The following is a 142,342-nucleotide window of genomic DNA, read 5'->3' as shown; positions in this document are numbered from 1 at the left end:
AGCATTTTGTGTCTGGAGGATCACGTTGTAAGGAGGCCTACCCTTCCTTTGGCACTTTTCCCACATTCTCTTTGTTAAAAGGCTATTTTTTAGATCCAGCCTGAACACACATGGGCCTGAATACTAGGAGATGGGATGGGGACTATTGAGAGCTACTTAAAAGGTCTCCTGTCACATTAGCCATTTAGAGCTTGTTACATCTAATCTACACAATATCCTTATGTTGACCTTTCTCAGTTTATATTAGACATGAAATGATAATGCAAGATGAAGCTCTGTCCCAGCACCTCTAGACTAAGAATCAGTTGAGAGAGAAAACACGATTGGTACTCTAGTCTACGTTCATGAAAATATTCTGGGGGCCAGTGCTCAGTAGGTAAGAGCACTTGTTATTTAAGCATAAGGATCTGGGTTCAATCCCTGGCACCCACATACAAATTATTCATTATATTGTAGTGTTTTCTTTTTACCATTACCAGTTATACCTGATTTTATGAGTTAAACACCAATTATTTAAATATAATTTTATGTATTAGATAGATTCAAAGGTCATACACCTTCTGTACTTTCTAACTTTTAGAATTTTGAAATTTTTATGGTTACTCCCCCCACTTTTTTTTGGAGGTAAATCTAGCCCAGGCTGACCTGGAATTCACTACGTAGTCTCAGGGTGGCCTTGAACTTATGGCGATCTTCCTACCTCTGCCCCCTGAGTGCTGGGATTAAAGGCATGTGCCACCACGCCTAGCTTTTTCATTATCTTGATAGCCCCTGCAGTAAGTAGTTTTCTCAGAGGTGCATAAGTGCTATGTTCTTGAGTTCTTACATATGCATGAATTTCTTCTGTTATTATACAAGCTAGATAGTTAGATCAGGATTGACATGTTTTTTTTCTCTCAATGTTCATTAACTATTGTCCATTTTCTTTTAATTCCTACTATTGATTAAAATATGTTTGATTTCTTTGTTTGTGAAGATGACCTTTCCCTCTCTGCCCAGGTGACCAACAGTTCCTGTAGAATTTTTTTTAAAGTCCTTGTAATCTTACATAAAAGCTCTTAATAGATTTTCCTGAGCTATAATCAGCTCTTTGAAAATACAAGTTGAGGACCACCTGTATTTCATAAAATTCTTCTATTATATAATTTCTTTTTATTCCATTCACATCTTCAAAGACAGTAGTCATTCACATATAAGTTCTAATTGTCTATGGTCCACATCTTTCATTTTCCAATCACTTCCATTCCATGTTCATTTTCCAGCAAATGCTGTTTGATGTCCTGTATTTTAATAGCTTCCCTTCCTCCCATCTTCCCGCAGTTTTAAGTTCTACTCCTTGGTTCTTTTAATGTGCTTTTCAGTGATTTAATTTCCTCTGCTTTTCTTGGCTTTCTTTATTTTCACTGTCATATGGGTTACATGCTGTGTTGTTGGTGCTACTGTTTTGAGGCACAGTCTTCTTGCAACCCAGGCTTGCCTTGAGCTCAAGGTGATTGCAGGTAGCAGCCATTGCACCTGGCTTTCATATATTTTCCACATTAAAAAAAAAAAAATCTTTGAAGGAAGATCATGATCCACCAATAATAAAGTCTCTTCCTTCCCTGTCCTCCTTGATACTATTAGAGCTGTCCCTATCAACTGCAGTCTGGAGGACTGTGCTAGTGGCTCATGATCTTTGGTCTGTTACCATCAATGGCTATGCTGGGGCAGGAAGAAAACTGACCATAAATGAGGAAGAGTCAGAAATTTCTTTTCTACTTATAGCCTCCTTTTTTTCCATGAAATATTAGGAGTGATTTGTAATAAAATAAGAACCAATTTTCAGTGCTGTCTGGCATCATAATGAACATAAAAAAAAAATCTACACTGGGGAAGTGAAGTGTACTGACACGTAGATGCAGCACTCTACAAAGCGATTAAAATTAATTAAATGGCTAAATTTTTAATCTTCCCGATGAAGCAAGAGGATTAGACTTATTTTCATTGACTCTAAAATAAAACCCACCAGTTATTCAAGGAAAAGTTTTAATAACAATTCTGGGGAAAAATTATCAAATGATGCAGGGTTTTTAAAGATATGATTAGTATGTGCAGTAAAGGTATTTGTTAAGCTATTTATTATAGTAATGGTTAATGAAACCCAAAAATATGACATTGAAACATTCTCCAGAGCCGGTTGACCCTCATTTCTAAGGCAGTATGGCTGAAACCTATGTGGGAGGTGAAATTTCTCTGGAGGAGTAAGATGGTTCCATTATACACCCTCAATATGCTGAGGTCCTAACTTCTACTACCTTGAATGTGACCTCATTCACAAGCAGTTGTAGATGTGCCCAGTAAAGAGGAGGACGTGCTGGCATATTGGGGCTAACTCACTGGAGACGGACTAAAAAGAGGAGAGAAACAGACACAGAAGACATATGAGGACACAGAAATACACCAAAGAAGGAGAGGTGGAGACTGAAGTCTCGCTGTCACCAGTGAAGGCTAACCGGCAGCAACCAGCCGCTGGGAGTGACAAGGACAGATCCACTCCTAGAGGAGCTCGAGGGAGCATGGCTGTCCCAACAGCCAGTTGCAGGTGGTGAGGAACTGTCTGTTGTTTAAAGATACCCAGGTCGTGGTATTTGCATCATAGCAGCCTTAGGAAATGAATACATACAGACACATTTTGTTGAACCATGTTTCACAAATGTTGGTTCTCCTAACCACAATTTGGGTTTGTCAACAGTTTTCTGAGGCTAAGTCAGGTTTTAGGTGCTAAGCTAAAAATGGATCTATATGCTTTGAATGAAAACCCTACCGATACCCCTGTGTACATTGAGATCCCTGCGATTCACTCAGAATGCTAGCTCTGACATTGCATGCCGGTAAGGGTCAGCTATATATTGGAAGTCAAATCCAGGGGTATTTTAACAGTGTGTGGTCGGTTTTATCACATGAAATCAATAAGCACTGCTGAGATAATTTAATTTATTAAAATTCACCAACTAGGAGGTGCTTACATTTGACTGTAAGGTATGGAATGGTATACTGTCTATGATCATCCATAAATCAATGAGCATTGTGGGATCATGTTGGGATAGTTGATGAGACAGGTTAATGACAAGGAGGAATAGTGTGCTGAATTTTCTGTGGAAACTAGCCTGTCTAAAAACTCACCACTGAAATAGAGGACACCTCCCCTTTTCTCTACAGTAGGGGTATGTGCATTCAGATTTTCCAGAAGTTGTCTTCCTCCATTTCTTCCTGTCCAGATTCCCAGGAAGATGGCATTAAGAAACAAAAGTTTATACAGTCTCATCTCCCTTTCCAAAGATCAAACTTCTGGCCATTGTCCAAAACATATCAACAGTCCGGAGATGTGGAAAGGAGTAGGGAGGACTCTGAGAGTTAGGAATAATTATAAACTCTCTGAACTAGAATCATGAAGCCTGTAGCAGAAGGACAAACTTGTAAATTGAAGCTTGGTGACAGAAAGACACCCTAGCCAGCAGGTACAGATACTGGCTTAGTTACAGTGATGACATTGCAGGTTTACTTCCAGTCAGTCAGGATTTCAGTGGTGAGTTAGAATCAGACATCTCCATGCAGGAAAGTAATCAGGAGCAAGTTCTTTTTAATCTTTTGTTGTTGTTGTTGCTTTGTTTTTTGAGGTAAGGTCTCACTCTAGCCCAGGCTGACCTTGAATTCACCGTAGTCTCAGGGCGGCCTCGAACTCACAATCCTCCTACCTCTGCCTCCCTAGTGCTGGGATTAAAGGCACGCAACACTATACCCAGCTGGGAGCAAGTTCTTTATAAGGTGTGAGCAAGTTGAAGTATTAGAAATATAAAAAAATACAGAGAAAGACTTCTATTCTGAAGCATTTAAGATCAGTCATACAGTATCTCTTAAATGCAAACTAAAGTAAAGATGTATATTATTACTATATTATAATGAACTACATAGGAAATAAAAATGTAGGGAAAGACAAAAGATATAAAATATCTGGGTCAAGGAGATGGCAAGTGCTTTACTGTCAGTTGAGCTAACTTCTCAGCCTCGAGAACAATGTTTATTTATTTATTTATTTTTGGTTTTTCGAGGTAGAGTCTCACTCTAGCGCAGGCTGACCTGGAATTCACTCTGTGGTCTCAGGGTGCCCTCAAACCCACAACCCTCCTACCTCTGCCTCCCGAGTGCTGGGATTAAAGGCGTGTGCCATCACGCCCGGCAAGAATAATGTTTAATACATGGTATATAACAAGCATAATTTTTGCCAAGAAATATTAAAGTAGGGCTGGAGAAATGGATCAGTAGTTAAACATACTTGCTTGTAAAGCCTGCTGGCCCAAGGTTCAATACCCCAGTACCTACGTAAAGCCAGTTGCACAAAGTGGCACGTGTGTCTGGAGTTTGCTTGCAGCAGCAAGAGACAGTGGTGTCACATGCACGCTCTCTGTCATAAACACATAAATGAAAATATTTTAACAATACGTACTAAAATATCTGCTTTATTATATAAAATAAGCATTGCTTAAATGCACCGAGTTAAACAAACGAAGCACAGAAAATATATGTACCAGTTGATGTCACTCATGTGAAACCTAAATGCGCTGATAGACGTCTAGAGAGTAGAATGTTGCTCACCTGATTGTGGAGCGGCAGGTTAACCGCTGACAAGTGGGTATTACATTACAGTAAGGAAAGAGCAAGAAACTGGGGTGTGCTGCTGTACAGTAGAGTGACTTCAGATAACAACACTGTACTGTGTGCTTCAAAAGGTTAGAAGAAAGAATTGTGAAAAATTTCACCATAAAGACAATAAATATTTGAGGACACAGAGATGCTTTTAGACAATATGCACATGTTTTCAACAATCATATGGTACTCTGTTAAAATGTATAATTTTGTTTTCACTCATTAGTTAAAAAGAAGTAAATGAGAAACAGAAAATACGCCATTGTAGTTGAAAAAGAACAAAATAGAATTTCTAGAAGTGAAAAAGTCAAAAAAAGATGCATCCTGACACATAGAAGTGACATTTGAGGAGAGACAAATGCTAATTACTCTGATTAAATTATGACCATGTTTACATATTTGAATTACAGCATTGTTCCTCACAAATAAGACAAATGCTATATTTAAGTTAAAAATGAGAATCTCAAAGTGATAAAGCACTGTTAAAAACTTGGAAGGAGGGCTGGAGAGATGGCTTAGCGGTTAAGCGCTTGCCTGTGAAGCCTAAGGACCCCGGTTCGAGGCTCGGTTCCCCAGGTCCCACGTTAGCCAGATGCACAAGGGGGCGCACGCGTCTAGAGTTCGTTTGCAGAGGCTGGAAGCCCTGGCGTGCCCATTCTCTCTCTCTTCCTCTGTCTTTCTCTCTGTGTCTGTCGCTCTCAAATAAATAAATAAAAATTAAAAAAAAAAAAACTTGGAAGGATTACCAGCAGAAAAGACCACCCCTCAAGAGACAATGGGGAGGGATAAGATGGAGACAGGAATTTTATGTAGAATGAAGTGCTACAAAATGCAACACTGAGGCTAGAAGCCATGGAGGATGGAAAAAGATGCTTCACTGTGCTGCTTCTAGAATTTCCCATGGAAATAACAGAGGAGAATGAGGCAATATTTGAGGTAGTAAACAAGATCCCTGTTGAAACTGATGAAAGGCAGAAACCTTAGATCTACACATCCCAGATCATCCCCAGGGACAGGCATGGAAAGACACACGCACTGGAGCACATTATAAAGCTTCAAAATACCTAACACAAAGGTAACATGTGAAAATTGGCTGAAGAGAGAAATTGTAGATTAGAATGAGGGACTGGTAATTAGATGGTGGGCTTCTCAACAACAAAAATGGAAGGGAAAAAAAAAAGCATGGGAAAGTACCTTTAGTGTACTAAAAGATAGTGACTCTTAAGTAAAATGTATTTACTCTTAAAAACTACTGGCCAAAGAAAGGGTGAAGGCTGAGGAGATGGTTCATTCAGTCAAGCACTTCCTGAGCCGGCTGAGGCCCTGAGCCTGGAGCACCAGCACTCACGTAAAAGCTGGGAGCGACGTCCACGCCTGGCATCCCAGTGCCGAGGAGCTAGAGACTGGCCGATCCCCAGGGCCTGCTGGTTGGTTAGTCTTGCAGAACGTATGAACTCTGGGTCACTGAAAGACTGAACTCTCTCAGAAAATAAAGTAGAAAGCAACTGAGGAAGACAACTGGGGCTGACCTCTGATCACATGCATGCACACATATCTACACATGCAATGGCCCACACATACAAATGTATACACACGCGTGCATATCATGTACACATACCCATCCAAAAAGTTGGGGGCTGGGGAGATGGTTCAGCCATTCCACACAAGCACGCCTCCCTGCCCAAGTTCAATTCCTTTGCACCCGCCTAGAGCTGGATTCAGAGTGGTTCATGTGTCTGTTATCCCAATATGCTAGAGCAGTGGGCAGCAGAACCCGCACAATCCAGCAGCTCACAGGCCAGCAAAAGCAACATGGGGGACCCTGTCTCAAGCAAGGTGGGAGGAGAGGACAAACACCCCGAGGTTTCTCCAGACCTACACAGGGACGTCCTGCCATGGTGAATGCTCATGTTCTCTCTCTCTCTCTTTCTCTCTCTCTCTCTGTCTCATACACACACACACACACACACACACACACACACACACACACACACGAGTTTAGATCATGCTGCAGTAACAACTCAACTGTGAAGTGTCTGTGACTTAACATACTGCAAATCCCTGTCTCATGTCACAAGCCATAATAGGCTTTGCAAAGGGCTACCTCACACTGTCATTCCTCAGGGACTCAGGCCAGCAGGAGCTCTGCTGTCTGCAGTGAGACACCTAAGGACACATGTCCCGAAAAATCACTGCAAAAAGGAAGGGGGGACAACCAGGGTCTAACTGTCCTCCATGTTGATAACAAGACATAAACATGTAATTTATTTTATTTTATTTTTTATTTATTTTTATTTATTTGAGAGTGACAGAGAAAGAGGCAGACACACACACACACACACACACACACACACACACACACACAGAGAGAGAGAGAGAGAGAGAGAGAGGGAGGGAGGGAGGGAGGGAGGGAGGGAGAAGGACAGGGAGAGAATGGGCACGCCAGGGCCTCCAGCCACTGCAAATAAACTCCAGATGTGTGGGCCCCCTTGTGCATCTGGCTAATGTGGGTCCTGGGGAATTCAGCCCTGAACTAGGGTACTTAGGATTCACAGGCAAGTGCCTTACTGCTAAGCCACCGCTCCAGCCCACAAGCATGTAATTTATAAATAAAATATTGAGGAATTAAAAAAACCTTGGCTCACCAGATCTTATATTAAACACCTACTAGGCAATATCTGTAAAAAAAATCCATATAAATGACAAGAAAACAGCAAGAAACTAAATAGTAAAAGCAAACATTGCAAAGAAAAGGAACCCCCATATTCATTAAGCATATAAAAATTCACTTCCAATATGTGAAAATGAAAATTCATACTCAAGGACAATGTTTGACACCCACTAGATTGACAACATTGTAGTCCAAGCAGGCTGTGTGGGTGGAGTTTGGAGCAATGACAAATCTTATTTTACTGGAGCAAGTATAACTGGTGTGATTACTTCGAAGAAATAATTTGTTATTTTCAGGTAAAATTGAAAAAAAACACATATACTCTACTTAGGACTCTGTGGTGGTTTTATTCAGAAGTTTCCCATACACTTCGGTGTTCTGAATTCTTGGTTCCCAGCTGGTGGAGATTTGGGAATTAACACCTCCAGGAGGCGGTGTATTGCTGGGGGCGGGCTTATGGGTGTTGTAACCAGCTCCCCCTTGCTAGTGTTTAGCATACTCTCCTGTAGCTATTGTCCACCATGTGTTGGCCAGGGGGTGATGTTCACCCTCTGCTCATGCCATCATTTGCCCCTGCCATCGTGGAGCTTCCCCTTGAGTCTGTAAACCAAAAATAAATTCCCTTTTTCCCCAAAGCTGCTCTTGGTCAGGTGATTTTTGCCAGCAGTGTAAACCTGACTATAACAGATTCTAAACCTAGGTTCCTACCTATAGCAAACAAATACTGCCCTCTCCCCACCAAAAATAAGCACATCTGGGCTGGAGAGATGGCTTAGCAGTTAAGCACTTGCCTGTGAAGCCTAAGGACCCGGGTTCGAGGCTCTATTCCCCAGGACCCACGTTAGCCAGATGCACAAGGGGGCACATGTGTCTAGAGTTCGTTTGCAGTGGCTGGAAGCCCTGGCATGCCCATTATTTCTCTCTCTCTCTCTCTCTCTCTCTCTCTCTCTGCCTCTTTCTCTCTCTCTATGTCACTCTCAAATAAATAAATAAAAATGAACAAAAAAATTAAAAAAAAAGCATATGTTAGCCATGAGAATACGTCATGTGGCAAGAGAAAATGACTTGATGTTGCAGATGGGATTAAGGTTGCTAATCAATTTTTTTTATTTTTTTTTATTTTATTGATTTGAGAGAGAGATAGTAAGGGGGCACACCAGGGGCTTCAGCCACTGTAGACGTGGCACCTTGGGCATCTGGCTTATGTGGGTCCTGGGGAATTGAACCTGGGTCCTTCGATTTTGCAAGCAAATGCTTTAACAACTAAGCCACCTCTCCTGCCCCGCTAATCAATTTTAAACTAAGGAGATTATTCTGGACTAATCCAGAGGTTTGTATCAGTTACTTTCTTGTTACTGAACAAAATACCTAACCAAGAATGGGGAGGGTTAATTTCAATTTCAAGTTCCAGAGGCCAGTGACCACCGTGTGGGGAAAGCATGGTAGGAATAGCTAGGCGGGAGGACGCAGCAAGATGGAGAACATGTAGGGGGGCTGGGCTGGAACACTTCCAGACTCCCTCCAAAGGCATACTTTCTCCAGAAGTTCCACAACCTTCCCAAATGGTGCCACAAACTGCTTGAGTCTTTGGGGGGCCGTTTTACATTCCAACCACCACATGGTCCTAATAATCCCAAGGGTTTCATAGTAGGAGAGAGGACGGCTGACTCAGAACCAGGGAGATGGTTCCCCGAAGAAGACTGCAGCACCTGTGCAAATGGCAGGGGCCCAACAGCAGAGGGATGAGGCACCATCGAGAAGGTAGAAAAGGCAAGGAACAGTCTCCCTCCTTGAGCTTCCAGAAAGCCTTTGAGGTTAGCCCAGTATGACCCATTTCAAATGTCTGCCATCTAGAACTGTACTGTATGATATAATCAATGTGGTTCTTTTAAAGCCACTGAGCAATCGAATTTGTAGCAGCTTGTTTTGACATCTGCAAGAAAGTAATGAAGCATCCTAGAGAAATTTATGGGTATTGACAACAGTAGCTAGCCACAAGACTACCCCAAAAGCCACCAAAACAACAACAACAAAAACATAAAACCCTGAAGCTGGCCCCTATTTTCATAGAAGAAGATCACCATAAGTAGGATAGAACTGTTTGTTTGAGACAGAGTCTCCATGCAGTTCTGACTGACCTCACACTTGCTATGTGAGCGAGGCTTGCCTTGCACCGAAGGGGCTCCTCCTGCCTCAGCCTCCAGAGCGCAGGATTCTGTGTACAGCGCTACGTCTAGCTCAATGTGGTGGAAGAGTAATGCGGTGGGACGCCAAACACCAGAGCAATGCATCAAACACAGGCGCAGGTGTGTATGCAGTACTGACTGAAAAAGCAAGTGGCAAGCAAATGTTGGAATGCTGTTTCAATTAAATGAACTAAAAATCAAGCATGTTGCTTCAGCATATTGGATAGTATACCATACAGCTGGCGAGCTATGACTCTGCTGGAGAAGACAGGACGTGCAGATTGGTGAGTGGTGCACAGAGACCTTCCATGACACTGGCAATGTCCTGGAATCCTGATTTCACTGGCTTTGTTTTGTTGATATATTTTGTAACATATATATGTATATACATATAGCATATGTCATGTCTTAAGTGCCAATTATTTTATTTTTTATCTCTTTATTGCCAACTAATGCACATGTAGACAATACATATACCATGATCATAATCCCCTCCCACCACTGTCCCGTTTCCCTCTCCCTAATCCCTCTTCCCCTGAATGCTGTTTTCTTTGTTACTAGTCTCTCTCTATTTTGAGGTCATCATATTTCCCCCTCCTATCATTTAGGTCTTGTGTAGGGACCATCAGCCACTGAATGCCATGGCCACTGTGTGTCTGGCAGACAGTATTGTAAGCGCTCCTCCCTTTCCTTTGACTTACATTCTTTCTGCCACATTTTCCACAATGATCCCTGAGAAATGCCAACTATTTTGAGAAATATATATGAATAAAAAGAAAACTAAATGAGATTGGAACATGACTTAGTCTTATGTTGTTAAAACAATTAACTGAGCTCTCTGAGGCATTATAATCAATATTCATGCTCAAGGAAGTATTAAAAATGCAAATTTTGCACAATCTCAGTAACAAAGTTCCTAGGAACCCAGGAGGCTTTACAGTCAACTAATTCTTGCTCATAGAAGGAATGCCAGGAACTTAGTAAAGATAATCTGTCTGGAGGCCAGGCCGCCTTCTTTGAGCCAACTCTAGTATTGGCCATCAAGAGTGGCCAGTTTCTCTGTCCAGATGCTGTTGTAACCACAGTCTCACAGTAACCTTATGAGACAAGTACAGTTATTATCTCCTAAGCGGTTAGGTGCTCTGTCCAAGATCACACGGCTAGGAAGGAGTAGTGCCTTGACCTGAGAACAGACCATCCTAGCCCAGTGCCCACGTTCGTACCCTCGCTCCATATGCATCTCCATTGTTCTCCTTCTGTGTTATACATAGATCTTCACCGGGTTTAAAACTCAGGCTGTTCTGACATTGAGGCTTGGAAGCTGGTCCGGGGATGAGCCCTGGACTTCACAGACACCTTAAGCATTTGCCACTAGTTTAGGCTTCTATTCAGTTTATCCCTCTTACCAAGCCCATCAGTTTTCTGCTTAAAAGTTTTTCCCACGCTTTTCCTGTAGTTAGACTCATGCTCAGGCTGGAGAGATGGCTCAGAGGTTAAAGTTGCTTGCTTGCAAAGCAGGACAGCCTGGGCTTGAATCCCCAGTATCCATGCATAGCCAGATGTATGAAGTACATCTGGAGTTCTTTTGCAGTGGCAAGAGGTCCTAACACACCCATTCCCTCTCTCATCCTCTCTCCCCACTCTCTGCTTGCAAGTAAATAACTTTTATTTATTTATTTACTTGAGAGACAGATACAGAAATAGGCAGGTGGTGTGTGTGTGTGTGGGGTACATGCCAGGGCCTCCAGCCACTGCAAACGAGCTTCAGATGCATGCACCCCCTTGTGCATCTGGCTTATGTGGGTCCTAGGGAATCAAACCTGGGTCCTTTGGCTTTGCAGGCAAGCACCTTAACCACTAAGCAATCCCTCCAGCCCAAATAAATAATTTTTTTGAAGACTCTTGCTCATCTGCTTGACTAAGCACACACAATGCTTCCTCACGCCCATTCCTTGAGTGTCATACCCACCCAGATCCCTAAACCCATTCTGACTTCCATGCACATGAACTTTCTTCCAAACCCAGGCAGTTTGGTCTTTCACACTTCTCATGGTCTTTAATCGCAGCACTACATGTCACTTACTGAGTAGATCCAGGCAATTATATACATTACTTCTCGAGACTCCGAAAGTGTGATGCATCAATAGTCAAACCACTGTGAGGGCAGTATCACACTGCATCTGACTCTACAGTGTCTTACTTGACTATTTCCCCAGGCCCTGGGACACTGCCTGTTACATACTGTTTGACATGGGTAGATGGATAACCTGGGTTAAGTGAGAGGAAAAGCCACGTCGTGAAGTCGCATCCCATACTCATGTTTGAGTTGTGTCTCTTCTTCTACGGGCTGCTGGGGCAGGAGAGGGTCTGCACAGCGCAGCACATCCAGAGATGCGATTAGCACGGCGCAGTGGGCTTCTGGCATAGGGCAACTTTGGCACTAGACGCTGAAGATCACTAAGTAGGAAGGGTGGAAAGAGTCTCAGCTCAGAGGCAGGGTGCGAGCTTTCTTTGGAGAAGGACTGCAGAGAAGCACAGCATTCATGTCGGGATGGTGATGTGTTTTCTGTATGTGCGGCTGTGACCTGAGAGGTTTATTATGTGGGAGTGTGGTCTGGGGACCAGTGCCTGCACACCGCCTGCCCTCGGGGTCGTGTCTGAGGCTGCTCGTTTCTGAAAATAGAACCTCATCCTGTCTCTGACTCAGTCCATTTTCACCTCATGCTCTCTCTGCTACATTAGTTCCAAAAGAATCAGTCTGTCACTGATTGTTGGCCACATGCTTTTTTAATTTATTTTTTTTGTGAAAATTTTTGGAATTTGCACATTTTTTCCCCAAGACATTTAATTTATCTTTCATTAACTCCCAGAAATTGGTATCATGTGAACATATATTTTTAGGTTGTCCCTCTGATTTACAAAGTCACGAGACCTCCTTTACTCAGAGTACTGTAATGTCACAGAATTCTTCTAGGCTACTCATTAGAATTTATTCCACCTCCGTTGGGTGTGAGATACTGCTTCTGGGTCAGCCTTTTTTACTTGCTGATACCCTCTGCCCCCTCTCTAAGAGCACTGAGTAGCTCTCTCTCTGTCTGGTGTGTGTGTATATATATATGTGTGTGTATGTGGGGGGGCATGTGCATGCAGAAGTAAGAGGACAGCCTCAGGATGGCAGTCCTCCCCTTCTATCTTATGGAAACAAGCTCTCTCTTGTTTGCTTTGAAAGTCAGACTAGCTGCCCTGATAACCTTGGGTTTCTCTCAACTTTGTTTCCTGTTGTCACAGGCACTTGCAGACTTTTGTGCTACATTGTCATATGTGGATTCGGGGGACCCAAATTCCAATTGTCAAGCTTACACAAGAAGTGCTTTAAACAGCTAAGCCATCTCCCCAGTCCAAATAGCTCCTTTGAAGTGACTGTGTTGCTTTTAAGTTTTAACACATCCAGCCCCGAGCACCTGCAAGGCCTGCCTGTGCACTCAACACCCCTAGAGAAGATTCTGCACCTGCCATGCACCATGCTCAAACCATGAAGTTTAAACACTAATGATCTCCCTTCTGGCTCTTATCTGTATTTTCATTGACTGGTTAATTCTCAGCATGTACTCCACCATTCTAGTTTGGGTATGAAATGTACCACCAAAAGGCTCATGTATTATAGGCCTCATCCCCAGCTGGTGGTGTTATTTTGGGAGGTGTTGGAAACTTTAGGAGGTGAGATTTAGCTGGTGGAAGTAGGTCACTGGTGGGGGTTCCTTGAGGTTATCCTGTTCTTGTCCCTTTTTTGTTGCTATCTCTAGTTCTAGCCATCATTATATCCTGTCTCACTATAGGCTACGAACCACCAGAGCTGAGGATCTCTGAGAGTTATGTCAGGTATTTTGTCAGGACAATGAAAAGTCTGACTAATTCAACTCACTGTAATGCACTGTCTTACTTGTGCATAACTAAGTCTATTTCTCACTGATTTACTACTGAGTCAATAGAGTGTTGGTTAGCTCAACAATGGAGAGTATACTTTTTGCTGCCTTTTTCTCTTCACTCTCGACAAGAAAATGAGGGAGTGCAGGCATTCCAGCACATTCTGTGACTAGCCATATATATATCATATATATGATATATATATATATTAGAAGTAATACATGTTCATCACTAGTAACTAGCTCAGAATTTACCTCCCAATCCTATGTTCTGTTAACAGTGTGGTTCTCAGCATTTAATAAAAACAAAATATGATGAAATGAAATAAAATACACTAAAAACCATACAAAACACATTTTTATATATCCAATAGAATATTACCAAAGTATTGTTCTCCAGTTGACTTGTTTTTACTTAATAATGTAGGTCAATGCAGTTGCAATGCAACTGTAGCCAAATTGATTTTTCACAAAACTGGCAAAAATACACACTGTAGGAATGTTCAGCACTAACTGAGACATCTATCACACCCTCCAAAGCTCAGAGACCACTGCAGAAAAGAGGTGGCAGAAAGAATGTAAGAGTCAAAGGAAGGGAAAACTACTGCTTACAATGCTGCCTTCTACACACAAGAAGGCCTAGATATGCATGACCTCACAATGTCTAATGCTATCTACACAAGACCTGGATAATGGGAGGAAAAAAACAGATGCCATCAAAACAGAACAGAGCCAGGTGTGGTGGCACACACCTTTAATCCTAGCACTTAGGGAGGCAGAGGTAGGAGGGTGGCCAGGAATTCAAGGCCAGGCTGAAACTACATAGTTCAAGTCAGCCTTGGCTAGAACAAGACCCTACCTTGAAAAACAAAACAAAACAAACAAAATAGCAGAGAGACTAATTGGAAAGAAGAAGGGATTCAGAGGAGGAGGCAATTTGGGAGAGGAAAAGGAGGGTTAGTAGGAGGAGATTATGATGTGTGTGTGTGTGTGTGTGTGTGTGTGTGTGTGTGTGTGTGTGTATGAAATTTGTCAATACGTACATTTCTATATGTATGAAAGTTGTAAATAAAAAGTTAAAAAATATACTCTGGGAAAAAAGATAGCATCTTCAATGAATAGTGCTGAGAAAACTGAATATCTACATGTAGAGAAATGAAGCTAGATCCTTATCTCTCACCCTGCACAAAAATCAACTCTAAATGGATCAAAGATTTCAATTTAAGGCCTGAAGCTCTGAAACTGCTAGAGGAAAGTAGGGAGAACACCACAAGATATAGGCAGAGGTAAAGACTTTCTGAATAACACCCTAATTATTTTTGTGGACGTTTTTATTTCTGTGGCTCTTGGAGGAATAAAAATGTATAAAAAGAATTACAAGGCTGAAGAGATGGCTCAGTGGCTAAGGTGTTTGCCTGAAAAGCCTAACGATCTATTCTCCAGCACCCATGTAGAGCCTAACTCACAAAGTGGTGCATGCCTCTGGAGTCTGCAGTGGCTAGAGGCCTTGGCACACCCATTCTCCCTCTCTGTCTCTCAAATGAATAAATAAATAAAAATATTGAGAATTGTCATATTGGGCTGGAGAGATGGCTTAGTGGTTAAGCACTTGCCTGTGAAGCCTAAGGACTCTGGTTCAAGGCTTGATTCCCCAGGACCCACATTAGCCAGATGCACAAGGGGGCGCACACGTCTGGAGTTTGTTTGCAGTGGATGGAGGCCCTGGTGCGCCCATTCTCTCTCTCTTTCTCTCTCTCTCCTTCTTTCTCTCTCTGCCTGTCACCCTCAAATAAATAAATAAAAATAAACAAAACTTAAAAAAATAATTACATATCATGACTAAGTGACATTTATCCCAGGTATGTCAGGCTAATTAAAAATTAATTTATCACATCCTCAGGCTGAAGGAAAAATTGTATAATCTTATCAATACCTGCAGAAAAAGCATTTCACAAGATCCAACACCCATTCATGGTAAGAATTTTTACTAAGTTAGAGTTTCTAGAGCAGTGAAAACTATTGTGTATGATAATAATGGGATATTCATGCCACTATAAATTATCCAGACTCAGAGAATGAACATCATTAAGAGTGAACCCTCAGGACTGGAGAGATGGCTTAGCAGTTAAGGCGCTTGCCTGCAAAGCCAAAGGACTTCAGTTCGATTCCCCAGGACCCACATAAGCCAGATACACAGTTGGCGCATGCATCCGGAGTTCATTTGTAGTGGCTGGAGACCCTGGCGTGCCCATTTTCTCTCTCTCTCACTCTCTCTGCCTCTTTTTCTCTCTCAAATAAATGAATAAATAATTTTAAAAAAAAGCGAGAACCCTCATATGAGTGAAGTACTTTGGGTAATGATGCTGCATTGGTGTGGGTTTCTCAGTGCAGGAAGGGGTGCCACTCTGGCTGGGCGTGTTGAAGCATGAGAGATGTTGAAAATGCATATATAGGAGCAGGCAGGCTACAGAAAATCTCTAGTTCTTCTGCTCGACTTTATCATAAACCCAAACTGCTCTAAAATAAGAAGGGTTGTTTTGAAAAGGCAGCACAGCTGATTAAATGAACATCCAGGTTGGGAAAGACAAACACGCAAACCTACTGGCACAAGAACGGCAGCTGGGGAAGGTGTTGGCTACTTTTCTTGTGTGAATGACTGGCTCTGGCCAGGTATGCTTAGCAGACAGGTGTGTCCAGGCCGCTCCCACACGTTCACCCACGTCAGTTATTTTTATTCCTAGGATGGGTCTGGAGTGGAATGTTCTTCCTAAGTAGGGGAACTTTCAGACTTTATTGGTCTTAAAAGTTTTACAATGGGGAATTCCTCCTTCAGGAAAAGAAAATTGAACTATGACTACAAAATTAGCCCAAAGGCCTTAGGATGAGACCCTCATAAATGAGAGAGCGTAAACCTTAATCTTTACTGCCTTCTCTGCAGATTTGCCTGTCTAAAACAATCTTATTTTTTGAGCAATTCAAAGGATTTTGTTACTAAATCATCTACACCTTCAGCACCTATCAGGCAAACTGAATTTGTGGAAATAACAACACGCCACACAGAAGTAAGTAATGGTGACTGAGAGCTGGGGGAATGCGCACAATGAACCCATCTTTGAAGCCCTTGCACTGTGAGAACTGAGTGGACTTTGGTGTGGCTTCCAGTGACTCAAGCCTTGTACCTGGTGAGACCCACAAACTTTTAATGTTCCTAGTAGGAAAAGCTCAGCTCTTAACCTTTTCTTAAAAACATAATTATTTATTTGCAAGTAGACAGACAGAGAGTGGGTGTACCAGGGCCTCTAGCCACTGCAAAGGAACTCCAGATGCATTAACCACTTTGTACATGTTGGCTTTATGTGGGTACTAGAGAATGGAACCCAGATCATTACGGCTCCACAGGCAAGTCCCTTAAATACTGAGCCATCTCTCCAGCCCAATCTCCCTTTCTTAAAAGGGCTTGCAATTGTGAATTTTTCCTCTATCTCCTTGAAGAATATATACATGGAGCTCCTACAACTCAGGAATATTTCTCCTTTCCTTCATCCTCATCTTCCTCCTCTTCTGTTTCCCCTCCTTCTGTCTCTCTGTGTAATCCAGGCTGGCCTCAAACTTGTGATTGATTTTTCCACATCAGCCTCCTGGGTGAGGGGATTCTAAGCCAGTGCTACCAGTCCATGTAATGTAGCATTAGGGGGAGCATTGTTTGTCTTCAGTCTCTAGGGGATGGTACACATCAAACTTTCACGATTTCAGCTGGTAGACGTAGTTGGCTTACTTGTATTTATACTGACCAACACTGTAATTTTTTATGGGCCTGACTTCATTGAGGTCTCTCCCTGTTCCCTGCAGACACCTATCACCTCAGTGCAGTCTGCACTTTCTTCAGCCCTTTCTCTGCTGTGTCAGTCCTTACATCTGGCTATGGGTATCTTTGACATCAGCCTAGAAGAGCCTGAAGATGAATTGTTTTCAACTTGTACACACACACACACACACACACACACACACACACACACACACACACGGACAGATGGACGGACATGCCAGGGCTTCTTGCTGCTGCAAAACAATGCCAGATGCTTGTGCTACTTTTGTATCTGGTTTACATGGTTGGCTTGGGAATTGAACCCCAGGCTGGCAGGCTGTGCAAGCAGGCACTTTAACTGCTGATCCAATGTCCCAGCCTCCTGAAGCTGAAAATTTAAGTACACAGGCTTTGTTGGTTGATGAGTGTACTCTGTAGGCTCTGAAATTGTAGAAGAAGCAACATAATCCTGTTATGCCCAGATTTCCATCACCTTTCCAACAGCACATGATATGGATTTCTTCCCTACTTGCTCCTCTGGCCTCATTCTTTCCCAAACAGAACTTACATTCCCATCTGAAGGCCTCATACTTGAGGTTCCTACTCATTAAATGCTGGCTCCATTTTATAGATGGTGATGGGTGAATTCAGGGGAGTTAAGTGCTGTGGCCAAGAAGTAAAAGCTTTACAAACCATCCCCAATTTTCTCTACTGGCTGCATTCTTGATTCTGTCTTCCTCTCATGGCCTGTCCAAGCAGTGAGGAAAATACACTGGCTCCTCCACACCATGCTGAGTTCAACTATTTCTGTTGTCTCCACTGTTCTGTGAGGACAGGGGCACCAACCATCCTCGCTCACATTCCCACCACAACCTTCCAAGCTTTCTCTCTCTCTCCATCCTCCCACCCTGTGAAAGACAGAGAGCGAGCGCGAGAGAGGGTTCCTCTTTCTTGTCAACTCGACTGCAGTTAGAATCACATGGATGTGTGTCTATGAGGGTGTTTTTGGAAATGTTTAACTGAGAAGCAAAGACCCACCCTGCATGTGGGTAGCCACATCCCATGGCTGGGGTCCCAGACTGAATAAAAAGCTGAGGACCAGCATTCATCTTTCTCTGCTTCTTCACTGGATCCTCACGCCCTTCCTGCCATGCCTTCCCACCATGCTGGACGAACCCTTAGACTGTGAGCCAAATTAGTTGTGTCTTCCCTCAAGTTGCTTCTTTCCGGTAATTGAACATAGCACAGAGGAAGGTAACTAATACACCTTGCTTCTCCTCTCAGCCCTGTGCTCATTCTCATTGCAGCAGCCAAAATTATCTTTTTAATATGAATTAGATCATATCGTTCTCTGTTCGAAACTTTCTAATGTCTCTGTCCAGTTAGGTTTTCCCAGGTGGTAACCACTGGGCGTTGTGACAGTGGAGCTCTTGTGATGTGGCCATTTGAATTGCCTGTAAAATACACACTAACTTTTAAAGACTTAGTTTGAAAATAAGAATGTTAAGTATCTCAATAATGTCCATGTTGATTCAATTTTTAAGTGGTTTTGTTTGTAGCGAGTAAATAAAATATATTATTAAAATTAACTACCCTGGGCTGGAGAGATGGCTCAGTGGTTAAAGCATTTGCCTGCAAAGCCAAAGGACCCAGGTTCAATTCCCCAGGACCCATCTAAGCCAGATGCACAAGGGGGAGCACACATCTGGAGTTTGTTTGCAGTGGCTGGAGGCCCTGGTGCACCCATTCTCTCTCTCTCTCTCTGTCTGCCTCTTTCCCTCTCTTACTTTCTCAAATAAATAAATAAAATTTTGAAAAAAAAATTAACTACCCTTGTTTTTTTTGTGTACTGTGACATGTTACATGTGAGGCTCACACTTGTGTCGTGAGCTATGTTTCTAGGGGACAGAGCTGTCCCACAGTATCTGGTCCCTCCCTGGAACTGCGTGTCTCCTGCCTATGCTTCATCTTGCTCACTCTGACATTCCTCACACGTGTGAGCCTGTCAAGCTCTTGCCTCATGGACATCCTTCCTTCCAATGACCTGGGCTTTCCCTGACCTTCCCTGGGCTCCGTTCACACTTTCCATTCTCGAAGCAGACTTCCCTGAGCATCTTACAGAAAACAGCTGAGCTCATCCTCCTGCACTGCAGTCGCCTTCATGGACACACTTTCCTCCACAACACTCAGCAGCCCAGTGCTGCGTACCCTTCCCTTTTACTCTGTTTACTGACTGGCTTCCATTCTGGAATCCACAGAACAGGAAGTTGTACTTGCAGCAGGAATCTCAGTGTCTACATTGCTACCTGCAATGCAGATGCTCAGTAAGTATTTGTTGTGTCACTTGATTCTATAGGGGAAGAGACTCGGGAAGTGGGGTTTTTCTCGGGACATCTCACAATGAGTTAAAGACACAGCAGACTTACCCTCAGTATGAGCAGATGTTCAGAACCACATATTCAGATGGCACCAACTAGATCGCAGAAGTATGCTTGCGTTTGCAATTCTTCATGGATCCCTGTTTACAGGTGAACACTTAACTGTTTTTTAAAATATTTTATTTTTGTTTATTTATTTATTTGACAGAAAATGGGGGGGGGGGAGAGAGAGAGAGAGAATGGCATGCCAGAGCCTTCAGCCATTGCAAACAAACTCCAGACACATGCATCCCCTTGTGCATCTGTCTAACATGAGTCCTAGGGAATCAAACCGAGGCCCTTTGGCTTTGCAGGCAAATGCCTTAATCTCTAAGCCATCCCTCAGCCCTGGTTTTTGTTTTTGTTTTTTTAGTTACCAAATTTATGTATGTGTTCATGTGCGCATGCCCATATGTGAGAGCATGCCAGGGATCTCTCACTGGTGAAAATGAATGCCTGTCTGGATTTACATAGGTGGCTGGGAATTGAATCTTGGGCCAGCAGGCTTTGCAAAGGGGTACCTGTAACTACTGAGCAATCGCCCCACTTCCCTCCATACCTGTTTTTAATCTTTGCACTTAAGAAAAGGAAGATCTACTATAAAAGTTCTACTCACTCATACCCAGGGAATGCTCTCCAGCACGTTTTTTTTTTATATATTTTTTTAACTTTTTATTTATTTATTTGAGAGCGACAGACACACAGAGAAAGACAGGTAGAGGGAGAGAGAGAGAATGGGCGCGCCAGGGCTTCCAGCCTCTGCAAAAGAACTCCAGACGCATGCGCCCCCTTGTGCATCTGGCTAACGTGGGACCTGGGGAACCGAGCCTCGAACCGGGGTCCTTAGGCTTCACAGGCAAGCGCTTAACCGCTAAGCCATCTCTCCAGCCCTCCAGCACGTTTTAATTCTCCAAAGGTGACTTTGGAAATTCTTACTCCTACATAGGTATTCTGTATTTAAGGACAATGCTGACATTGAATGTCTTGAAGGAAGCCATTATATCTGATTAAACAATGAAATACAGTCACATGCCACATGACATTTCTTGTATGATATAGTCTCATGAGATTGTATTGGTCTAGGGAGGCTGTATCTACCTAGCTCTGTTTAGTACTTCTATGATGGTCCCACAACAATAAAATCACCTAACAGCATGTCAAAACATTGGTGTCATCAGAGATGCAGGACTACAGTTTAGAATGAGTTATTTAAATGATTACATTTGTTCAATTGACATGTTTTTATTGAGCACTGGATTTGCCAGATATCAGTGTGAGAATACAGAAATATGATATGGTTCTCAAGGAGCCAACAGTCTCATGTGCACATGTGGGAGAGGGAATAGAGACAGAGTGTTTTTGTTTACAGATATAGCAAATTCCCACAAATAATCAACACATAGTTACACATTACAGTTCTAAGTCATGAGTCTAAGACATCCTTAAATGGATTATATTTGACTAAATTAAGGTGTCAGAAGACTGTGTCCCTTCTCCTGGCTCTAGGGGGCCATTCACTGTCTTGTTCATTTATTAAAGTTCTAGTGGTCACCTACATCCTTGATTTATAGTCCCCTCCTCCACCTCCAAAGCACAACACAGGAACTCCTGCTTCTCCAGCCTTCTCCTCTCACTCTGATTCCTCTGACAGTTTCGCTGAAATAGTGGACCCACCCAGACAATCTAGAACAATCTCCCCATCTCAAGATCCTTAATCATGCTGCAAAGTCCCTTTGGCCATATAAGGTGACATTTACGGGTTTGGAGATTAGGATGTGGATGTCTTGCAGGACCTTTATTGAGCCTACAACCCAGGGCAGTGTGGTAAGCACTGAAGTGGAGGTAAGTACCAGGTGGTATGCAAACACAGGGTGTGGTAGAGGAGTGGGACAGCTTTATGGTATAAGTGACTTTGTGAATGCTTGCATAGTGCCAGTGGCTGGTAGGTAAGTGCCATGGATAAAGGATTATGCCAGGGAAAGGAGACACAAATGAAGGTGACATCTTCTTTAATTATTTATCAGTGTCACAGATCACTCAACACTTTAGCAGTTTAAAGTAATGAGTGCCTAGAATATCATACAATTTCTGTCTAAAATCTCTTACAGTTTCTGAGGGGCATGAATCCAAGACATCCTAAAGCAGATAAGGAGTTGTGCAGTTCTTGGCTGGGGAGAAGGAGAAATAGTGTTTAAGTTCACTCGTGTTACTGTTGGCAGAGATTTCAGTCCCTCATCATGTGGACTTCTCCATGGATTAATTTACATGGCATGACAATTGGAGGGAGAGTCAGACACAGAGAGATAGGAAGAAGAAGGAGGAGGAAGAACAGGAGTAGAGGAGAGAAGAAAAAGAGAGGAGAGGGGAGAGACAGGAAAGATCCCATAGAAACTAATCACTTATAACCTAATCTCAGAAGTGACATACTCTCATTCTGCCATTGTTTTGATCACACAAAACAAACCTAGTATAATGTGGGTGGAGCCATATAAAGGGGTTAGCACCAGGAAGGAGTGATTGCTGGGATGTTCCTAGAGTCCAACTACCACAGTATTCTTGAGATTATGAGCACCATCCTACTGCTGACATGCAGGACTACCATGAGGGGCAGGCCAAGATGAAGCTGGCATGGGAAGGGAGGACTAGAGCATGTGACATGGGTACACTTGACCGAGGAGCCTGGAGATAATCCCTTTATAGACTGGGAGGTACTGTGAAGGCTTAGTTATGGGAGTTGGATGACCAAATTGTTCTTTAGAGTTATCATGGTGGCAAGGGCATTTGGAGGTAGAACAGAGGGCCAAGAGATCAGTGAAAATGACTAGGGGTAATGGAGTGGGGTGGGGGAGGAGGCGAGTCTTGGAAAGTGTGAGTCAGTGGTGTGAAGACCTGGTAAAAATAGCAGGTGTGGGACAAACTCAGGGAGGCAGAGATGAGAGCGGTTTGCATGAGGGATACATGATGTTACATATAGAAAGAAGGGCGGGGTTCATCTGAGGGTGAAAGACAGCTGGGATGCTTGATTTTAGTATTTTCATATATTGTGCCTATAGGCCTTTTAGATACAGTGATAATGCATGAACTCGCATAAACTCATTTTAGCTTAACTGTAATAAGGGCTTTGATGCATTTGTCCAAATAACGTATGTCTTTTCATAGAGATGAGCTTACCTCACTTGTGTTGGGTTTATATCCCAGCCTAAGCATAATGTATCTTCTAGACAGCAGTTTCATATTATCACCATCTTTGTAACTACAGTTGATTCAGTTACGTCTACTATAGAACACAGGTTCTGAAGCTGACCCCAGATGAGATCACCTAGCTGTATATGAGGGTTGCAGAAAACTTTGGAAAAAGCAAAAGGTTTGGGGGTGTGGAATGATCAAAAGTTAATTCACAGCCAGGCGTGTTGGCACGTGCCTTTAATCCCAGAACTCTGGAGGCAGAGGTAGGAGTATCACTGTGAGTTCGAGGCCAGCCTGAGACTACAGAGTGAATTCTAGGTCAGCCTGGACTAGAGTGAGACCCTACCTCAGAAAAAAACAAAAAACAAAAAACAAAAAAAAAAAAAAGAAGAAGAAGAGAAAAGTTAATTCAAAATGAGACACATAATGAATCTGAGGAGGTTTCTGGTAGCACTGGCCCATGCTGCATGACAGCTTCACTACAGCCTTGGTCCTGAGTTCTCCACTGCTCACTGTGCTGCGTGTACGCCCTCGGGCCACACACCACATGAACACCGCCTGAGACGCCTGGGCTCAGATTCAAAACTATTGTCTGTTATGAATTGCAATGCTTTTAATGTATATACAAAGTTTTCTGCTCTTATACCACCATGATGGTTAATTACAAAAAGAACCCTTTTAATGTTTTCCTGTGATCATTTCCTTAGCATTTCAGTGTCAAATTAGCATACCTGTGGATGATATGGTGTTAAAATGTTTGTTTTAAAAACTTCTGCTTGAGTTTCATAAAAAAAAAATCGTTAACTAAATTTTGGCTTGGCACAACTTCTGAGCTGGCCCTAAGCTTATTTCTGACACTTTGTACTATGTATTTATGTGATGTGACTTTCTCCATATTTACAATTATAAAATCAAAATATCAATCAACTCTGAAAAATGTTGAAGATGCTCTGTGCTTTGTATTATCAAATATTAAACCAAGATTTAATTCATTATGTAAAAATAATCACAACCATCTCATTTGTATGAAAATTTGCTTTTGTCTTTAATAAATAATAAAAATCACATGAATACCAAAGAATTATTTTCAAATAACTTTCTTTATGTTTTGTTTTGTTTTTAGAGGTAGGGTTTCACTCTAGTCCAGGTTGACCTGGATTCACTATGTAGTCTTAGGGTGGCCTCAATCTCACGGTGATCTTCCAAACTCCGCCTCCCGAGTGCTAGGATTAAAGGTGTGAGCCATCATGCCTGGCTCTCTTTATGATTTATTATCAGTAAAAATTTGATGAATACCTGTTCTATATCCTCACACAATGTGCTGGCTTGAATCAGTTGTCTCCCATAAACTCATGTGTTCTGAATGCTTGGTCCTCATCTGATGGCAATGTTGGAGGTGGAAGAGCCTTACTGGAGGAGGTGTGTTATTGGGGGAAGGGTTCCCCTTGCCAGAGCTTGGCTCCCTCTCTTGCTGCGGTTTCCACCTGCTGTGGCAGAGGTGATGTCCAAGCTCTTCTCATGCCATGATTTTCCTGCCATCATGAAGCTTCCCTCAAGGCTATAAGCCAAAACAGAAAAAAAAAAAAGAACTTTTCTCCCACCAGCTACTATTGGTCAAGTGCTTTGCCCCAGCAACGTGCAACTAACGGCAATACCTGTTAAGTGGAAGTTTCTTGAACAAAGAGGGATTCACAAGAGGAGAGCTCAAGAAGCCCTGCCATAGACACTCTAGGCTTCAGACCTTGCAGTGTTTTTCCTTTTCAATTCATTATCACAATAACCCACTTAGGAATGTAGTATTCTCGTAGTCTGTATGTGGATCAAGAAATGGACAAGGGTACACTTTTATCCCCATCTTACAGATAAACAAATGGGTAGCTAGTTTCAAATATTGCTCAAGGTTGTGCACGAGCAAGTAATGAACACAGCTAGCAGCTCCACCTCTTCCTTCTCTGAGCCCCTGCTGTTCTTTGCACATTTTCCATCAGGGCAGTGATGGAATTATGGTCTACAATCTGTTATACGAGAGAGAGTAAGAGGGAAAGGGAGAGAGAGAGAGAGAGAGAGAGAGAGAGGAGGAGAGGGAGAGACAGAGAGAGAACAAATAAATGAAACAAGAACATGGCCACGATCCCTCACCTGCAGTATTGTGAAGAATCAGATGTCCTCTTCTTGTTGAAGATGCAGACATATAAATGTTGGCAATGTTTGCATTATTTTTCTCCAGAATTCTCTTCCTGTTTTTCCTGTTTCTGGGGGGGGGGCATTGGGAGGAATTGCTTTCATTTACTTAAAAACTATCAAGTTGTTCATTTTCCTGTCAAAGAAAGCATCACAGAGTAGCCAGATGGCCATTTGAGCTCAGGGTTGTTGCTAAGGGAGTTTTCCCATGGTGGCATTTTTTACCAGTAAGGAGAAAGGCAAGTGGGTAGATGGAAAATGTCAGATTTCTGTCATTTTTTCTTTCTTTTATCTTATTTACTTATTTATTTTTATTTTAAGGCATGGTTGTCACTCTAGCCCAGAGTGACCTGAAACTCACTCTGTAGCCCCATCAAACTCATGGGGCTCCTCCTACCTGAGCCTCCCAAGTGCTGGGATTAAAGGTGTGCAGCACCATACTCTGCTTTGCTATACCTTTTTCTTAGGGGAGCTTCTCACAATGGCAATAGGTTAGTCTGGAAAGGGTCACTAGTTGTTTCTTTATATGAAAAATCAAAATTTAAAAAGCTTTCATATTTATAGTTACACTGTGGCATGGACAAGATCCAGGTAATAGCAATTATGCATAGACTGTGCATTGTCACAGAAAACTCCCAACCTCCAGACTCCAGTTTCCTGCAGGTGATAGTGTGTGAGAGCAAAGTCCTCCAGACGTTGACAAACTTCTCAGCCTCACTGCAGTTGTTTGGAATTTTTTCTGAGGAAGCAGAAGAGAAGGATAAATACAGACTTTCACCTCAGAATGCCATAAAGGTAATAAAAGCAGAGCATGGTGGGTTCAGAGAAGTTGGTTTACAGTGCCTGCCTACACATTTTATGAGAGTTTCCAAGCAACATAGCTACTTGAATCTAGAGAAATAGGGAAGTGAGTGATGTCCCCAGTGGGGTCAGCCTGTGGATATCCCAGGTAGCCCTGGCTCCCTCCATGCCTGTTGTACATTTCCTTGTTCTCATAACCCAGTTCGCCAGCAGTCCCCTGTGCATCCTTCTCACTGTCCTCAGAACCTGTGGCATCTCCAGTGTCAAACAATGCTCATTCCCTCACATTCTTTGGTACAGAAATATACATCACACCTGCTTCGGCCTATTTTCTGTTGCTACAGTTGAGTACCACACACTGGCTATGTTCTAATGAACAAATATAGATTCTGTTCATACTTCTGGAGTCTGGGGCACCCAAGGTTGAGGGTCTGTATCTGGTGTAGGACTTCTTGTTGGTGGGGACCCTTTGCAGAGCCCTGACATGGTATATATGGCAGAAGGAGCTTGATTTTTATAACAAGGCTATTCTTCAATTATCCATGAATTTAGTAACCTATTAATTTATAAGAGCTGAAGTCCCCATGGCCTCGTCAACCCCCAAAGGTCCCGCCTTAGAACAGCATTACAATATGGCTTTGAGGATGAAGTGTTCAGCATTTGAATTTTAGAGAATAAACACTCAAGCCATAGAAATATCTTTCTTTACCTGCTTTGGTTATACTGGAGAAATCTAACTTGGTAGGAAAATAGTTCCCATTCTACTTTCCTTTGCCATTTGTTGTCTAGGTTACTGAAGTGAGTTGAAGGAATTCTAAGTATAGGTTATCATTTGATTTGAGGAAGAAAATCTTCCATTGTTTAAAGACCATAGGCCTTCAGAGTATCAACTGGTTCTTGTTTGGGGTTTAAAACATGAGGACTTAGTTGAAATGCAGTTAATTAAAACTCATCCACTAAGTTTTCATTCTCACCTTTTTTTTTTTTCAAGGTAGGGTCTTGCTCTAGCCCAGGCTGACCTGGAATTCACTATATAGTCTCAGGGTGACCTCCAACTCTTGGCAATCCTCCTTCCTCTGCCTCCTGAATGCTAGGATTAAAGGAATGCACCACCATGCTCAGCTCTCACCAAATTTTAATTCATAATGCTTTCTGCTTCTCTTATTTCTTCATTTCACAAAATGTAGGTTAAACACAAAAAAATAATGAAACTTCACATCTTGGTTTACAATGAACACGATGTTGAGGTTTCTATCAATATAATTATATATACTAATGTAAAAACCACAAAACTTCACAAAAATGGAATAGAGATAGGAAAAGCTGCCTAACTGGAAATGAATGTTCATCCCAGAAGGCCCACAATAATGAAGTCACATGCTAAATACATGAAGATTTATACGAAATATTAACACATTATTATGACAGATTCTATGACAAAGTCAGCCATGGGAAATCAGCCTGAGGCCAGAAGTAAGTCAGGCTGTGAACAAACTCAATCTTCAGTGTGAAACTCATGTACCTGCCACAATTGAGGGAACTTTCTAGGCTCTGGATGGTCTGCACTTACTGGTCACTAGTAAACCTTAGTTATAAGTATAACTTGTCCAAGTTTTATACCATTATATTTGTATCATTAACTCTGCTAAAAAATTATTTTATGATGTTTGTGAAAGACACATGGTCTGTAAGGTCTTCAGATGCATTTCAGGGTGGAAGCTGTGGAGTGTTTGGGATTCGCTTTGTTCTCAGGGTAACACTAAGCCAGATGAGGAAGCTTCCCACACCTACGTATGCAGGAATATCAGGCTGGCACTCCCACTGTGTACTTCTATCAGTGATAGACAGGGCTCTAATTTCCTCATATATTTACCTTATTTGTTTTTGTTGTAGTTGTTTGCATCCATGTGAATAGGTGGGAAGTGTATCTTATATGGCTTTGAATTTGACTTCTTCGATGACTAGTGACACTGAGCGTCTTTATAGGTGCCTACCGGCCACTCACTCACCTACCATCTCTGGAGATGTCTACACAAATCTCTTGCCTGTTTGCTTAATTATTTTAGTTGGGTTGTTCTTTGCTGTTGCCTCCTTCAGAACTCTGATACTGTATGTAAAAATATAAAATTAGGTATAAAATAATATTCTGGGGCTGGAGAGATGGCTTAGTGGTTAAGGCACTAACCTGTGAAGTCTAAGGACTCATGTTTGATTTTCCAGGTCCCAACAGTGACACAAGCGCACAAGGCTGCACATGTGCACAAGAGGGGACACACATCTGGAGTTTGATTGCAGTGGCTGGAGGTCCTGGTGCACCCATTCTCTCTCCCTTGCATAGAAAATTAAATTAAATTAAAATTAATCATAATAATATTTTGTCCTAAATGTTAAATACTAGTTACTAATCAAACATTTAAAAACACTACGGGGAGAAATACCTAGGGAAGTTAATTTCGTCGTAACACTCCAAGTGCTAACAGGCCCCACCACTCCCTTAGACACTAAGCTGTGTGTTGCAAAGCCAAAAGAGCGATGGAAAAGACCCAACGGCATGCATGCGCTCGATGGCCTCCACTGTTTAACACTTGTTTTCCAAGTCTCATTTCTTTGGCTTAATTACTAAAGCCTAGTCTGTACTTACTCCAAGCAGTGAAAGCAAAATGACCATTCGCTTTTATTTAGAGGAGGGCTGCACCTGGTGGCAGGGGTTGAGACAAAAAAATTCCCATCAGTTGAGTGAGAGATGTGGAGGCCTTTGCCCCATTACACAGCATTCCTTAAAGAATACTTCTTTGTGGGCTGGAGAGATGGCTTAGCGGTTAAGCGCTTGCCTGTGAAGCCTAAGGACCCCGGTTCGAGGCTCGGTTCCCCAGGTCCCACGTTAGCCAGATGCGCAAGGGGGCGCACGCATCTGGAGTTTGTTTGCAGAGGCTGGAAGCCCTGGCGTGCCCATTCTCTCTCTCTCCCTCTATCTGTCTTTCTCTCTGTGTCTGTCGCTCTCAAAAAAAAAAAAAAAAAAAAATAAGAATACTTCTTTGTAAGACATCTGTTGACTCACTCTTTATGGAGGAAAAATTAACATAATTATATGAACCATATTAGGAAGATAACTCAAGGAGACAGACCTCTGCACTGACTCTTCCAGTTCTCTCAGGAAATGGGCTTCAAGTGGCTTCACGGAAGCATCTGTCTGGAAGGTCTTGAGCTTGATTCACCCCATCACCACTGTATTGCTGGGACAACTGATTAATTTGAGCTCAGATTCTTTTCCTATAAAATAGTTTTCATAATATCTTCCTGTTGGGGGGGGGGTTACCCAACAGTAAGTACCTTTAGAAAAAAAAAGTAATGCTGTTTTTTTTGAATGTTCCATACCGCACTGGCTAGCCCTCATTTTTCCAGGTCCCTCTAGTTCTAGGGCCAAGCCAGAGGGTGGGTGACATTTGTGATGGGATTGGACCTGAGTCTCTCCAGTGTTATACTGAAACACTAAGCCTCTGGTCCGATCCCTTTGGAGATCAATGTTGCTTCTCTCTTCTAAAATCAGTTTTCTTGACCTCAACACATTGAATGCTTCCTCCTGAATCTTCAAACTGCCCCTTAAAGTCGCCCTGGTACAATTGGGTGTCCCTGCCCTGTGTGAGCCATCACAACGCCACAGCAATGCCAAAGCTTCTTTCTGTACCTGGTTAGGGCTAAATGCGGGCAACTCTCCAGGAATGAGTACTGTTCTCCAGGCATGAGAATTTGAAATGCAAGTTTAGGCTTTTTAATGCAGAGAAATTCTCCTGGTCCTTGATGGTGTGTCTGAGGGCCTTTAAAAATCTTTAGACTGAGCTGGATGTGGTGGCAAACTCCTTTAATCCCAGCACTCAGGAGGCAGAGGTAGGAGGACTTCTGTGAGTTCGAGGCCACCCTGAGACTACATAGTGAATTCCAGATCAGCCTGGGATAGCATGAGCCCCTACCTCAAAAAAAAAAAAAAAAATCTTTAGATCTTAGTTTTGGGCATGGTATTCATCCTAGAACTGCTCTAGCGTGTTCCATAATGGGAACAGAAGATCATGTGGCAGACAAAGTCATGACCTTTGTAGCAGCTGCCTTCTCAGTGCTGGGACAAGACACTCAACCAGAAGCAGCTTATGGAAGGGAAGGGTTTACTACAGCTGACAGTTTCAAGGGGACAGGTCCGTCACAGCAGGGAGAGCATTGCAGTAGGACATCATCACGTCTTTTCACATCAGCTTGGAGGAAACAGTGCGCATGAGCTAGCCCCCATGCCCAGTGGGCTGGACTGGTAACCCTTAAAACCCAACCACTCTGACATACCTCCTCCAGCAAACCTCTGCCTCCCAAAGGCTTTCCTCCATAACATTCTCAAATTGCTACCAGCTGGGGACCAGATATTCAAAACACATGAGGCTATAGGGGATGCTATACATTCTAACACCACAACCTTTTTCTTTTGGTTTGAGGTAGGGTCTCACTCTGGTCCAGGCTGACCTGGAATTAACTCTGTAGTTTCAGGGTGGCCTTGAACTCATGGCGATCCTCCAACCTCTCCCGAGTGCTGGGATTAAAGGTGTGTGCCACCACGCCCGGCTTAACACCACAACCTTTATACACCACTCTCCTTGCTGCCATGTTGAGCAAGTGAATCAGCATCTTAAGCTTTTGTGACCTGCTTGTCAAGGTCAGGCTCATAATACCCGTGTCTCAGTGTGATGGAAAGGTTAAATGAGATATAAAGCTTAACATGTCAGCTATGCAGTAAAAGGCCAACAAGGCAGTTCTTTGACAGAGAACCGATGGTGAAAAATACAAGAGGCATGGCTGTGAAGTGTTTGCCAGGTGGCAGCCACAGGCACAGCCCATGTATTTCCTATCTCTACGGTCCCGGGGACCTGGAGGGCTACACACACTAGGAATTTCCATGCCACCAGTCGGTTTCCTGCCCATGGCGGTGGCTTTGGAAATGTGTGGGGGTTGTGTCACCTGCACCCTGTGTCCCAGAAGCCCTCCTTCTACTACTCTTCAGTGCTTCTCTTAGGAGGCTTGGGAGTCCTTGCACACATCTGACTACTGAGGTCTGGTGGTGGCCTGGTGGGCTCCAAATGGGTAGGATTAGGCTTCTTTCTGTGGCCTTTTGACACAAATGGCCACGGCTATCATTATTTAGTGCTGAGCATGTGGAGAAAATTATATCACTGTGTATGTGGATCAATGCGAAGACAAATTCATAACTTTCAAAGTTGAGTTTCCTTGACAGTCACCTTATCATGGGCAGCTCTTTCTCCTATTCCCCTCAGTAGCTTTCACGAACATTTATTGAAGCTTCCCCCAAGACTCACTTTCCCCTGCTCCCACCATCTGTGCATGTGTCTGGCCTCTGGCACTCTGAGAAACTCTCATCTGTTAGGACGAGACTGAACATTCACATCTAACAAGCGGTCCACTTCAGACTGTACTTCCCCGCCCCCTCCAGCCGGAAGTGATGAAACATTCCTTCTATTCAAGGACAACCTTTCTGTCATGGACTCAGCTTCTTCCAGCTTCCTGGTGTCCATTCTATCTATGAAGCCCAAATTGTCCTCCTCAAAGTATTTTCTTCCATTGCCATGTAGTTGAGTTGGCATCAATCATCCCTACTCCTGTTCTAGGTGGACATGTGGCCTGTTTCACCCCATCAGAACACACTCTTAGGCACAGAACTGAAACCTGGACCAAGCAGAGTTAGTCAAGAGACTCTTGTCTGAGCTACTGGAAGGTTATTGACTCCATGCAGATGGCAGCACTCTGGAGCCATTATGTGGTGGAAGCAGCGAGTGCTGTCTGCTACAGTGTATGTGCATACTACCTGAGAATGAGGCCAAAAGAGAGGAAAGTCAAACTGAAAAAGTAAGGAAGCAGAGGAAGAGGGAGAAGAAAAGGAAAAGAAGAGAGGGAGACAGAAGGAGAGGGAGGGAGAGAAAGAGAGAGATGAGCGTGAGACTCTTGCCAACTTTTGTTGAAGACATGGAGGTTTTCAGCTAATATGGGTTGACCAGTTCTTTTTTCTTTTAAGCTGGCTACATGTCTGTTACTCATAATCAAAGAGGAACAAAAACACAGTGACTTTTGGACTTCAAATGTCACTTGGGAAGGATTATGTGTCTCTGTGTGGTCAGCACTAAGACCAGTGCCTGGCCTTTAGTGTTTTATTTATTTATTTATTTATTTGAGAGCGACAGACACAGAGAGAAAGACAGATAGAGGCAGATAGAGAGAATGGGCGCGCCAGGGCTTCCAGCCTCTGCAAACGAACTCCAGACGCATGCATCCCCTTGTGCATCAGGCCAACGTGGGACCTGGGGAACCGAGCCTCGAACCGGGGTCCTTAGGCTTCACAGGCAAGCGCTTAACTGCTAAGCCATCTCTCCAGCCCTGGTCTTTAGACCAAGTGTGGTGAATATTGACTAATCCCCCATGGGTTCATGTTGGTTGTGTATCATCTCATCTCTGTCCTTGATCTTCTATCATTGTATTTCTTGTGTTCTGGGTACCTCGCTTTCTCAGATAATATTATTGCTCAAGTCCCTTTAGTCCTAAAAATAGAAACAAGCAAACAACAACAACACGAAAATCTTCCTCCATTGGGACATATTTTTGTAGTGTCTTGGCCTACTTTTCTGTCATGTCAGAGATTTTTCTAAAGCGTATTCTTAACCCACTGCAACTGGGTGGGTTTCTGTCCTAGCTCTTTCAATGTTGCCACAGTACTTCCTGACATCTGCAGCATAAGAACATGGCACTTTCTGCACCTACCCTTCCTATTCTCCCTACAGTCGACAGACCCTTCCTAACAGGTGAGGTGCCCCTGGAGTTTCCAAGACTTGGTTCTCTGGACCTCAACTCAAGTTTCTTCCTTCTGTCTGGACTTCAGCTTAGCATGTTAGCCTTGTAGTGACACAGTATTTACAGTTCTTTGCACCAAATTCTATTTCCTTGGCCTCAGTGATCTGTGCCAGGGGACAAAATAGATCAGGCTTCCTTTACCCACCATGTTTGGGGCCCACGAGTTTGTTACATTCTTAATTGCAGTAAGTGGATGACAGTTGGCATGGCCCAGCCCTTCCCCATGACTGGTGCTCAGCTAGTACCAGCGGCCAGGCAGGCCCTGAGGTTAGCTAGACTTGGAATACTCTCCAACAGATACTTCGTCACACAGGTATAAGAATCCCTCTGTAAGATTCATCCTGTGTGTTTGGGATAAACTGATGAGCAGAAGAGAATTCTAGGAACCTAGGTAGAAAATTAAGGTCCCACCCCTATAACAAATGGATATGCAGTAATAAATGGAGTTATTTAATTTACAGAGGCTTAAAAGAGAAGGATCTTGACTCATTCTGCTAGCATGAGGAAGCAATAGATTTCTCCAGTGGTTACATTCATTTTGTTTATTAAGTCAGCAAATATTTAGCAAATACCTCCAGGCTACAAGGAGTTCATTACCAACATAGAGGTTAAAAATATGTCAGTAAATAATAGAATGTATCATCAAATTCCAAGTGGGTTTCCTCTGTCAAATAGCTGCATGGGGCCCTAAAACTAAGGATTACCTCAGTCAGTTTGAAGTGTCTTTAACTCACAAAATGCCAGGCCATTTCATTCACTGATGGCAGAACTTGTCTAATACAATTGTTTGGTGTGGACCCTGTGAACTCATCTTTCTGATGTCCTGGGGTGACTCCTATGTGCTAGGACCGCAGGTGCACACACCATGACCCGCCTTTTATACGGATGGGAACTGGGGATCTGCGCTTAGATCCGCGTGCTTGTGTGACTGAGCCATCTCCCCAGACCACGTCTTGACACATTACCCACACTTCCTGTGGACTTCTCTCATCTCTCTTGTTTTTTTCTCAACTCTTCCTCTGGCTGTTCCCTTACTTCCAGTTATGTAAGTTTTCTATGAGTGCTGGAACAAATGACTTCTTCTTCCAAGGCCTGAAATAACACCTATGTATTGCCTTAGTTTTGTCCCTTAGAAGGATTCATTGGTAAAATCAAAGTGGTGGCCAAGTCTTTCATGTTTCTTCTTTTTTTCGTTTTTCCCAATGTACCCTGCACATAATCCCCTCCTACCCCCTTCCTTTGTTGTCCCTTCCCTTGTCCTCTGAACCTTGTCTTTTTTCCAACTAGTCCTTTGTCTATTTTGATGTCTTTTTTTTTTTTTTTAACAACTTCTGTCTTTCCTGATAACATGGTAAAGGTCTTGCATAGGTAACAACAGCCTCTGTGAGGTCATAAATGTGTTGACCACTTCGTCTGGAAGGCTATTTCAAAGTACTCTTCTCTATCCTTTGGCTCTTACATTCTTTCCGTAACATCTCCACAATGGCCCCTGAGCCTTGGGGAGTGAGACAGAGATCGTCTCACTTAGCACTCCACTGGGTCTTCTTCTCAACTCTTTGATGAGTTTGAGTCTCTCCAGTGGTTACTGTCATTTGCTAAGTCGAGTGTAGAATTTTGTTTTGAGAGGAATATACAAACACCTAAGGGTCAGAAAAACATTCATCCTGTGTGATAAGGTTCCTCACATGGTTCAGCAGGTGCCTTCAGCATCTTGGGGACTGGGTCAGCCAGCCAGGACACACGCCATTCTTCTATCCTTGCTCCTCCTCATGCCAACTCCAGGGTGGTGGCTTCCACAGGCCACTGCTGAGTCTGTTTCCATTTTTTTTTTAATTGAGAAAATTTTTCACATGAACATACTGTAATTTGATCATGAACTATTCCCATTAACTTCTTTTGTCTTCTCTCTCCAATCCCATACCACTGAACCCCTTTTTCTTTTCAATTAATCTCTCTTTTATATTGATGTCTTTTGTTTCCGCTTCCTCCATCATGCTTGTCGAAATGTTGATGGACTCGATGTTGTGCAAGTCTGGTGCAGGTAGCAATAGCTGCTGAGGGGTCAGGAATGAAACAGCTCCTTCATGTACAGATGACAGCATCCCAAAGCACTCACTGCACTCTCTGGCTCTCATATTTCTTTCTGCTGCCTTTTCTGCAGTGCTCTCTGAGTGCTGCAGGGTGTGGCAGAGCTGGCTCATTTAGCACTGACCACTCAGCAACTTATTCTAGAACTTTGACTAGTTTCGAGTCTCTCCAGTATCCACTGCCATTTGCATAAAGAAGCTTGTCTACCCAAAGGTGAGAATAAACATAATTATTTATAGGACAATATGATGGACACAATATGTCCATTTAGCCAAACATTAGAAATAGCTTCCCCTGTGACTTTCCCAACCACAGGCTCTTGACTGGTTTTCCAGGACCAGGCATGAGGTTTCTCCCATGGATCGGGCCCCAAATCCAATCAGAGAGTAGCTGTTTAACACCCTAACGGTCACACCACTGTTGCACCAGTGAGCACATCCTGCCTGCGTGGTTAGTTGTACATGGTGCGTGGTCAACGTACCACTGGGCAAGATGACTGACGGCTTTTCTCCTACAGAAACCTGTCTAGTACTTTCCAGCACTCTGGTAGCTATCCAGCATGGAGAAGGCTTCCAGTTGAGTTCCAGCTCAATTTCTCAGTGCCCTATGACTGAAGTCTGTACTGTCCTCAGCAACTTGGACTTACCATCTAGTTCTGGAGTGACAACAAGAGCATTGGCAATAGCCTGCATTGTTCTGATGGCCTCAGGGGCCTCCCTGACTAACTGCTCACTAAGCGGTATCCCATTCCTTGGCCATAAGCTTCGTCTATTCCTTCCTGCAGCTTCCACAGGGAATGGTTTCCAACCTCTGGAGGCTGCCCACATTCTGTGGTGCCTTTCTCTCTTCCACCATCAAACAATGGCCAGTCAGGTCTTTCACACATTGTGTTGCTTGGACCTTGCTTCTGTGGCCTGTGGGGACTTCCTCTTCTGCTTTGAAATACCCATTCTTCCGCCTTCAAGGGCAGAAGCATTGGGCAAGGTCCTCTCATGAGGCTTCCCTCTCTCCTCTTCGGTCTCTCCCAGCCATGGTTGAAGACTTCTGTGGGCTGGAGAGATGGCTTAGTGGTTAAGGTGCTTTCCTGCAAAGCCTAAGGACTCAGGCTTTATTCCCCAGTACACATGTAAGCCAGATGCACATGGTGGTACGTATGTCTGGAGTTTGTTTGCAATGCACTGTGGGAGCCCTGGATACCTTCTTTATTTTAAGGACGGTCAATCTTAATTCCATCTGCTCCCTTAGTTTTCCCTATTATTCATCTGCCACTATTGCTAAGTCATGGAGATTTGGACATGGACACCTTTGGGGGCCATTCTGTTACTGCAGGCCCCTTTATTATTGCTTCTTTCTAGCTCACTCTTTGCAAACTCAGGTTGTCAAAGCACAAATAGACCATGGAAAAGAGTCAAGCACGGCAGGGAGACAGAAGTGTGGAGGTAGAGAGTCAGGCGTGGCAGGGGGGGCAAATGCATGAAGATAGAGGGTCAGGCATGGCAGAGGGCAGCAGCGTGGAGGTGGAGAGTCAGGCGTGGCAGGGGGCAGCAGCGTGGGCATAGGGATCAGGCGTGGCAGGGACACGTGGGACACAGGGACAGTGGCTGATGGCCTGATGCTTCTGTGCTAGGATGCAGGTTCAGCTTTGACAAGACTTTAGATTTTCATTTTTTGCTACATCTTTCAACTTAAACATGTCAGCAACGGATTGCAATATTTCAAAACATTACACAAGCTAATCCAAATACATCTGCTGCTATATTTGGCCTTGGAGCGTCCATCTGTAACCTTCCTTCTGTTGTTTTCCCTGGGAACGATCTCACTATGCCCAAGGCGTCAACCATGACCGGTAAGATGCATGATGACTTGAAATGCTGTCTATGTAGGCAGACCCTTGTCAGCATCTCCGACTATGTGGTGGGCATCGACATCCATTTATAATTTCTTCACACAGATCTGCTTCTCAAGCTGAAAGTTAAGAGTATGAGAACTGGGCTGGAGTGATGGCTTAGTGGTTAAGTACTTGCTTGAGAAGCCACAGGACCCAGGTTCAATTCCCCAGGACCCATGCACAAAGTGCTGCATGCGTCAGGAGTTTGCTTGCAGCAGGTGGGGGCCCTTCTGTACCCTCTCTCTCTCTAAATAAAAGTAAAATAAATTTTAAAAAAATCTGAGAGCAACACCTCCAACTACATGGTGGGCATCGACAGCCATTTAAAATCTCCTCACACAGCTCTGCCTCTAAAGCTGAAAGTTAAGAGTCATTCACTTTCTAAACTAGCAGTTATCCAGCTCAGTAATCTATACTTCCAATCATAAATGCCTCACTGTTGGAATATTATAACTCTCAATCCATCTCTTAGGATCCGTTCTTCTTCCCTCTTGTAGCCTGTCTTGGTCAGTTCATGCTATTGTTACAAGATGCTATGAACTGAGTACCTTTGAACAAGTGAAATTTATTTCTTATAGCTCTGGAGGCCAAAGAGCAGGGTGCCTTTGTGGTGAGGTTTCAGGAGGATGATTCCCTGCCTGGCATACGTTATAAGACCCTGGCATCACGTGGCAGGAGAGAAGGCCAGCTAGCTCAGTGCCCCTTTTTGTCAGGGTACTAACTTTGTCCATGCTAGCTGCACCCTTGTGATGTGAATCCTCCTCAGAGACACCCCTTCTGTCTAGGTATCATCACACTGGGGTTTAGATTTCAAAAAATGAGTTTGGAGAGAACACCTACACATCCAGTTGACAATGCAGTCCAATATTTAAAATGCAACTAGATCATTTCATGTCTCTTCTATTGAACATCCTCCAGCGGTTTCCAAGTTCCTCCTTATGGCACTCACAGTAGGACTTTGGATTTCCCTGAAGTTTCATTGCTTACCACTTTCTCCCTTCGATCTGGTGCTGCACAGCATGGATTGCGGTTCTTTGTACACCTAATGGTGTTGAACAGTCACTCTATGACCAGAATGCTCTGAGCCATAGATTACCTAGAGACCCACTCACCACACTCATGTCTCACTTAGGCTGTAAAATATTCTGACTGATCCTATTGGTCCTTCTACAGAAATCACTGTGCTTTGTGTATGCATTTATCCTTTTTTTTTTTTTTGATGCGCCATCTCATGTTACTTTATTTGCTCATGAGCATGCCCTTGTCTTTGTCTCATTATCATCTTTGTATCACAGCTACTCAGCACAGAGCAATATTTCTGAATGAACAAATGAATGAATGACGGAGTCAAGCTAGACAGATGGCATCTGTCCTATTGACGAGCAAAATTACCCCCAAGGAGGTGCAAGTCTTTGATGAGTTTCTCAGCTTCTTTTCAAGTCGGTTGCTGTGTTTTGCCAGCTGCAGAAGCCTTTTGAATGATTTAAAATGTAGAATTCAAAATCAGCTGCCAAGAAATGTGCTTCATTTCTTTTGCAGAATAACGTGATTGTCCCCACAACCTGGGCAGAGCAGCCCTCCCTCGGTACACACTTGAGAGGCGTTGGCAGGAGGGGATTTGAACTCTCCTTGTTTCCTTGGTGCTTGGCAAGGTGCTCTTCCAGAGTATTACTCTTCCAGAGTGAAACCCCTGTCCAGAGTGCGCCGGGGAAGGCCACCCTAGGTCAGGCTTTGAAGTCCATACTCACATCACCTCAGGAAATGTCAGCACCCTGTGAACCTTTTGGACTTCTGTTATAGAATCATAAATCTAGACGAGGACTACAAATGACAAAGTGACACTCTCTGAGATCAAGAATGGGTTGATCATGTAAGGAACAAGCCCTACATGGAAGGAACAAGCCCCAAGGGATGCGTGTCTAATCAGGGAGGCAAGTATGAAAAAGTCTGTGGGCCAACCAGAACTGTCACAGGCCCCCTCACCACTGGCCTAACCATGGGGCAGAAACACCAGGCACAAAGAAAAACGTGGCATCTGAGCCCAGGTATTGTATGCCGCCCTTCAGATGTCTGAGGTTTGCTCTGTTTCCTTTGCCTGGGCCTATAATCTACCCATCCTCCTGGGGGAAAAGAGAGAAGGAGAAACTGTGAGCATCTTACTTGAACCAGGACATGCATTTGATGCTTTTATAAAGTAACTTGCTTTGACTTTATTTGTATTTTTCTGTATTTTATTTTTATTTTAGAGAGAGTGTGTGAGAGACAGAGAGGGAGAGGGAGAGAATTGGTGTACCAAAGCCTCAGCCAGTGAAAGTGAACTCCAGACGTGTCCGCCACCTAGTGGGCATGTGTGCTATGCTTGTCTCACTTGTGCATCTGGCTTACGTGGGATCTGGAGAGTCGAACACGGGTCCTTAGGCTTCACAGGCATGCACTTTAACTGCTAAGCCATCTCTCCAGCTCTTAATTTGCATTTTTTTTTGTTTGTTTTTTCAAGGTAGGGTCTCACTCTGGCCCAGGCTGACCTGGAATTCACTATGGAGTCTCAGGGTGGCCTTGAACTCACGGCAGTCCTCCTACCACTGCCTCCCAAGTGCTGGGATTAAAGGCATGCGCCACCACGCCCAGCTACCTTAATTTGCATTTCCATTCCTTATTTCACAGGCAAGGGCAGTGGGGAATCAGCAAGGCTCAGTTTTACAGAACCTACTAATGACTGTATTGAGATATTATTCTGGGTTGATAATGTTTTAAAGTTCAAGCTCATCATATTTATGCTGCTTTTGATATGCAAAGCACCACAGAATTATAATATGTGTGTTTACATATCATAATCAATAGTCCATTTTACCCTATCAGTTTATGTAAATGTCCAGAGCATTCTATTAACTAATACACATTAGGGGAAGGGATTGCTGGGTTGATCTCAAGAAGCCAAATGGTCTGGGGAGATGGCTCAGTTGGTAAAGCACTTGTACAGCATGAGGATTGGAGTTTGGATTCTCAGGATCCATATAAATGCTGGGTGGGCATGTTGTCTGCTTATAATCCCAGCAGAGACAGGGAATCTCTAAGGAAAGATAGCTAGCAAGATTTGCTAAATCAACAAGTTCTGGACTCAAGTGAGACAGTAAAATAAACACAAAAGCCATATAAGAAAATGCTTGATGCCAACCTCTGGCCTCCACATGTACACACACACATGCACGCGCACACACACACACACACACACACACACACACACACGGATCAGCCAGGATACCATTCTGTCTAGTGAAATGAGTCACAGAAAAGAAAGGCAGGAGTCATGTGATAATGCAGGTTAGCAATTCTGCAAACCTAACATGCTACACATGATGAAGCTGGTCTTGTGTGTGATACATTCCCCCGGGTATCTGTGGAGATCTAGGCACCATTGTTCTTTTGCCTAGTTATGAGAATGTATTAGGATGGAAGTAATTGAGAGTCTATTGCTAAAGACATCACTCAAATCTGCTCCAATGTTAAATCAAAATAAATCCATGAGGCTCTTTGCTATTTTAATTATTTATAACTAAATACCAGCTGCTCTCTTATAACAAATGATGGTACATCCAAGTATTCAGAGATAATGTGCCTGAGAATTGCTGCCTCTTGTGAACTGAGAACAGGGGATACTTGGGTTGAGGCCGAAGCATCCTGGGGCATCTTATGCAAAAATAAATGATGGTCTTAAACAGTGACACGTGGAGGGGTTTAACAAAGAAATTGAAAGGCGTTAAGACACGTGTGGGCCGTAAGTCACAGTGACAGATGCTGGCCAGTCATGCCTAAAGCCCAGTCCCTCTTTCCCTACTGCAGTAGTACACAGGTGACCCCTTCCCTTTATCTACACATTGTCTCAGGAAATGAGCCATGTGGAAGGTGGGGAATCTCTCAGAGAGATTGTTTCTTAAAGCACTCAATGTATTAAACTGGATTATGCTTGAAAATGAGTAAACTAAGCACAGTGTTTCTTCACTTGCCCAAATGTTTGGGAGTCTTCAGGGGTGTACTCAGCTTCATGCTGCTAAGATAAAATATCTGACCAAGAACAGGTGACGGGAGGAAGGGTTTGTTTTGGCTGATCGTCGAGGGGAAGTTTTCTCATGGCAGGGAAAGGCTGGTAGGTGGACAGCCCATCTTGCCACAGCAGCCGGCAGAATGCAGCGAGCATGTCGTTTTCCTATTTCCCTAGCACATCTTTTCCTGGAGCCACACCCCTCTCTTCAAATGACACAGCTGTAAAAGGACATCAATCATGTCATTTCCCTTGTCCAGCCACAGAAGGCTGTGACTCTAGCTGGATAATTTGTGTTCTGGCTGGGGCTTGATCTGGTGCAAGGTCACCTCTTTTCCCTTCTGTTGGAACCATAAACACTGGAAAATGGGAGCCTCATATGTGGCTGGCACTGTAATTTTCTTCCCCATAGACAATGTGTGTTGATGGGAGTTAATTCTCAGTAAAGAGTTCAGGGGTGGACAGAGAGAGGTAGAGTTTTCATGATAGACTTGGATCTTGTAGAGTTTATTTAGATAAAAGTACCCCTGTAGACTTCTTGGTGATGGGAATCAAACGATTCTCTTTTCTTACTGGAGGTTTTGGTCTGTTGCTGGCCAGTGACATGGCTCTGTGATCAATGTCGCTGGCCAATGACAGTCTATCAAGTCCCCAAGTACCAAAACAAGATTCAAAGCCTCCCTCCTCTTAGCAAAAACTACAAAGAATTCAAACCAGGGCTAGAGAGATGGCTCAGCAGTTAAGGTGATTGTCTGTAAAGCCTAATGACCTGGGTTTGATTCCACAGTACCTCCATAAAGCCAGATGCACTAAGTGGTGCATGTATCTGGCATTCGTTTGCAGGGGCTGGAGACCCTTGTGTGCCCATTTTCTTCATATGTCTCTCTTCTCTCTATGTCTGCTTGCAAATAAATAAAAATAATTTTTTAAAAAATGCAAACAATTCAGCACAGCATGAAGAAATTATGAAATTATCTCAAATTCCATACCCTTTGTATCATTATTTCAGCCTTCTTGTGAGCTTGTGGAGAGAGGTGAGGCAAGACAGCACAATGTGTATAACCAGAAAGTGTTAATTTCACACAATATATGATATATCTATTCAGTAGAAAGTACTCAATTTAATTTCTTTTATGCTATACAATCTAGTTTTCCAGAGGAGACTGAAATGCAGACAAATGTAACTGAATTTAACAGAAGAAAAAAAGAAGCTGAAGTAAAATGGAAACGGATTATTTCCTTCCCCACTAGAGTTACAAAATCCTCACCCAAAACTGTGCGGTTGGTGGCATTTGCTCAACCACATGCACTAATTTTAGACTCTATTAGTTGACTTCCTGCCAAGCTGAGTAAGGAGATGAGAAGTCCCCTGTCGCTTCTCCTTTCTTTCCTGACCATCCAATTTACTTAGTTACATTCTTCTAAGTTTGCCAAGGTTTAAAACACTTGCATCTGGTTCTGTAATTATAATTACCATAGCTGCTTTAATCAGAACTTCATTTAGACAGACTCAGTTAAGCCTGGACTTGCCATCACTGCCTCTCCAATATTAAGTTCTCGCTTTTCATTCATTCTGATATCCATTTGGAAGTAAAGGAAAGGCCTAGAGGTTTCCTAGTTTTTTTTTGCTACTTTATTTCTTCCTTAAATAATCCTGTCTTGTGCCTTTAAATTCCATGCAGCGTGTCTGTTTTTTTTTTTTTTTTTTTTGGTTTTTCGAGGTAGGGTCTCACTCTGGCCCAGACTGACCTGGAATTCACTATGGAGTCTCAGGGTGGCCTTGAACTCACGGCGATCCTCCTACCTCTGCCTCCCGAGTGCTGGGATTAAAGGCGTGCGCCACCACGCCCGGCTTGTCTGGGTTTAATATTCTTGGCTCCCAAGCTTTTGTTTGTCTTTATGCCTTCATTGTTACTATCTAATTATCTTTAGATATTGAATATGACTGTGGAGGCAGTTAAAGCCATTCTACTTCCCTCCTCCTGTTGATGTGGTTTGATTTTTTGTTTTGGAGACAGGGTCTCTTGTAGCCCAGGCTGGCCTTGAACTTACTATGTAGCTGAGGATGACTGTGAACTTATGATCCTACCTCCACCTCTTGAGTATTGGGGTAGAGATGTGAGCCACCACACCTGGTTTTCTGTGGGATGGAACCCAGAGCTTGCTGCGCAGTAGGCAAGCTCTAGACCACTGAGCCACGCCCTTATGTCATCTGGCTTGATTTTTAGTTTTCAAAGTAGGGTCTCATTTGAGCCCAAGCTGACCCGGAACTCACTTTCTTTCCAAACTATCCTTGAACTAATGGCAATCCCCCTGCCTCTGCCTCTGAGTATTGGGATTAAAGATGTGTGCCACCACACCTGACTAGCTTGACTTTTATGTAAAAAAATTTTAATTGTTGAAATTCAGAATCCTTATCAGGATATGGCCTGGAATTGAAAGCTCAGTCAGTTCTTCCTGGAGAAGTGTATTCTTTCCATATGTACATTCAGACCTTCCCTCACTTAGGGAAATATTTTTACGGTACATGAGAACCTTTTCTGTTCCATTCATTAGTTTTTCAATTGAGGACTGTCAACAGATTATGTTTATTCTCAATATCTATTGACATTTCTGAATTTTCATTAATCCCTGTCTTTCCTTCCATATTTGCAGCAGTGATCACATGGTCACGGGGATGCTTGTATGTATTAGGAATCTGTGGTTCAACTTTCACTTATTACTGTGTATTTCCATTCTGTGTCTGGTCTGGGAGATGCTTATCTTGTTGTCAGGACAGTGTATGTCCTTAACGATATTAAAAACCTGCTTGGTCATTGCTGTGTGTTTTGGGAGAGGGAGTGGAAGGAAGAATCAGGCAGGGCTCAGACGCCTGTCCAGATTTCCTTCGTAGCTTTTCAAAGTTGTTCGAAATCACATTTCTTATCCCCAGCAAACATGTGAACGTATCTGGGAGTTTGACTACTTTCTCTTTCTCATTCCTGGAGATGCGCCCTCAGCCCTGGAGCTTTTTCCTTTTTCCTGACACACAAGCTTTGAAGGGCCTTGCTCAGCATCTGTTCATAGAGACTTTTCTATTTTATCTGGCATCGCCTTTATTTTACTGTTGTGGTTTCTTCTTTTGCACTGGTGTTTGATTCATCTAGAACATGATGCACTGGGGGTGGTGACAGAAACCACCACAGATATTTCAACAGAAATTTGTTAATAGAAGAAATTGGTTATGTGGGCTATGGATACAGAGCCAAACAACTGCATGTCAGATAATAAAAAGAAGTACCAATTATATTATTCATAAGAAACTTATGAAAGTTACTGAAAATAAAGGCAGGCAGGATGGCCAAGTGACCCAATAATGAGGAGCGGCAAGGGATTCTCTAGCTCTAGGGAAAAGGAGGGGACAAGGGGGTGCAGCGCATAGTGCTGGGCTTAACAGCGGAGCATGGAGCTGTGATGGTGGCCATAGGCTGGACAATGAAGACCCAGGAGATGATGCCCAACAGGAGGGAGTGACAGAGTAAGGCACCTGAAGTTTGTCCCTTTCTCCTGCCCTCCAGCCCTTTTCCCTCACCGTTCCCCCACCCCTACAGCCAGGCCTGTCTGGATGCCAGAGGGCTTAGAGGGCCTGGGAACTAGAGTCCCTCCCTTTCCACCCTCACCAAGAACAAGACGAAGTTGCATAGGTAAAGAATGCTGAGGAAAAAAAAAGAGTACCACCTAGAACTTGGAACACGTTGACTCTTTATTGTCTGGTGTCTTGTGTTAGTAAGATACTGATCCTTTGCCAGTAAACTGTTCCACCCCAGAGCTAACTAGGACTGGATTTTACTGCAAAAATCTCAAGAGGAACCACCTACGTCTGTGTCAATGGGTGGATGTGGATGCTTGGTTTTCTATTTCACTTGGCAATCCATGGATCATTTGATTAAAGAAATCTGATTAAAATTTGAATCTTTTTTTTTAATCCTAGGGATATTTCTTCTGTAAATTATTTCCTATTTTCTCTGTTGCCTCCTTTTAGAATAATTAGGTAATTACCATGTAACGGGCAGTAATTTTCTTTTAAGTATTCATTCTGGTTTTCTAGATCATACCCTCCAGATTAAGGGAATTAAGGTAGCAGATGGAATCAAAGATGCTCACCTGTTAATTTCAAAACAGGGAGATTAGACTGGATTATCCAGGTGGGCCAGACATAAACACAAAAGTGTTTAGTTTCTTTTCCCTTTCTCGTGATGAGAATGAAACCCAGGGCCTTGTGCCTGATGGGCAAGAATTCCATCACCGAGCTGAATGGCTAACCTACCACAAGGGTTTTTCAAAGTGAATCAGGGAGGCAGGGGAGGTATAATTAACTGGTGCTCCATGAGGACTTGGCCCAATGTGGCTGCCTTTGAACACGGACCATACAGAATGTGCAGAAGTGGAGAAAGGCCAGGGGTCAGACTCCTATCCAGAAAGGGATGCAGACATCGGCTTTAACCTGCTAAGTCTCTTGTGAATGCTAGACCCCAACTGTGAGATAATGCACTTGTGTTGCAATCACTTGGTTTGTGGAGATTTGAGCAACAAGAGAAAGCTAACACCTTAGGGCGATCATTCACTGAGCATTACCCCTCCCCACTCAAATTAGGGAGAGGCCGATTCCATGAGGGCTTCCTTGTCAACTCTTCACTCTTGTCCCTACACGATCTTTCTTTCTGGCCATTCCACTGCCTCTATCACCATGAACAGATGGGCAGACACGGATCTCAATGAAGAGAACCTGCTGTTCTTGCCACTAAGTCAGTGCTGCTTTGGGAGGAGAGCCTCGCCTCGAGGAGTCAGGAGTGGTTTAAGTCACTTGTGCTTCCCCCAACTCCTGGTACTCTTTCAGAGAAAGAGCAGACCTAAGATAGCTGGCATACTGAGCTGACTCCTTCTTCCACATGGAAACATGTGGTTTTGTGGGGGCGTGCCTCTGATAGTCTGTCGTAAAAAGCAGAGCACACAGAGTGGTTATACAACAGAAACTTCTTTCCTTTTAGTTCTGGAGGCTGGATGTCCATGTCAAGATGCAATGGCATCTTCTGAGTTGTGTCTCTTCTGCTTGTGGAGGGCCTCCTTCCTCTCACACTGCCACCCTATCTTCCTTTTGTGTATTAGGTCTTACTCTCTTCTTCTCAGGATACCAGTCATATTGGATTGGGAACCACCCATATTACTTATTGTTTTCTCCTTAAAATCTTTCTTCCAACTCTAACCATAACCTGATGCACTGGGGCTCATGTTGTCCAAGCTGGCTTCAGAATCACAATCCTTGTGCCCGACTCAGCCTTTTGAGTATTGGAATTACAGGTATTCATCACCCTGACTGCCTAACAAATGAGCTGTGCTCATAACAAAACTATAACTTAGTGGCACAAAGGCTGCTAAGAAGCATGCAGAGGGCTGTAGAAATAGCTTAGCAGTTAAGGTGCTTGCCTGCTAAAGCCTGAGGACCCAGGTTCTATTCCCCAGTACCCACATAAAGCCAGATGTACAAAGTGGCACATGCATCTGGAGTGTGTTTGCAGAGCTAGGGGCCCTGAAGCACCTATTCTTTCTCTGCTTGCAAGCAAGTAACATTAATACACACACACACACACACACACACACACACACACACACACACACACACAGAGAAAGTCTTCAGAAAAACTAAAATGAAAATAAGCAGTTAACTTCACATGCAGTATTTGTGCATAAGAGAAAATCTATCATTAGATGGATCTCAAATAATGATAGTTCTGGAGTAAAGCTTTGCCCAGATTTTTGTAATTAGCTTTATAAGGAAATGTGAAAACTGGAATTTATATTAAGCCCTGATATCGACAATGTGTACAACCACCACCAGACAAAATGGCAAGCTATTGAAATAATTTCCTGAAAATGGTTATTTCTCAAGGTAAGGGACAACTGCATTCACATATAATAGTCCACCTGATTGTAACGGGAGGAGGTGGTGTGAGGCTCCGCAGCACTCCTGAAAGTCCAAGTTCATAGCTCACTATCACAATATAAGCACGAAAGCTCAGTTTCATAAACAGGAGTATTTCCAACATTGTGTTAGGAGTCATCTGGAGCAAAACGAAAAATGGGGTAGTAGAAAAACTTCTTAGGATCCCTGGGGTGCACCTGAAAGTTTCTCAGTAAATATCTACTTTGAGAAAAACAGCCCTTTACTCCCTGCAACCCAAGCTGGTATTGGATAAAAATCAGGAATCCAGAGCCATCTGTAATATCAACAGAAAATAAGCCAGGGGATAAAGACATCAGGTCGAATTTGAGACTCTATAGTTTTATCTTTGAAGATACTTTAATTTTGCAGTTATTGATTAATTAAAAAACACAGTTGTTTTCAGCATTTCCTAGCTATAGTAGTGCATAGGAAATTCCACTCTAAACAAAGAAGTAGTTAAAGAAGTAACAACACACCTTTACACTGTACACCGATAGCTTACGGTTTACAAGGTGCTTTCACATACATAATTCCATTTGATTCTTACAACAAGCAGGAAAAAAAAAAAACAGTCAGTGGGAAAGAAAAAAGAATCTGTTTTCAAGCTTACTATGAGTAATTTCTTTTTCAGGCCAATGGGCAGTCAGTATCAGTACAAGAACATACCAAGAACAAGACAGCAATACCCATAAGCCACTTTTTTTTTGGTAGGCTGACAGTTTGATATCAACTGTGGATTTAGCATCAGTGAATGAGGAAGGTATACGATATGAGGCTCCATGATATTCTCTGAATAAGAACACTGTCAGAGATAAGAAGAATGCACCAAAATGTATCACTTTACAGAAACTCGCTGCAGAACATGATATCCCTTCAAAGTAGCAGAGAGAAAGGGAATCTGGACTCAACGTGGAAAAGAAAAGAAGGGAGCCCAGAGAGGTGCTCATTCCAACTCTTCTGTTCTACAGAATGGAGCCAAGGTCGCACCGATCGTTTTCTTGCCTGAAACTCAGACATCTTGACTGTCAGTCTAAGGCTTCTTCCTACATAATACCATCTCTTAACTATTTACTGGGCAAAACCACAATTTCTTCTATTTCACATCATGTAACTTGAGGTTAAACACTGTATTCTTTTTGCCACTAACTTACGCAAATTTTAAAAATCTTGTTCTTGGCTACGTTGTGGCTGAAAATTTTAGATAGGTTAAAAATATTCTAATTCACTGTACTTGATTAGTCAGAAATAGATTCCTTTGACATACGTGACAGCTTGTTCATGTTCTTAAAATAGACAGTATAATGGAATGGCTTAAGTAGCCCTCAAATACTAATGCTTGCCTCTAGCTCATTTACCTGGGAGATTCTATAGCTGGGCACCAGTAATTTCATAGAAAAAAATATTTTTGGATTCCATACAAATCTGTTCAATTACTGAAACTAAATTATGATAATCAAATTGTCATCCCTATGATTAAGTGAAATAATTTTACAATAATATACAACAAAGCTACCACAGATTTGTAGTATATGTGTAGAATACAATAATTAGCATATTCTTAGGTTTAAATGAAATACAAAACAGTAATTAAAGTATTTTATACAAATGATGTTTATAATTTATTAATATGATGATACAACTTTGTTACATAAAACTTGCTATAGCAGAGTACTCCAGATTTTTTTTCTTGCATAATTTAGATACGGGTGGACGGCCTGAAAGCACTGTCTGCCTCTGTGGGACATTTTCATGCAGACACTCACGAGGTACATAGACGGGAGGAGAGGCTATGTCAGGAAGGGAATTGTAATGTCTTCAGAGGTCTTATAAGGGAGTGGGGAAAGATGAACAGAATAGTGTCAGTGGCCTACCTGCACCAGTAAGGAAGTAACTATATTGGTTATCTATACCTTGGGGTCAGTTTGGTTGAACACAATTCATTCATGCCTGGAGAGTGATCGTGAAAACGAATGCAGTTTATTTTCAACTCTGGGTGTGTTGTTCTTAGGCAGGTCACTGAGACAGTGATAGAATCAGATGGGAAAATTAAAAGCAAAGAAAAAAGTAAACAAAAAAATTTGATTTAAGCCACGGATTCACAACAAACACTAAACTACGTGTGCAAGAGCTCTTGAAATGCCTGCATGGCAGCAACATTAAGTCAGTTGGCAAAAAAGTATAAAAAAAACCCCAAACTCAAATATTAAAACCATATCTGCATGATCACGCCTTCTGTTTAGTGAGAAGAAAGAGGCCAGCATCTCTGAGCTGGCTAAAGACATCACAGCTCGAAGCCAAGCACAAGCGTGGCCTTGAACTGACTTCGCTCTTTGCCGTGAGGGCCGGGGTACAAGCAGGGGTGTTGCCACGGCGCCTCCATCTCAGGCTTACAAACACAATATGCCAGAGCAGTAAGCCCAGGACAACTATGTTTGTCCTTGTTGCAAAACAAACAGAAAAACCATTTAAATAACAGCACCTCCATACTGTTCCCAAGAATCCAGCCATGTTGTTTGACTTAGCAAAGAATTGATCCTCAATGTTCCTTTGAGCTTTCTTGTTTCCTTTCAAAACTGATGAGGGTAATGGGGGAAATCTTAAAAAAATCAATCACAGTCCACTAAAATGCTGGCTAAAACCCACATGGAAGAGTTAAGATTTAGAAATAACTCTCTTCTCTCTGGCTGGTACCAAGGGAGAGAGAGCCTGGGTAAGGACCCAGGTCATGATGGCTTGTTTTGATGGACACAGACGTCACTCAGTCAGGGGAAAGATAAAAAGAGGCCAAAGGAAATGGGACTTCTGGTCCGCAGAATCCAAATCACTCTAAGTTTATCATCAGATCAGCGACCTGCAAGAAATTTATTGTCTTGTGCAAATTTCCTCTGTAATAAGACATTCTGTCTTCAAGAATGATTAAGAATTTTGGCAAAACCGGGTCCCAGTTACTCAAAGTGAAAGGAATCATTAGAAAGCTTATCTTCAAGCCACTGGCCAGCAAAAACATCACCCTGAACTACTCAAAGCAACACTCAGCCTTCCTTTTCCAAGTTCACAGAGCTGTAACACTGCCCATCTAGAACCCTAACATAAAACAGAGCACTGTGCAGAGAAAACTTCATGACAAGGGAGGAGGAGGCGGGAGGAACACAACTGGGAGGGTAGGAGAGTGGTCTACGCGTGTCCCGGCACACGCTGCGCGCGGCGGCCCGGCGCACACGGGTGACGGCAGCGACGGCCTCACGCGGTTGCTGGAATGAAGGAACTGGGTAACGGCTTCAACAGGGACGGTCTCAGCCCCCGTCACATCTCAACAGAGTGCGAAGACCGAGTGTGAGCTCCGAGGGGATCTTTTTCCTCTCTAAAATTCACAGAATTCTTTCCCACATTTTTCAGTTATAGACACCCGGATCTCTTCTTCCTCATAGTCATCAAAGTTGCTGGTGTCGCCGGAGCCTCTGAACTTTGGTATGAATGGAGCCTCCACCTGGAAAGGACAGGAAATTGACAGCAGGGCTTCTCATTACCAAGGAACCTACTGGGATCTCTCTCTACCATCTCCAAGTCTTAGAACGTAATACCGTAATTTTGAGAATTTTCAAGGCAGAAAAGGAACAGGAAAGAAAATTGTAAAAATTCTAGGATCACAAATGCTGGTTCTTGAGCTTACAGGTGTAGGGTTTTGTTTTTTTAAAACATTTATTTATTTCTAAAATCTTTATTATTTTTTTTTTGTGTTCTCTTTTAAAAATTCCTTTCTCTAGAGGATACCCAACAAATTTTAGTCTTTCTTTAACTCCCAAGTTTCCTTTCTTTCCTTATGTGTGTGTAATGTGGGGTGCACATGTGTGTGCTCCTGTGGCACCCTGTATGCTTGAGCCTGGAGTGGCTGGAGTGGAACGACAGGTGCCCCACCTCCTCACTCTTCCACTTAGCGTATGAGCCAGAGCCTCTCTTTGCTTTCTAGTTGAACAGCCTGCATCAGTTGCACAGATTCTTGGTATTTGCCCCCCTGTGGGACTGGGTTACAGATGTGTGTGACCACGCCCAGTGGCTTATGTCGGATCTGGAGATTTGAACTCGGTTGTCTCAGGATCCCTTAGGCCCTCATGCTTGTAAAGGAAGCACACCTGACCTCTGAACCATCTCTCCAGCACCCCCACCACCAAATTTATTTTATCTGAACATTTGATCACTAAAGATTTCTGGGAAGTTGGAAACATATCTCATATAATTATAGAATTGTCAAATCCTAAATATTTTTTCCCGTCGGATTCAAAAAGCAAGATGTCTTTCCACTATTTCATAATGATTATATGGTGTGCTGAATGTGAGGAACAGATTTTCAAAGGTGAAAAAACATTGTAATTGACATAGCACTTGTGGAATTTCCAAACAGTTCCACAGAGCTGCTCCAGGTATCCCTAGTCCCATTTTACTGATTATAAAACACCACTAGCGAGTGGCTGAATGATCTCATCCTTTGCAGAGCACACTCCAGTGTCACCAGCACTGGTCTCACAAAATGTTTGTTAGTATACATCACCAGTGTGTGTTTCTCTGTGTATTAATACACTATTCCCATGCACGACTATACAAACATATCACGAGATGTATACACACACAGACACACACAGAAGCTATTTAAGAGGAATAAGGTGAGAAGAAAGGAGGGATGGGAATTCTAATATTTATTATCTTTTCAATTGCCAGCTGGTTGCCTTGCTGCCTGGAACACTGCTATTTTATCTTATTCTGAAGACCGCACTATAACCAGGCAGCAACTTAGAATCACACCTCAGAAGCAACCTTTTCCAGACAATGTGTATTTTGAGCTGACCATGTCATTCCTTCATTTTGGGCTTTTCTATTTGTTTTAAAAATATTTTAAAAATTTATTTGAGAGAGGAGATAGAGATAAAGAAAGAGAGAGCGGGCTGGAGAGATGGCTTAGCGGTTAAGCGCTTGCCTGTGAAGCCTAAGGACCCCGGTTCGAGGCTCGGTTCCCCAGGTCCCACATTAGCCAGATGCACAAGGGGGTGCACGAGTCTGGAGTTCGTTTGCAGAGGCTGGAAGCCCTGGCGTGCCCATTCTCTCTCTCTCCCTCTATCTGTCTTTCTCTCTGTGTCTGTCCCTCTCAAATAAATAAATTAAAGAAAACAAATAAATAAAAAAAAGAAAGAGAGAGCATGGATATATCCTGGCCTCTCGCTGCCACAAATTGCAGATACATGTGCCACTTTGTGCATCTGGCTTTAAGTGGGTGTTGGGAATTGAACCTAAGCAAGCAGGTGTTGCAAGCAAGCACTTTTGACTGCTGAGCCATTTCCCCAGCCTGGCCTTTCTCTTTCTGCTAGATACAGTTGGCTATTTCAGTATTTACAAACACCAGTAAGGGAATAAATAAGAATAGGAAATGTTCAAATGCACTTTCTTATGTCTGCAATTGCTATGTGGAATTAGGACTGAGAATTTATTAGAACCAAGATTTAACTGTCAATCAATTTGTCTAATATTATGATTTGGTTTCTAACACTGTGTTCCTTCTTGGCAGGTTAGGAAATTACTATTTAGGATGTCAAGTCTTTATTCTTAATGAGTAGTAGCAGTTGAGTTCTACCATGTTTTTAAGAGTAAGTATCAATAACTAGGTAAGAGATATGGATAAGTTAATATGTAGTTATTGAATAACAGTTGACAAGTTTATTTATAAATTAGAACCAAAATCTTTAATACTAACAAAATTGACAAGGCACCAATAAACCCAAGAAATATACCTAAGTATAGAATTAACTAATAATAAATATAAGTATATAAACAGTAATATTCAGAAACACTTATGAATGATTTTATAGGAAAATATAAATGTCTACAACTAGATCAAGAAGAGTCAAGAGATTTTTTTTCTATAAGATTTATAAGGAATAAACTCAGGATAATTCTATGTGAGATAAGTTGGAACTATATGGTAAAATTTATTAGGAATAAACAGAATAATTCTATGTGAAACTGTCTGGGGAAATCTCTAAAACTGTGCTGAAAACAGGAAAATATTTGAATAAATATAGAAACATGCTCAGAAGTAGATTCAAATAAGAGGCTAAATAAACGATGAGGGAACAACTGACTAATCATTACACAACAACAAACAGGAAATTAATTTCAAAAAGCACTAGAAGAAAACAACAGCCAAGGGGAAACACGTAAGAGTGGAGGAGACTCTTACAATGACCGTGACACGAACAGTACAGCGACTGTACAGAGCCTGTGATGTGGGACTGACACTGCGGGCAAGCACAGGCCTGGAGGCAGAGGACTGGAATCAGGGCACAGAGCCAGTGATGGAGGACGAGAGAAGGGGAAAAGATGCACACCCAGTGTCAACAGACGGTGGTGGGAGCATGACTCCAGACCTGCTTACTTAAGAGAATCACCTGATTAAGAGCATTGGAAACACACTTCAGCCAGAAAGGAAGATGGAACCTGGACCTGTCGGTCTTTCTCAACAAACTACTCTTCCTTTTATGTCTTCTATAGTGATGCAGATCTTACGATAAAACTGATGCTTACATAGGTTGGATAATTTAAGATCTATGTTGGGATTTAAACCAATGTCTACTTGGCTGTAGAGCTCGCGTTCTCTCTTAGCAGTCTGCACAAATGTTCACAGCATAAAAGGTGAACAGGTGATATGTGAAATCTATGAACCTCCCAAAGAACCACGTGCTGGTCAATGGTGTGTGGCTTCCTTTAGATAATGTTAAAAGAACCTTAAATTTGGGCCTGGTGGTGTTCCCTTGAGGCCCTAGCACGTGCAAAGCTGAGGCAAAAGGATTATCCTGAATTCTAGGCGAGCTGCAGTGACAAAGTGAGTTCGAAGCCAGGCAGGGCTACAGTGTGAGACCCTGTCTCTAAAAACTAACCAACAAACCAACTACCACACTGCCAGCAACAGTGACACAGAGAAAAAAGCCATGAGGTAATCTTGCATCAAATATAGGTACAATTCAGCGTGATTCTCTTATGAGTAAAGCGGAGAAAATGCTATCATCTATCTCACAGGATGATTTCAAAGATGAACGTGAGAAAGCAGTGAGTTTCTTTCAATAATTATAATGTACCGTACTAGTGACAGCAAATCTAGAAAATTATGTAAATATGAAGGGCTTTTTTTTCTGAGAACTGAAGTCTGTTTCAGTCGCCAGGGGCCTTGCCTGTGACTACGTAACACATGTGCTTGGGGCAACGGGGCTAACAGCTGCTTTATGAGCGCCGTGCTCGGCTTCGGGGTCCTCCATGACACAGAAGCCGCATGGCCCTCACGCTGTCCCAGCCTTGTGACACTTTCTGTCTGCTGAGTTTTAAAACTCTCTTATGACTTTGTTCTTATCATCTTTTCAAAATTTATGAATTAGAAAAACTGCTTTCAATATTAAATAGATCATTAAATTCTTGTCCCTGAGCAAAGTCCCTTGTGTGGTTGAACAGCATTATAAAATGTGGCAAGTTTCCAAAACATTGCAAGCTGTGGTTTTGTGGGAAAAACGAGAAAAGTCTAAATATATTCAAGATGAAACTCTTCATGCAGGTTATTTTTAACTGGGCATTTAAGAAGCAAGAGGAGAGAGGAAGGTCATTTCTCGGTTTGCTACAAAGGTAAAGTGGTAGGTGCTGTTGAGCCTCAAGTTGTTATTACCATGGTGGACTTGGGAAACGAGAAAGTGCATCTCTTAAACATGCCATTGTCCAGCGAGGGTGGCCCTCTGTGTCACTATGGTGGCACACTAGTGCCAAGTAGTAATTAATTGATATTTATGCTTAAGAAGCTTTTCAGCAAGTAGGCAGACATACAGAAATATGTAAACACCTGAGGTGCAGAATTATTCATTTTTGATCCTTTTATACTGATTTCCACGACAACCATTACTCTTCCCGCCCTCGAACCATGAGCCTCACAATGACAGGAGCAAAGGCTGATGGTACTTTCAACACAGCACCTATATCACCATCTAGAACTATCCAGACAAATTATCTGGAGCTTCTATACACTGTCCGTTAGCAAGTACTTACTGATGTGGTATCCATCTAGATAGTTCTAATGTTGGCATTAAGTGAAAATCCTCTTTTTCAATTATTTATACTCAAACAGGTTTCCAAATGGATAAAGGAAAATTGTGTCTGCAGGAAAGTCAACTTAGGTAAGTGAGCATGTAGGGATATATCTGAGGGTCTTCCACAGACACAAAAAAATGAGGAAGACAGGGCCCTTGTTTGCAACGAAATGTTTTAATGTCTGCATAACAAACAGCAAGGCAGAATATGCTTCAGAGAGAAGATCACGCTGAGGTGACAATTTGCAAACTCTGAAGGATTTAGTAAGAATATGGCAGATGGACCAATGTGAAAAATCATTCACAGCAATGAGGAAAGCTTACACAGGGGCATAGTGTGTGAAAACACCTGGTCCTTTAGAGAAAACACTGTAAAAATGTGCAACCTCAATAAATCCTTATAGCACAGGGCGAATAAAGACTGAAAAATCTCTCCAGAACTTGTTACATCGATTCAGTGGTGTATCTGGCTATGGGCTGCTTTGATAGAAGAGTGTCCTTGTTGATTTGTTATTTTTCTCACGTGGCTTCATATTGGGTTTGAAATGTGAGCCTGTATACAACATTGTATCTATTTCCATAGCATTGTGAAGTTAGGTGCACAGGCAGAAACAATCCGACAGGGGAACCATACAGACTTTCTCTGTTGTTTAAGAGAAAACTCGTTTTTCAGTCGTGGGCTTTAAGGGACTTCTGGCCCTATACAGGATTAGTTTCAAAGGTAAAATCACTAAGACCATGTGTTTTGTTGAACATACATCTCTGCTATACATAATTTAAACCCCCTACTTCTAAAAAAACCTTTAAACCAAAAAGGAGCCGCACCTTGCGCTGGTAAATAGCAATCCAGTCGGTTGTGGCAAACCACTTGTGGGTTTTTATATCACTCACACCATTCTTCAGATTTCCAAACCGCTTTGTCAAATCCACCTGGAGCAGGTTCCGCAGAAGGTCCTTGAGATCAGAGCTGAAGTGGGACGGGAAGCGGACCTGTGCACATACATGATATGGTGAAACACATGCCAAGACTCAGGAATGTCTGTTTTGGTATCAACAAGGTTTCTATATAGGTGACAGGTCATGATATAAACAAAGATACCTGGTGACCATCCTCAATACTTTTAACCTTATGTATTACAGTCCCATAGTAGTCTTAAACAATGAGTGAGATTTAGGTAAATGAACTAAAACTATCCTGTTAGTATCTTGTTTCATCATTAATCCTACATACAGAGCTTTCCCAGCACTATCAGAGCTCACCCAGCTTTAAGAGAGATGCTCTTGGATCCTTCTCTTTCTTAGAGAAGTACAAATTAAACTAAACTTGCAATATAAACAGAACAACTAAGCATATGAAACAAAAATCAGTAGATACATATTTGGAAAGAGTTCTATTAAAAAGGAATTGTAAAAATGATTATAAAAACTACACTGCCTTTTGTATCATAGGAAACCATTTTTCACTTATTAGTTTTAACTATAATTTTGCTATATTGTAAAGCAGCATAAAAATTGGTATCACCTGGGAAACAAGATGATGAAAATGAAGATTTCAGGTGCCTAGTCATGATACTTGATAGGTTAGGTGAAGCAACCGAGATGTACAATGATTAAATGATTTGCTCAAGATCACAGGCTAATAGGTGGTGAACCAGCCTTTACGCACCTGTTCGCAGACTCTAGAGTAATGCTTCTCACTCCTCTACAACCCACTCCCAGGACTCAAAAACCCCATAATCGTTACTATCAGGAATTTTATTGAGGACTCAAAACTTGAACTTAGAAATATTTTTCAGAAATTTTCATTTTTTTCTTGTTGGAACAATGACTATAAAATAAGGATTATTCACTACGTTAAGAGCCATAAAACAATGAATGAGGTGACGAAGAGTTCTGGAAAGAAGTAAAATGGCCAATGAGTATATAAAACTGCTCAACAGCCTTACCATCCAGGAAATGCACAGTAAAACTATACTAAGATTTCACCTCATCTTAGTGAAAATGTCTACCATAAAGAATGCAAACAGCATTGGTGAGCATATGGGGAAAAGGGAACCCTTATGTCCTTGGGGGGAACATGAACAGGTCTAGCTACTGTGAAAATCAGTATGGAGGTCCTGAAGAAACTAAACTAGAACTACCTTCTGAGTGTTATCGCCTCTGGGTATATACCCAAAGGACTCTAAGCTAACATACCACAGAGATACTTGTATATCCATTTTACTGAAGTACTATTCACAACAGCTAGGTTATGGAATCAGCCAAGGTTTCCCCCAGCAGATGAAGGGATACAGAAAATATGGTGGTATATACATAATGGAGTTTCAGCCACAAACAAGAATGAGATTATGTCCTTTGCTAGAAAATGGATACAATTGGAGATCATTGTGTTAAATGAAATGATATAAATGCAGCATGAATATGTACACATATGTGGAGAAAAAGAAGGTATGGAAGCTGAATATGGTCAAAGTATATTATATACTATAAAACTATCTTTATGAACCCGACTATACACAATGAGCATATGCCAATAAAAACAATAACCACATGTTTTCTAGTGGTTATATTGGCTCAGACTTTTCCCCGTGATGCATCTGAGCCTTGTTTAGATTCCAAAGAAACAGGTCTGCCTTTGCTTAGAACAGAATTTGTATGAACTGGTCAATGGCAATGTCCCAATGATCTTATGATTCTGAATTGCAGACCGTCAGGTCCTCACACACGAATTATCTTCTGGAAACTCGGGGAACATGCAATGCACGATGTCTATAAGTCCCCAAATCAGGCAGGTTTTCACTGTGGAACGTGCAGCGATGGTTGGAAGTGGTCAGTAGGGGGAAGTGTGAGTCTGGTTAACTTTTGGAACAGTGACTCTCACGTGTGAAGTGGGGGGAGATGTGAAGATGACAGTATTCCTCTGGGAACCTTGAAAAATGTCTTTATTTTTTATTAGAGAGAGAGAGAGATTGTGATTGAACATGAAATGGGTACACAAGGGCCTCCTGTAGCTACAACCACTTTGTGCATCTGGCTTTACGACGGTACTGGGGAATCATAGCTGGGCCATCAGGCTTTGCAAGCAAGTGCCTTTAACTGCTGAGCTATCTCTCCAGCCCCATTTGGGCACTTTTCCCAAGTATAGACCCAGCCCCACTGCCACCTCACACCCTTTTCTCCAGAGACTTTGGCAGGCAGTGTGCAATTTCTCATAATGTGCTGTCAGTACAATAAGCTGGAGGCACCAATCCATGACAGCAAGAGTGATTAATCCTTCCTTCAAATTACTAGTAAGAAGAAAATTGCTTTTATCATTATTATCAAGTATAACTGTTTCAGAAAGAGGTGGGGAGCACTGGAAGTGGAGGAAGCTTTGCTTATTTAGTCTAAACTTTCATTTTAAAGAGAAGGAAGCTGAGTCCAGGGGACGACAACCAGGTCAGAGTGCCAGGAAAGTAATTTAATCCTGCCACATCTACAAGCTTTCTTTTCTTTCTTTTTTTTTAAATTTTTTTAAAATTATTTATTTATTTATTTATTTGAGAGCGACAGACTCAGAGAGAAAGACAGATAGAGGGAGAGAGAGAGAATGGGTGCGCCAGGACTTCCAGCCTCTGCAAACGAACTCCAGACGCGTGCGCCCACTTGTGCATCTGGCTAACGTGGGACCTGGGGAACCGAGCCTCGAACCGGGGTCCTTAGGCTTCACAGGCCACCACTTAACTGCTAAGCCATCTCTCCAGCCCTCTACAAGCTTTCTGCAGTGTCTGATGGGGCAAATCACGTTCATGTGGCTGACCATGGAAAGGAGAACGTCTGAGGGCCACAGTCCACCAGCCTGAGGCGAGGTCACTGGAAAACAGCCTTTACCATGGAAGAGGTGCTTATGCAACACAGTGGGCCCTTCTTGGAGCTTTTTTTTTCTTTCTGTTTTCCTTAATTTTATTTCCATTCTTTCCCAACCCTCAGGTGTCATGTCACCTCTGAGTTTCCTGTGCTGAATTCTTGAGACTCAATGTGTTTCTCCAGGGAGATACAGGTATGGAGAACAAGCTCTCAGAAGATGATAGGCATCAGAGTGGCCAGTGATGCTTACACCTACTGAACCTGTGTCTATCGGTAGCGCACAGAAGACTGAGTCCCTGTATGTGGGCAGAGACCACAACCATGTCTGGCATGCAGACATGGCCTGCTTTGTATGTGAAGCATATAAATAATTAATGAATACATTAACTTAAATTCAGTATTGATTAAATACCTACTGTGTGCTAGGTACGTAAGTGTTTGGAGTATGTTAGTAAGCAAACTAAGACCAAGACATCTGCTTGCATGGTATTTTCCTTCTACTAAGAAAAACATGGAGGAAAGTAACAGCAACTGGAGTGAGCTGCTAAGGATGTCATTGCATCACTGCTCATGAAATGGGGTGCGGGGTATCACAGCTTTGGTTTGAGCCCAGAGCCTCCAGCGTGCTAAGCACACGCTCAGCCTCCCAGCTGCAGCCCCGCTCTGCCACTGCAGTTTCCAAAGGACCTTATCCATCACATTTGAAGAAGGACTCTAGTAACGCACATGACTGGAGGGTGGTGGCAGTGGAGATGGGAAAAGTAGTTGAATTTTTATGTATTGAAAGATAGAACCACAATGTTTCCCCCTGTGAGCCGGATGTGGGGTGAAGAGTCCAAAATGCTTGGGCCTAATGAAAATGATGAGTTGCCATTGAAGGATCAGGGGAATAAATGACAGTTTTAGGAAGGTATTCATATTTATTAAGATTTTTGAGGGTGAGATCTCAATTACGGAACTGAATAAAATGGGTATGAATTGAAAAAACATAAGAATGTGGAAATTGTTCATTAAAAGACTGGAGGCAGAATGAGATCACTAATGGAGAGAAAGAAGAGAATCGAGCCAATAGGATTGTGAAGGAAAATCAGCAATGCAGGAAGAAATCTTCTTGTGATGGTCACTGGAACTGAGAGAGGGCAGAATGAAGGTACCTTGAATGACATTTTATTTTTTGCTTTGCCACAAACAACTGCTTTTGGACATTTTTGAGTCTTGGCTCATCCACACATAGGGATGAGGGAGTTTAAGAAAAACTAAATATCCCTTTACTTCCAAAATGGTATCAAGCTATTTATTTGGTGCTTTCTTTCCTTCTCTCTCCTTAAGAATCATGGTCTTATTATGCTGCCCACACCAGCCTCACACTCCAGGGCTCAAGTGACCCTCCTGCCTCAGTCCCCATGAACAGTCAGGTTTACAGGCATGAACTAGAGACCTGGCCAAGCTACTTTTTCAACAAGCCCTGTGATCTACAGAAAACCCTTTTCCTTTCTGAGCTTCTTCAGTTGTAAAATGGCAACAGTATGTCTTGTCTGACTGACCTTTTTATTAATGAAAATGCCTTGAATTTACTTCCATGCCTGAAATCCTATAGGCACAAAGTTAATAATATTTTTTCAACTTTTCCATTAGAATATTACTTAAGTGCTCTGAAGATGAAGTCTTGAATCCAGGAGTATGGAGGGCAGCAAGTCCATAATCTGTCTTTCCAAAATACCCAAGGAGGGTGATTAGAAAAGCCATCTGGAGCACACAGGAAGGCTGTCCCTTCTTCTCAGCTTATGTTAGCTCACTGGGTGAACACTTCCATCTTTTCTTAAGATCTTAACTCTGGTAGGGTAAGGGACAGATTGGACAACTACTGGCTTGTTTTATAAGGGTAGCATGGGAAATCTAGACTACCCTGTCAAATTACATGAATACGTTAAATAATGAAAGTCTGCCCTCTGAACTAAGCAATTTAACAGAGCATTTGCTCTGCTTCTCAGCACCAATTATAGGCTCATGCATTTCAGTGTTGAAATGACTATGACTTTCTACAAATTTAAATCTATGAATTTACTTCTGCAAATTGAAGTTACAGCCCAAAAAACTCATCAGTTCATGTTGTCATGGTATCCATGATTTAAACTCGCTCACTGCTTTTACTGAGTGTTTTTTTCTCTTTTCGAAATAAAAGAAGACCAAATCAAATTGGTTCCCATTGAGCTTAATCACAGACATTATAAAAGTGATCTCTGGCTGATAGAAGGGAAAAGTCTTGCCATTATTCTCCAATAATTAGCATGGAAAAAGATTACATAACAGGCAACATTTTTCATGTGTTGGAATGAAATTTCCTGGGCTTATATGACTCGTAAGAGTTTGCAGAAAGCCAATAAGCTGTAATCTATTCACTTCTGGTCACAGCTTATTTGAATAAATTTTAAGACAGTGTTTTCCTTAATTAAGGTATAGTAAGTTCTAAAAAATCTGCGATCCTAGCAAAACTAATCCCACAGGTCAGCCAATTTATCAAAAGGCATAACAGCTTTCATACAGACACCCGTCCCATGTCTATGGGGTCTCTGGTCTACAGTACGTGACATGTCTAGATGGTTGCAGAGCGCTGTAATCGTCCTCTTCTCAGTCTCCGTCCTCCCCAAGTAAGCTGCCAGTGTGCCTGTCACCTGATCACCAGACCACTGGAATAAAGGACTCTCTCAAAGTAGACATCGGTAAGAATATTACATGAGCACATCAAAATGATTAAAATGGGGCTAGAGAAATGGCTTAGTGGTTAACACACTTGCCTACAAAGTCTAAGGACCCAGGTTTGATTCCCCAGTACCCACATAAGCCAGATGCACAAGGTGGCACATGTGTCTGGAGTTCATCTGCAGTGACTAGAGGCCCTGGTGGACCCATTCTCTCTCTTTCTACCTCAAATAAATAAATAAATAAAAATAAGACATTAAAAGACAATATAGTTAAAATGGCCCTGGGTTTTATGAAAATAGTAGACTATGTATATTTACTGAAACTGAGATCCAAAGGGCTGGGACCTAGCTCAGTTGGGCTAGTAGTTGTACAGCATACATGAAACTCTGTGCTTGATCTCTAACACTGCACAGACCCAGGCTTGGGGGATTGCACCTGCAATCCCAATACTTGTCAGGTAGAGGCAGTGTGATAAGGGCATCTTTGGCTATATAGTACTTTAAGTCTTTTAACTATGGCCATAGCCAAATAGAAAATGACATTTAAGTTTCCTAAATGAGCATTAACAATGACATCATAGACAAATTGTAGTGGCATATCTGCATTTATGTCTGTTACTTAGGATACAGAATGTGTACAGAAAAGTCAACACAGCAGGTCTGAGTCTGCAGGCCTTACGTTTGATGGCTGGCAAGTACCTGGGGACTTGAGTGATACCAGTTCTTTACACTGTATGCAGCTTTCTCCTAAAGACAAGCTTGGCTCACTGGATAGATTTAGTAGAAACAGGCTAGCTTCTGTTGAGCCTGGACTTTGGTATGTGTCAGGCAGAGGGAGCAAGGACAATGAGCTCCCAGTGAACATAGGGGTGCTTCTTTCTAATGACTCTGACCATGTGCAACATTTCACTGTTTGCTGATTGAGAAGCAAAATGCATCCTGGTGGCTCTGCAGGGGACAGCGCCTGAAAACTTGCACCTGGTTTCCTCTGGACTTGTCTGAGCTGCCATTTTCCTGTTTGATCTGCTCTGTATGCTTTGGCTGTAATATACCTTACCAACGTATGCAGAGTCCTGTGAGACCTCCCCAGGGATAATCAAGCCTGGGCATGGCCTTTGGGACCCTGTCACAGAAGGGAATAGCCACTGGACTGCTAATCAATGACCTTTCATGTGACTGGCATTAACCACATCTTTGGTCAGTTTATAATGAGGTGGTATTCTGGATACATGTAGTATATTCTCCTGCATATACTCAGTGCTTACTATATTCACATTATGATATTCACATTATGTAGTAACCCTATGGAGGCTCTAAATTATTAAAATTGAAGACTAAAGTGATGGCTTCTAGAACAGCTGTGACTTGACTCCTATATTGCAAGCATCATTTTGAAAATAATGTTCACTTTTATATTCTCCTGGGAAATGCAGCCAGAGAGAGTTGCTGTGGAAACCATAGGGATGCTTGTCCAAGCGAATGCTGCACCTGGGCTAAAGTGTAACATGCATCTCCAGCTCAGGACATGCACTGCTGGGATAAAGCAGGCGCCACAGGCTATCAATCTTCTGTCAGCTAAACCCAAGCCTTCAAACTGCTCCGATAATCTGACATTTAGCTACCACCTCCTGTTTGGCTAAAGGCAAACTATGTGCAGAAGAGACTCAAACAAGCTGATTGATCATCATCTTTCTGTGTTTTGAAATAAACCAGTTTTAGGGGCTGAAGAGATTGCTCAGTGGTTAAGGCTCTTGCATGCGAAGCCTAATGACCTGTGTTCAATTCCCCGGCACCCACAAAAGCCAGGTGCAGAAAGTGGGGCAAGCATCTGAAGTTTGTTTGCAGTGGCTAGAGACACTGGAATGACCATATTCTCTCCTTCTCCCTCTTTCTCTCTCTCTCTCTGTTTGCAAATAAATAAATAAAATGTAAAAATTACTAGTTTTAATTAAAATATTTTAATAGAGAAAGTACTTTATCAAACATTCAAATGAACCTATTTTAGTACATAAATCATTTTGTTTTAACTTTGGTAAGTCACTGACATAGTTGCATATAATTCTTATAGCATTATTCTAGAATAAAATCAATATAAAATATTGTTACATTAAAAAAAAAGCCACTTTTGTGACAAGCAGAAAAATCAACCAGGGTCTCATTGTAGCAAGGGGAGACTTGAAAACCTGCTCTTTTGGCCTTTACCTGCCAAGTGCTGGGATTCAAAGCATGTGCAATCATGTCTAACAGAAAAAGCACTTTTGGAGGAAAAGTATACTCTTAAATAATAATCATTAAAACTACAAATACAGGATCTACAACATAAGACCAAAAGTGCATTTTAATGACTTAAGCAATCAAAATTAAACACTAGTTAATTTCCAATTTGGCTTTTACCCAGAGAGGAAATAAGTCTTAGAGTGTGGACAGACACACATTTCAGCTTGGAGGTGAGTGCTGACATGGTTTTATGAGGAATCGGTGAACAGTGTGGACACTAGAGATGATGGGACAGCAGTGGTTCACACCCATGAGCTCCGCTTGAGATGGTCCAAGGGAGCCAGGGAAGGAAACAACTGTGTCCTACACTGACAGAGAAGACTGCACCTCAGGTAAAAACAAACCCCTTCCTGCACAGCCTGTGACTACCGCATGGAGCGCACACCCCACAATGCACAGCCTGTGACTACGGCATAGAATGCCTCCTTCTGGGCTTGTTGACATGGCAGCAGGATGAAACTCTCCACTGCTACTCCTTTTAGGACAGATCTCAAGGGTAAGCAGAGGTGAAAATGACTGACACTAAATGATACTAGAGATTAAAATGCAAACTAAAGAAGGCTCATGGAGTAATTCATGAAATATAAGCCATGATGACATAGTCACTCCACTCAGATTCAGGAGTAGTTATTATTACCTATTTGCTGAAATCAATGGCAATTATAATCATATTAAACACAATTCTGTTAAAATTAATTCATTCTCAACAAGGCTTAAACATTTTATATTTCCTTCTATTTTGTGGTGAATGATGTAATTAAAACAAGTAGCCTTGCTTGAGAAAGGGTGTATGGATGAGAATAGTTCTTAAAATTTCTTTCTGAGTAGATATTCACATGAAATAGTTAAGATTTTCATTTACTTTAAGGAAAATTGAGAATAATGGAAATGACTCTGTGCTTTAAAAACAAAATAAAATACTAACAGTGGAAGGGACCTTACTATTTTTGAAACCGCGTTTGTACAAATGTCCTTTATTCTTATAAGAGGGGCACTACTGGACATATCTGCATTTTAAACAACTTAGGATGTTATTCGGATTAACATGATATGGTTCCAGCCTCTGAAATTTAAAATCCATGTGTTGAAATAACAAATAAGACAGGATAATAAAATGTATGACATACCTTCCCAGAAACAATCTTTTCGTAAATCTGGATTGGTTGGTCTGCAAAGAACGGGGGGTAGCCAGCCGCCATTTCGTAGATGAGTACTCCCAGAGCCCACCAATCCACAGCCTTATTGTAGCCCTGACACAAACCAACAGCAAGTATTACGTAAGTCACAGGTAATACCAAAACAATCTGGAAGCATATGGAAAAAAATTCAAGCAGTTGGCAAGTAGATATGCAGGATAAAATGAAAACTTTAATAAATGTATCAGGTCAGGTTTAATTAAATGAAGGGCAGAGTTGAATATTGGGAAGGATTATTAAATCTTATTCTTCAATGAATAACACTGACCATGAAACTCCTTCTTGTTTTTATTGGGATGCTATAGTTGGTGTTACAGAAAGTAAATTAGACTAAATTGCCTCTAGAGGCCCATCCCAGATCCATAATCTTATCACTCAGCATATCTACAAAGGTCAAACATCTCAAAACAACTACTGGAATAGTAAATGATAGAGTGGATTTGAAAATATCTTTACTCTTTGAGTTAGGAAGGTGAATATCCATGGAGCAAGCACATCTATTTCATGTTATCTTTGTGAAAACTAAAAATGTAATGTAGAATCAATTAGTATAAATATTTAAGCGACTCTGAAGATGAGAGGAGGGGAGGGCGGTGAGAGTGCAGGCTGGTGGGGAGAGGGAGCTGCAGCCCTGGCTGTCTTAGAGTGAAGGCTTTCTGAGGGGTCATAGGATCACACCACAGGATGGGCATGGTGGGGTCTGAACACAAAAAAATGCCTTCTCAGGGAGGGGAAGGCTCCACACCATGGGACTCAGTGTGTGTGCTGGGAGTTGTGGAGGCAATGGAGACTGGCAGATAGCTGGTCTCTGTTCTCCGTAGGACCCAGATGGGTTTGGTTTTCCCTGGCAATGGGGGCCTGGTCTTGCTTGGTGCTAGTGATGGTGGTGGTGGGCCTGAGGCAGGGGCAGGAGAGAGGCTTTTCCAAAGAGACTCACTGTAGGGGACTCTTAGGAGAGGCCACACCTGCTGCTCCTGTGCCTCTGCCCTCTGCTGGTCTACATCACATGTCTGGCAGGTGTGCTGGAAAGAAGACCTAACTCCCAGGGTTCTGTGAGAAGTATACCAAATGGAAAAGAATAAAACACACAAAAGCACTGTGCAAGCCAAACACATGATTCAAAAAGCAGGGCTAATTCCACTTGGCTTTTTTATGTTAACTTTACTAAAACTCACATCTACATTACATGATGACAACATTTACATTAACAGGTTTATATGGAGATGTTACCAACCAGTGTCTGTGTCAATTGTTACCAAAGATTTCATGGAAACAATAATTATCTTCATCACATTCTGCCCTTTTACCAAAATATTAGCTCTACCAATTACTTAGTTTTCAAATTACCAGTTAAAATATAATACAATGTAGAGTTGTTTTTTTAAATCTAAAGCTATATGTTTTTCTAAAGGAGAGGCTGACCTAATAAGAAGACCATCTTGTATTACTAATAGAAATGGGCATCAAGGGCTGGAGAGATGGCTTAGCGGTTAAAGTGCTTGCCTACGAAGCCTAAGGATCAAGGTTCAATTCCCCAGTACCCATGTAAGTTAGATGCACAAGGTGGCACATGCATCTGGAGTTTATTTGCAATGGCTAGAGGCCCTGGCATGTCCATTCTCTCATTCACTCACTCACTCTCTCTCTCAAATCAATAAACAACATATTAAAAAAAGAAATGTGCATCAATTGTGTAACTCATTTCTATGCTTAAAATTCTGTGATGATGTTTATGACACATATGTCAGCCAGATACAAATAAATACCTCATGTATAAGGATTTAAAAGTTAAAAAGAAAAATAGTAAAAACACATAATATACAAAGAACATGGATTAATGATTTATACACATGCAAAGAAATACTAAATGGAGATTACATGTTACTTGAAAAAACATGAAGACATAGGAACTGAACTGCAGTATATTTATAGTCTATTAAATTAGGAAATGAGAAAATCCAATGCTGGAAAAACTGTGGCAAAGCAGGTTCGATCACAGACTCCTGGAGGAGTTGTGAAACAGATCATAATCAAAATATGTGCATGGCATAAAATTGTTAAAAAAATTTTTTGTTTTGTTTTTCAAGGCAGGGTAACACTCCAGCCCAGGCTGACTTGGAACTCACTCTGTAGCTCCAGGTTGGCCTTATACTCATGGTGATCCTATTACCTCAGTCTCCCATGGGTTAAAATGAAAGGCATGTATCACCACATCCAACCTTAAGAAAGTTTTTAAATAAAAGAGAAAAAAAAGAAGAAAAAAACAATCAAAAGATATGATTTTTTTTTTTTTTTTAACAGGAGTATAGACCAATGGAATAGAATTGAGGACCCAGACTTTGGGTCAAGCAACTACAGCTACTTGATATTTGACAAAGGCCCAAACAATATAGGCTGGAAAAGAGACAGCATCTTCAACAAATGGTGCTGGACAAACTGGATAACCATATGAAGGAAATTGAAACTTGATCTGCACATCTCGCCATGCACAACACTCAGGTCCAAATAGATCAAAGACCTCAATATAAGACCAGAAACTCAGCTACTACTGGAAGAAAATATAGGAGGAACTTTCCATGATATAGGAATAGAAAAAGACTTTCTGAACAAAACCCCAGTAGCACACGTTCTTAAACAGTCACTCAACCAATGGGATAACATGAAGCTGAAGAGTTTCTTTACAGATAAGCATACAATAGCAAAGCCTATAGATTACCCACAGAATCGGAGAAAATATTTGCTGATTATTCAACTGACAGAGGCCTAATCTCTAGAATCTACAAAGAACTCAAACACCTAAACAATAAAAAATCAAACAACTCACTTACAAAATGGGGCAAAGAGCTGCATAGGCAGTTCACAGAGGAAGAAATACAAATGGCAAACACACACTTAAGAAAATGCTCATCATTGCTAATCATTAGGGAAATGCAAATTAAAACCACTATGAGATTCCACCTTACCCCAGCAAGGATAGCAAACATCGAAAAATCAAATGAAAATAAATGCTGGTGAGGATGTAGAGGAATAGGAACCCTCATCCCCTGTTGATGGGAATGTAAGATGGTACAACCACTTTGGAAAGCAATATGGAAACTCCTAAACAAGCTGACTATAGAGTTACCAACAGACCCAGTTATTCCCTTAGTGGGCATGTACCCTGAAACGTTTAGACCTTAGTCCAGAGAGGTTTGGTCAACCATGTTTATAGCGGCTGAATTTGTAGTAGCTAAGAGCTGGAATCCAGAAGGAGCTATATGGGCGACTGGGGGAAAATCACCAATATCTGACCAAGCAACTCATGGTCTAACCTACTTAACAGCAAAATAACCTGTGGAGATGCTCACACAAGTGCAATAGTGGCGCACAGCCATGGTGGGAAACTAGCTGCTCTTGATTTGGCTAACTGATCCACTCAGTGGAACGGAGCTGGAGCTGAGAAACAAGCCAGAACCATATCCAAACATGACCTTTTTGACAATATGTATCAAGCAGTATGAGTCCCTGCCTCAAAACAGACACAGACAGACAGACAAATAGTCTCAAACAAAGCAACAGCCCACAGCTGGGCCTCAGCACTGACACGGTCACGCACCTTGCTGAGGATGATCTCTGGAGCAAGATATTCTGGAGTACCACATAGTGTCCAAGTTCTGCCTTTGACTCTTTTGGCAAACCCAAAGTCTGTGACCTAAAAAGGACAAAAAGAAAATAAAAATAAAAACAAGAAACCAAACCTGTGAAAATGTAACACTTTGCAATAATTGTATTTGAGGTATACTTAGGCTGGAAATTAAAAGTTCAGGATTAAAATTAAAATCCTGAAAAAAAAATGAGTTAAGGTAATTGTTAACAATTTATGAAGGCAATTATTTAGTGAATGAAGCTTAAGAAACCCCTTCTCTTTCTCAAAACAAAGCAACAACTCAAGGAGAAAGATGATACGTTTTAGTCGTTATCATAAGACCCATGGATAAAAGGAATAGTTTTAAGGAAAAGGAAGCTCTGCTATAAATACTCCTTAGGTCCAGTGTTCTCTTCACCATTCACTACACTATCAAGTGAAGGCCTACAGAGAAGAACGTTCCAGTAAACCTGCAGAGGGAGGAGCGCCAGCAGCCCAGACTGGTAGCGCGGCTCTCCCACACTCCAGTGAAGAGGGCGGTGGACGCTACGATCAGACAGGCAGGGCTCAGGTTCCAACTCTGCCACTCACTGTGCGACCTGACTACGCCTCAGCTTTACTAGCTTCGAATTGAGGATAACGAGTGTTTGCACTTCGCAGAGCATCGGTGTTGAAGGAGACAATGCAGGTCGAGCATCCCATATCCAAAGTGCTTAGGACCAAAAAAAAAAAAGTGTTTCAGAGGTTGAATTTTTCCAGATTTTTGGAGAATTTGCACACCCACCCTGGTGGCCTTGGTGATGGGCTCCAAGCCTAACTATGAGATTTATGTCTTCCATATACCTTATAGTTATAGCCTATAGTATTTTGTACATTTTTAGTACATTTGCCTTTTGACTGTGCCATCTCATGGAGTCATGTGTGGAATTTTCCGCTTTGGTGTGTCAGGCCAGTGCTCGACAAGCTTTCTACTGGAGCAATTTCTACTTCAGACTCCGTCTCGGGGATACTCAACCTGTACATTCAGGACACTGGGAACACACCCAGCACCAATGGCTACTGAAATTCAGCTACAGTTACTTTGTTGTAGGAACATATATTCAGTTCACAACTGCACATTACAGGAGTTGTAAACAGGTCTCTCCTCTGATGGGACTTTCACTTCTCTGTAACAGCAAAAGGATGAGTTAACTCTATTTGAGCTACTACTAGAAAGAACCAGTTGTCTCCCTCAAACAAACAAACAAACAAATCCAATACTGATAGCTGAGGCTCGATGTGCAAATCTGTTCTTCAGCGTTTCTCTAATACGTTATGTACACTATGTGACAGCCATACCTGGATGTAACCTTGGTGGTCAATTAAGAGATTTTCAGGTTTGAGATCTCTGTAGATGAGGTCTAAAGAATGCAGGTACTCGAACGTTAGCACTATCTGTGCTGCATAGAACCGTGCATGAGGCTCACTAGAAGGAAACAAACATCGATTCTCTGTAAAATGGGCCCAAAATGCTAACTTGTGCACTGTTCATTAGAAATAACATGTTATAGAGGTATTTTAGGACAGAAGGAGCATTTTTTTTTCTTTAAATATTTGTAAAAAAAATGCTAGTTCCCAAATATTTAGTGAATTTCTAAACTGTTTTCAAAGACTTTCATTTTTCCTGTATGTACCTATAAATCTAAGATACACCCAAGATCTTACATATTGAAGCAATGCATACCTTAAAATAGTCATCTTATTGTAAACTACTGCTTATGCTGGAAGATAGAGACAGCTGTGTAATTACAACAGACCCCGAGAATGACTGGAAACCAAATGTGCCAACTCTGTTGTCCATGAGAGCCACTGCTTCAGTTACTAGTTAATGGACTCCATCTACTTTTCTCACAAATTTCAAAGGTGTCAAGAATTTTACTATGTAGAAGTGCTTTAACTGTATTAACTTTAGATTAATACCTTTTTGCCTATTTTTGCCTTAGTGCCTGTTAAAAAGATGATGCATGGCCATCACAGAAAAAACTCATTAAGTGCTACGAAGACTAAAGCACAGCCCTAATCCCAGTAAGAAACTGTCTATGCAACCTTGATGTGTACGTTTTCAAATCTGCTAGAATGCACGTTCACAGATAAACACATACAATCTGTATGCTTGGGTAAACATGCACAGTTTTCATATACATAGGTTACACCTATGTATCACTGTAATTTTGCCAGATACAGCGTAATTTTCATGACAATGAGTATATTTCAAAGGAATGTATCAATTTCTAATTGAATTCCTAACTCGTTTTGTAGCACATCTGTTGAATTCCACAAATCTGCCTGATGAACTGCAATGACTTTCAGATTTGTGTTGTTAATGAGCAACTGTGAGGATTTCCTTGACAATGGATAGCACCAGGAATAGAAATTTCCAGAAAGCATTGTATATGTGTGTACTACTGTGCTGTTACCATACCCTCATGCCCCAGTATGATTCTCATCCAGGGCTCAAGTTTGTTGATGGCAGAAATGTGGAAAGTATTTCTGAGGGGTGGGTAACAGGTTTCAACCCTGGCCTAACGGTGGCAAAGAACAAGGGCAGCAGTGTGAGGAGGACAGTGTAAGTAGAGGCTGGAGACCGTCTTAGTTATGGCAACATGTAACCTCAAATACTTGAAAACATACAAAAATACTTGAAAACATACAAAAATACTTCATCTGAAAGGTCCCATGAGATTTTCCTCTACATTTGTAAACAGAAGCTACACTGTGCAACTTATATTTATTACAACACACTGATGTTTGATTGAAGAAATTCGAATACAACAAACATCTATAACCAGATTACTGAAAGGTGAGGGGACAGTAATCTTAAATGCCACTGGCACGGGGAGCTTCTACTTAACATTGGCGAATGCAGGGGGAGAGCAGGACGGGGAAAGCTGGGCAGCGTCCACCTCAGACACTCAGTAGTTCTGCTGCCAGTAAAAGCCATGCTGACTGGTCAGTTAAAGTCCCCACAGTGATAAAATGCTCTGGCAGGGACGGGCTCAGGTGTGGCACTTCAGTGTAAACATGAATGATTACAGGGGAACCTGAGGATCCTTGTCTTGCTTAGACATAAATGGTTGAAAGAGGTCAAACAGGAAGTGAAAAAATTATCAAAGATAAGTAGAAGTTGCTCTGCATGGCATGGTTTCCCATACATTACAGGTCAGCAAATGGCTTTTGGCTTGGGTCCCAGGTGGCTCAGATAACTCTAGAGGTTGCCTATCTGAGATCATGTGGTGCGAACCAAGCCTCCCACCATGCCGCCTATGAATCCTCACATGCTGGCGCTCACGCTTTTCCACACTGAGGGAAGCTGGGCATGTTCCTAACGGTAGATTCATTCTACTAGGATTTGTTAACCAACAGTAGTAGCTTATGAGACTATCAGAATCAGCAACCTGTTCTAATAACTGATCTTTTGGCCATAATAGTCTAAAGAGTTACTCTTGAAATTATATTTGTATTTTAAAAACTCTATGTAACAAAAGCTTTCCTTAAATTTGCAAAAAGCACAATTTTATAATTTTATGACTATGATACTATTATTTCTATATATTTCCTTTTTCATAGCCACTGGTATGCAATCTACTGTAAATACCATTGTATATTATATATTATATATGGCCATCTGACTCAACTACTACTATGGGATCAATAAATATTGATGTTTTAAATTTTAATTAATTTTTGCATTTTCTGGAAATTCTTCAAATAATCTCACAGTACTTACCAATGGTAGAATATTTAAATTGGTTTCATTGTGTTCTCATTTGAATTTTAAAGATCACATATGGTATGACCTCTTATCAATGTTTCCTCCTAATGCTTCATATAGATAAAGTATTGGTTAAATTAAATGAACCTTTGACACTGGTATTAAGATTTTGGTTTAAAATAAACACAAGCATATAAAGACTTGAGGGAGGAAGGGATAAGTTTTAGTTACCTGAACCTTCCAATTCTTCTTAGATGTGAAAACATTTCACCCCCAGGGACATATTCCATAACCATGTATAAATTAGAATTATCCTACAAGCAGATAATAACGAAATAAGTCAAAATTATGAAATCTAGGTAAAAAAAAGTAGTTAAGAATACACCATGTTCAATTAGAAATGGCAAAGTCAAAATCTATCTCATAGTTAATAAATATTTATTAAAAAGTAAAACCATTTCTAGTCTTCTATACTTGGGCCCTCAGCCCCTCTCCTGCCCTCCTTGGCACTCTAGCCACAGATCAGTCTGGGACCTCAGCGGTCGCTGTTCTTGCGGGGAACATACACTTCCCACGCAGTAACCACAGAGGCGAAGGCGCGCTGCGCAGCATACGTGAAGCAATAAGAGCGTTAAAAAGGTAATCTGAACAAGCTAATAAGAACATGTACATTTTATACCTGAGAGACAAATGGTTTTAATATCTTAAGTGCATAGGTCTTTATTTAATTTAAAGACTAAAGGAGCTAAAATATTGCTATATGATTCAATATTGCAGACACAGCCAGAAAATCATTCCACAGAGCCAAAAAGCCTATGATCTAATGACTCAGCCCTCCCCACCCTACCAGATGCTGGAACAACAGAACATAGACTGTTCTGCCTATAGGCAAAATGAGCAGAGTATAAACTGCTAAGTGGAACAACATGGGGAGATCATGATAAGAAGGGTTTGAGAGAAGTAGAGCACGTGTTCACTGTATCCACTGATGTTATGTAAGATTGCTTAATGAGCTATCCATCATTCTGGATCACGGAACACTGGGCTTTGTATTATCTCCCCATAAAAAACATACCACATGTCACCATGAACAATTGCTCTACAGAGAAGTGAAATTTTTCTTAAAGTTACCTCAGCTTATAAGGACAACAACATTTAGTTACATAAGATCTAAGGATATTTCTTTTAAATTCAAATTCATTTACATTTTCCATTTTCATCATTTCATTTAGAATTCCTTTAGGGTTTCTTATTTCAAAACATGCATCTGTTTAAAAATAGTTTACTTGGAGCTGGAGAGATGGCTTACTGGTTAAGGCACTTGTTTCCAAAGCCTAAGGACCAGGGTTCAATTCCCCAGTACCCACGTATACCAGATGCACGAGGTATGCATGTGTCTGGATTTTGTTTGCAGGGGCTAGAAGGCTTGGTGCACTCATTCTCTCCCTCTCTCCCTCTGTCTTCCCCTCTCTGCCTCTTTCTCTCAAATAAATAAAAAATATTTTATTTGGGTATTTCTTTGATTTACCTTAAAAGAATATTCCAGTCGAACAAGAAAAGGAAAATTCACTGCCTGTAATATTCTTTTCTCATTCAAAGTGTGCTCTATTTGCTTCAGCTTAACAACCTGCAATTGAGATAGAACATGTTAGTGTAACTAAAGAAATTTAAAAGCTACTACCAGTTTATAGAAAAAAAAATGTTTTCCATATGTGGTGGTTTGATTTAGGTGTCCCCATAAATTGTTGCATTCTGACTGCTAGGTCCACAGCTGATGGTAATTTTGGAATTGGAGGCAGTGTATTGTTGGGGGCGGGCTTGTGGGTGGTATAGACAGCTTCCCTTTGGCAGTGTTTGGCACATTCTCCTGCTGCTGTTGTCCACCTGATATTGGCCAGGAGGTGATGTCCACTCTATGCTCATGCCATGTTTCCCCCTGCCGTCATGGAGCTTCCCTGTGAGTCAGTAAGCCAAAATAAACCCCTTTTTCCTCACAAGCTGCTCTTGGTTGGATATATATATATTTTTTGTTTTGAGATAGGGTCTCACTCTAGTCCAGGCTGACCTGGAATTCACTATGTAGTCTCAGGGTGGCCTCGAACTCATGGTGATCCTCATACCTTGGCCTCCTCAGTGCTGGGATTAAAGGCATGTGCCACCATGCCCGGCTTGGTTGGGTATCTTTTGCCAGCAATGTGAAGCTGACTGCAATACCATATTAACAGTAAAACTGGATAAGCAAAATTGCTAGGCTAGTCATCAACTAGGCTTCTGAGAGTCAAATGAAAAAAGACTGAACTAGTTTCACCCTTGATCTTAAGAAGGTCAATTGTGTGCCAGGTGGGATGGCACTTGGGAGGCAGAGGTAGGAGGATTGCCACAAGTTCAAGGCCAGCCCTGGCTACACAGTAAGACCCTGTTTCAAAAAGAAAAATAAGACAACTACAAATTAAGTTAAGTTGGAGTCAAGAGGTAAATGGGAATAAGAAATAAGCTCATAACATTTTAAAAGGACGATGTGAAAGCTCCTGGTGTAACTCCTGGCATAGTTAAATCCTCTGTCACTTCAGTAAGTAGGTAGTGACCGTGAAAACCTGAGATCTGTAAGGAATTCAAGGACTGAGGAAAAGTCAAATACAGAGGGTAAGATGGAATAATTTGTTTATTTTTTATCTGAATAAACATAGGTATAAATTTTAAAAATTCAATTCACACAGCCAAACAGGAAGAAACACATAATTTTGGCAAAAAATTGCTATCTTTATAGCAAACAAGCCACTTGGGATTGATCAAGCATCCTCTGGACTGCTGACTCAATCCAAGTGGAAGGCATTCACCTTGACCTCAGGAAGAGTGTGACTGGACTTCACAGAGCATCTTGAATTTTAGAGAAGGTGATGTTAGGGAGGCATAGACAAGGCCATGTAAATGTGTGGGTCACTGGAAGGTGGCATTAGCAAGATGGGGTAGTCCCTGAAGCTAACAGCTGACTTGAGCAAGAAGGAGGAGTGCAGCCAGTTGCTGGTCTACTGTGTAAGATCACCGTGAACTACAGAACACAGCATAAGTGACAAGCAGTCAGAGTTTTGTGTTTCAGCCTAGACCTTCTACTCAACCAGCTTGGGAGATTGGGGAATATCATTCCACTTATTAAACTTCAGTTTTCAAAAGCTATAACATGAAGCTGTTGGATCATAGCTATCCACACATTAACCTGTTAGTCCATAATTATCACAATGAATTATATAGTATCAGGTAGAGAGTTACTATTGCGTCGTGCTTATTTTTGATTGATATACAAGGCTTTTAATTAGGTATAAAATATGGATTGACTTGTGAAATAAGTAATGAAAACGATATGATAAAAACTTTCTGTATAAGCTAACTATGTATATACAGGATATAATATCATTGAAAATAGAAATGAATTTAAGATATATGAACAGACAAGGCCATAATGTAATGTTAGCCAATTTTAAAGTAACATTATTTTTAAATTAGCCACTTCATGAGGCTGCAGAGATGGCTCAATGGTTACAAGCCTGACTGACCACTAGAGTTCAAAGTCCGAGAACCCATGTAAAGTGGCTTGCAAGGAACATGAATCTGTGTTCCCTAATGCACCTAGGACAATGGGAGGCCGAGTCAGGAGAATCCTGAAGCTTTTGGGCAGCTTGTCTAGAGGCAAAAAAAAAAAAAAAAAAAAAAAAAAAAGTGGAAGGCTGAAGAGATGGCTTAGTGATTTAGGCACTTGCCTGCAAAGCCAAAGGACCCAGGTTCAATTCCCCAGAACCCATCCACGTTAAGTCAGATGCACAAGGTGGCACATGTGTCTGGAGTCTGTCTGGCTGGAGGCCCTGGCATGCCCATTCTCTCTCTCTCTCTCTCAAATAAATAAATAAATAAAAGTAATTTTTTTTTTAAGAGATGGAAATTGGGGACCAACACCTGGAGGTTGAGCTCTGACCTTCACATGTATGCTGTGTCATACACATGCCCATACATGCACACACAGTTAAAAACAGGTAAGTATTTAAAATTGAATTTGCTTTTAATGTGCTCCTCTACTACCTCTAGACCACAGACAGAGGCGTTGGGATGTAGGGTGAGCTAAAGGCTGCCTTCATGCTACACCACATCTACCTAAGCGAAGGACGTAACTGACAGGTGAGCATTATGTCATCCTAGGTTTTCAGAAGAGAAAGAATTTACCTGAAGCTGAGTTTACAAATCTTTCTAAGTCCCACATCTCTTGTCTCTATATGCTGACCATAACACTCACTTTAAAAGTGGCCATGGCTGGAGAGATGGCTTAGCGGTTAAGCGCTTGCCTGTGAAGCCTAAGGAACCTGGTTCGAGGCTCGGTTCCCCAGGTCCCACGTTAGCCAGATCTCAAATAAATAAATAAAAAACGAACAAAAAAAATTTTTTTTAAGTGGCCATGGGATACCATGCATGTCAGGTGATCAGTATACTGCCCGGCACACAACAGCAGCTCAATAATGTCAGTTGTTATCATGACTTACTTTAAAGGGTAAGAGCTGAGTTGAGTTTTGAAAGGCAGTTGGACAATAAAGGTTCAGGAAAGAGAGAATGTTGGTCAGGATTAGCACCAGAACCAGTCATGGAGGAAATGAGACAAGGGTAGTGAGCGGCAGCTCCATTCAGGCGCAGTTCAGGGCACCGCTTCTCAGACCTTGCCATGCAACTCCTCAGTGTCAGAGGAGAAGTCACAAATATTCTCCAGCGTGTAGTTCATATTTTATGTTCAAGATTCATATAAAACTTACTGTCTAACCTTCTGTTAGTTTAAATACATAGATTTAAAAGCATTGGCTGATTACCAGCTGATTACCAAGGCCAAACACTTAAGAAGTTACTGATAAGGAAGACTGGCCACACAATATCCCTTTCCCCACTCAGAAAAGCATTATATAGTTTGTGAGTCATGTTTCAAGTCACAGAAGGAAAGTCTGAGGACATGTGGGCAAGAGTTAAATCAACCACACTGGAAGACAGTAGGGAAGTTTTGGAAATAGCTGCATTCTATACTGAGTTCTAGCTTCATAACATGGGCTGATGTATGAAGAACACTGTGTCAGAGAGGAGGATGACGTAGTGAGGTCAAACTTCTGCGGTTGAGGGAATTAGGATGTTGCTGGAAAAGACTGATTGAAATTAACTGGGAAATCAAACTACATACTGGTAGAAAGGCTCTCTGACACAATGATTCACTGGAAAAATTACTTAATGTAGAAAAGTTATTGGCTTAAAAGTGAGATTTATCTAAGTTGTGAGGATTGTGTGTGTGTGTGTGTATATGTCCTAGTAATGTTTGACACAGAGTATGGTGGAATACTGTGATTTTTAATTTCTGAACTAATATTTCCCTGTACTCTATATACCCTAAAATTGGCAAAGCTAAACTTTTTTTTTTTTTTTTTTTTTTTTAAAGATAGGGTCTTGCTCTAGCCTAGGCTGACCTGGAATTCACCATGTAGTCTCAGGATGGCCTCGAACTCATGGTGATCCTCCTACCTCTGCCTCCCCGAGTGCTGGGATTAAAGGTGTGTGCCACCACGCCCGGCTCTAATCTTATTGAATTGGAAGACATGACTGTATTAACAGAAAGGGTTTTATGGCGTATCATTTTATTATATATCTCAAGCAAAGTAAATAAGCTTTAAAAAATTAGAAAAAAGTTTTTCATCCTAATTATAAAAGGACCCAGAACACTGAGTAATAGAAAGGATATAAAATGGCAGTTACTCTTCCTGGAAATACTCATTTATCATGATTATCTTTTAGGTAACTGGTTTAGTAATTTACATATCACTGCATTACCAAAAGAAAGAATTAATGTCTTCCCTAAATACTTTAAAACTGAAGATGGTGTATACTGTTATCTTTTTTCATATTTTTTGAAGTAAAGTGCATTCTTTATTTCCTTAAAAAAGATAACATAAAACAGTAGAAACCATCCACACAGCATTTAATAAACTTGTTAGTAACAGGTTTAATAAAAGGATAAGCTGAGTTGTTTTGCTGTTGACTTGTTGCCAATAAAAATTGGCAAGTCGCTAATCCTATCTGATATCCATTAAGCTCGTCTGTAGTGGGGACATAAGCTAAATTATCTCCTGGAGCTCTGTGCTCAGACAGTAGAGGCAAGGACAAACTACCAGAGAGTGCAGAATTGACAGGAAATGAGTCAGCGACTGGAGCGATGGCACTATTGCGTCAAGAAGCGTATTAGGAAGGTAAGCTACCGAGGGCAGTAGACAGACATTCAATTAACGTTTATTGGGTACATTTAACTTTACCTCCCCTCTTTCATGTTAGAAATAAGTTGGGTGATGTTTGACTGCCCAATACAGCAGACATTGGCCATGTGTGGTTATTTAGCACTTGAAATGTTTATAGAAAAAGGATATGGCACATCCCAGTGTTAAACACTGAGCTATAAAATAAAACTCACCATTACAATTAATTTCAACTAGCTTTTTACTTCTTTAAATGTGACTATGAGATAACCTTATATTACAGGTGTGGATCGCATCATGCTTCTACTGGACAGTTTTCTAGTCACTGACTGTATTCCAGGCAACATGCCCCTAGTGTTCCCTCCACAGTTCCCTGCCTGGATCTCAAGGAGCCAAAGGTCATTCCCTGGAAGGTAGGAACTATGGCAGTATATCAATATTTACTGTTATTCTCTTTCCTTCCCTTCACTGTGATGATTTATAGGGAAACAGCAGCTTAATATCTATCCACTCAATATTTCAGATACTTATTAAGCCAATATATGGCAAATATTAAAATTTCAAAGTCCTTTTCAGTCATGCTATAGAAGGAGCTTTTTAACATAAAATAAGACATAGAATAACATTGCTAATTTTCTGTTATATCAATCTTAGGTTGAGGAATTGGTTTCTACATATTTGTGTGAGGAAGTGTGGTAGCAGTATTTGTTCTTTGTATGTTGAATTCATTATCTTGTTAGTGTGCACATATGTGTCATATGCAAATAATTAGTGAAACAACGACATGTTCCCACCTACTAAAACAATGAATATGGTCATAGCAAGTGGTGCAGACGCAAGCAGCAATGGCAGGTCTTAGGAGTGCAGATGGGGCTGGAAAGATGGTTTAGTAGTTAAGGCACTTGCCTGAGAAGCCTAGGGATCCTGGTTAATTCTCTAGGACCCACATCAGCATAAGGTGGCACATGCATCTGGAGTTCACTTGCAGTATCTAGAGGCCCTGGTGCACTCATTCTCTAGCTCTCAAAATAGATGAAGAAAGAAAGAAAGAAAGAAAGAAAGAAAGAAAGAAAGAAAGAAAGAAAGAAAGAAAGAAAGAAAGAAAGAAAGAAAGAAAGGAAGAAAGGAAGGAGTGCAGCTGATGAGACTGACTGAAGTCCACCCCAGCGATCAGTAATGAGGACACCCACCTTCTGTTTATCTAAGATCTTCATGGCATAATACTGCTCAGTGGCTTTGTGCTTCACCAACATGACTCTTCCAAATGAACCTGTTCCAAGGGTTTTCTTCCTTTCAAAATCCTCCAGCCCAGCATTACTCTACAATGGGCATAAAACAAAACAAAACATTTTTAAAATGAAAAACTCCCACGTGACTATAATTATAATCACCTTAGAAACATATAATCAGAATGAATGATTTAACTTATAGCTATCCATTTAGAAACGATATAAAAACAATATTCAGATTCAAGGTTATTCGTTCTGCTTTCCCTTTTGAATAAATGATCCCACAACAGAGAAGAACTGGATTGTCAAATGGAACATCACAGGCATGGAGGGAAGAAATCCTCAGGCAATATACAATGTGGACTCTGGGTACTGGACACCTAAAACACTGTTTCCATGTTTTAATAATTACAAATTGACTGGAAGTCTACTGATAAAATGTCACATAAGCCACGTAGCCTTAGTGTACTTGTAAGTAATTGTAAAAAGAAATGGAACGTGAGACAGCAGGTTTCTCGCTGGAGCGACCTTTGAGAAAAGCACCATCTCACTTCATCTGTGTCTTTACACAAGCTTCTAGAACTAGATAATAGCAGCACGAGAGGAAGCTGTGTCTCTTGGTGCTCCTGTAATAACCCAGCATTACCTAAAGCAGCCAGGAAGGGAAAGTTCCTCACTCCACAAAGAACTACAAGCCAGAGCCTTGGAACAATCAGCAGATTCTTTTCCTCCCTGAATCAGTGTTTTGTTACAAGCAGACATCTTTGTTTGGCTTTGAATGCTGCACAGAAGAAAAGAACGGGAGGCATCCATCTACCGAGTCTGTTGCTGCCACAACCAGACAGAAATTACTGGGGACAAATTCTGTACAGCACAGCAACAAGTAGTAATTGCTGACACATCTGCCTGGGAGGTTTTAGTACACAGACCCCCGAGAAAGCCTCAGCTAAACAGTCCCAAGAATGTGCAGGGTTTAGCTTGAGGTGCTCCACGTGGTGCTACTGGAGCGCATCACTGGATGATTTCATCTTTGGACAAACCACTGGACAAATCAAATCCTGCTTTTAAGACACACCACGGTTTCTTGTTGGATCTATACAAGGCAAGAAATAGTCATTTTACTCTGAGAGCTTGCTTTCATCATTTGTTAATTTCACATTCAATGGAACTCTCTTCCCCCCCACCCCCATGGCAGGGTCTCACTGTAGCCCACACTGATCTGGAATTCACTATTTAGTTTCAGGGTAGCTTTGAACTTACAGCAGTCCTCCAACCTCTGCCTCCTGAATGCTGGGATTAAAGGCATGTGCCACCATGCCCAGCTAGTGAAAGTCTAATTTTAAATCAATGAACAAAGAAATGCTTGTAACTCTGGCTGAATTAATTTTAAGGATTAACATAGCTGTTGATTTTATTAACATAGATGAATTGTAATGTATAATATAGTCCCAATCAAATAGGGTAAACACATTTTATTAATAGATAACAGACAACCCGTTTATACTCAGTCACTTCATTTATTCTTTTTTTTTTTTTTTTTTTTTTTTTTTGAGGTAGGAGCCCAGGCTGACCTGGAATTCAAGTACGTAGCCTCAGGGTGGCCTTGAACTCACTGTGATCCTGTTACTTCTGCCTCCCAAGTGCTGGTGTGTGCCACCATGCCTGGCTTCACTGTATTTTTTAAAAAATATTTTATTTTTCTTTATTTGACAGAGAGAGAAATAGGCTGGGAGAGAGAGAATGGGCATGCTAGGGCCTCTAGCCACTGCAAATGAACTCCAGATGCATGAGACCCCTTGTGCATCTGGCTTATGTGGGTCCTAGGGAACTGAACATGGGACCTTTGGATTTGCAGGCAAGTGCCTTAACCACTAAGCCATCTCTCCTGCCTATCACTGTTTTCTTTATATCATAAAATGTATGCCATCTTCCTCCATTAATGTTTTATGTTATATAATATCTATAACATTTTATAACCTCTACATCTAGCTTTATGTACACTATCAACTGTGTAATTCAAAATTAATTATTTCAGAAAATGTTAAGAGTTTATAGCAACTTGAGTAATTATAAAAACTTGTATGACTGGAGCCACGGCTCAGGGTTGAGTACATGGCTAGCCCATGTGAGGCCCTATGTCCTTCAACGTCATGCTGCAAAACAAAGTAACAACCCAAGCACACCAACCTCTGGGTGTGGATTATATGAGAAGTTGGTTCCTTCTCCAATACAGGAATATATAAGACTATCAATTAACAATGCAGAATGCAACAGTATGGAGTAATTCTCACTTTAAGCTTATGTTTACTAATGACAATTGAAAATTAAAATTTCAGGAGTAGTAATTACTTAGGCAAGATTTAAGATTTTACTTAGCACATAAACTTTAAATTGTAGAAATATGTATATGTTTCTTACCGGGGGAGGATTTTCCCATTTTTTCAGAAAGTCTTCTTTGGCTTTGGCTAGAAATTCTTTCACTGAAAAACAAAAATAACAGATTTAGCCTGGTAAGAATATTACACATATGCATCCTCGCTTAACGACCCAGACTTGGATTATTTTATTATTGTGAAGAAATTTGTATTCAACACTGGGATACATTACAAAGCTCTTCAGGGTCTCTAAAACAAGAAGCAAACACATTCTCAAATTTCTAATCACTAATATGATTCTATGTGGGGGTCATTTTGATAATTTCAAATCTAACAACAAGACTGTTTGTGAAAACATACCTGGAAGTCATGCACAAAAGTTAGAACTCAACTAAGGACGTACAATGACTGTAAATAAACAACCCAGAGATACAAGAGCTGAGCGCACTCACAGAACACAAATCTTCCTATTTGTAGGGTTTTAAAAAGAACTGGTTTTGATGAAGGGCAGCTGGCAGGATGTAGGATTTGTGCTATTAGACATGTTTTCTCTCTATTAGCAGAGAGAAAAGGAGAAACCACAGACTAACATATACAAAGTCTTCAAAACAACATGCAATCCACCAACACAAATAAAAAGAAAGTGAAAAACTTATTCTAATTTATAGTAAAAGCTAAACATCTGAATGCCTAATTTAAAATTTACATGAAAGTAAAACAAAGCAAAACCAGGTATTTATGTAACCATCAATAATAGCTACATTTTTTTTTTTCTGAGATAAGAGTCTCACTCTAGCCCACACTGACCTGGATGGAACTCATCCTGTAGCCCCAGGCTGGCCTCGAACTAACAATGATCCTCCTACCTCAGCCTCCCAAGTGCTGGGATTAAAGATGTGCACCACCACACCCGGCCTAGTAGCTGCATATTTTTATAGAACTGTGATTTGAAGTATTAAATTCATTAATTAAATGATGAATCATTTAAAAGTGTGCCCTGATAAATATCCTCTTGTGACAATCTGAGCAACAAGAGCTTTTGTTTCCAAAACACATTCAGGTGCTTATAAACAAGTAATAGGAAAAAAATTCAAAAAAGATAAGTGGGTTCTTATTTCTAATGTTAAGAATGAAAATAAAATCTGATATTACAAGAGTTATTTTAGCATTTCTTTTTTGTTCCAAAAGTTTCCAATGTCTCTATTTAAGTCTATCAATAGTGGAGATGAGGACAAAAGGGATTTAAAGTCTACTGAAACAGCAGAAGCTGGAGGAGTTGCAGTGGCACACTGACACTGGAGACTGAAGGCAGGCGGCTGCCCATGCCTAGAATTCCTGCACTTGGAAGCCGACGCAGGACCGTGACCAGTTGGGCTATCCATGGAGTTTCAGGCCAGCCTGGATTATAGGGGGAGGGACCCTGTCTCCAAAACCCAACAACAACAGAATTAAAAGTAGAAGTGGCTCACAGACTCTTTGTGTGGGTGTGTGTGCATGTGGGTGTGGGTGCACTTGTGGAGTGGCACACGTGTGGAAATCAGGGGACAGCACTGGGAGTCTGTCCTCGCTGTCCACCTTGTCTGAAGCAGCCTTGCTCTCTTCTGTGTTTTCCAGGCTAGGTGTCTGGTGAGCTTCCAAAGACTCTCCTGCCTCCTCCTCCCGTGTCAACACAGGAGTGCTGGAGTACAGCGGCATGCTCACACACCAGGCTGCGTGTGAAGTTTAGGAAGTGAACTTCACGCTTGTGAAACAAATGTTTTGCCCACTGTGCAATCTCCCAGCCCCGTGTATTCTTTAGGTCCACAACCTATGCAGCGGTACTAACGTGAGGCATTCTAAGATGCCATCACTATTTCTCCTTTGCCCTCAACATACCAACCGAAAGGGTGGCTGGCATTCTAACCATTCTGCAATTTCAAACAGCCATAACAGGCATCAGGCCAACACATTAGTTGTTAAGTAACAATGAGTTTACATTCTGGAAACAGTATTTTATTATTTTCTATACGTACTGTACTTTCAAAATACCTGCTTAGAAAATTAATTTTTTTTTTTCTCATGCACCAAAGCAATGAGTCAAACAGCGACTGAGCTGGGGGCTGGTCAGTGAGTAAAGTACTTGTACTCACATGGGGACCTGAGTTTGATCCCCAGTACACACATAAAGTAACAAGTGTGGTGGTGGACACCTGTCGCCCCAGTGCTGGGGAGTGGAGAAAGTCATCTCCCTAGGGCTTAGTGGCTAGCTAGTATACCTGACCAGGTGACTAACTTCTGTGAGAAGCCCTGTCCACAGAAAATAAGGAAAATACTCTATGTTGACCTCTGGCCTCCATATGCACACACATGCATGTGCCATACACATCCAACTACACACGTATAATACATGCAGGGAAAAAAAAAAACCAAACAGTTGCTCTTGATTAAAGTGATCTATTTCCTTCTAGAAGTAGAAAGTTCTTAGTTTCCTAGAATGTAGGACAAAGTAAGTCAACTTGTTTAAAAAATATTTTTATTTATTTATTTGCAAGCAGAGAGAGAGGGAGGGAGAAAATGTGCAAATGAAGTCCAGATACATGCACACCACTTTGTGCATCTGGCTTTCCATGGGTACTAGAGAACAGATCCTGGGCCGTCAGGCTTTGCAAGCAAGTGCCTTTAACCACTAAGCATCTCTCCAGCCCTTTGGGTCATTTTCTAGGTTAACGTACCACTTGCACTTGCAACTGCAGAGGGCTGGCTTGTGCTGTTTTGTTGCAGTGTTGTAACTCCAACCCAGGGACTTGCAAACACGTGGCAAGTGTTCTACACTGACATCTATTCACAGGCCCAAGAACAGTGGGGTTACAGATTTATTTTTTTCATAGAACAAATATGTTTGCATGTGACCCTGACTTGGAAATGATGACTATAAATTAAGAAAAGTTATTGAAAATATGACTATAGCTTTTATAGAACCCTAATTTGTGATTCTCAAAATAGGCCACTGATTTCTTCTGAAAAGTATTTTTAGCAATATTTTATATATAGAACTGCATGTCAAGTTGAGGTATTATTAACTCTCCAGATGCCTGCACGAGTACAGATAATGTGAAGCAAGAGAATAAGAGGAAGAGAAACACAAAACAAAACCCGCTTTATCATTTTATTTCAGCTTTCCTGTCACTTTATGCTAAGGGGATCTAGACTTGAGCAAAAGTCACTGAGCAAAGGAAGAAATGGCAGTATTTGCCAAAGCTGAAAAGCTGAAAAACATTTCCTTTCCCCTGCCAGATGATGAGCTCTAAGAAAGACCGTGGGCGTAATCTAGTTTTATTCATTAATCTGATATGGAGGAGACCTTTGAGCTATTCCCCACACTACTCACCAATATTCTGAGTTCCAAGTCAAGCAGTGACCGAGCTAGCTAATGTCTATTAAATACAAAATTTGCTCCTATGAATATGAAGAGATTTCCTCCTACAGTAAGGATGATATCAGTTATAATGCCATTAAATAATTTGATGAAGCAAACTCTGTTCTTCAGTCTGGGGAGATGGCTCGGCAAGTAAAAGTGCTTGCAGCATGCACACAGGACGTGAGTGTGATTTCCAGCACCTACGTACAAGGTGGGCATGGCCACGTATGCCTGTAACCCTCGTGCTGAGTGGGGTGAAGAGGCTCTCTGGGGCTCCCTGGGTGCAAGTCTAGCTGAAAACCAGGAATGTGCAGGTTCAGTGGGACACCGTCTAAGAGACATAAGGCAGAAGAGTGATAGAGGATGACACCCCATATACTCATCTGGCCTGCAGAGACGTGCCAATAGGGTACATGCGTCTGCACTCAAACGTGCATGCACTGCACTCACGTACACAGGGAAAAATGCTCTTGCAATGTGGTTTTTTGTCAGATAAAAATATACACAACATGAAGCCTGGTGTGGTGGCGCACGCCTTTAATCCCAGCACTCGGGAGGCAGAAGTAGGAGGATGACCATGGGTTCGAGGCCACCCTGAGAATACATAGTGAATTCCAGGTCAGCCTGGGCTAGAGTGAGACCCTACCTCAAAAAACAAACAAAAAAACAAGTAAAAATCTATACAACATGAAATCTCTAGTGTCTAGTATACATGTGTACTATACAGACAGAAATACACATCTGAAATGTCAATAAAAATATCTCACACATACTAACTACACATAAATACCTTAAATAAAATATTAACATCCTGGATTATGAAGGACCCTAGAGCAGCAGGCAGTCTAGAGCCCTGTACATTTGCTTTGACTTTTATAATTTTTAGACACAGGTGGATTTAACTTGTAAGTCCTTTTCCGTAGTGATTTTCAAAATTGCTCTCCGCTGTGCTGACAAGATGTGAGAAGGTAATAATGCAAGAGTTGGGGAGGGAGCCAGACTCAAGCAAGGCCCCGCACATACTCGGCACTGTCTTGTGAAGCACATTCTTTAAGGTTCTCCCTGTGTTTGTTTTCTTGTATCTAGTACGTGAACCATATTCATATTTAGCATTTGTAAACTACTGCTGCCTTGAGACAGTGTCAGGAGCTGGGCACATAGTCAAAGAATGGGCTCTAACACACCTCACCTGTGGGATGATAGGTACCGGTTAACCCTGACTAGTCCCTCCTCCTAAGTAAAAGAAACACTTCAAAGACAGAGTTCTGTGAAAATATATTCTGTTCTGTGCTGGCTAATGAGGTAAACTAGGCAATATAAAATGAGGATACACTGATATACTTATTTATAATCATATTTATTTCCAAATAAGTTGATTTTCTCCTCAGTTTCTATCATTTCAAGAGCCCTTCATGTTGCATCTAGTATTCATGAGTATACCAAAGGAATCTATGTGTTAAACACTCACTCATGCTCATGAGATGAGAAACAAGACATTTGATGCATTTCCACCACCAGTAACAAAAAACATACTCTTAATTCTTAGGCTGTCTCTCCACCTTCCCAAGTTTTTGGTTAGCTATGAAAAGCTGCATGTAAAAGTCAGATTACAAAATTTATTTTTATCATTAGGAAATTTGATTAATTAGGTCTTCAAATATGGTATAATTTTACCTCATGCCATTCACACAATTCTACAATAAACAAGAATGTTTTACTCATTACATGTAGCAAATACATTAGGCATTTGTTGTGTCATATCAGATAAGCTTGATAATTATTTATTAGAACAAGTGCATACTGTGAGTTAGTTATGTGTCTCACTGCCAAACCATTAAAAGCAGTTATTGTTCCTATTTTGAAGCATTTCTGTTATCTGTTACTCATGACATGACAGCCTTGAGAGACTAAACTTTCTCTTCTCTTTGTAATAAGATAATTTCACTTCCTTCTTTACATCTCTTTTATAATAAAAGCATTAACCTTCATTCGATGTAAGACAAATAGAAACAGAAGACAGCAGCAAATGGAATAAAAACTTCCTTAGAACAACACACAAAAGTTGCAACAGCATGTTTTCACAAAACCCACTCATTGACCCGGATGCTCTGCCTTAAGTGCTACGCATTGGTCTCTCTTCTGCCTCGCATGCTTTCCTTTGATTCACGGTAGCACATTTATTACCCGCAGAATAACATACACAATGACAAGACCTGTATGATGACACAAAATCCAACAGAAATGAAACTAGTCATTTCCTTCAACAACAAAAATATTTTTAAGTCAATATACTCAATACAATCAAACCATGAGAACAAAAACTTGCAAGCAACCAAATAAAAATTTAAAGTTAACATTGCTTTATTAAAAAGTAATTGCCTACCAGATATTTCTGAAGAGGAGGAAGCTTGTGTACAAAAATAAACAATGATTAAATACACTCATAAAAGTAACAGTAGAATAGTGTCACTTATACATATTTTTCTAGAATATTTGCAGGAAGAAAATGTTAATTTAAAAACCAACTATTTGAATGCATGTATTCAAAAATTAAGCAATAAAGAAACAAAACTAAGAACTACTGTTGGTACCAAAATTAGTATCTTAATTTTCCTTAAAACAATAACTGTAATTCCTCATTGCAGAAGAATTTTTGAAGTTAAGAAGCAAATATTGAGCACATTTCCTATAAATACTCTAAAGCCATTTTGAACTTTTATTTTTCGGTCAAATCCTACTACAGGAATCATAACATGTGTTTCAAAGGTGATTTAGGTTTTTCATGCATTCACACCTCTCGGTGCTGGCTTAGTGCTGTTTTCAGCAATCACGGAGCGCCCTGTGGTCGTGTGCGACACTGATGGACACTGCATGGCACAGAGAATAAACGTAACTGCAGCGCTTAGGAGACGAAAGCTCTTTAGACAAGGTCTATAGGAGAGCTTGCAGGATGAGGCTCTCGGGCAGTACGGAATGGCATAACAGAGCACCTTTGTGCTGAGTCTCGATGGATACAGATCTTCACAGATGAAGGTGGAAATGTAGACACTCTGCCTGAGATGATCATGTGTGAGAGGCACTGGGGGAGGGGAGCACAGTTTCACCAGGAAGTCGGAACTGACTTGTATTTGATGAGGTGGTGAGTTGGTGAGGGTGCAGTCGAGCAGGTGCCTGATCATGGGGTACTTGTGGCCATGGTGACTCTTTTCCTTGTATGCGAAAGAAAGGGGGATAAACTGCAAACTCACATCTCCCTACTTGTGGGATGCTGATGCCTTGCTAAGGAAGAGGAGAGTCACAGGTAGTGAAGGACTGAAGGACTAGTGAGGTTTGGAGGTTTGAATGTCTTAAACCTTCATTGCTAATATAGGGACAAGGAAATGCTAGTCTGTGAAACTTCACCAGCTAAAGAACACGCACTAAGTAACATTTACTGTTGCTTTATGTGCCTGTGGTAGGAGTTACGGATACCATTGTATAATGAAATTATCTTCTCCCCCTTTATCTTAGCAGAAGCACTGCTCCACAATGTGCCTGCAGGCACCAAACAAGATGGGTTGAGGTCAGCTACCTATGAAAATACCACATTCTGTTAATGAACACCAAGCTAAGATATTAGGTTGTCTTTCTATAAATACTAATTAGAATTGCACAGGAGTGGATGTTTGGAAATTCAGTAAGTAATAAAAGCAGCACCCTACCTCAAAAATTCAACTCTTTAAAGCTCTGTGTTTTGTATTTCTGAGAATACCTGGTCCCTCCCCACAAACTCATAGTGCACCACAAATCTTTTTAAGAAACAGAACTCATGGAAAAGCTAAATACATCCTAATTTCCACAAAACAGCCCATAAAGTGCAAATTATCTCAAAGTCATAGGATTAGTTTGTAAAAAGTGGTTTCCTACCAGATGCATCTGATGGCTTGTCTGCTTGATGGAAAAGAATAAAGACATGAATGACACATAAAATAGTGCACCCGCCGAAGTTTACCAGCATATCACACATAGACATACAATGAAAAAATACCCAAGCATCCATAGTGAAAAAATACTTTATATAGAGACTGCAATAAACTCATTGAAAACATATGTGTGCATGTGTGTATCAACCAAAATCTTACTCTGGAATTCTCTATCACACTCTATCCACTTATTCTGAGGAAAGACTATGTTCATGCTGTTGAAGGGTGCCTTACTAACCTCACTATAGTTACACATGTTCAATTCAAACAAACTCATTACAGTCTTAAAAGCAATAGTGGATATCAACAGCTTTAGTGCCATAGATGGTCTCAGTAGTGCATTTGATGGTACCATTTCTACGTCTTCTAAGATATTCGATTGTCTTTCTATAAATATTAACTAACACCACACATGAAAACAGGTTGGGAAGCTCAGTAAGTAATAAAAGCTGTATTTCCTGCTCTACTGTTTACCTTTCTTTTTTTAAATTTATGCTTTCCTATTAGTTGATTATCAAATCTTGGTTACAAGTGAACAGTCTAACTGACTCACTATGCTGTGAAAGGTCCCTTTATTACAGAGTTATATGGAAAAAGTAGAATTCCTCAAGTGTAACTTAAATATTCAAAATCTAAAAATATACATTAACTTATTTTACTGGCATTTAAGGGAGAGATGGATACAATGCAAACCCACATAATGTCGCCATTCACAGCTTCCTTTTGGGCTTTCGCTCCCTCCCTGCTCTCTACTAAAGGACACTGGACTTTTAGGGCCATCCCAGCCATTTTTGAATGATGGTGTTGCCTCTAGGATTTTGCCATGAAAACTTAAGCTACACTCAATCATGAAACGAATGACCCAGGCGATCTCTGACATGCACTTTTCTTTGTCACTAAAGCTTTAATCTATAATAGTACAATCTACCACAATCACATGTCAAAGATCTTCTGCAAAATTCTGAATGCCAATACTCAGTCGTGTTACCAGACTGTAGAGGCGGGGTTGGAATCTTAGAGAATAGGACAGGCACAACATCAATTTAGTAAAAAGTGGCTCAATTCTTGTTTGTGTTAGTTTCTATCCCTACTGTATCACTGATTTCCTATAACTTCAAAGTATGCTGATGTCAGACTTCCCAGGTTTTGCTAATTTAATTGGTAAGAAAAAATACCTCATTGATAAAGACTATGTAAAGATGTCTCAGTAAAATTTTCCCTTAACACAGTGATAACTCATTGATTAGATTTATGTCTATGAAGAAACCAATGCATAAACCGGACATGGTGGCACACGCCTTTAATCCCAGCACTCAGGAGGCAGAGGTAGGAGGATCGCCGTGAGTTCGAGGCCACCCTGAGACTACATAGTGAATTCCAGGTCAGCCTGAGCTAGAGTGAGACCCTACCTTGAAAAACAAAAACAATAACAAAAAAAGAAAAGAAAAGAAAAGAAAAGAAAAGAAAAGAAAAGAAAAGAAAAGAAAAGAAAAGAAAAGAAAAGAAAAGAAGAGAAAAGAAACAATGCATGGTTAGAGCTTTGGCTGCTATTGTAAAAGGGAAACACTGAAGTTATTTTCTTCTCTCTGTCGGTGATGTATAGAGCACAGCTGATGTTTACAGACTGACTTTGTGCCCAGGAGTTTTGCCAGACTTTTATCTATTCTAAAATCATACTGAGAAATTTTCTTGACTGTTCTGTATAGAAACCACACAGTATCTATTAATGATGACACTTCTGCTTTGGACCTTTTCCTTGTCTTATCTGAGTGGGTCTTAACTGTGTCATGATGTGAACAGGCAATGACAAAAGGGTAATGTTTTCAGGTTTGTTTGTTTTTTTTCTGTACATCTTTTATAAGACTGTACTAGAGCCAACAAATGAACTCTCTTTTAAAATTCTCTGGAAGACTTTGTACTTTAAAATTTTGTGCTTTTAATGTCTGTCAGATTAACTTTTTGTTTTGAATAACCCTTATTTCTTTCCTTAAGTATCTTGGAGAAAAGGTCTGACTCGGAGGTCCTGGCTGGCCTGGTTCTTGCTATGATGAAACTTAAGCACATCTCACACCTGCAGCAATTCTCCTGCCTCACACTTCTGAGTGCTGATATTACAGGCATAAACCAGCATGCTTGCCCTGAACAAAGTTTCAGCTATGTCATTATAATCAGTTTTCAGAAATGCTTTCTTCTCTTTTCTCTCCACAAACCTCTGCTCATGTCTGTTTTGCTCCTTTATGCTGTAGGTGTGCGTTGTTTTTCTAACTTGTTTACTTGGATACTCACATCATGAAGGCCATTCTCTTTCCCTGAACATTTAAAAATCCCTAAATTCACTTTTGCCCTTCCCCCATAAATTTTCATACAAAGTTGAATTTTAAATTTATAAGTTAACTTGACCTATGAACTATTTCAATTTTATAAAATCTCAAATAAATGCATTTGTGCTTGTTAATTAGCCTCTTAGTATTGACTGAACTCACCCTTGTTCAGAGATGATGACCTAAGTAGCAATTTTTTCAATTTGCTGAACAGACTTAATTATACAATCCATTATGAAAGTAGTCTAGTTCTCTGTATCTCTAATTACTTGGGTAAGATTTTTCTCTATGTATTTGTAAGTCTCATTTAAAAAAATATTTTATTTATTTATTTGCAAGGAGACAAAGAGAGAGAACAAATGAGCAAACAAATAAATACAAGTATATGGGCATACCAGGGCCTCTAGCCACTATAAACGGACTCCAGATACATGCACCACTTAGTGCATCTGGCCTTACACGGGTACTGGGGAATTGAACCTGGGTCATTAAGCTTTGCAGGTAAGCACCTTAACTACTAATCCAGCTCTCCAGCTTCTCCTTCTTTATTATTATTTTTTTGTTTCTCTCAAATGGGTCAATTTTGTTTTATATATGCTGAGACTTGGCAGTATATACAAACTTTCCACTTCTTTCCATCATTGACTTTCAATGGCAGTCTGCACATGTGATATTCATGTGAGGGCCCATGTCAGATGTGTACATGTATTTTGAACTTGAGAGTCAATGGCGCTCTATCTGTGGGCACCCAGGCAGGCTTGTCCCAGTTAGGATTCTGTACTAGCTTGTGCTGGCATAAGTTGGGCACCAGCTTGGGACTCTTCCAGCAGTGTCTTTCATTGGCAGTTCCTAGACCACACAATTAATAGACGTAAAGCCCGAAACCACGTAGAGGGGAAGCAGCTGATTACAGCTCTCAGGAGAGGCATCTCACACAGGAACACACACCACCTGCTCCCACCCCAGGGACCCACACCAACAAGTAGAGCTTCCTCTCTGTACTCCTGGGTCAGCAGAGCCTTTCTTTTCTGACTTAGACTTTCACTGAGGATCCCGACTTTATGTACAGCTGGAGGAAATCCTGAACCACACCAGTCTAAGAACTTGTCTTTTGTCTTTGTGAGGACATTGAAGATCAAAGCCCTTTGGTCAGCAAATGAGTGAATGACAACTTCTTAAGTGCCTACACAATCTGCTCCTCCTTATAGCTCTAGCTTTCATTTACTATTTCCTTTTTGATACTCTTTAATTCTTTATTTTTCTTTAATAACTATAAATTCACTTTATTTTTTTAATAAATTGAGAATTTATTTAAGGGAATGCTTGTTATAGCTTCTTCAGCATCCTAAGGCACTATGTCATCATTAATTCTCTAAGGATTTCTAAGTTCTTTAATTTCCAAATTTGGATTTTTTTTTCTTTATTGGAAAACTTTCATAATATATTTTAAGACTTAAAGAGACATGGATATTTGTGCAGTTCATCTTTTTGCTTTAAAATTCAAAGTGACCATTAGGATACACATAGACAATTGGCATCTTTCTCAATTTTGTCCAAGTACAATGAATTCTGATTGAGAGATCTAAGTTTTTCCTTAAGACACTTTCTGGAGGCTGGGGATGTAGTTTAGGCAACATATGCCAGCATGCTCTAGGTCCTGGGTTTGATCCCCAGCTCCAACAGCAAACAAAACAAATTTTCCTGAGTTAACTTTTTGATTATTGCTTCTGTTTTGGCAATCACCTGTGCCCTGTGGGAATATGATTTATTCAATTTTAGAATAACCTACTTTTCCTTAATATGATTTTCAATTCATTTTTTGTTTGTTTTGTTTTTTGAGACAGTATCTCATCTCATCTCATTATTTTTATTGTCAGTTTGCTGTTTTTGTTTTTTGAGATAGTATCTGGCCTTAAAATCATGATCTTACTACCAACCACCAACCAAGAAATGGGATTGCAGGCATGTACCAGGACACCTGGCTCCCCATTCTCCTATCTTATCTTAAAAACTGTTTATTTTTATTTATTTATTTGAGAGAAAGAGAGAATGAGAATGAGAATATGGGCACGCCAGGGACACCAGCTGCTGTAAACAAACTCCAGATGCATGCACCCTCTTGTGCATCTGGCTAACGTGGGTCCTGGGGAATCGAGCCTCTAACCAGAGTCCTTAGGCTTCACAGGCAAGCGCTTAACTGTTAAAAAACCTCACCAGCCCCTCCTATCTTATCTTGTTCATCCCCCCTACATTCTGGAAGGACATGCTGGTTTATGTCTTCACATCATTCATTTACTTTCCTGCAATGACTGCGCTTTCTAATCTGGTGCAGCCTTTTATCATCCAAGTACCAGGTGCATGTCTTGATCTTTCCTTTTCAGACCATCCTGTTACTTTTCCATCCATGCCTGATTTTCAGCTCGTTTCATTCTACTAGTCTGCTTTATCTGGTTTTCCTATGTCTTTTTTCACAAAGTCCATGTTCACTTTAAAATTTTAAGAATTAATCCAGATTATTTGTAATTTTGAAAAACCCTTCCACATATGTATTTCTAACTGTATGCCACTTCCTTCTTCTTAAAGGCTGCCATTTTATCTTCTAATGTTGCATAACCTCCTTCATAGGCTCCATGTGTTCTTTTACTTGTATACCATAAGCAATGGGAAGCTTTACAAATATTCTGAGATAAGGGACGTCATCTTTCATTGGATTCTCACTTCCTATAGAGGTGCTGTTAAAATCAAACACTCAGATCTAGTCCATACACATGTACATTATCAGTTAAATAAATCTAACAGCCTTCAGAAATGGAGATATAGCTAGGTCTATGGGAACTAATACCTGGAAACTGATACCTATCTCATCAAGGTAGACCGCCCTGTCATAACTGGGACAAGGGGGAAAAAAAACAACAACAACATTCTTTTTCAATTTGGAATAATGCAATAAATTCTGGGCTGTCTCATTTAAGCTGTTTAAGAATGCAAGTAATTAGCAGGTGTTAAAGATTCCACACACTCCCCACCATCTTCTTGATAAGCCTCATCCCTTGAAGTTGGTGTGTGTGTGGAGGGGTGACAACTATTTCTTTCTTCTCCACGGAGATAAGCAACTCCAAGTACACATCTTCCTGTCAGGTCATATGGGTAAACCTGTACATTTCTGGGAAACATCCTTCCTTAACTCCAGAAATGAGATACTGTTTTCATAACTCTTATCTTATATTTTCAGTGAAACATTACAAAAAAAAGAATTAGTCACTGCTTCTGCTCAAGACTATGACATTTCTGGATTCACAGTAGATTATTGCCTTCTTCAGAGTCATCCACAAGTACAGCTGGACCAATCACAGTTCTTGTCTGGTGGTTTTCTATATTGATGAATACAAGTTGTACATATTTTTGGAGTACCAATATGTGGATATTTAGTACTGTGCGGATGGGGGGCATAGCTGTCTCCTCAAATATGTCACCTCTTTGCAATGAGAATATTTAAATCTCTCTCATAATAAAACATATAAACCAGGTATGGTGGCGCACGCCTTTAATCCCAACACTTGGGAGGCAGAGGTAGGAGGATCACCGTGACTTCAAGGCCACCCTGAGACTACTGAGTGAATTCCAGGTCAGCCTGGGCTACAGTGAGACCCTACCTTCAAAAAAAATAACATACAGAATCATCATGTGTAGTTACCCTACATGAATAGAACTAACTTTTAGTTCTCCTCTCTCATTGTAACTTAGCACCTGTCGACTACCCTTTCTGCATCCTTCCCTCTCCCTAGTTTTCAGCGGAGATTTTGACGTAATGATGCTTGCTGTTGATAAGTACATGAGCCAGGTGAGCAGTGACTCTGAATCTGATGGATGACTCACCTCCATCTTGCACAAGCAGCAGTGAGGATGGTAAAACAGATACACAGAGAACATCAGGTAGTTAGGTGACCTCAGAGAGAACTGTGACAAAGATGTGGCTATGATACCAGGGCTGGTCCTTGGTAACGCTCTGTTCTACTGCTTTCCTCTGAGCTCTATACCCTGCATCCCACCATGGCCTGTAGTTTCTCAATTTTAGCCTATTCGATTAGTTTAGTATTTCTTCTAGCCAAAGAGGTCTCAACAGAGAGTTCAATCGATGTTTATAAGTATTCCTTTGCAGAACTTGCTGGCTTTACAATAACAAGACAGAAACATCATAGAATCTGTTATCAATAATACTGAAAAAATGAGAAAGAGAGAGGCTCTTTTTACACTTACAATCCATTTTGTAAATGCTAGGAAAATGAAGTCCGGACTGGTACAATTTAGTTTCTTGGTTAATTTTATCTTATTTCATTCTGGAAAGATGCAGCAATGATAAGTAATGACAAGGATTATTTATTCTGAACCAAAGCACACAATACAACTGATATTTTCCATTGGTAATGAAATGAAAATGTTCAAGTTCATAAAATAAGCATGGCATTTAGGCAATCGCCAGTCTGCCAGTGTTTATGGGTTCTTTACTCTATTTGGACATTGGGTTAATCACTGGAAATGTACAGACAGCCAAGGCACTATCCTTCACTTGAGAAGACATTAAAAAACTGACATACAAGCAGATAATTTCAGTATAATAAAATCCAGTTACAATTTATATTTGTTTTGAAAGTACAGAGACTGGCTCCAGAATTTGTGCTGAAGGCCCTGCACAGCACAGTGATTCTCCAAACTTCTGTGACCAAGCACATAAGCATGGCAGCAAGGCTACCTGTGGCCAGATCAAACTTAGGTGGGACGCAAAAAATGCCAGAAAGGTAGGCAAGTCAAGTTCCATGACCTCTCAAGGAGTTTAGCCTACATTTTAAAGGCAACAGGAATTATTAAGTTTCATAATAGGCTCAAAAATACACATATTTGTAATTTAAAATGTGCAGGTAGTCAATGTTCCCTGGTGCCTTGGGAGACCAGTGAGACAGTCCTAACAGTACTGATAAGAGACACAGAATGCCTAGTATGAACAGCATTCCCAGGGGTCGTGAGAGTGAAGAAAATTAAGTGACATCTGATACATCCATGATGTATAATCAATACATCTTAATGATTTAGTATGTATATATCTTAATGACTAAGTATGTGTTTGGGGTTAAAAAAACACATAACACAAGTTATGAATGACCCCAAGCTTTCTGCTTTTACTTCCTGTTTGGGTGGTGAGATCATTAACAAGAATCAATCCTGCAGAAGCAGATCTGGAGACAGGAAGAGAAAATTCACTTCTGCATGAAATGTTTCAGAAATGACTGAATATGTAGCATGGATGAGCTTATTTGGAGAATGCAGTAGGGAAAAGGCCAAAGATAGATTTCCGGAGAACACTCCCATTTCATTATCAGGAAGGAGGAGGTAGGCATAGCTTTGACTATTTCTGTCGATGCAGCTATGCTATATGTGTGCACCATACACATGTAAATGTCAAACATGTACTTACAGACTTAGGTAAGAAGTCTAGTGTTTGATTATTTTTACAAATGAAACTATATTTCACTTGCAGATTTCCATATTTTGAAATAGGGCATTTAGTCATGTGCAATGTTAGTAAAATTGGTTGAAACTGAACACTCTTTAAAAAGTCAGTGTCTACTTGTCACTATTACCTTTCTTGTGGTAGAAAAAGTCTGTAAGGAAAGCTAATATGACTACATGAACTCTTTAATCCACTGCTTTCTAGAAAGAAAAATATAGCAAGAGAGAAACAACAACAATTGTTCTTCTAAAACTAACACACCATGTAAAAATCTCCAGAGCACAACAGTGGTTACGAAATATTCTACGGCTCTGTGCCCAACTTTCAAGGGAAAATGTCTTTATTCAAAGAAATAAAAGCATGATCACCATGTATACTCAGTTTTTACATCCACAGAAATTCTAAGAACTGTTAACATATTAATCTTGTTATCAGTTCAAATCTAAAACACTACATCAGAAGTATCAACTCTGATAACCAGAAAACAATAATCCAATCAGCTCTTAATATTTAACATGTAAAATTGTTTCTTTAGTACCTAACCTGCTCTGTGAGCAAATACAGAATAGTGCTGAAGGGGTTAAAGAACCATTGACTACAGGCTGATAAGGGTATTTACTGGCTGTCGTGAAGTGATCTTCAGTGATGTGAGAAAAGGCACCCTGATTTTTGAGTTTCATCATTATTATCCATCAAAAATCCAACTCTCCACTATTTAGAATTCCAATCCCAAATCTTTCAAGCATAAATATAGGTCTGTTATGTTATCAGAGAAGACACATAACACTTCTAAACACATTCTGTTTTAGCTAAGTAAAAAGAGGCTAATAAATTATGCTCTGAGCAAACACTTCTCACTCTAACAACAGGATGTCTATTTTTAGCTTCAGCCTCTCTTGAAGCACAGCTCTTGCCTATGATAAGGCTGCAGTGCATACTGGAGTGTATTTTCCCAAAAAATAAATAATAAATTGAACACATTTGAACCATTTCTATAAAAATGAATCACTCTAACAAAAAGGAGACTACCGTATATCTACCTAAATTAATAAATTGTCTCTCCTCCCCCACAAAACATTTAAAAATTTTAACAAATCCAAGAGGGACACATACATTTCATCATGAAGCCCCTATTGCTGGACCAAGTATTACTCAAAGCATCCAAAAGAATCACTATGATTCTGGCAGCATCTTATTTTCAGAATTAGTACATTTAAAAATATCGTCTAAGTGAAGCTAACAAAAATTAGTTTTCGGATGACAAAATGAATCAAAGTTAAGCTAATTACCTTGGGGATCATATGCTAAAATAAAAATCTCTTATTGGGATGGGTCTTCTAGTTATTAATCTTTCACACAGTAATTGTACTGCTAGTGAACACGATACGGCAAACCATAAACAAAATTAGAAGCTGACTGTTGGTACACTATTAACAATGGTAGTCATGGTTTACAGTTCTAAATGGCTTTTAAAGCAGTTTACTACAATGCCTACTTGCAAAAGCATCCACACAAAATGCAGTTCACTGTAGTCCTGGCTTTTATAAACACCTCTATAAAAATATTCCTCCTCTCACAGTTAAATATTTTTTAAAGACTCAGAAGCGGACGCGCCTCCGAGAGCATACTTACCACTCATGGTGGAAAACAGCCTTTCCAAAGCATATTGCTCAGAACAAGGAGCCAACAGCAAAGGGAGTTATGCTAATCTCTAGAGGGAGAAGGGCTGATGGTGTAAACACATACGCGGAGCGGAGAAAATGAAGAGCTCTCTTTTGTTTTCAAGAGGAAAGCCCCCAGAAGCGGAGCAGAGCTGGCCAGCAGGAGATGCCAGTAGACATCACATCAGAGCCCATGCTGCTGTGTGGAGCTAGATTTCATCCCCTCTAAGCTAGCTCCTCTCCTCCTTCACAGACCTCGATGGCAACTCAAAATGGCAGGGAGAAAATGCTCAAGCCAGGATGTATAAGATGTTCTCAATTATATCAGCATGGGTTGTTACCACGGCAACATTAGACCAGAATTATCATTCATCTGTAACCAAGAGTAGCTTTGCCAAAGCTCTCATCAAGCAAAACAAATAAACACCTTTGTGTTTTAGAGCCATATGATTTTAAAATTAGCACCTTCTTCAAATTTAAGCCCTGGTCTACGCTTTTTACATTGTTCTAAGATACATTTTTTAAAATGCTGCTTTCTTCAAATACTCACATAATCCCATGTTGACTCTGGCGAGGAGCAAACGGCAGAATGATTGCACCTACACGTCTTTCAATCACAGCAGCTCTTACTGCGAGCTGTGGACCTCGCTGATATTAAAATGCTCTGTGCTGTTGCTTGTGACTATTGGCGATGAATCTTATTGCCCAGATTGCTGATAGCTTTCATTTTGTCAGGAGCCAGAAAGCAATACTGCAGCACAGATGTTAACCATTTAAACATGCTGCATTAGGGGAGAGGGAATACAACACTATATATTATCGGCATTTTATAGAGGAGAATTGGGGAGTAACGTGTCTAAGCTTCCACTAAATTCAGCATTACCGACAGTATCAGAAGCTACCCACGTGGTACTGGTAAGAAGACCACGCACCACAGAGTGGCTGGCAGTTACGGTTTCAGTGTGGCAGTCTTCCTCTCAGGCAGGGTCAGGAGGATGGGTGGAGTGCCATGAGCGGGCAGCATGATGACCAGATTGCTCTTGTCTCAGAGATCTAAAGTTCGTATCACAGGTGACACGAGGCTCCTCAGAACTGTGCGTGTCAGGCAGAGTTACAGCAAATAAGTTTGCCACCCTCATAGCTGCAGGGGAGGCAATACTTATGGTGAGGGAAAGTCAGTCAGAAAATCTTCCCATGAAACAGCAAGGAAGCTTGACAAAATAGTTACAAACTGATTCATTGTTCTGGTCCCTCACCCTTCCAGAAACTACTGGATTGTGCATAAAAGCACTGAAGTAAGTCATAAAAACACTGAAGTAAGTCTGTGGTGTTCCTGCCTGTGGCTGCTTCTTGTCTCCAGCTCGGTCATTACTCAACTACCCAGGAAGTGCTTACACGCAGCACCGGCAGGAGAACCTGACTTGGTTTGGCCCTGAGGCCCAGAACGCCATACTATAATCAATATACTCACACAGCAAACAATCGGGGAAAGTGCCCAGCTCTACCAGGCTATGGCTTGGCAGGGGTAAGCAGCAGATAAGTTTGTCTAGAAAGAAATTTAGGATGGAAAACTGAAGTGAGCTAGAGAGAGGTTCCCTGGAGGACTAGGAACGCAAAGTTCAAGCTTGTCCAGACTGAACGGAGTCAGGTTCCAAAGTTCACATCTCAGCTCTACCAACACAGATGAGTTGAGTGTTCAAACACAGCCTTTGGAGTTATACAACAAAGCTGCGGAGACACAGGCAATACTTAGAAAGCCAAGTGAAAATAAAAATAAAATTCAGAATAAGTAACAAGTCAGAATAGAGACATTAACAGTTACACACTGTGGTTGGGTATAAATTCCACAGACTGGACTGAAGAAGTTTAAGGCAGAAGATAAATAAAACCAATCCTTAAAACAAACAAACAAAACAATCCTCAGAGAAGAAACTCTAGAGCTGCTATAAACACCTTGCTTAAAGAGTTCATTCTGCTCAAGACAATATGATCCATAATGAGGAAAAGAAATAAAAAATGTCTCTAAAATGAGCTTAATGTAGGATTTAGCAAAACTTCAAAATAGCTGTTATAATTGCAAATGCTTAAAGAATTAAAGGAAAGTATGATGGCAATGACATAACAAATGGAAACGTGAACACAGAAAGATGCACTACTAACAAAACCGCAGAGTTGACAGTAATACAAAAATTTAAAACTTAAATTAAAATTTAAAAAGTCCTAAGATCACACTTAAGACAGATCAAATCAGTGACCTTGAACATATATTAAGAGAAATATTCAGTGCCAAACACTAAGCAAAATGAAAAGAGCCTCAGAAACTTTATAATGTCAATGAATTGGGAGAGAAAAGAGACAAATAGGGGAAAACGTATTTAAAGGAACAATGACTGGGAATGCCCTGATATGAAAGAACCAAGCAAACAAAAAAGTTCAGCAAATGCAGCACAGATAAACAGAGAGATGCACACCAGGCACCTAAAGTTCAGGTTCATGAAAGGTAACAACCAGAAGAAAGTACAACTGAGGCTGTGTATTGTAAGCACGAAACTGGCAGAGTTCTTCAGAAGAATAAAAGTCACACTACTATGCTATAGTAAGCTGGCGGGAAGAAATGGAGGGTGCTGGGATCTGTAAACCGATCAGGAAGTCACACACACACACACACACACACACACACACGCATGCATCTGTGAGTGTGTAATAATATTGAGTACCCACGGTCTTGCACATACCATGACTGGCTTCATAAAATATACAGATGCAATATATGTGAAAATAATAATTTGGGGCGAGAAATGGAGGTATATTAGTTCGAAGTAGTTCTATCAACTATTAAGTCACTTAGAACACTTAGAACCAGAAGTAAAAATAAATACATATTGGACTGGAGAGATGGCTTAGCAGTTAAGGCATTTGCCTACAAAGCCCAAGAACCCAAGTTCAATTCCCCAGAATCCACATAAACCAGATGCATGTGGTGGCGCATATCCTGGAGCTCATTTTCAGTGGTTGGAGGTCCTGGGGCACTCATTCTCTTTGTATCTGCCATACATACACTCTTTCTGTCAAATAAATAAACAATAAAATTTGAAAAATACATATTAAAACCCATAAAGCAACTCTTTTTTTAAATTTTTTGTTCATTTTTATTTATTTATTTGAGAATGACAGAGAGAGAGAGAGAATGGGCACGCTAGGGCTTCCAGCCACTGCAAATGAACTCCAGACACATGCGCCCCCTTGTGCATCTGGCTAACGTGGGTCCTGGGGAATTGAGCCTCGGACCGGGGTCCTTAGGCTTCACAGGCAAGTGCTTAACCACTAAGCCATCTCTCCAGCCCGCATAAAGCAACTCTTGAGAAAAGTATTTTTTAAATTTTTTGTTCATTTTTATTTATTTATTTGAGAGTGACAGAGAGAGAAAGAGGCAGATAGAGATAGAGAGAGAATGGGCACGCCACGGCCTCCATTGCGAACAAGCTCCAGACACGTGCGCCCACTTGTGCATCTGGCTAACGTGAATCCTGGGGAATCCAGCTTTGAACCGGGGCCCTTAGGCTTCACAGGCAAGTGCTTAACCGCTAAGCCATCTCTCCAGCCCGAGAAAAATATTTTAACATTTAACTAAAGAATAAACAGAGGAATTCAAATGACATTGCTTATATTTGCTTAATACAAAGAAAAGCATTAAAAGAAATGAGGAACAACAGTGAGAACAGACTGTGTGACCCAGGAAACCGACGTAAAGAAGATGACCTGAGTGACTGTGTCAACGGTCACATTAATGCAATGGAATAAACGCAAGTCGAAGGCAGGGATGACCAGCGTGGGGTGACAAAGCAAGGGCTGCTACTCGTGTCTGTAAGAACCACTTCAGCGGCTGCAGAGGTGGCTCCGCGGTTAAAGGCTCTTGCTTGCAAAACCCGACAGCCTGAGTTCAATTCCCCAGTACCACGTAAAGCCAGATGCACAAAGTGGTGCGTATATCTGGAGTTCATTTGCAGTGCCAAGAAGCCCTAGTACACCCATTCTCTCTTCTCTCTCTCTACTTGCAAATAAATTAAAATAAAAATAAATTAATAAACACTTTCAATCCAAAGATAGAACTAGGGTCAAAGAAAAAGGGAGAGAGGTAAAGACATATCACATCAACAGTAACTACAAGACACCTATATCAGCGTATGACCAAGCAGACTTTTATTGAGTAATATTTTAAAGAAACGCAAACATTTCATAACCATTAAAAAGCCAAGACAACTGGGAAATCTCAGAACCAGAGACAGATGTGTACTGAGCAGGAGAACCCCACAAGAGGAGCAAAGACACGGGCAGGCTTGCAAGGAGACAATCAGTGCTTAGCAAGCGCGCTTCTGTACGGCCGGGACGCAGACTACGCGGGGAGCGTCCTGAGGGCGGCCGCGGTGGGACTGGCACCACAGTTGTGCTGAAACAAATCTGTACAGCACAACCTCGGCTATGCAGTACAGCCTTTTGCTCATATTCATATGTATTTAATATGTACCCCGTGCTCTGGAAAATCACTTTTCCCACAGTCACCTCATGCGGCGCTCTCAAAAACCCTTCCACTGTCTTCCCACCAGCGTGTGCACCCTCATCTCCCATTTGTGGTTTGGGAAGGAGTAATGGTTCTTACAGACTTAGACTAGCCAGAGTTCACAGCCCACTCAACATACTTGCATGGCCCAGGCTTGCTTTCACCATGTTGTTTTGGTTGTGATCATCCTGGTGCCCAGAGGACTAAACTTGTGTGCCTGGTCATCAATCCAAATCACTGGAAGCTTCTGTGTAAGTGAAATAGCTTCTTTCTGGAATACTCCTTAGTTTCATTCATTTCAGTAGGCAATCTTTTCGCAGTCTGTCACTTTGCTCTGCTCTTCAAGTTCAAGGCTGTCGTGGCACGGAACATGTAACTAGCAGGAGTACCATCACCGAGTTTCCACCTCATGTCCTTCGTCACGGGTGCTAACACTTCCAGATGGTCAGTCACCCAATGTGGCCTCTTGCTGGCCGTGCTGCAGAGGGTCTGGAACGTGGGGAGTGTGGTGGACAAAAAGTGAGAGGAAGTGAGGCACAGGAGAGGAGGCTGCCATCAGGAAGCACAGTGGAAGCACACCATGTGCAGAGATGTGGCTGCCACACCTGGCACACTTGCTCAGCAAACCTGTTTATTTTTTATTTTTTGGTTTTTTGAGGTGGGGTCTCACTCTAGCCCAGGCTGACCTGGAATTCACTCTGTATTCTCAAGGTGGCCTCAAACTCGTGGCGATCCTCCTACCTCTGCCTCCTGAGTGCTGGGATTAAAGGCGTGCGCCACCACGCCTGGTTAGCAAACCTCTTTTATAGATCAGCTGAATACTGTGTTCTAACATGACAGGTGGCAAAGTTTAGAAGATGCCTAAACCAGTAGCATAATTATTTACTGCCATTTGCAAGCATTACTTGTTATTGTGCATGTTATACTTTCATACAAGTCGCACAGCAGATTTGTTGATACCAACGTCACCATGTCCCCACGCACAATGCCCTGCGCTGTGCAGCTGCTACAACTACAGCATTACTAGGTCACGGGAAAATTTCAGCTCCATCATAATCTAACGGCACTTCCATCATGTATGTGGCTCCACTATGCACTGAAAGTCAGTTTGATGTACAGCTATGGTACAGCTGGAAATGTTAATACTCTTTTCTTAATAATTCATGGGAAAACTGCATAGAAATTCACAAACTACCAATCATTTAAAATGATTACTGGGAAACCTGAATAATGTCATAAAAAATGTGACATTCAGGGGCTGAAGAGACTCAAGAGGTTAAAGGCACTTGCTAGCAAAGCCTGCTGAGCCAGGTTCAATCCCCAGCCACCCACATAAAGCACAACAGGCATTCATTTGTAAAGGCGAGGGACCCAATGTGTCCATACACATGTGCACACACATACAAATATTTTTTAAATTTAATTTAATTTTATTTATTTATTTGAGAGTGACGGACAGAGAAAGAGGCAGATAGAGAGAGAGAGAGAAAGAGAGAGACAGAGAGAATGGGAACGCCAGGGCCTCCAGCCACTGCAAACGAACTCCAGATGCGTGCGCCCCCTTGTGCATCTGGCTAACGTGGGTCCTGGGGAATCGAGTCTCGAACCAGGTTCCTTAGGCTTCACAGGCAAGTGCTTAACCGCTAAGCCATCTCTCCAGCCCCAAATAAATAATTTTTAAAGTGTTGACCTTCATAAACACAGCACCTAACACCTTATTAAGACACATATAGGGCTGGAAAGATAGCTTAGCAGTTAAGGTACCTGCCTGTGAAGACTAAGGACCCCAAGTTTCATTCCCCAGAACCCACGTAAGCTAGATGCATGCTAGGCAATATAACAAAACAATTAATTCAAAAGGGCTGTTAAATCTTTTAAAACATATTCCTTATCAAGCATAATCAAAGACTTTTGACAACAGAAAGAAATTTTGGAAATCCCCAACTTCTTGGATATGAAATCACAAAGAAGTCCCTAGTAAAATAAGAAAATATTTTGAATTGAATAGAAAGTGAAGCTACACCACATCAACATTTACGGGACACAGATGAAGCAAAGCTCAGGAGGAAATTTACAGCTGTTCATGTAGAGAAGAAAGGTTCAGTATTAGTTATTTCTCTGGTTGCCATGACAAAAAAGCCCTAACAGAATCCTAGTAAGGGAAGATGATTTATTTTTGGCTCACCAGGCGGAGGGAATAGTCCATCATGGCCTGAGAAGCAGAGCAGCGACACAGTAGCAGCCTCTGTCCTCAGCAGTGGGAGCTCAAGATGTTAAAGACCAGGAGGCAGGGAGCTCAGGTGGGGGGCAGGGCTGATAAACCCCAAGTCCCAAGCCTGTGGCCCTGTCTTCCAGCTAGGCCCTATGCCTAAAAGGTTCTATAACTTCACACACACACACACACACACACACACACACACACACACACACACCCCTCTCCCAGAACCATCAACTGAGTACCAGTTGTTCAAACATAAGACTTTGAAGAACATTTCACATTTAAAAATTCAATAATTTTGTTTTCATTTTAAGAAATTAATAGAAGACAAAACTAACCCCAAAATAAAAAGAAGATAAGGGGATTTAATGAAATTGAAAATATAAAAACAATGTTGAAACTTTAGCTGAACAAAAATTAAAGTAAAACAGACCCTAGTTACCAAATTCAAGTGTGAAACGATAGCATCATTGCTAACACTTGAGACATGCAAATTATAAGAAAACATTTTGTCAACTTTATGGCAATCATACAAGATGACTTCGATGAAATGGACAAATTGTGTAACACCAAAATGAACTCAGGAAGAAACAGAAAGCCTGAAGAGACATACAGCCAACCAAGATAATAAACTAGGAATTAAAATTATCTACAATTAAAAGCTTTGGTCAACATTGCTTCCTGGGGGGAATACTACAAAAATTTCAAATACATTATCAATACTATCAAGTTTGTTTAGAATTCAGAGCAAGGGATACTTCCTGACTTGTAGGAAGGCTGAAAACTAGACACAAATCTAAAGAAATCTAGAGACCAATATCTGTCATAAACACGGAGGCAGCAATCTCTACCCAAGTGCCAGGAAATCCAAGTACAAAATGGATTATATTCCATGATCATGCAGGATTTATCCCAAGAAGGTGACATCAGGTCCATTATGAAAACAATTAACAGGGGCTGGAGAGATGGCTCAGCAGCTAAGGCACTTTCCTGCAAAACCTAAATGACTGAGGTTCAATTCCCTAGTACTCATGTAAAAGCCCATGCAACCAGAGTTCCTTTGCAGCAGCTGCTGGCCTTGGCACACCCAATCTGTCTGCCTGTCTGTCTTTCTCTGCTTGAAAATCAATGTATTTTTGAAAATTAAAAAGAAAATCAGGGCTAAAGAAATGGCTTAGCAGTTATTATGCTTGCCTGCAAAGCCAAAGCACCCAGGTTCAATTCCTCAGGACCCAGGTACACAAAGTGCCGCATGCAACTGGAGTTCATTGACAGTGGCTGGAGGCCCTGTCATGCCCATACTTTTCTCTCTCTCTCTCTCTTACTCTCTCTAAAATAAATAAATAAATAAAATTCAAACAAGAAAATCAATTAACAGACTCTATTAATACAACAAAGGACAAAACCCACAGTCACCTGCACATACAGAAGCAGTATTCTACACACTACAAGGGCCATGACAAACACCTCTTAACTAAGACTAGGAGAGACTTGTTCAGACTGATAAAGGGCACATGGGTGGCAGCGGGGGGAACACAGTGGTTAATATCAAACTTATGAAATATATAATGTTAGCCGGGCGTGGTGGCGCATGCCTTTAATCCCAGCACTCGGGAGGCAGAGGTGGGAGGACTGCCGTGAGTTCGAGGCCACCCTGAGACTCCATAGTGAATTCCAGGTCAGCCTGGGCTACAGTGAGACCCTACCTCGAAAAACCAAAAAAAAAAAATAGAATGTTTTCCCCTTCAGCCTATGCATAAAACGCCCATGTATGTAACTTATTTGCATAAACTTAGCAGTAAAGAGTCTAGCTAGTGCAATGAGGAAAAAAAAAATCTGAATACAGATAGAAGAAAAATAAAACTTTATGTGGGGCTGGAGAGATGGCTTAGCAGTTATGGCACTTGCCTCCAATGCCTAAGAACCCAGCTTCAATTCCCAAGTACCCATGTAAGCCAAGGTGGCACTTGCATCTAGAGTTCATTTGCAGTGGCACACCTGTTCTCTCTCTCTCAAATAAATAAATAAATAAATAAAACATTAAAAAAAATTTAAACTATGTGAATACCGCATGATTTTACCTGTAGAAAAGTCTAAATCTACAAAGAACTTAATAAAAAAAAATACTAGTAACAAACATTCTAAGAGCAAAATAAAAACAGCTTTATATGCATAACAATATCAATGGAAATAAAATGTTTAGGAATGACTTTAGAAGCCTTATACACTACTGAATTTAAAGAATGTCTAAAAATATGGTGTGACATCTCATGTTCATGGATTACAATATTCAAGATTGTTAAAATGAGAAGTTTTCTCAAATTCACCTGCAAAGTCAACATAATATCTGTAAAAATATCAGCAGGATTTTTTTTCTTTTAGAACCTGAAGAACTAATCCTAAAAATTATACAGAAACACAAGCACCCAGCTAGAACAATAGCTAGAACAATTTTGATAAAAAATAAAGTTGGAAGACATACACAACTTCATTTCAAAACTTACTTTAAGTTTACAGTAATAAAGGCTATGCAGTTAGACATAAAGGCAGACATACATGGCTCACTGGGACAAAACCGAAAATTTAGAAATGAATCTACATTTATAGCCATTGATTTTGACAAAAGTATTAAGACAGTTTAATGAAGGAAGAAATGTTTTTCTAATAACTGAAGCAAAATACACATGGAAAAAATAACTTTGATCCATACTTCATACTAAATACAAAATTTAAAAATGGGTTTGTAGAAGAAATCACAGGTAGAAATGTTTATAACTTGTGTTAGGCAAAGAATGCATTAATTCCTGTATAAAAGTATAATTCACAAGGAAAAGAGAAACTTTGAACCTTCAGAGATGTCATTTAAAACAATGACAAGATAGCCATAGACTGGGAGGAAATATTTACAAATATCCAGAACTGAAAAAGAGCTTTTCTTCAGAATAAGTTCTGGAAACTTAATCAAAAGAAGAAAAACAGTTCAATTTTGACAATGGACAGAGGATTCGAAAATGTTTCTCCAGAGTAGATACATAAATGAATTCTAAGAATACACAAAATTCACCACCGACAGAACTCAACAGTTACTAGTGAGGTACACACTGACCATAACAAGAAGAATCAGTTTACCATAAAACTGGCACACCTCCCAAAAGTGATCAAACCAAGTTCAAATGAACATATGAAGAAACTGGCCTTCTCTACACTACAGGTGGACTTTGGAAAATAGTTTAGCAGTTTCGTAAAAATGTAAACATAAACTTATATGACCCAATAATTCTACTCCAAGATATCAATCTACTCAAGAGAAATATCTTTGCCCATGTATACATGAGTACATGCATGTGTTTGCTGACACATGTGGGGTGCACATGCATATGTGTGCATGTGGAGAAGAGCAGACAACCTTAGGTGTTGTTCCTAGGAAAGCCAGCCACTCGTTTTTTGAGTCAGGGTCTCTTGGCCTGGAGCTCAACCATTCAGCTATATTAGCTGCCAAGCGAGCCCCAGGAATCCTCCTGTCTCCACCTCTTCAGCACTAGGATTACAAAAACTTGCTACCTCAGTAGGCATATTTTTATGGGGGCTCTGGGGATCAAACTCAGGTCAACAGGCTTACAGAGCAAGGATCTTACCCACTAAGCTCTTTTCCCAGCCCCACAGGTTTGTTTACAAACGTTTATGGTAATGACATCCAAATAGCCAAAAATCTGAACAATTCTTGTGTTTGTAAGCTGTAGAATGGATAAACTAACTTGTTAAATCCACGCAGAGACAAAAGATTCCATGCTGTGTGATTCCAGTGAACTGAGACGGCTTAGCTAGAAAAGGAGGTTTGCTGAGGCAGAAAGCAGCTCAGTGTTCCTGTAGGCCGGGGTAATAGTGGGGATTGGTTGCAGCATCTGGGTGTAAAGAGATGCTTAAGGCAATGGAAACATAATTGTTGATTGCTCTAATTACTATCTTAAACTCATAATAAAATACATGAGGAACAGTGGAACGTGGTTTGCTTGTGGAGTAAGGTATTTATATGATCAGGTCAGTATTTTGCTGTTTTTGGTGAACCCAAAAGGCTTTTGAAAGAAACTGTAAATATTACAATAGAATAAATTAGAGGATGTCATTAGCATAAGTCTTCCTACATAAAATGCTGACATAACAAACCTTCAGCATTTATTGAGAACAATGCCAGCAATGGCAAATAAACTGGCAAGTTCTGTCCTTCGGGAAGTTCAAAATTCACACAGCAGAGACACATTACATAAGGTCTAACAGTAATATGATCTTAGCACGACCAAACAGGTCTTATGGAAAATAAGTAGCAGAGGACTAGGACAAAAGAAGGTGCTCACGACTTATAGTGCGCGTGAAGGACAGAGGACGGGATGTCTTGGAGATTTTGTTCAGAGTTGATATTTAAGGGAAGTCTTAAACTATAATTGTGCAAATTTCATCACTGGCAGAAGTTGGAAAGGAAATTCCAACTTGAAGTAGCTTGATGGGGCTGGAGAGATGCTCAGCAGTTAAAGGAACTTGCAAAGCTGCTGACCCCGGTTCAATTCCCCAGGACCCACACAAAGCCAGACACACAAAGTGGCACATGCATATGGAGCTCATTTGCAGTAGCAAGAGACCCTGGCATGCTCATTCTCATTCTCTGCTCACAAATAATAATAATAAAAAGAAGTATCTTGAACAAGCACTGTTATGAAGGGAACTCACTGGTGCAGTCCTTGGCAGGTTCTAAAGTGTTAGTCTTGACCAAGCACCCAGCTCAGACAGGAAGGTATGGCAGCTTGTTGTACAATAAACAAGTTAACTTATCCTGCATTGTGTGAGTCCAAGTACTTCAGCTTTTAAACTAAGGTTGCATCAGGTTATTTTCCACTTTAAAAAGCATATTAGTGGGCTTGAGAGATAGCTCCAACGCAGAATGAGTGCAGCCCATGCTAAACTGTGGTGCACTGGTTTCCTATGATGACAACCCAGAATTCAGAATATGCCTTTATTGTTATGCTTCCTCTCCTTATTTGAAATTTTGAGGGTAAGAGCATCTTTCCCAAGAATCTTCTGTATAATCGTGGACTATAGGCTGAAGTACAGCAAATATCGGAATGAGTTGCCACATACAAAGAAATTGATTATAATCAACTAGCTAATAAAATAATTGCAAAAAGGGAAAAGTAGATGAAAGAGGATAATGTGATAAGATTCTAATTGTAAGTTACAGTGACAGTATATGCAAGAGAATGAGGAATCAGAAATAAACTGGAAGACTGTATGGACTTTGCAAAGGCGAAGCTGACAGGACAGATGATTACAATCACTTCAGCTGTCTAGTCCTAGCCAAGGAGGTCCACATCCAAATTTGTTTAAATTTATTCAATATAGTATTGACAGCTAGGAATCACCAATATCAGACTGTCGTTCACTGGGAAGAAGAGACAGACAGGTGAAGTGCAAAAGTAAGAGAAGGGGATTATGGTCAAAATAAATTCTATAAATATATGAAAATTGTCAATCAAACGTTAAAAAGCAAATTAGCACTGACCTATTTGCTCCTTAAAATGTTACAATTTAAGCCTGGTATGGTGGGTGGTACATGCCTTTAATCCCAGCACCCAGGAGGCTGAGGAGGAGGATGGCTGTGAGTTCCAGGCCAGCCTAGACTAGAGTAAGACCCTGCCTCAAAGAAACCAAACAGAAAAAAAAGTTGCAATTTGGGCCTTCCTTAAGTGTATAATGTCAAAGCCCTGAAACATACAAAATTTCAATAATTCTATAACTTAGACAAATTATGATGCAAGGGAGGCTTAAGCAGCAAGCACAACTAGGCAGAAATCAGTGAACTCAATCTACTCCTATTCACTCTGAGTCAGCCAAAAGCACAATTCCTCTTTTACTATGAACCTTATGTATTTGCAGCTATTATTCTATTATTCTCTTATATTATCATGTACCTTAATGATTGCATATTGATGTCAGCAAGCAGAAATTCTTGTTACTTATTTCACAGCTAAAGATGAAAGTCCTGGAAGCCACTATGTGGCCTTTGTTCTTTATATCTTCACGTCATCAGAGAAGAAACTTTGATTAGACTTTGCCATATTTCATAGCTGCCTTCCGGTGAAGTAGCACACACTTAGAACTCTAGCACTGGGGACACTGAGGCAGGAGGATTACAGCATGTCAGGCACAGTGAGTTCAAGGCCAACCTGGGCTACCATAGTACAACTGTCTCCAAAAAAAAATCTAGAATGTATCTGCCTACATTAGTCAACAATCGTTATTCAATAGTCCATAAGCCCCCCCCCCCCTTTTTTTTTTTTACAAAAGAATGTTTTTCTTTCTGTACTTAGTTGATTCTTAAAATAGCAGAGTGCTTATCAGAGGAGACGCTGTATTCCTTTTTCTTGTCAGAGAAGTCATGCAAGTGAGCTGCTTGAAGTAGCCTTGAACAGCGAGTAAGTCTTGTAGAAAAAGTCTATTGTCAAAACTCCTTTCCTAACTCACTGCACAAATAAAGAAAAGTGTGTTTTCACCACAAAGAAATGTTGAAATTCTGAAATGATAGGATTCTTGCCTATGCTATGCCTGTGTTTTCTTCTCTGTACCCAGCTATAACCCTGTGCACCTCATCTTGCTCACATAAAAAATCACTGCTTATTGTCCAATTTTGAGAATGTGGACCCTCTGTACCTGTAACTCCATGCATATCAAATCACTGTGTGTCTATTATCACAGCTTGAGGATGTGGAAAGAACAGAGTGAAAGAATACCTAAGTTAACTGTAGTTGGTCTTCAACTATGCCCTACATTGTGCCCATTATTCTCAGGGGTACAAGGTTTTTTCCTAATTTTATTTGTCTATCATAATCTGATTTGTGTTATTTTTTTTAACTTTACAATAGAGAAATATGTTTGTAACATTTTACCAGTCTCTTTATAAAACAAAATCATGGTTCTTGATACTGTTTTCCATTGCTACAGCTTAAAATATGTTTTAGAAAGGATACAGATCTTATAAACGTAAAGACTGGCAAGAGTCTCATTTATACATAACTTATAGTTATTATAATGCAGTGATCTTCATTCAAGAAGCAGAAATTAGTTCAATTCTCTCCTTGTTCCATATTTAATATGAAAAAATAAGAAGTGCATAAAAATATTTACAAAGGGGGCTGGAGTGATGGCTTAGCGGTTAAGCGCTTGCCTGTGAAGCCTAAGGACCCCGGTCCGAGGCTCGGTTCCCCAGGTCCCACGTTAGCCAGATGCACAAGGGGGCGCACGCGTCTGGAGTTCGTTTGCAGAGGCTGGAAGCCCTGGTGCTCCCATTCTCTCTTTCTCCCTCTATCTGTCTTTCTGTGTCTGTCGCTCTCAAATAAATAAATAAATAAATAAATAATATTTACAAAGGGACTTAGAAATTGTAAGTTAATAAAATAGGGCAAGCAGAATGATCAAAGAGTGTATTACATCTCTCTCTCTGCCTTTCTCTCTGTGTCACTCTCAAATAAATAAATAAAAGCAAACAAAAAATTTAAAAAACCTTTAAAGTGCATTACACAGTAAAATTAATAATGTATTATTATTTCAATAGTCAATAGCTCAGGCCTGGGAGACATATGAGACTCCTCAACCTGCTACACAGCAAGGATGTAGTCGAGACAATCAAAGCCTGAGAGAGTTGGTATGGTGGTGCACACCTGCATTCCAGCACCCAGGGGGCTGAGGCAGGAGGACTGGCTGCAGTATACACACACACACACACACACACACACACACACACACCCCTTTTAAGTGTAAAACTCGCTTGTACAAATACACGTTCTTCCTCACTTTCTCTTTAAATAGCTTGAAGGACTTAAAAAAATGTTCTGACGCAGAAAAAGTCATCAGATAAGCTTCTGTAAAGCTCCTCAGGTGCTGTATAAAACATAGAGAAAACTTTTTAACACATTTTTTTTAAAGTGAGATTTCTTCCTTAACTGTTTGGAAGTCCATGAACACAGAGGCACACCATACCTTAATGCTATTTCTTCAAACACATGTATGAGGAAGGGAACTCCACAGTTAATTTAATCAAAGGGACAGACACTCCCTTTGTGAGGAACGAAGGCACTGATGTTCTTAATATGGGAAACTTATCTTTTAAAGTTCCTGTCACTAGACACAGTTCTAAATCACCCATTTTGTGAAGCAGTGAGTCCAAATATCTTAATATGTCCACAATCACAAAAAACTTTCTCTTTTTTAGTAAGTGATAAACAATTCTGAAAGCTTCTGATGCCCACAATGTAACAAATGTAAAATTTTGCATAGAACAATCATTGGCTTTTACTTTAGAAAAACCTGCTTAAAGAAACTAAGCTTACTTTCACAAGGCACTTCAGAGTAAGTCAGCAAACAGTAAAAGTAATTCTCAACTCAAAACTTTTCTCACCCTTTTTTAAATCAAAAGTTGAAAACTTTCAAGTTAAATGGAGCATTGTTGGGTTTTTTCCCCCCACTTTTATGCAAGGACAAAAACTCCACAGCACAGGGGTAAATGCTAGAAATGATACAAGAACAATGTAGGCTGTTTTATCATGAGTTCAGCTTAGCTGGTTATACTTAAGACCAAACAATGAATGGCATGATTCAGCTCAGCTGCTCAGTTTTGTGGAATTCTTTTCACTTCACCTTGAAAAATGTCTTATAAACAACGAACAAAACATGTTTGATCCTCCAACTCCAACTTCAGTTGCAGGTTATCATGTATCACTAAAACAACAACTTACTTGATCTGTCCCACAAGGCAGTGTGTTCAGAGCAATGCGGGTTGTCATTCTCCAGAGCGGCTTTCTGGTCATGGGCAGTACCTCTAGAGTGCCTGTGAAACAGGCGGCTGGCAAAGCCCTCCAGCTTCTGCAGGGCAGTAGATGAACCCGTATATGGTGACAGGACGCTTCTCGATATGCTGCCATTCGGGTACATTTACACCTCACTTGAAGTCACTGAGAATCCTTCCAGAAGGAGCTAAGCAACTTCTTACAGAGAAGCCAGAGCTATGCATGTGTCAAACTTCCTGTTTGCAGGGTATTCAAACCACTACTGCTGCTGCTTCCTGTTAATATAAAACAGCACATTACGGAGTTTTCTTAGTGAAACTCTCTTCATCTCAGTTAGAGATGGTGATTTTTAAGACCTGCATTATCTGCTAACAGGACCTGTGTCCAAGTATTCTTATATTCACACACATGCTGGTATGCTCACTCATTATAAAGCTTTATATATTTGGTAGGCTGGGCTTTTTTTTTTTTTTAATAGGGAAACTAGTTAAACATGTATTACAACCCTGTGCAAACAACCGAAGGCCGAATCAAACTCACACATAACATGTTAAAAGACAGAGGGTATTTTTCCAGGAAATCAGCTAATAAACAAATTTCTTGAGTCTGTACAAACCATTGACTTTTCATTAAAAATTGGTATGAATGGATATGAGAAAATTTTCAGAAGAGTTGAAAACATATGTGTTATAACTAGAAAAAAATCTGAATAATAATTTCACAGAACTCAATGTTGCTAACTCCTAGACTTAAATCTAAAATTCACAGAACTAAAGAAATTTCATGTCAGTATTACTTGTCAAATTTTATCAACTGACACATGTCTTTCTGCAAGCATTACATCCCAAAAACAATCCAATGTTTGACAAGAGCTACAAAATATCAAGAGTTTAAATTATGGAAGGCAATCATAGAATTAAAAATTATGTAGGACCTCAGCCATACCAACACAAAGAATCCCTTTTAGTTGACTGTGATATTTATTTGCTCATCTTCAAACCTTAAGACAGAGAAAACCGCTGCCTACCTGACCCTCAGGTTTAATGATTCCGCTTAGAAGAAACACATCCTTCAACTAAAAGTGAATACAATGTGCCACTGTCAGTTTGCAGGAAAAAAAACAAGTTACCTATGGTGTTTAACAAAGATTTGACTACTTGCTTTTGGGCACCATGTGTTTACAGTGTGAGGTTTTTTTTCCTTGGAAGTTCTAAATAAAAGAGAGAAGGAAAGATCGAGACCATACCTCAAAAATAGGGAGGGAGGAGAGAAGAAGAAGAAATAGAAAAGAGAAGAGAGAGAAAGGGAAAGGTTTTTTAAAGTCTTTATAAAATGTAACATTGTCCAAATCTCATCCCAACCACTTGACAAAGGCAGTGAATAGAAAACAATACTGATAAGTAGAAGAAACAGATAAATAATGCACCAAAATCTATGCAATGCACATACAGGCACTTGGGCAAGTCTACACTGACTAGTGAATAGCGCCATGTATCCACTCACTGGTTTGTTTGTTTTGAGTGATTGAGTCCTTCTAAACCGAGAGAAGTATATACGAGTAAACTTTCTAAATTTGCATGTTTACATTAAATGTCTTAATTATGTATGTATAAGAGATGATAACTTATTCCCCAGCAGTTCTTACACAAAACAGATGCTGACTAGTGAGTGACTAACATTTAATTAACATCCAGAGCATAGACTCAGTATGACATGAACAAAATTCCTGAAGTCCTTCTGCTTGCTCTCCTGACAAATTCTCTTCACCCTGAAGGCCAACTACAAATGTCGCCTCTTCAGTGAAGCCTTCTGCATCATTCCTAGGAAAATACACTGCTCTTTCCTGTTCCGCTGACCACAGGGTTTCATGTGGAAACCTGCTGCTTAGCAATTCGTGTGCCCCTAAGTTCTGTTACTTGAATTTGTAAGTGTAATGCCCGTTATGTAACACAATGAGCAGAAAGACGGCAAGTAATGTGCTCCTTTTTACAAGAGTGAAGGTCTAAGAAGTAGAATCATCCAATATGGAACAATGTTTAATTTTATTTACGGTAGACTAGTCTTTATAAATAACCAAAGAAGCTCCAAGTTAATATGAAGAGATGGTGTAACAGAGGAAACATCACTGGACTTCTCATTTTCTCTACATTGAGCAGCTACACTTTTTCAGTGTTTGGGGGTTCCAGTTTCACTCAGTGCAAATGCAGATTCAAACAAAACAAAACAAAAACCAACTCTTGTCCCTGCTTCCAAACACCACCATCACTCACTCCTATCTCTTGCCTCCTCAAAACAGTATACCCATGGCAGTCACTTGCAAAACAAACTAATCCTACCATCCATATCAGCTGGGCACTATTCATTTTCTTATTTGTTTGTGGGCATGGCATGTACCACAGTGCATGTGTGGAAATGAAAGCACAACTCAGGGGTACCTGTCTTCTGCCTTCTTTTTGAGAAATGGCTGCTTCTGTGTGCCCCGTCTAGCTGACCCACGAGCTCTCGAATCCCCCAGCTTGTTCTCCCACTGCCATAGGCACACTGCCATCACAGACATGCGCAATACATTATGTTTTTTAGATACTTGTTTATTTGAGAGAAAGGGGAGAGAAAGAATGGCTGGACCAGGGCCTCCTGCCACTGCAAACAAACTCCAGATGCATGTGCCACTTTGTGCATCTGGCTTTATGTTGGTACTGGGGAATCGAACCTGGGCCATCAGGCTTTGAAAGCAAGCACCTTTAACAGCTGAGCTATTTCTCCAGCCCCATGTGGACTACTTTATGTCTGACTTTACACAGGTGCTTGGGAAATGAACTTGGTCCAGCAGGTTTGCAAGCAAGTGCCACAAACATTGAGCTATCGCCCCAGTCTCCATAGTCACTCTTAATACATGTCCAACTAAACTTATTCATTCAGCACTGATTAAGAGCAGGCATTTCAGATTCCAAACAATGAAACTGAGACTAATTTATTTAAATAAAAACATAAACATTACTGGAGCAAAACACACACACACAAAAAAAAAACCCACTTTACTTACTATATTGAAAAACCCGCATTTAAAATCTGCCCTTTTTTTCAACAAAACTGTTTCCATGTGCTACAAAGACTTTACAAAAAGTAGAATGTTCAGCTCTTAAAGAAGTGTTTCTATATTTGGTTCTGTGACCGGGAAGCTGTTGCTATGGAAGTACGCATGAGCGCTGACTGTCACCACAAAGACCTCTACTGGCATCTACTGCCTGGCAGAGACAACTACAGCTCCAGCCCGGGCTGCATTCATTTGAGAAACAGTAGCAACTTACAGTTGAACTTGCTTTGATTGCCATAAGATGCCTTAAATACTATCTAACTACTTCTATTTCATCACACCCAGTACCGACTGTATCTGTCAAGCACTTTGCACTGTAAAATCATTTTGAATTTCAAGGCTCACGAGATCCTCACAAATGATTACAGCACGAGCAAGTCCTTGTTTTAGGTTCGCCCAGCTGTGGTGCCAGGAAGTGAACTCAGCGCCGGGCGCACAGACGAGCCCAGGGCTCCCTTGCACCCACGGCCCTCCCGAGCTCACCAAAGCCTCTGCGGAGCGCTGTGCAGGACGCGAGTGGGAGCTGTGAAGCACCTGAAGAGGTCAGAAGACAACTGGTGGGGTCATTCTCCCCTTCCGCCTCCTCTAAGGCAGGATGTCACTGGCTCTCTGCTGCTTTTGCCGGGCTACCTGGCCCTCCCCTGCACAGCCCCCAGCTCCTGGGGGATTCACCTGACAGGCATTATAAACACCTGCCACAACATCTATTGTCCATCATTATACACAAGTGTCAAGGTTCCCCCAAGGTAACCATGTGAGCAGCAAACACTTTGTTCACTTGAGCCATCCCCCCAGCCCTGTAAAACTTTTTTAGTTTCTCTTTTCTTATTTTCACTGCCTAGCTTATTTGGACATTTCCCCTTTATTGGCAGACAAAGAATTAGGCTTATTTATGGTGCTTTTCAAACTAGTTATCCCATTCCCTCTCTTACACCAACCCCCCAGCCCCCCCCCCCCAAAGCCCTCTCTCTGCCATAGCTATACAGCTTTGAGACAGCGTCTTGCTACGTTTCCCAGGATGGCCTTTAAACTCGCTTTGCCACTCAAACAGACCTGGAACTCTAATTCCTCCTATGTCTCAGCCTTCGCAACAGCAGGTCTTACATACATGCGTCACCATGATCACCTCACTACTCCCCAGTTTGAATGAGAAAACAGACATAAAATATGAAAGCCCCTTGCCTGAAGCCCCTGGGTATTGTAAAGCCCTAATCAGGGCTCCTTGACTACCCTGTATCCAACAAGAGGGAAACACTTCTCAAGTCAACTAATAGTTCTTTTCAAAGGGGGGAAGTGGCTGTTAGAGGTCAGCAGGAAGGGTTGCTGGACTGTCAGGATCTGGGGTTGCCTTTTGGTTTCACTGTCAGGATCAATGTTTACCAGCATGCTGGGACCAAGGCTACTTCAAAAGTTTGAAGGTTAGCAAACTCATAGGGAAAAAAAAAAGCCATGGATTCATATTTAGAATTTAAATGACGCTTCCTTCATGCAGACAAATGACATGACCATGACCATGCTACTCAAATACAGCTTTCACGTGCTAGTTCCACATTCCCTACGATGTTTAGGAGGCTTCTAGCAGTATGTGTCCTGTTAGGATGAACTCTTCACTTAACATAGCAACTGAGATCACCCCAGGATTTTTTGCTTTATTATTGACTAAGTACTTCATTGTATGGCTGTGCCAAATTTTATACCCTTATTTACAAATTCCTTGCATCTGTAGCCGTGGAAATCATTTGACCTTCCTGGCAGGCCGGAACAGCTGTATCTGGCCTCACGTGTCTCCCGGGGTAGTCTTTTCACCCATCCGCACCATCTTGACTCCTGCAGGTTTCAATCTGACAGAGTCAGTGTGCAACTCGCCTCACCCCATTTCTCCAAGTTATTTTTAGGAGCACTGGAGATCAAACCCAGAGTCAAATCAAATCCAAAGATGTTTTAGGTATTCTATTTATGTTTCCGTGTGTGTATGTGTGTGTGTGTGTGTGTGTGACGCCCACATGTGCCACAGTGCTGGGTATCAAAACGGGGCCACATTAATCTAGGTGTGTTACCAAAAATAATGTGGTATGATTTTACTGGGATTTTGCTCACTGGGTGAAGTAATATCTTCATTACATTGAATCTTTTAAGCCATGAACCTAGTTTAGCCTTTCTACATTTATGTGGTTTTTTTTTTAATTTTTTTTTTATTTATTTGAGAGCGACAGACACAGAGAGAAAGACAGATAGAGGGGGAGAGAGAGAATGGGCGCGCCAGGGCTTCCAGCCTCTGCAAACGAACCCCAGACGCGTGCGCCCCCTTGTGCATCTGGCTAACGTGGGACCTGGGGAACCGAGCCTCGAACCGGGGTCCTTAGGCTTCACAGGCAAGCGCTTAACCGCTAAGCCACCTCTCCAGCCCATTTATGTGGTTTTTGATATTTTAAAAATCAGTTTTGTAATTTCTAGTATGCAGGACTTGCAAATATTTTGTTAGACTTTTACTTCTTTGAAAAAGTTTATATTTTAACTTGATGCACATGACATAAATTCATAAATATTTACAGGGTGACTGAACTAACATATGGTACCCTAATTTTAAGTTATGTGATAGCTTTAACCATTTTACAGTTGCTATTGCTAGTTTTTAATATAGTGATCTAACATACTATAACTATGCTAAACTCACTAGTTTTAGGAATCTTTTTCTTGGAGCTAAACAGGTGGCTTAGCATTTAAGGTGCTTGCCTGCAAAGCCTAGCAACCTGGGTTCAATTCCCCAGAACCCATGTAAAGCCAGATGCAGAAAGTGGCACATGCATCTGGAATTCATTTACAGTGGTTAGAGGCCCTTACATACCCATTCGCTCTCTCTTCTGTTCAGATGCAAATAAATAAATAAATAAATAAATAAATCTTTTTCTTTCTGTGGATTTCTTGGTATTCTCTAAAAAGGAAATGTCATCTTTGAATAGTGTTTTTATCTTTATGCAAATAATTTATTTTTTTGTAATTTTTTTATTTGTTTATTTATTTGAGAGTGACAGACACAGAGAGAAAGATAGATAGAGGGAGAGAGAGAGAGAATGGGCATGCCAGGGCTTCCAGCCTGTGCAAACGAACTCCAGATGCATGTGCCCCCTTGTGCATCTGGCTAACGTGGGACCTGGGGAACCGAGCCTCGAACCAGAGTCCTTAGGCTTCACAGGCAAGCGCTTAACCGCTAAGCCATCTCTCCAGCCCAAATAATTTATTTTATTGTCATACTGAATGGCTGAGTACAATGTCCCTGATTTATTTTGTGTTAAGAAGCAAACATTCCACTTTTCTTCACTAGCTGTAATGTTAGCTATAGACTTTTTTTTAGAACATGTTCCCTACTGAGATAATCATAATCAGGTTACCTTCTATTATTGGCTAGCCTAGGTTTTTTTTTTTTAACATGTATATCAAATTTATCGAAAGCTTTTTTCAGCATCTGTTGATATAATCATGTTGTTTCACTTTTGTACTGTGCTACTATAATGAATTACCTTAATTTCTAAATATTGAACCAGCCTTGACTCCCCAGAAGAAACATTTCTTCTTCTTGTTATCCCCATTCCACATCTTGCTGAATTTAATTTACTAATATTTCATTAAGGGTGTTTTTGTCTAGGTTTCTAAAAGACATTACCTTATAATTTGGTAACAGGTAAGCGTGACTTCATAAAATAAGAAATTGAGAAGTATTGTATCTTGTATTCTATAAAAGCGACAGTCAGAAGAAAAATCTTTTTGTTTTAAAAGCATTTTGGAGAAATGCCTATGTGACTCTGTGGAGTAACAGTTTCTTCTTTCAGAAGATTACAGGTACTAATAAAGTTCTTCAGCACACAGAACCACTGAGTTGTGTTTCATCTTCAGTGAAATTAGGAGTCTGTGCCTTTCAAGAAATGGTGTGTCAAATTTAAGTGAATTTTTTAAAAATTTTATTCTTGACAATGTCATCCATATATATAAAGCATTTTGACTATACTCACTCACCATTGTTCACCCTCGTCTTTACCCTCAGTGGACAGTCCCCCTTTCATGTACTGGGCATGGGCAACCAACCAGTACCTACACCACTGAAGAGCATGGCTCCCCACCCCCAGCAACCACGTGTCTGTAGCTCCTCTGACAGAGGAAGTCTCAGTTTCTAACACCCTCTCATCTCTTCATGTATGCAACATCTGCAATGATTACCTTAAATTTTGATCTATGCTATCTCTTTTATCTTGATCAGTCTTGTTGCATTTATGTTTTATTCATCTTTCTAAAGAACTACCTTTATATTTATTTTATTTATTTTTATTTTTTGGTTTTCTAAGATAGGGTCTCACTCTAGCTCAGGCTGACCTGGAATTCACTATGTATTGTCAGGGTGGCCTCAAACTCTCGGCGATCCTCCTACCTCTGCCTCCCTAGTGCTGGGATTAAAGGCGTGCGCCACCACGCCCAGCTTATATTTATTTCTTTATTTATCAACAGAGACAGAGAAGAGTGCAGAAAATGAGTATGCTGGGCCTCCAGCCACTGCAAATGACACCAGCTTCCTCCAACCTTCCATGTGGACTCAATACCAGTGACGCTCCATGGGGCTATGAGCTCTCGGGACCAAGGTGTCCAGATTTCTGGATTTGGAACTTGGTTCCTTGTTTCTCCTGAATGTAGATGGTCATTACTAGATTATGTAGCTCCTATTGTGTAAACCTGCCTACTAAGTAATACATACACACATCTGTCATGCACACATGCACACACACACATACACCATTGGCTTTGTTCCTCTATCCTGCCCTACCTAATACAATTTATCACTATCTTCTATATCCCAGGTTATCTACTTAATTCCTATGTAGATGGTTACAGAAGCTTTCAACCTTGATTAGATTTTTCTATGCCTTTCTCTACATGTGTATCTATTTTGGCTCCTTGTGTTTTGAGAATCTGCAGTTAGGTGTGTGCCCATCAAGAATGTCTTTCTCGCCGACACACCCATCGCCGTAAGTGTGCTCCTTAGTTCTGACTACGTTTTCTTGTGCAAAGCCTACTCTGTAGGACATTCATCAGCCACTACAGACTCACTTGATAGGGTAGCACTTACTTTTCTCCTTGCTATGACAAAATACCTGACGAAAGCACTTTCAGGAAGGGGTGTATTTGGGCTCACGGCCTGAGGGTCCAGCGTGCCACAGAGGGGAAGGCAGTGGCAGGCGTGTGAGGAGGCTGGGCACACCGCATCCAGTCAGGAAGCAGAGAACAGTGAATGATGGTGCTCAGCTCGCCTTCTCTTGGTCCGCCCATGACTCCAGCCCACAGATAGTGCCGCCCACATGACGCTGGGTCTTCCTGCCCCAATGAGCTCAATCTAGAATCTCTCTCACACACATGCCCAGAGGTTTATCTTCCAGGTAATTCTAATCTTGTCAAGCTGACAATATTAAGCATTACTGTTTTTAAAGAACATGCATAAAAACATTTAAAGTACAAGAACACAGCATATTGCTGAGTTTTCTTTAGACCATTTATATTTAATGTAGTTATTGGCATAAATGAATTCTGGTGTACTATTCTGTTTGACTCCTTTAAAAGGTTTTAATAAATATGGTTGACATATTATAAATCATATATATTTATAATCTTATATAAATCATATATATGTTAATACAGTATAGTTCCATTTGCCTGGATATATAAATCCAACAGTGAGATCATAACCACAATAGAGATGATGTATAAACCCAGTAACACAAGAGCTTTACTCCCTCATGTCATTCCAAATCTTCAGGAAAGTTGTGCTTTCACAGTAGATAGTTTATATTTTCTAGGCTTTTATCAAAACTTTACCTTTTAATTGTTAGTTTTTTATTTTATAATAGCTTTTAGTTTAGTATTGCCATAATCCACAGCCTAGTTTCCAGTATTACTAATACCTTACTTTTATGTGGTAGACTTTTATAATGAACAAATTAATATTTGTACACCACGGTCAACCAGTAATGGTCTTTCATGTTTCAGTATTCTACCTGCAATACCACGTCATTTTTAGCATTCGGCTCCTGTTAGGCTCCGGCTGTGAAAATCTCTCAGACTTTCCTGGCTGATGAATGCTGGTTGGCTATGCTCTAAAATTCCCTTCAATTGGAATTTAATTTGTTATTCCTTTTTTTTTTTTAATGATTTGCCCAGAGTGACGGGTTAAGAAGATCACAAGTGTAAGTGCCATTGTTCATGTATCAAGGTGACTTATTGTGGGTGTTGACTTTGACCACCTGAGAGAGCTCTTTCCTTCCTACCTTTCCTACACTCAATGCACTACTTTGGAAGGAAGTCAGTATGTGCAATGCACACTTAAGGAGTGATGTTCCACCTCCCTGAGGGAACAGCACAATTCTTTTGCATAGGGAATGTGACTCTTTGCCTTCGTCTGCTTGTCAGCCATTTATTTATATCAGCAGGCTCATGCATACTTACATGTCAACCCATGATCTATTACCACGTCATTTACTCAAGCTTTGGTCATGGAAGCCCTTTTAATTCCCCCGAGTCTCTCTGATGCAGCTTATGTTGGGTTGTGTGGCCACGTACTTGACCCAGTGTGCTTGAGCACGTTTCTAGCACTACAAGGTGCCCCATGCTCATTTGGCATATTCCCTCCTTTGTCCTAAAATCAGCCATTTCTCCATGGAACACTGTTTCCTTTTATTAGATAATGTGATTAGCAATCAAGACTGAGGACCAGGTATGCTCACTAGTACTAGGGTTACATCCTGTAATTAATTTTCACATATTTAGAGGTTTTCCAGCTTTAAAAAAAATGATTTCTAGGAGCTAGGTGTGGTGGCGCATGCCTTTAGTCCCATCACTCAGGAGGCAGAGGTAGGAGGATCACCATGAGTTTAAAGGCCAACCTGAGACTATACAGTGAATTCCAGGTCAGCCTAGGCTAGAGTAAGACTGTATGTCAAAAAAGAAAGTGATTTCTAGTTTAATTCCACTGGGCTGTAAGAGCATATTGTTAGTTTGTAAAGCTGTGGCTTCTGGTTTAGAATGTGTTCTCTTGGTGAATATTTCATATAAGCTGGACAGAATTGCATCTTGTATTGCTGAATGAAGACTCGATACCTGTCAGCTAGACCAGGGTGGCTGACATAACTATTCAGGTCCACACAGTGATTTTCAACCTCCCTGACCGATCCATTTTTAAACAGGAGCATGGAAGTCTCCAGCTGTAATAGTACATTTCTCCGTTCAGCCCCATTAGCTTTTGCCTCAGGTGTTCCGTCATTCTGTTGTTAGGTACAAGCATTTAGAATTAGTCTTTCCAGAAAACTGACTGCTATATAAGTGTATAATACCCCTTCTGCACTTGGCAAGTCTCATCGTTCTGATTTTTTATTTTTATGGAAGTAATATAGCTATTTCTGTTTCCTTTCAGTTAGTGGTAAGTTCTGCTTTTATTCATTCTTTCCCCTTTTTACCTATCTGTGTATACTTAATGTAGGCTTCTTAGACAACATATAGCTGGGTCTTGTGCAGACAGAGATAGAAGAGAGAGAGAAAATAGGTGTGCCAGGACCTCTGGTCATTGCAAACAAACTCCAGAAGCATGCACCACGTTGTGCATCTGGCTTTACATGTGTACTAGGGAATCAATTGGGTCATTAGGTTTTGTAGGCAAGCACCTTAACTGCTGAGCGATCTCTCCAGCCCCAGTTTTATATTTCTTTGAATCTTACAGATGGTGTCCTGACATGCTTAAAAGTGACTATTGCCAGGTATGATGGCACACGCCTTTAAACCCAGCACTTGGGATTAAAGAGGTAGGATGATCACCATGAGTTCGCGGCTACCATGAGACTACATAGTGAATTACAGGTCAGCCTGGACTAGAGTGAAACCCTACCTCAAAAATAAATAAATAAAAAGCATAAGAAATTGGGCTGGAGAGATAGCTCAGTGTTAAGACGCTTGCCTGCAAAGCCAAAGGACCCAGGTTTGATTCCCAGGGATCCACATAAGCCAGATGCACAAGGTGGCATATGTGTCTGGAGTTTGTTTGCAGTGGCTAAATGCCCTGGTGTGCCCATTCCCCCCCCCACCCCGTCTCTGTCTCTCTCCCCCTCTCTGCCTCTTTCTCTCAAATACCTAAAATTTAAAAAAATATTTTTTTAAAAAGTGACTGTTATCACAGACTAATAACCATGTTTGTAACTATTTCTATTTTCATTCTTTTCCATTACTTTTTAGTCTCGTTTTAACTGAACCCTTTACATGATTCCACTTATACTCCTCTCTTATATCAGTTATACCTCTTTTAGGAAGCTCTTTAACCACTGACCTTCAGGTAGCAGCTTACACTTGTAACTAACCTAAGTCATCCTTCAAACAGCATGACACTGTGCTATAGCTACCTTCACGTCGCTGGGACAAAACACCCACCCAGCAGCTGATGGAGGGAAAGTTTATTTTTCCTTATAGTCTCAAGGAGAAGCTTCTTCATGGCAGGGAAAGAATGAGGCTGGACATCATGTCTTACCACAGCGGGTGGAAAATAGCAACAAGAGTGAGCCAAGCTCCTACCAGCATGGGGACTGGCTATAACACCTCTAACTCTGCTCCCAGCAACACTTCTCCTCCATCTCTACCTCCCAAATTGCTACCAGCTGGGGCCCAAGTGTTTAAAACTCAAACTCATAAGGATATGGTGACATCTCACTCCATCACCAAAGACTGCTTCCTTATAGTTCATGGTTGAGATAAACAACTAAAAAGGAGAAAACATGTATTTTTGGTTCATGATTTCAGAAGCATTTCGTCCACGGGCATATGTGGTGAGGCAGTCTATCGCTGAGAGCCCAGGTGCAGCCCAGCTCTACCCCATAGCAGCAGGGTGCTGGCGGCGTTGTGTTGTTCCTTGAGGAGATACATGGGATCCCCTTGCTTTCTCCTTCCTACAGGGACTTTCCTTCAAGAGTTCCTCATCTGAGAGCCGGGCGTGGTAGTGCACACCTTTAATCCCAGCACTCGGGAGGCAGAGGTAGGAGGATCACCGTGAGTTCGAGGCCATCCTGAGACTCCATAGTGAATTCCAGGTGAGCCTGGGCTAGAGTGAGACCCTACCTCGAAAAACCAAAAAAAAAAAAAAAAAAAAGAGTTCCTCATTTGAAAGAGGTTCTCTTGCAGCATTTCCTGTTTGAATCTACTATGAAGTTCTAGTATTAGGCTGCCTTGAGTGTCCACTGGAGGGTATGAGAGGAAAAATTTAAAACCATGAAATTCACAACCATACATGTCTCAAAGCTTTGACTGCCATCTGGCTGCTGTCATTTACTCTTGAATGTTTTCTGTGTGCACTTTATGCGTTCTGTTCAAGGACTTTAAGTCTATCAGTGGGAGAGATACAGTATGATATACTTGTTCTTAGAACTAGAGGACAACTCTATCACTTTTTTGTTTGTTTGTTTGTTTGTTTTTGTTTTTCAAGGCAGGGTCTCACTCTGGTCCAGGCTGACCTGGAATTAGCTATGTAGCGCGGCCTTGAACTCTCAGCAATCCTCCTACCTCTGCCTCCCGAGTGCTGGGATTAAAGGCATGCACCACCACACCCAGCTTCTATCACTTTTAATAGTTTGATAATTGATTAGAAATAAACTGAAGGGACCATAGCTCAGCTGGTAGAATGCTTACTTTGCATACCTAAATCCTTGAGTTCAAAAATGTAATTAGTGCAGATTGAATTTCAATAGAAACTAGTATGAAATTCATATATACTTCTAAATAAATCCAATCATGTTACAATAAATTTGCCACAGACAATTTAACATTTATACCCATATGTCTTTTAAAACATTTTATATAAAATTCAATGGCTACTACTATTCTGTGTGTGCACAGGTGCACATGCACGTGTACACACCTGTGTGTATATGCATGCATGTAGAAGCCAAGAGTATGGCGTTGGGTATCTGTCTTGCTTACTCCCCCCCTTATTTTTTTAAACATTTTAAAAAACAATTTTAATTTTATTTACTTGTTAAGAGTGAGAGAATGGCATGCCAGGGCCTCCAGTCACTGCAAATGAACTCCAGATGCATGCACCATCATAGGCACCTGGCTTACATGGGTCCTGGGGAATTGAACCTGGGTCCTTAGCTTTGCAGGCAAGTGCCTTAACTGCTAAGCCATTTCTCCAGCTCTTATTTATTTTTTGATGAGCAACACAGAGAGAATTGGCATGCCAGGGCCTCTGGCCACTGCCGTCTCCAGACGCATGTGCCACCTTGTTCGCATGTGCCACCTTGTGCACTTGTGCCACCTTGTGCATCTGGCTCACATGGGACCTGGAGACCTGAACATGGGTCCTTAGGCTTCACAGGCAAGCACCTTAACCACTAAGCCATCTCTCCAGTCCTCTCTCCCTCATTTTTTATTATTTTTATATTTTTTAATTAACAATTTCCATGATTGTAAATAATAGCCTATGGTAATTCCCTCTCTCCCCTATAAAGTTGAAACACAAAGATCAAGCTCTTAGTTTAACCTTGAACAACCTTAAAACAATACCAATATACTAGCCATTTCTTGAGCCAACATGCCTCTTCCTAAGTGCCTTTCTAAACACAACCTGCTTTAGTTCCAGCTGCACGTGAGATTTAAACAGCAGAAGGCTGCTATCCCATGAATCCCATCTGTTTTCTAACCTGTGAAATGTTACAATATATGGCTAATTAGCTTTTGCAGATGGATTCATGGTTACTAATTAGTGACCTTAAAATACTCTCTTGGATTATTCAGGAGTTAATCTCATCATATTTGTTCTGAAACTGGCAGCAGAAGAGAGGTACATAGCAGGAAGTCACCAGATTCCAAACGTGAGGAGAATTCACAGCACCTTGGCTGGCTCTGAGTGGGCAAGACCCCTGAACAACCACCCCCACCCCCAAACGCCTCTAGGAGGTAAGGGCAGTCTCCAAATGACACCCAATGGCAAAGAAACAACAGCAGCCCGCAGGAACTATCAAAACCAAAGAGAATGCCCACAAACTACCACTGACTTCAACTCCCAACCCTCACTTTCAATTCCAAACCCTCACTTTCAAAAGTTTTAAGCCTTTCCCCACATCTATTTTTTACTAACTTAGAAATACTTTAGAAATGTGAACACACATCAAAGTGTCTTAAAACAAGGGCTGTGCAACACTCAGATCTCTTGACAGGGACATGGTTTCTGCTTTTATGTTGGCGCTCCACTATGTGACTGCCACACCCAACAGTAGTCCTCTATGAATATTGCTTAGTTGTTGCAGTAACTTTCATTTTATACTACTTTGCAAGTTATTTTCCTGTTGGGATTGTGATAAACTGCTAACAAAGTTGACAGTTTTGATATCAGGCAATATCTGAAGCAAGTTGAGAATTGTGGTGAAGTAAAAAATTAGTTATGCTATATAACCAAGGGAACTATTTCACAATACCGCAAAGTGATATTCTGTCCCAATAACCTCTTATTACATTTCAGAACCAAGGAATAACTGTAAATCTGACGCACTAGAACTAGATTATAGCTTAGGCTACAGTACAGTACAGTAAGCACTCCAGGTGCCCAAGTAAACGAGCTGGTACTAACCATGGCCAAACAGATGGCTCCCAGCAAACATAAGATAAGGAGTCAGCCAGAAGGTGGCAGAATGGGGCTTTGTAGGCTTTAAATACAAAACCAGAAAAAACCTTTTATTGTCATTTTGGTAGATTTAAGCAGTATATAAAAAATACAACTTTAGATCCTTATACAAGTAATTTAATGTAGTAGAAATAGGTAAGGGTGTTATTTCATGGACATAAATCAGACCAAAGTTTCCCCACAGACCATCATACTGGAAGACAGACTAACCTCTAGTCTTCCTCTCTCATAAATTTGTTTACACACTGAAAAAAATGCTCTCCAAAATCGTCTGTAATTCCAATGTTGCATCTGAAATCACTATTAAATAAAGAATTACTAGTAAATGTTGCATCATGTCATATACTTAATTTGAAAGGGTCAATCGTTGCCAAATAATGACAGCATTAACTTGCTTATAAAATCTCACGTAATTATTAAGAAAACAGTTGGCTTTATTTTGAGTTTGTTTCCTATGGTTAGCTATATTCCACACGTATCATTTGATGGTTACAACTTATCTGCTCATCTCTATATTCCTGGTATCTGCTATGGATCTAGAACATAAATCGAAAAGTAGCTTGCTCTATTGGGTACAGTATAGAAGAAACTGGAAGACTAGAAACAATGAAGCGACTATGCAAGGCACCAATCTGTCATAAAAAAAAAAAAATTGTTTTCGGGCTGGAGAGGTGGCTTGCCCTGGCCGGTGGGGAGTTGAACAAGGACCCGAGGGGAAGTTAACCTGAATGGGAGAAGGCAAACAGACACAAGAAGGAGACCATGCAAGGTGCTTGTCAAGGCCTCGAGAGTTTATTCTTACATGTAGGCTTATATAAGGTTGTAGGGGGAAGGGAACGTAATCAGGCCAAAGATCACAGAGTTACTGGTTAAGCCACAATGCCTTTGTTTCTTCATCAGCTACCGGCAGCATGGGAGAGTATTCAGCCAAGTGTACGATCCCTTTGTTTCTGGTAGTTGAATATTAGGTGAGGAAGTAGAAACTTAACTTGCTATATAACAGTTTCTGTTAACATGGCCGAGGTTTGGTTCGTAGCTCCCAACAATGACTTAGTGGTTAAGTGCTTGCCTGTGAAGCCTAAGGATCCCGGTTCGAGGCTTGATTCCCCAGGACCCACGTTAGCCAGATGCACAAAGGGGCGCACGCATCTTGAGTTCGTTTGCAGCGGATGGAAGCCCTGGTGCACCCATTCTCTCTCTCTCTCTATCTGCCTCTTTCTCTCTTGTCTATCGCTCCTAAATAAATAAATAAATAAATACAATAAACAAAAAAAATTGTTTTCCTTTTTCCATCCTGGGACCAGCTTTCCCAACTGAAAATAAAACAATAGTCCTTCACGTAGGGACAAGGGCACCTAGAGAAAGAGAGGCTGTAAAATCAGTTCTGCCCACAGTGGCTCATTTCCATTAAGAGGTGGAGTGAGGGTCCTGGAAAGAGCAGTTGATGAGAGGGGTTGTGAGGTTTACATCTGGGGCAGAAGTTGAGGGTTCCAGACAGAGCAGCTGATAAGGGACTGTGAAGTCTGCAACACTCTTTGGGGGAGGGTGCATGAGCTTCATCTTGTCTCACTAGAGTGAGGGGCTCCAAGGGAACCATCCAGAGAGTTGCCACATGGCCTATTGAGTCTGAGGCTGTTTGGGGGGACCCACCAAATGCAACACATGTGAAGGTACAAAATGGAGAATAAAGCTACCTCTGCCCAGCGGCAGTGCAGCTGTCAGGGAGCATTCCCCTTGCAGCGGGGAACGCCTGTGAATGTCCCATGGATGGCAGAAGAGGTGTGAGTGGAGGGGAGGGGCAGCCGGAGGCGTTCCTTCAGGGCATGCAGCAGTCTCATCTTGAAGCTAACAAGAAATTTCTGTGCTCCCTCCACAAGGGCAGGGGCCTCCTGCCGCCCCTGTGACACACTCCAGCAGCGTCCACAGGAGGCCAGAGTACGTGACTTTCAACTAACACGCAAGGGTTTAATAACAGGATCTGTTCAAAGTGTCGTCACTGGTCTCCAACTTCCCTTCTCACTTCCCTGCCAGGCGCTCAGGGAGCGGCCACTTCAGGGACTCTACTACAGGGACACTGAAAAGGAAGAGGCTAGTTTAGCTGTACTTGGAAAGATGTTTTAGAATTTTTAATTAAAAAGCTGCTGATTTGAATGTGAAAGAAAATCTAGGGTACACTCACTCTGAAGCACTGGAAGCAATTAACTTAAAAAACAATGGTGCTTCAGACCATTAAAGGTAGAGCCCGATGATCAAGAAAATATCAATATTCTTTTATAGAAAGTGAACCCTATGAAGCGAGTAGATAATAACAAAGCACTGAATTATTTAAAGGGAGCATTCCAAACAGACGAGGCACCGAGTGTCCTACTCTAAGTAAGGAAGAGAACGAGTATGTTAGGATGACATTTCTACATCTGCTGCTGACAGACACCAAGTACCAAGAACGATCAGAAGACACAGACCTCAGTGGCCGATACTCAATGAAGAAAAATGCTTAATACAAACTGTTAGTTCCACCATAATTTAAGGAAATCATGAAATGTTCAATAGCTCCTCTATGAAAGAAACTTACAGAACCAGCAAATATCATTGCTTCTTCAAATAGTCAATTACACCTGGGAACCAGAGGGGGTAAGAATGGTAAGTCTCATTACTCTACTTCAACGAAGTTAACATTATACGATGTGAAGCTATCATTTCATGGACTGCTGAAAGTCTAGTGAACTTTGACATTCTTTATTAACAATTTATAGTTTCATTTATTAAGAGAACATTTTAGACTTAGCCATAACTGGTTATGTTATTCTTAAACACATTTACAATGAAAACCTTAACAGAAATGGATAAGAAATTCCCTAAACTCCTTTACATTCCAAGCCTAACTTGTGAATCCTTTTTTGACTCAGTCATTATTGGGCTCTTACATAATTATTACTTCAATGATATAAAAACATGGTAATCATTTATACTGAATGTCAACTTGACAGAACCTAGAATCAATCACCTGTGAGACAGTATATAGATGAGGTTAGACTCTGAGCATGTCTGTGAGAGATCATTAGGTTAATTAAGGAAACCTTAATTACCTTTGCCTGCAAAGCCAATGGACACAGGTTCGATTACCCAGGACCCACATAAGCCAGATGCACAGGATGACACATGCATCTGGAGTTGGTTTGCAATGGATGGATGCCCTGCATGCCCACGCTTTCTCTCTCAAGTAAATAAATAAAAATGAAGTATTAAAAAATGTACATTAGGGGGCTGGAGAGATGGCTTATCAGTTAACGCACTTGGTGGCACAGCCAAAGGATCCAGGTTCCATTCTGCAGTACCCATGTAAAGCCAGATGCACAAGGTTGCACGTGTCTGGAGTTCATTTGCAGTGGCTAGAGGCCCTGGCACACCCATTCTCTCTATATATATTTGTTTCTTTCTCTCTCCCTCTCTCTGATAATTTTCTTCAAAGTTTTTAAAAAAATTATACATCTTAGAATTGCTGATCCATAGTACCATAATTAATTATTTGCCTGAAAAATGCCTGCTTCCTGTCCAAGCACCTGTGGACTCTAATGGTTTAGAAAGCTTAGCCCCATGCACAGGATGTGCCTGCCAAGGAGACCCGCGACTGCAGTTGAGTGTCACCTGGATTTTCCAGACTCCGCATTTCACTGAAATAACTAGCAAAAAAGGGATTTACTATCTTTGTTTAATGATTAATTTAGGGAGACATAGGCTTCTGCTATGAAAGGGAGATAGTGAAGATCATTGGTGGAACCCAAGAGACCTTAGGAGTATCATCTCCTAATTTCCATATTGAATGGTTAAAAATATGTAATTTGGGCAATCTGATGGCACCTGACTTATCCAGGTTCAAATTAAAATCTTTTCCTAGGCTGGCAATACGCTGTAGGATACTTTCCTGAGATGTGGGTGGTGGTGTGAGCTGTAACCTCCAGCCAAACACATGATAACTTGGCTAAACATACTCTTCAGTATCCTGTGCTGCTAAGCTGTGATGTTTAGTGGGTTAGGTGTACTAAATGCATCTGAAATAAATATATTTAACTTGCACTGGGATAATTAGGACATATAGGAGGTACCACCAAATTCTCAGTGACTTCAGAATGATAATCTAGACTATTACCATGACAAAGCAGCCCTTCTAACTTACACACTGGCTATCGGAATGTAGAGTGAGCAATAATTATAAATATATTAGCAATTCCCAAACAGGATAACTATATGAGCTGTTCATAAGTAGTACTGTGTTCTATGTATGCATATGTATATATGTACATACATACGTATACAAATACCAACTTCTTTTTCTGTGTCTCCCACTAAGTTTATGCTAGTTATGAAAGTGGAAGTTATCTTTACAATTTTGTGATGGGGTTTAAAAATCCGGGTAGTTTGATGACTAAATGGCATGAGCAAATATCATCCACAGATTGATGCAGGGACTGGTGGAATTTTGGCTGCTACCATTTAGTTAAAAGTTGCATGTTTTCCTGGCCTGGAGAGAGAGCTCAGCAGTTAAGGCACTTGCCTGCAAAGCCAAAGGACCCAAGTTTGACTCCCCAGGACCCATGTAAGCCAGATGGACAAAGGGGTGTAGGCATCTGAAATTCATTTGCAGTAGCTGGAGGCCCTGGCGTGCCCATTTATTTAAAAAAAAAGTTGCATGTTTTCTTTTATAGGAAAGATAGCAGCATTAACTTAAGTTGAGCTTCTGTGATTGCCCTTGCAGGGAACCATCAGCAGAAGGGGGTGAATAGGTGACTAGTGAGCAAAAGAACAGACAGAGAAGACAAACAGGCTCTTTCCATTCTCCAAAATAGTATGAAAGGCTAGAAAGCTATGCTATGTCATTCTTTTGACTCCTTGTTCCTACGATAATTCTTCCCCACCTTGCACTTCTATAATATGTGGAGTTCAGATTGCTGGCAGTAGCCAGCAGTGTGCTAACACAGGCAGACACAGATGTAACAGAAGCAGATGAAGAAAAAACAAAGGTATAAATATAATGACAGCATGTGTGGTCCTAGATATTGCAGTGCCTAAACTCGAACCACTGCAACCTTCAAAAGTACATTTGAAAATTACTTCCTTTCAGTTTTTTTTTTTTTCCTTTTGGAGACAAGGTCTCACTATGTAGCCCAGCCAGATCTCAAACTTGTGATCCTTCTGCCTCAACCTCCCTAGTGTTAGAAATACAGGTGTGACCCACCATATCCTGATTCTTTTTGTTTTAGTTTGTGTAATTAGCTTGAAATGGATTTCTGCTTCTTGAAACTGAATGAAACTAATAAAATATATATGCCCAAAATAAGAATAAATTTTAGATCATTCTATTTTTAATATATATCAACCACTTTCTATACATAAACTTATATTTAAGAGCTGCTAGGTAATAACAGGATTCCCCACTTTGCCCAACTAAAGAAGTGAACAACACTATAAATGCTTTGAAAATCACTTCTGAACGAATTTAATAGCAGGTTATTGTGGTGGATAAGAAACAGAGGAGGATGGCAAGGGTGTTTCCATCTGGCTATAAAATAGTCCATGTACTATACTCTGGAAGATTTACTAATAACATTACAGTTCCTGTCAATAAAACACAATGCTACTGAAGACTTCTTTGTTTCCAGCCCAGCCACACAGCCTGGAGTTTGCCACTGCAGTCACCTAGCTGCCTTCTTCAGGCCAGTGACCTTGACGCAGCTGTTGTTCCACCCTCACTGTCCTCCGGGCAGCTTCAGGCTGAGCTGACACTGCCATTTTTCTGTATGTTTCCTTTTCTCTTGACTTTACAGCTTCCCAATAGGTAACCAAAGGGAACGAGGGTTCTTTTATACTTGTCTGTGGATTTTGGTGTTCTTTCCCACTCTTGTTCTCCCTAGTCTGAAATACCACTTGAATTATTTGTGTCCAGTCTATTTTGCTGTTTACACTTTAAAATTACACAATTTTGAAAAGAGAATCTAATTGCAAATTAGAATATTATACATAACACTAAGGGCTTTTCTGATAATGACTCTCATCTTGATTCCGCTTTTCTGTTCCCAGGAAGCAATTATTACCCTAATTTGCTTGTAGTCTTGACATTCTTTTTCTTACTTCCATATGCAGTTACATTGAAATGTAAACTGAAGACACAAAGACACTCCAGGATGGTGTCATCCCTTGCAGAGCCTTTTGTGTTTTCTTTCAAATGCACTGTACTTTACAATGGGCTTTTAGACTATTTGCAGTTTCTACTATTGCATGTAATCTGATAACAAATATCTCTTCCAGTGTGTGCTCTTATTTACTCAATTTCTCCTAATGTATGTGCCTCCAGCCATGACCCTTCCAGTTATCCTCACTAAAAGTGTTGGTCTATCATCACAGGCTATTGTATTTACTTATAAAGACTATAGCTATTAATCATTTTAAACAGTTTTCTGTTTTTACTGTAATTTACAGAACATAAAATCCACCTGCTACAATTCAGTAATTTTTAAATTAAACTTACAGAGTTGTGCAATCATTACTGATAGGGGATGCTAGGCAAGAAAAAAGGACAGTTTGCAGCAAGCTACTTCCCAAGGAGAGCCACTTGGGACATATGACTAGCTATTCCAGTGATCTACGGCCAATGACATCCATTTGATGTAGACAGTGGGTGCCTTCCATGTCTAGGTCCCCCTTTGGGACACATCAACAAATACCAAGAGGTTGACATTCTCTACACAAGCAGCATGGTTGACAGTCAGTAGCCCCTTTACTCATGTCCTGGTCCGTGGTAGATAACAAATACCCTTTGATGCAGGCAGCAGGTAAGACCCTCTGTGACAAGGAGAAGGTCATCCTGTTTTACAACTAGGAAGGCAGACTGTGGAAAGATGCATGGTGCACGTAAGACAGGACTAGGAAGTGGAAGGGACAGCTAGTGTCTCAACTGTGAGCTTCCTAAGTTCTAACTCAGAAAGCGTAAGGCTCTCTCACCTTTCCCATCTCTTCTCCAGCACCACGCAAAATCCTGAGCCCACTAGCCCTGACACTCAGGGGACTCTCTGTGACTACCCCTCTCCCTGCACCCCATGCAGCTTCTGACAGACTTCCTCTGCTGAGCCCGCCAGCTTCCTTACTTCTACTGCTGGGAAAGTTTGTTACACAACTTCCAAAACACTTCTAAAATACGTTTTTTCATATCCTGCTGCTCTGTCTTTTGCTTCCAATTCTCAGTGTAAATGTGGCTAAAAGCAGCTAACAATAGCCGTGACACAGCCTGAAGGCTGGGCTACCTACCTTTACAGTGGACCATGGTAAAATGCAAAATTCTAAATACTTTAAGAATGGCAATACATCTTGAAATAACTTTTTGTCTGCTACTTGTTAGGAAGGAAAAGTATATTTTAATAAATGAGAAAAAAGCAAACACATATTAATGAAGGTTTTAAGTATGCAAGAATAATTTTCAATAGTTAATTGGATGTTTTACTATATTAAATCTCAAAAGACTTTTAAGGTACCTCAGTTCATCTTCACTTTACAGGAGAAAAAAATGAAAACAAGAGAAGGATGCAGTAGAAATAACCTTTTTTTAATTTTAGAAATTTAGCATATCCAAATAAAGCTATTGAAAACCAAGATGTGCTATGGTTGACATCAATGAAAACAAACTCTGAGCTGTTCTGCATCTTAAAATTTGCTTTTCCACTGGATGCACAGACTATTTAGCAGAATGAGTACACTTTCAGGTTCACAGTGACCAGGACTTCAGGTTCTGTGATGAGTTTGCCCAAGCTCAAATGTCTCTCCTTGATACTAGTATGCAGTCTTAAACATATGCTTATGCTCTCTGAATCTCCATGCCCTCATTGAAAAATGAAGCAATAGCAGTGATACTTTATAGGCTTGAAAATACTAAACAAAATTATGCACGCCAAGCACCTGGAGAGTTGGGCACACATTGGTTCTTGAAAAACTCAAGGAACTTGCATTTATTTTTGTTGAACCTAATCTACTACTGACTTGCTTTGACTGATTTCTATTGACTTTCAAGTTAAGAAAGTCTCAAGAAAGCAAAGACCTTTGTTCAACCACTAGGCTACAGGTGGCTTTCTTAGTGCAGTCATGAGAAAATCAGCATTCAAATTTCTACCAACCCTTTTCCCAAACAGGCCTGATCACCCCTCCTGTGAGTGTGTAACACAAAGCTCTGTAGGCAGCCTGGAGATGTAATCACTTTTTCAAAGGAAATAAAAACAATCCTCAGAAGAGGCAAGTGTTTCATGCTGTTGTCAGTGGGTGAGTAAACAGTATTTACTGAAAGTAAGACAATCTTGAATGGCAAGAGGTGAGAGCATTTTAGAGACTCCTAACCTCCAGCTTTTGAAAGTTTATGCTTCAGTGTAATTAGCTGATGTTTAAACAACTACATTCAAATTTTGAAAGGTATTTACTTCAAGACTACTTAAAAGAAAACCACATAGGACAATAAGTACTTAATGATAAGAGTTGTTCTTTAAGACACCCAAATTTTTTGAGGTACTAATATTAACAGTGGAGATGAGAATAGAATCTCTCGGACCTTCAGATTTTTCCTTAGAAAGTTACACAGGAAGGTTTTCATGCGTACAACATAGGTTCTGAGAGTCATGCCCAACTTCGTCGTTCTGGTGTATTTTTAGAATCACCTGTCTGTGGGAGGCCTAGCCTTCACCAAACCTTGAATCTTTACTTTGTTTCTGTAATTGGCTCTTTAAAGCAAACATTTTCCTGTTAATAATTTTCAGAGTTCTAAATTCACTTTCAGAATGTCAGCACTTGCAATTTTGCCTTTCATTTGTTACATGCACATCTTCTGACAGCAGAGCATGAAATTTTTAATCTTTTATTACAGGATCCACAACCAAAATCCAAATACTGGGTAAATATTCTGAAAGTATATGTATAGCAATTATTCAGTGGTAACAAATGTAGTCAGGGCAGTCCATCTATTCCTCACTGTTAGTAACAATATGACCTCAAATCTCAGCTTCTTCAGAGGTCAGGCTGTTTTGGCCTTGGAATGACTGAAAGTACAGACTGACTTCTGGGATTACTTAAAATTTTCTAAAGTTTATACTATGTATCCAGTGTAGTTGAAACAATTCCCTTCAAATTTTGAGAGCTCGGTTTTCAAGAGTAATTCTTTTTTAAAATACACAGAATAGTTAGGTTTGAAATGATGAATTGTTGTCATTACATTTTTTAAAAATATATTTATTTATTGATTGATTGATTTGAGAAATAGAGAAGAGAGAGAGAAAGAAAAAGTGGGCATACCACAGCTATTGTAAATGAACTCTATATACATGCACCATGGTGCACCTATGGCGTAATGCGGGTTCTGGAGATTTGAGCCTAGACCTGCAGGCTTTGCAAACAAGCACCTTTAACCACTAGGCCATCACCCCAGCCCATCACTAACTTTTAAACATAATACAGTATCTTTGTAAGCTACAGTAGAAACCAACAAACAGCTGATAGCGCTGCTACTTTTGGAACTATAAAAATGGATCAACACATACTTAAATAATTCTCTCTGTGAGACACTACTGGCCATCTTCCTTAGTCACTCCACCACAGTCCAAACCATTGTAATGACCTTCAGTGTCTATAAATAGATTTATACCGAAAAGCTGGCTAACATACTTGAGAACTGAGCTGTCACTAATGCTTAAAACTTTTGGCTGGGGAGATGGATCAACCATTAAAAGATGCTTGTCTGCAAAGCCTGCCAGGCAGGGTTCAAATCCCCAATACCTATGTAAAGCCAGATGCATAAAGTGGCCTGTGTATCTGGTGTTTGCAGTGGCAAGAGGTCTTAGTATGCCTATTCTCTCAAAAAAAATTTTAAAAAATATTTTGGAAGGGCTGGGAAATGGCACAGTAGTTAAAGTTGCTTACTTGCAAAACCTACTCAAGCAGGTTCGATTCCCCAGTACCCACGAAAATACAGATCCACAAAGTAGTGCATATGTCTAGAGTTTGCTTGCACTGCAAGAGGCCCCAGACCACCCATGTTCCTCTCTGCTTGTAAATAAACATACATATACATATATATGAATTTTGGACAGAACTTATTCATAGAAACAATTTAAATATGTTTACAAAACATTTGGGCTTTCCATACTATTTTCTACAAATATTCCAAAATTATATCACAGCTATGAGTTCCAAATTTACACTATCTAGGGATAGAATGGCTTGGTAACTCAACAGAAATACATCAATCAATATCATCATTAAAATGATAAACACTGTACAAGATAGCAGTTCCTAGGGGGAAAAAATCACTGAAATGATCCAATCATCGAGCAATCCATAACAATTCTGTAACACAACAACTAGCACAGGTTTTATCTTTTGGTTCACAGACCATTAGCGAGGAAAATGAGAATGTGACAGGTACAGATAATTCTTCACATTTTCTACGTTCTTTGTGGTGTCTTGTGGGTGGTTACTGCAGTTGCACAATGAATGAGGGATAACTTCAGTTCTACTTGTACACTGGCTTTTTGAGTTCTTTTCACATACTGAGGTATGTTCACAAACAGTTTGTGTGATCGCTCACTCAACTTCCCGGAACTCTGGAAAACTCACACCAAAGTCCTAGTAACGGAACGTAAACCAGAGCATCTGATGTCACTATTTACATTACACAAAATGAAGGACTACCCCTCCCTCCTAAGTCAGTTTTCTATTTTACTTCTACAGAAGACTTTTACTTTATTTATACAGGCTGTTTTCATACATGTTATAAAGTTTGCCTCATTCTTCTATTAAAACTGTCGAAAATTATTGTCTACATAAACTTGAATAAATGACCATGTCTACTTCAAGTACCAAGGAGTCATTCACCCCTGATGACATGTGAACTACTAAGACTGTGTTATTTAATCTTTCTAAATTATAAAATCGAATAAGAAACTTACAAAGGCAAACTATTTTGCTTTCCCAACCTATCCTGCTATACGGGCATGTGTTTTTAATATAAAACGACATAGCAATACAGAAATTCAATTTTCACGGGTATTTTTTTCTTGGGGGGGGGAGGAGCAGGCTACTTGGTGCATTATTGTATGTGTTTAGCTCCTAGAAGAAATCACCCGAGTCCAGAAGCTCTTCCAACTCCGAAAGACCTTTAAAGTTTTACAGCCACGGTGGCACAGTGTTGGATGTCTAGAGAGAAGGCAAAGCTGCCTGGCGGTTCTGTTTTGTTTTCCCTCTAATGGAAAAAAGTTGCTGTTTGGGTTTTCTGCCCGCCATTCCTAAAGAGATGAAAGATCTCTAGCACTCGGTGTTAACCTCACCAGCGCTCCCCACCCGGTGTTGAGAAATGGGCTGGACCCCAGAGATGGAGGTGGGGGGGGCAGCCCGGCCCCCGAGCGCTACCTGTAGCTCCCAGCGAAAGGAAGGGTGTGGGTGCTGGGAGACGAGGCCGGGGGTGCGCTCCCCGCAGGGACTGCTCTCTTTCCCCGGACCATATTTGGGGACGCTGGAGCCCGGGGCAGCCGCGCTCGCGGGAGTCAGCGAGCCCCGGAGCGGAGCGCTCTGCCCTCGCCCGGGGCGTCGGGCCCGGGGCTGCCGGCGAGGGGCGTGGGGGGGGGGCCGCTGGATGGAGCCGCTCCCGGCGGCCGCGGCCAGGCCTGCCCGGTGCCCGCGGCCTCGGGGCTGGAGCGCTGGGGTCGGGGGTTTGGGGGGCTCCGATCCGGAGGGGTGCCCGCGACGCCCTCCCCACGGCGCCCCGGCCCGGGGCCTCGCCGCCGCACTCACCGCTCTCCACCTCGCCGCCTTTCTTGGCGGTCGCCGCGTTGCCCATGCCTGGGGCGAAGGCGTGCACGCAGGGGTCAGGCAGGGGGGTCCGGGGGCACCGTCCCCGCCGCCGCTCCACAGTCCCGGGCGAACTCCCGCTTCCGCACCCGCCAGAGCGACGAGCGACACCCCACCCCCGATGCCGGAGACCCCGTCACCCCCGGGGCGGGAAGAAGGACCCGGCTCACGAGCCAAGAGGGCTGCGGAGAACTCGGCGGCAGTCGCAGGCGGCGGCGGCGCGCGGACACGCCCCCTTGCCTCAGGCCCGCCTCCCTCCCTCCCTCCCACCCCGCCACGCGCGCGCACCCCACGCCCCTGCAGCCGCGCGCGCGCACACGAAACCCGGCGAAGCTCCGCGGACGGCCGCGCGCACACACAGGAAGTGACGTGGGGCCCCAGATCCCACAGCCCTAACCTGCCGGGTGGAGCTCCATCCTTGTTAAGCCGAGGCAAGTTATAAGGCCGGCCTCTCGGTCGTGTTTCCCCGGCTGCCGCTCCGAGGATCATCTGGAAGTAGTGAAAGGCAGCACGGAGCACGTTCATTTCGAAACACAGACCACCCCTCCTCCCCCTTCTCTGCGTGAAGTCGGGTGCCCTTCTGATGGGGCACCGTGCTAGGGGCTCGGCTTGCTCCCGGTGTGCCCTCGTCCCGCCGGTTCCGTAGACAAAGGCTGCCTCGGGCGCACACCCGGGGCGGTAAAGGAGTCTCACTGCGGGCTTGAAGATTCTGGGGCCGCCTCCGCTCCCTTCCGACCGGGCGGTGAAGCCTCAGCTCCGGGAATGCCGGGCCTCAAGCTCCGCCTGTGATTGGACCTTCTGCCCTTTGCAGATCTGGGCACCCACGGAGCCGAGAGCATCTTTCTCCCGCGTCGTTCTTAGCTCCGGTCACAAGTCTTGAGATGGATTCAGCGCGGTGTTCTGTGGCCGCGGCCCTTATCGCGTCGCCCCCACAGGTTCTGTCCTCTCCCCGGGAGAGAGAAAGGAAAACCCCGTTTTTGCACAACTCCTGTGGATGCGCACAGTAGCGTTTAGCAACTTTCTGTGCAGATTTTAAAGTAGATATTCTACCAGTTGTGAGTTGCATTTTTTAAGCGTACTCATCTTAGAGTACTTGGATTTGCTTTGGGCTTTA

At 41.3% G+C, this 142,342-nt stretch overlaps 1 protein-coding gene across 9 annotated transcripts; it reads right to left on the bottom strand.

The window, feature by feature from the left end:
* Positions 1-47,077: 47,077 nt before the first annotated feature.
* On the bottom strand, positions 47,078-141,390 carry Prkacb (protein kinase cAMP-activated catalytic subunit beta). 9 transcript variants are annotated; one of them, XM_045137967.1, is made up of 12 exons: positions 99,515-99,858; positions 89,421-89,444; positions 87,898-87,921; positions 82,161-82,222; positions 79,704-79,832; positions 73,779-73,877; positions 72,482-72,564; positions 69,838-69,964; positions 68,470-68,565; positions 64,806-64,928; positions 55,679-55,843; positions 47,078-50,229 (listed from the first exon to the last, which is right to left on the bottom strand). In XM_045137967.1, exons 1-12 carry the CDS (start codon positions 99,522-99,524, stop codon positions 50,104-50,106), a joined length of 1,068 nt encoding a protein of 355 aa, XP_044993902.1. In that variant the 5' UTR covers positions 99,525-99,858; the 3' UTR covers positions 47,078-50,103. The 9 variants fall into 9 exon arrangements, with proteins under 9 accessions (XP_044993902.1, XP_044993904.1, XP_044993903.1 ...); XM_045137969.1 differs by having other exon boundaries at positions 89,421-89,441; XM_045137968.1 differs by lacking the exon at positions 99,515-99,858 and adding an exon at positions 98,936-99,260.
* Between the last annotated feature and the right edge of the window lie 952 nt (positions 141,391-142,342).

Source organism: Jaculus jaculus, chromosome 19 (genome assembly GCF_020740685.1).
Source record: "Jaculus jaculus isolate mJacJac1 chromosome 19, mJacJac1.mat.Y.cur, whole genome shotgun sequence".
NCBI lineage: Eukaryota > Metazoa > Chordata > Mammalia > Rodentia > Dipodidae > Jaculus > Jaculus jaculus.
The sequence above is the reverse complement of the archived record's forward strand: the minus strand, read 5'-3'. Positions and strand labels throughout refer to the sequence as shown.

Excerpts from the sequence above, each read along its gene's own strand:
- Prkacb (XM_045137967.1), bottom strand. Across the intron at positions 73,878-79,703 it reads AGATCTTAGATAAACAGAAG|GTTGTTAAGCTGAAGCAAAT; the intron begins GTGGGTGTCCTC and ends TCTCAATTGCAG. Across the intron at positions 55,844-64,805 it reads AAAAGATTGTTTCTGGGAAG|GTCCGCTTCCCGTCCCACTT; the intron begins GTATGTCATACA and ends GTATGTGCACAG.